The 144,179-nt window shown below is 41.5% G+C and overlaps 2 protein-coding genes across 7 annotated transcripts; both read right to left on the reverse strand.

The window, feature by feature from the left end:
* Positions 1-14,000: 14,000 nt before the first annotated feature.
* Positions 14,001-74,439, reverse strand: LOC127582678 (alpha/beta hydrolase domain-containing protein 17B-like). Its single transcript, XM_052038220.1, has 4 exons — positions 74,038-74,439; positions 48,666-48,860; positions 27,934-28,113; positions 14,001-17,435 (listed from the first exon to the last, which is right to left on the reverse strand). Exons 1-4 carry the CDS (start codon positions 74,307-74,309, stop codon positions 17,207-17,209), a joined length of 876 nt encoding a protein of 291 aa, XP_051894180.1. The 5' UTR covers positions 74,310-74,439; the 3' UTR covers positions 14,001-17,206.
* A 24,186-nt stretch (positions 74,440-98,625) lies between these two features.
* Positions 98,626-117,844, reverse strand: zgc:77486 (uncharacterized protein LOC405808 homolog). Of its 6 annotated transcripts, XR_007958151.1 has the most exons (8): positions 117,743-117,821; positions 108,052-108,192; positions 106,711-106,897; positions 104,570-104,690; positions 103,911-104,011; positions 103,091-103,204; positions 99,791-100,275; positions 98,626-99,661 (listed from the first exon to the last, which is right to left on the reverse strand). XR_007958151.1 is itself a non-coding variant. In XM_052038218.1 (7 exons), exons 3-7 carry the CDS (start codon positions 106,859-106,861, stop codon positions 100,127-100,129), a joined length of 633 nt encoding a protein of 210 aa, XP_051894178.1. In that variant the 5' UTR covers positions 106,862-106,897; positions 108,052-108,192; positions 117,743-117,821; the 3' UTR covers positions 98,626-100,126. The 6 variants fall into 6 exon arrangements, 5 of the variants coding, with proteins under 5 accessions (XP_051894178.1, XP_051894174.1, XP_051894175.1 ...); XM_052038218.1 differs by having other exon boundaries at positions 98,626-100,275; positions 104,570-104,687; XM_052038214.1 differs by having other exon boundaries at positions 98,626-100,275.
* Between the last annotated feature and the right edge of the window lie 26,335 nt (positions 117,845-144,179).

The raw sequence follows: 144,179 nt of genomic DNA on the forward strand, positions 1-144,179 counted from the left end.
TTATTAGTCACATGTACATCGAAACACACAGTGAAATGCATTTTTGCGTAGAGTGTTCTGGGGGCAGCTCGCAAGTGTCGCCACGCTTCTGGTGCCAACTTCCTAACCCGAATGTCTTTGGAATATGAGAGGAAACCAGAGCACCTGGAGGAAACCCACGCAATCCTGGGGAGAAGGTACAAACTCCTTACAGACAGCGGCCGGAATTGAACCTGGGTCGCCGGCGCCGTAAAGCGTTACGCTAACCGCTGCACTACCGTGCCTGCCCATAAAGATGTGTCAGCTGTGGTGGACCATGGCTGACATCCTCTTGCACCGAATACCATTCACCCTTCACTTCTGTACTCTCTGACTTACAACTGGCTCCCAGTTAAAGAATGCACTGATTTAAAAATTTTCATAATGTGCAAACCCTGTCTGTGGTGGACCAAAGCTATCATTCTGTTGCAGCGAATCCCATTCATCTCATCTCTGAAATCTCAATCAGAACTAAACCTCTCTGCATAAATGCACCCTTCCTGTTCCAGTCACCTTATAACCTCCACCTTTCATGCTTCACCACTGACTGCCTTGCCTTCTGCTACCATGGGCCTAGGGATTGGTTTTCTCTCTCTGAACCTCCTTGCTCCTTCCTGTTCTCTTTTAAGATCCTCCTTAAAACCACGTTTTGGTTACTAATATTTTCTTGCATCACAGCATCAAATTTCCATTCACTGCGTAAGTGTGACCCTGCATTTTGTCCAGGAGACCCAAAACATCGACAATTCCTTCCCCCCACAGAAGTTGCTCGACCTGTTGAGTTCGTCCAGCAGGTTGTTTTTTTGCTCCAGATTCCAGCACTTGAAGTCTCTTGTGTCTCCACTTAAAGACGTCAATCTGACCTCATGTGTTAGTGTTTCTGAACAGTCCAAGTCAGCTCTTGCAGTCAAAAAAAAATGTAGGCTTCATTGAAAATCATCTTGCCAGGAATTCACAATCCTCCTGTCATCAGTGAATGCCCAGAATGATGTTGAGGTCTCATTGCATTTTCAGACAGATTTTTGAAAAGATGTGAAACACCACAGAAGTTTATTTTTGAAACTAAAGTTGAATGCAGTTTTTTAAAACTTCTTTCTTAAGGACAGACAAAACCACAGTTAATATTTAATAACATATAGGGAAAGTTTTCTGTCACAGAACTATTGTGCATATTGTGAGATAAAGGACTGCAAGCTCACAATAGATCTCTACTGTGTGTAACAAGGTCCACCTCCAAAATTCATTGTATTTGAGGTGCTTTGGGATATTGCTGCAGAGAGTTGTGGACACAGCCCAGCACATCATGGAAACCAGCCTCCCCTCCTTGGACTCTGTCTTTACCGCTCACTGCCTTGGCAAAGCAACCAGCATAATCAAAACCCCACCCACCCAGGTCATTCTCTTTTCTCTCCTCTTCCATCAGGGAGAAGATACAGGAGCCTGAGGGCACGTACCACCAGGCTTAAGGACAGCTTCTATCCCACTGTGATAAGACTATTGAACAGTTCCCTTATACGATGAGATGGACTCTGACCTCACGATCTACCTTGTTGTGACCTTGCATCTTATTGTCTACCTGAATGCACTTTCTCTGTAGCTATGACACTTTACTCTGTGCTGTTATTGTTTTTACCTGTACTACCTCAATGCACTCTGTACTAACTCAATGTAACTGCACTGTGTAATGAATTGACCCGTACGATCAGTATGCAAGACAAGTTTTTCACCGGACCTCAGAACAAGTGACAATAATAAACCAATACCACTACTAATATTACAGAGGGATATAATGTGTTGCATGCATTTCTATACATTTCAGCTTCACCAAATAACATGGAGGTGGCTTTAAACAATCTTTCAGGATCTCAGTGTTTGGGTCAAATTTGTTCTTCGAAGCTATTGACTTATACTGATGCTATCATTGTCAGTACAGTATATCAGTTAGGAGGGACTCATACTGACTGTTGGCAGTGTAGGCGCTTGGAGTAGAAATATAATTTTGTTTTGACACAAATATTTTATCAAATCTGAATCTCACTCTGATTCAACTCCCTTTAAATTAGAAGCTGATTGAATGAATCTTTGTTGCGATCATACAGCGGGTATCCTTTTCATGTCAGTACATTATGGGACCTAATTGAAGCCATTAGACATTTTTGTTCTGTAATGGCACAACAGGTCTGCTGGAGGTATGCTCAGGTTTGAGGAAGAAGTTAGTGGGTTCAAATTCCACTCCAGTTGCTCATGCTTGTGGGTTCTACCTCTGATGTCTCAATTAAACCAAATCTCCATCAGGGTAACATAGGCATCTACCAGCCATAACCTGGTCACAAACCAATAATAAACCAGGCTTCTCAACCTCTGCCAAGGAATCGTACAAGAGAGCGGGTGATTTAGCATAGGTCACCTCTTGGAGCATTGGGATGGTGCTACCTTTTTAAAAAGGAACCATGTTTCATTTGGGAGCGAAGGGAAAAATACCTTGACCAATTTGAAGTCCTGAGTACAAGATGAGAACAGTTAACAGAAGTTAACAAACCTTACTACAGAATTCCACTGTCTTTGAACTTAAATCCAGAGTGAGATGGGAAAAGTGGATGCAAACTATTTGGAAAGTTTTACATTACAGAAACTTAAGCGCTCTGTCTTCTCTGTGATCATCCAAATTGCTTGGAGTGAAGAGTTGTTAAATATCAATGATAAATCCTGCAAGGTATTTGCACGTAAAGAATAAAACCTGTTAACTGGTGAAGGAAAGCCTTGTAAACCCTCCTGAGCTCGGACTATTTTTCTTGTTAAATCCTGAAGCTTGCAGTGTTTGCAGTTTTCAGGCTGAACTCTTGAGTGAGAACACATGTCTTTTAAAAGCCTCGTGTTGTCTCACCAGTCATACTTCTAGAATTCTTGGAAACATCCAGATGTTGTTTCTAGTAGTGATTCTGTCCTTATGGCATAATTGCAGATGGATTTTTTTCTTTCAGTCTCAGCTTTCACACAAGAGAAATAAAAAAATGTGTCTACATCTTGAAGTGTTAGATAGCGCACTGTACATTTGGCAGTGCACATAATGGTTCAGAGCAGCATATTTAAAAACTAGGAGGATCAATGTTGTTTGACTTTTTCCTTCAATAATGTAGAACTTCTTTCATTCACTTTACAGAACTGGGCATCACTGTTCTGTAAAGAACAGTGATGCCCAGTGATGCCAGCATTTACTGCTCATGCCCAATTGCCCTTGAGAAAGTGGGTGGCGAGCCAACTCCTCAATTGCTGCAGTCCATCTCATGAAAGTCTCCAGCGTTTGGAAGAACGAGAAGTGATCTCATTGAAATACCCAAAATTGTTTTACAGGGCTTGAGAGGGTAGACGTTGCTTTGAGGGTGGTTGTTGCTTTGGCTTGAGATTCCAGAACCAGGAGTCAGCCATGCAGGACAGAGAAGGAACTCCTTCCCCAGAAGCTAGTGAACCTTTGAAGTTCTCTTCCCAAGAGTGCTGTGGCCTTTCAGTCACTGAGTCCATCCTTTGAATATTATGAAGGGATACAGGGTTAGTACAGGAGAGTGGTGCTGAGGTAAAAGGATCGGCTGTGATCACATTGAATAGAGAAGCAGGGATGAGGGATTGAATGTCCACTGTGACTTCTACTTTGTGAGTTCTTTCGCTCCTAAGAAACTCCAGATTTTGGACTTCCTGTGCTGCCTCATCCTCCTCAGTGACGTCGCAGATTTGGAATGTGGGGTAGCCTGGCTAAGTGCAGCTCTCCCAGTTTACACCCCAGTCCCCAGCTATTTGTGGGGAGGACTGCAAGGCGGATTAGCCTGAGAGCAGCTTTGCCACGTCTGAATTTGGTGATGTTGGGTGGTCCATCCAATTTTATCCATTTTCCTCAGTGGGTGGTTAAGAATTAACCACACTGCTGAAGGCATTTAAACCATCTTGAGTAAAGATGGCTGATTTCCAGTGAACCAGATGGGTTTTTAACCACATTCCTGAGGTAGTTTGACTGGTTGTACTTTCATAAGCTCCTATATACCAGATTATTAGCTGATATATAACGTTGGATGCGAATGTAGGAGGTATGATTAGTACGTTTGCAGATGACATGGAAGTTCGTGGTTGATAGCGAGGAGGGTTGTCTAAGGTTACGGCAGGATATAGATCAGGATGGAAAGTTGGGAAGAGCATTGCAGATGGAATTTAATCTGACAAGTGTCAAGTGATCCATTTTGGGAAATCAAATAGGGGTAGGACATATACAGTAAACGATAGGGCTCTAAGGAATGTTGCTGAACAGAGACACCTTGGGGCTCAAGGCATAGCCCCCTGAAACTGGCAACAAAGGTAGATAGGGTGGTGAAGGAGGCATATGGCATGCTTGCCTTCATGGGTCAAGGCATAGAATATAAAAGCTGAGACATTATGTTGCAACTTTATATAATGCTGGCCAGACCACAGTAGGAGTATTGTGAGCATTTCTGGTTGCCACGCTACAAGAAGGATGTGGTTGCACTGGAGAGAGTGCAGAGGATAGTCACCAGGATGTAGCCTGGATTCTAGAATTTTAGTTAAGGGGAGAGATTGGACAGGCTGGGCTTGTTTTACCTGGGGTGAAGGAGGCTGAGGGGTGACCAGACAGAGGTATATAAGATTATAAGAGCATAGATAGGGTAGGTAGTCAGAATCTTTCCCATGGTAAGGGTATTGAAAACAAGAGGGCAAAGGTTTAAGGTGAGGGGAAGGAGTTTAGAGGGAATTTGAGGGGAAAGTTTTTTTTTTACACAGAGAGTTGATACCTGGAACTCACTGCTAGAGGAGATGGTGGAATCAGATACAATCACTATTTTTAAGAGACATTGAGACAAACACTCAAATAGGCAAGGCATAGAAGGATATGGACCTAATGCGACAACTGGGATTAGCGTAAATGGACAAAAAGGTCAGAAGAGACACGAGGACCAATGGGCCCATTTTTGTTCTGTACAACTCTATGACCCTACGAAATTAAATTGCAGAGCTGCCACTGTAGGATTTTACCAGGAATCTAGATTGCTGAGTATTTGAAGTTCTTATTGTGAAGGTCAGTGTTTATACCGTCACACTCCTGTGCACAAACCAGTCACTTTTTTAAAAAAACACTATCAATTCCCTCTTCATTCTTCCTTTGAAGCAACAGCTGCAAGTTCAGATTTGTAGTTAAGGTACTGGGAATAATGAAAACAAGAGATTATATGTTTAGGTTGTATCGCTGAACTTCACTTTGTGCCAATATAAACTGCAGCTGTGCAAAATGAATGGACTGAAGCAGGTGTTATTGTGGGAAGTCAGTCTGATTCAATGGAAAGTTATGTAAGACTTGCAATCATAAGAAGGCTGATAAAATTGAATGAGGCTTGTAAAGAAACTCAATTGGAGAAAACACAAATACAAGTTCACAATGTTTGTGAACATGAAATGGTTTAATTCTGAAGACTGCTGAACCTGTGACAGTCAATCTGTTCAGTAATATATTATTGTTGAAATAATTTCATATAATTTTAAGAATGACTCAGGTACAAATCATTCAATAAATAAATGTTGATTTTCTTCAGTGGAGTGCTAAGTTGATAGTGATTCTCCTGCACCAGTGTAATGTGTAAGGTACTATAACTACACTGGCAAAATATTTTTTACTTTTTCCATTTCTATTGCAATTACTATTTACTTGGAGGCTTCAACATGTGGGGGGTGGGGGTGGGGGGGGGGGAGACTCTTTAATGTAGCACCTCAGTGGGCTGGAGGAGATGATCATTCTCCTCAGGGGCAGACAGACCACTGAGCCACAGGCTATCATGAAACTTCCAAATATGCTCAAAGCAATATTTGGCAAGTTGTTCTCCTGCAGATTTTGCTCGACCCACTGAGTTCCTCCAGCAGATTGTTTGATGCTCAAAGAAATGCTTCTTTGTGGAGACACACGAGAGGCTACAGATGCCGGAATCTGGAGAAAAAAACCAAACTGCCGGAGGAACGCAGTGGGTCGAACAGCATCTGTGGAGGCAAAGTGATACTCGATGTCTTGGGATGAGACCTGAAAAGTGGACTATCCCTTTGCCTCCTTGGATGCTGCTCAACCAGATGAGTTCCTCCAGCAGTTTGGTTTTTGCTCAGTGTTTCTTTGCGATTACTACATCTCTGCTGAGTCGATCTACGGCAGAGTTCTTCATTACCACGTGTGCCGTTGCGTTCCATAAAAGGCGTATTAGCTGTATTTTAAGTGCCTCAATCTTCTGCTTTTGTCGGGTACGAGGAGTTGCCACCTTCACCAGAACACTAGGACAACGAGCAGAAGGAGAATGAAAGGTGGAGGACCAGGATGAAAGAATGGAAAGAGCGGAAGGGGGTTGGTGATGATGACGACCACCAAAGAGTATCATTGCCCCTGATGCCCCACAATGAGGGGTGAGCAAAGCAGGTTAGAGGGATATACAGTACATCATGTGGCAGTACACCAGACACTAGTGGGTTATAACCTGGCACAAAGTATAGGGAAGCTGGTCCAGGGCACACTGGAATTGGGGATGGGGTTCCTCACATCCATGCGGCCCTGAAGGACTTGGATGAGGACGATGATTAGGATGGTTCCGTAACCAGACTGATGCAGGTACACAACAAAGTGATGAATGCGTGATCAGGCAATACACCGAAGATATCAAGTAGTACAGCAGAATCCATTTTGCTGTTTTAACGGGAGGTTGCGAGGTCAGGAGACAATAATCTACACTCCACAAGTCATGCCCACTTCATTGCAAGAACTCAATTATAATCCTGTAACAGAGTACTCACTGGACCAGGGACAGCTGACGAAGGCATAGACAGACCTGACACATTTTCTCATTTCTTTGCAGTCTTGGCCTGATCCAGGTATTGGTCTGGTCTCTGCCAGAGGAGGAACTCAAAGCTCTTCGGAAACAGCAATATTCCACGCGGAGCAGTTTAATGTCCTCATCCAGCAGTATACTAGTACCACTCGTCAGGAAACACAGAGATGTTAGAGCAAGTTGTACAAGTAACTGGATCAACAAATCTTTCATTACTTCAAATCTTCTAGACTTAAGAACAGTTTTATCCCCACTGCTATCAGCCTCCTGAACCAATCCCCTCTCTCATACCCCCTTCCAAAATGGTGCAGCCATGTTCTCAAACTCTTAATTCTGCCTCTCTTGGTTATTCCATTATTGTCACTTTCGTATTTTTTTTGCATTACCTCAGACTCATTACAATCTTTGCACCGTTCTGCTGTTCTGCACTTGTCGCTGTATTTATTGTTGTATTTATTATTACCATATACACCGTTTATTCTGTGAGCTTCATGCAAACAAGGAATTTCATTGCACCCTGATGTATGACAATAGTCTAACTCAATCTTACTATGTTATATTCAGTGCAGATGGACTTGCCACCTGGCTGCAGGGGAATATTAACTCTCCCAGTTCTTCCACCTGCTTATTACTGCATTATGATGGTAACAATTGAGTAGAACAATACGGCACAATACAGGCCCTTCGGCCCGCCATGTTGTGCCGCCCTTCAAACCATGGGGAGGGTTTCTTGGTTTGCATTTAAGACTGAGTTTGCAGGCTCTTTAGAAGCATCTGGCTATCAGGCAATCCAATATAATTCACGCAAACAATGCCTCTCTCCTTAGCTGGAAGCTATAGCAGGACAGCATGAGGAAAGACTAAGGGAGCTAGGGCTTTACTCTTTGGAGAGGAGGAGGATGAGAGGAGACATGACAGAGGTGTACAAAATATTAAGAGGAAAAGATAGAGCGGACAGCCAGTGCCTCTTTCCCAGGGCACCAGTGCTCAATACAAGAGGGCATGGCTTTAAAGTAATGGGTGGGAAGTTCAAGGGAGATATCAGAGGGAGGTTCTTTACCCAGAGAGTGGCTGGGGCATGGAATGCGCTGCCTGGAACGGTGGTGGAGGCAGCTACGTTGGTCAAATTCAAGAGATTACTAGATAAACATATGGAGGAATTTAAAATAGAGGTTGGCCCAACATTGTGGGCCGAAGGGCCTGTATTGTGCTGTACCTTTCTATGTTTAAACCTGTTGCAGACCTACTTGCCTTCCTGCTCTTCAGGCTCTGCCTTCCGGTTTTCATCAGGCTTCCAGGTTTCAATCGTGACATTCTTCCTCTGGCACCAGAGCTGTCTGCGGTTTGCAAGACTGTGCAGTGTGCAGCACATTACAGTGAAGTGCCCTGCAGCTGCGTGGAGAGTTCTGTAGGGCTTCCTGGACTGATGCAGGTAATAGAATCTAGTCTTGGAGGAGACCAGTGATTCCTTCCCCTGCCATACTGGTACTTTGGTTCAGCCTCACTGTTGCACTCAGTGTACCTGGCTGCAGGGCAAACTCATGTAAGCGGGGATAGAAACAGAGGGCAGTGCTTGTCCCCCAGGGTCCATCTCCCAGAGCTGTACTGGTTCGTGAAAATGTCCAGTGGTGTGGACTCTCTCAGGGTGGAGTCATAGGATGCCAGGAACCTCTGTAAATTCTTCTCAGGATGTTCACAGTCATGCACTTACAGGACAGAAACCTTTTCTGTTCATTAAGGGTCTGGTTTAGTAATCGAACATTAACGTGGCTGCTTGCGTTTGTGGGGAGCCACCAATGCTGGCAAATCCCCAGATGTTGTTCTCTCCTCACTGAAACCAAAAGCTGGAAGCATCCCTTTGTAAGCAGAGAACATTGGTGCTCTCTCCATTGCCACATTGTGAACAAACTGAACATTTACTCAGATCTTCTGCAGGGGCCTGCAACAATCCAGTGGCTTGGAAGTTGAAAGTCATTGTCACCATGGAAACAGTAGTCCAGGCAATGGACCATGGTTGGAATGTATAGATTGAAAACCTGAGCCTGCAATACATTGCTTACTAGACAAGTTGATATAGGATACGATGCCTGTGAAAACTCTTTAGGAGTAGGATTCTTTCATGTGCCCAAGGTCTGATCTGGAGGTCCATACTCTCCCTGTGTTGCCTATCACGAAGCCTCCAATTATAAGTACTGCCAGCAGGGTGGTCATTGGGATACCCATTAAATGATTAGCTTAGCAGCTAAATGTTGGGGGAAAAAATACATGCATTGGCAGGTGCAGCAAACTCCATGACTTAGGAGGGGTTTGAATAGTCAGTCGCTTTAAAGTCACCCAATGAGACCTGATATCAGCAGACTGTTCATGCTTTTGTTACTATTCAAAGAGACATAGTACAGTGTGTTCCTAGTTCCCTTGAGACTGTTCCACAATAGCTTTGTATGGAGCTTTGTAAATTTATGTTGCTAAAGGCAGAAACTGACTTTATACAGTGAAGTCTCTGGACTATTTCATAAGTGGCTCAAATTCACCCAAAAAGGATACCTAATTTTTTTTTGGATCACTTCGGATTCAAAAAACCCACAGTATCGTGCAGTTGTCTTCATACTGTTCACAGCACTTCAGTTAGCCTTTTCATTACAGAGTCATTACACTACAGTTCAACTTTATGGAAAAGCTATCATAGCACAGAATGAAGTGGAGTTGGAACACGTTCTGGAGTTCTATCCAATAATTATCTCTCAACAAATGCTACTTGTACACATTAGCTGATCGTTTATCGTTTTGTGCTTGTGGGCCATGCAGTGTTTGCTAACAAAGGAGTCTACACTTTAAAATGCAATTCATTAACCGCAAAGCACTTGAGCATTATCAAGATGCCACATACAGATAAGTTCCTTTGTCTACCATTTAGAACTTACTGTAAAAGCTTTCAAGATTGGCTACCAAAAAAAATTAAAAAGCCACATACAAGGAAGTAACAGAAAGTATGACAAAAACTAGTAAAAATGTAAATAATAGTTTGTTTAGAAAATCCCTGTAACATGTTCACAGTATATTAAACAATCATATACTACAGAAATGATGGGTGGACTTTCCCAGCTTTATATCCTCACCATGTTATAGTAAATGTGAACAAGTAAATAAATTAGAAATAGGAACTTACAGAACGGGAGGAGCCAAAGGACCCACCATCCAGAAGATTATTCAGTGTAATCCCACTTCCCAGTTCTTGGCCCATAACATTGTAGCACGAGAGATTATTTGAAATACCTTCTAAAATATGGCAAGAGATTCTGCCTCTGCTATCCCTCATTCAGTGTATTCCAGATGCTCAACATCCTTCGGATGAGTACATTTTCCTGTGATTCCTTTCTCTTATTCTTCTTCTAAGGGAAATTGATCTTTCCTATGATCTTCTTGCGGGCCTTTCATAGACTGAATTGTCTGCCCTTTACCTTACTCTTTCAAAGAAAACAACTCAAACCTAGCCGGTCTAGGTTTAGATCTACTTGCACTTTCTCTGTAACTGTAACACTATATTCTGCATTCTGTTTTCCTTTCTACTGTCTCAATGTACTTATGTATGGAATGATCTGTCTGGATGGCACACAAACAAAGTTTTCACTGTACCTCGATACTTGTGACAATAGTAAACCAATAATAACAAACCAATAATCTTTCATCATATGTAAACTTCTTAAACCTTGCAAATCTCCTCTGTATCCTCTCTAACTTCCTTTCTGTAACGTAGTGACACAGTACTCTAGCTGAGGCCTAACTAGCCTTGTATGCAATTTGACTACGAGTTCCTGGATTAAAATTATCAAGACAATAATGGAAAGTATTGGTAATGTATCATTACCTCCTGTCTATCCGTCCTTCAATCCAACTAATCGAATAATAATAATTAATCGGGGATTAATAGGTATGCTCTTCATTGGGCTTTGTGTTTCTCTACACTCCCTGGTACCCTACCATTTATTGTGCTTGCTCCTCTTCAATACGTAACCTCGCATTTTTCGAGAATGAATTCCATTATTTTTCTACTGGCTTACTATTAATATCTTCTTGCAGTACATAGAACATTACAGCACAGTACAGGCACTTCGGCCCACAATGTTGTGCTGACATTTTATCCTGCTCTAAGATCTAATCCTTCCCTCTCACATAGCTCCTTATTTCTCTATCATTTATGTCTAAGAATCTCTTAAATGCCCCTAATATATAGCTTTCATCTTATCAAATGTCCAAATAAAATTCTGTATCTTCTGAAAACTTCTTAATCACAGCTCCTACATTTGTCTAAATACTTGGTATACACCAGAAAAAGCACCGTGGAGGCCACTACACACTGTCATCTAATCACCCATCACAAATTAGCATTTACTTCCTGCTGCCAAGCCTACTTTGATTCCTTAGCTATATTGTGCTTTTACCAGTCTGTCATGTGGGACGTTGTCAAAGGTTGAGCTGAAGTCCCTGTGGACTGCATCCAATGCACAACTCTCATCTCATCTGCCCTCCTTGTTATTGCCTCGAAAATCCAACTGAAGTCGTCAAATGTGACTTTCCCTTAACAAGTCCATGCTAACTGACCTTGATTAACACGCCTTTCTGAATGGTCATTTATATCGTCCCTCAGAATATTTTTCAAAAATTTTTCATCACATAAATTTTTGGTAACTTTTTCCCTTTCTTAATGCAGAGCTTATTTGAGTTATTACAGCACAGCTACATGCTGCAGTATTTAAGTTAACCATGACACATTAGAAAGCTTCACTCAATGGGTAAAAGATTATCATGTACTGAAATGCCAAGCGTTCAACAAATGCTTTCATTGTAATTATATTCTTCAGTTTTACTTCTAAACTCATGCCTTTTATTTCACAAGGTCTTTCCTCATGACGGTACTGTGTTCTGTTGGCATATGATGTGACTTGTACAGTAGCAATAGCACTTCATGAGGAAGAGGTGAGTATACTTCATTCACCTATAACCCTGCTGGGAGTCTTGGTTCACTTATCTCCGAATCCAAGTTATAGGATGTTGATTGACCTTCTGTTTAGTCCTGTTCCCTTCCTTGTCGTGTTCCTTTTTTGAGAAGTAGGTAAAGGAATGAAATTAGGAAGGCAGTATTATCTCAACATCCACAAAGCAAATGGAACTGCCAAAGTAATGCAGAACACAGGGTTATATGTTCCTCTTCCTGCATTTACTTTTTAAATGATTGAATCCAGAAACTCAGTGAATGGGAACATCCCCATTCACTCTAGGGACAGCATGTTACAGATGGTCCACAGGTCACAACAGGATTCCATTCCTGAGAACTGTTCCGAAGCCCAAACTGTTTGTAAGTTGGAAATGAGCGAAAATAGTGTGTGGGAGAGGATCACAGAAACAGTTGTGACGGGAGAGTGAGCAGGCACTGGAAGAGCAGCTGCCAGCCAGCCTCACTGACACACACTCCTAGCTCTGCTTCACACAGCCTCTGATTGATGCATCTTGGGGGGGGGGGGGGGGGTAAGAAGTCACTGTTACCCCCCCCAGCAGAAGATGCCCGCAGCCCTGCAGCAGCCGACAAACCCATCCCCATCCCTCCCGTGTCTCCCAAATGCTTGTTCGTACGATTGAAGGGTCCATTAGTCAGGCATTTGTAACCCAGGGAGGACCTCTATGGCATCCTTAAGAACAGCTTCAAGCCCAGCCTACGATTGCTTGTCTGATGTATTTCCGCCCCACGCATTTTCTGGATTCAAAGAATTTTGCCTCGGGGGGGGGGGGGGGGGGTGAAACATCCCCAAGTTGCCAATGCAAGGAACTGGTAAGTTTCCCATTGTTGGTTCATCTAGGGCCACCCAAGGATTCGCCAGAACCGGGTGGGAGGAGTCCCCACCTTGTAGTAATTGTTGTTGTAAATCCATGAGCAAACCAGGCTGCCTATTCAATCATAGCTCATTTATATGGAAAACTCCTGACCTGCTGGATTCATATTTTGTACACAGAGTTTGCCACAGTTGACTTGGTATCAAAATTCCCTGCCAGGTATGCTAACTTAAAAGCGACTTCCATCTCCTGGGGTGGATAATGGTTACTTTGTGCTCATAATTGGATGGTTATTTCATGGTCATAAGTTAAATGAATAAAAAGGATATGAACCTTTCACTTAAGTCGCCATCCTCTTATGACCACAAAACAACAAATTTTACATCATGCAAGTCAGTGATAATAAACCTGATTCTGAAAGCAGATAACAGGAACTCCTTGCAATGAGCATAATTAGTAACTTGGCTCACTATAAATGTGTGATTGCACTGCCAATGCCTTTTGACCCCAAAGCCTGGACACACAAGACACGCCAATGCATAGGGGTCCTGGTCAGATGTAGGTTAGAGTCAGAGTGATACAGCACAGAAACAGGACCTTTGGCCCAACTGATCCACGCCAACCAAGACTCCCATCTAAGCTAGTCCCATTTGCCCGAGTTTAACCCATGTCCCTCTAAACCTTTCCTATCTATGTATCTGTCCAAGTACTTTTTAAACTGTTGTTAATGCACCTGCCTCAACCTGGTTTTCAGTGCTGGCTGGCTGTATCTCTTTCTAACAGCTGATCAGTTTCTTCTACTCACCTATAATTAATATATGTTCATATGTATTCAGCCTAGAGATAACAGCTCCTAGGAACTGTCATTAGGTTACATCTGCTGTCTAATTATTTCTATGACCAATGGACAATTTGATTTGCAGAGGAGCTGGTATCGTATCAACCACTTTGTTGTGTTCAATACCCCTCTCCAATCATTAGTTTCAAGAATTTTTACTGAGTTGTGACAAACTTATCTCACTGATAAGCACATTATTTGATATAGTGAATGCAGCTGACAAAAGGTACACTTGCCAAAAGGAGTGCCATTGTGTTTTATAAGTGCATGGATTCTCCCAGTTCTTCTAATACATCTTTGGCTAGAGGATGGCCTTCAATATAGAATGAGATGGATTCAATAAGGTACCACCGTGTGATAAGGTGGTCTACTGACAAAGTAGCAGCAAGTAGTGAGCCATTTTCTTCCATGTGGTGGCTCTATACAATGTTTTCAGAAATCCCACTGTACAACAATAGAATAACTACATTGTCAAAATGTTTTAAAATTTTCAGTTAAATACATTTAATAAGTTGCAATTAAGAATTTTCTTTGTTGTTGTTGCAAACAATAATTGCTTCAAAATAGAGAACAATCCAGTGGCAAGGTTGCCAACAGCAGCCTCAAAGGGAAAAGGATGGTGACAAAAAGTACAGATGGTAAACATTTACATTCACTCTATGTCTGGCTTCCACATTACCACCTTTGATGATTGCACTGTTATCTTTGCATGTCTATTAAGTATTGAACATGAAAAAGGTATTATGTTAGGGGTGAGACATTCATTGTACCACTCCTGGGAGAGCATACAGCAAAACTGCACACTCTCTACTTGTGACTGCCCAATTTTGTGACATACAGCCCCAGTTGTCAACTGGGAGTAAGGCATCAGAATTCTCACCCTTTTTTCTCCACCACCTTTTAACTACTAGTTTAATATTAAGATTTAGAGATGTGCATTAAGAATTATAATTAAAAATACATTTTACCTTAGAACCAATGTTCGACTTAAATCATTTCTATCTTCTGATACTGGGCATATCAAAACTTATAACCATAATGCTCATAATATGAAGGTGCTGCAAACATAAACCTGCAGGTTGCAAAGAGCACCACCAAATCCCAGAAGGAGTGAATCTAGTACCCTACCCACACCCATTGATTGTAATGTACTCAGCCTAGGAAGTAGCTTGTAGAATGTATGAAGTGGTTAAACTATTTATCTGTTGATGCTCTGTCTTCAAATTTTAACAAAGGTTTTATCCTGCTTAAAACATACCAAATTAAAATAGCCAATTAAGCAATATTCCACTAATGCTGTAAGTGCTTATTTGATAATGTCACAGGCACCAGTTTCTAGTCTGTCACATTCTGAAATTTGATACATTTCCTCTCTCCCCACCTAATTATTCTCCTTGTTTAGCTTGCATCGAATTTTGTTTCACAAGCACAACTCTGATACCTCAGCCAAGTGACCATTAGGAGAGCCCAGCTGGTGAACTTCATCAAACTATTCAAATCTGCAGGCATCACAAGCGAGTCTGCTTCTGCCCTCAATCAAAGTCATCCACTCAGACATTCCTGAAAGTCAATGGATAGTAACCAGGAGGAAAGTTGGTTGGTTTTTTTTGCATCGGTAACCCAATGAGTTAAAAGCCACCAATGCAATCTCAGCACAGGCTAGGAATGTGGATTACATAGGGCTACCTTTAAATCTAGTTGTGCTGAGCTCCACATAATTCCGGGTAAAGATCCTGCTTATTCCATTTTCAGTTCTACTATTTGCTGATATTTATAAAATTAGTGGAATATCAGCTATGTTTAGATGCTCCCGGTTCTAGTGTTTGCAGATTTGCAAAAATTACAAAAAAAGTCCATTCAATATAATGTGAACAAGCAGTAGTGTAGATTTAAAACTGATTTACTGTACACTTATAGATAATCATTCTGTTCATTATATTACAGTCATGTCTATTATCCAGGCGATCTTGCAAGATAACTTATTGGATTCAATCTTGCCGAGTGTTAGCAAGTACGAGATGGACTGTTGTTCCTTCGTCTCTCCAGTTTTGTCCTTTCCTCTCCTGAAAGCGCCCGACTCATGCTGGGTCACAGTTCCACATGCAATGGCTGCCCTCACCTCATGGGTGCAAGTGCTGACCATGTTGGGGCAGGGGGTAAAGGGAGAAGGTGGGTTGGAAGTCAGAGCCATGCTTGATCCTATCCTCACCTAACACCCACAGGTTTGCACAATATCTAGCAGAAGTCATTGGAAAGCAATCAGGAGTGGAAGCCCTAGCTGATTTTCCCCCTTTCTTCCCCACCCAGGAATTGAGGTTTCAGATTTCTCTACCTCGTTTCAGCTGAGATCAGCTAACTCAGCACATGCTCAGATCCAGGAACCTCCTGGTCTGCAAGGCTCAGTTTGAAACTGTGCAGTACATTTACCCGCTGAACCATCAAGGGAAGTTTCATATAATTGGATCTCAGAAACCATTTAATATTGATTGCTTTAAAAAGCTTGCAATAGGAAATGGAGGCCACAAGCATCGACACTTAAACTTTAATGGAGCTACCAAGTTGCTACCAATCAGTTGACGGACTTCTCAGTGCCCCCAGCTTTCTCAAAGTACAAGATCTGTGCTGCGGAAAGCACCAATGGTTTGCAATGTGGTCAGATTCAGCTGCACCAGATATTGAAAATGCATCCCATTTGACACTGAATAATCCTAACCTTTGGCTACAGGAATGGCAGAAGTAATAATGCGTGAACACTTTGGTATACAGAGCTGTGAAGCTAACTGAACGTTCACAGCCTTAAACCGAACCAAGTTTATTACATAAATTTCAGTGAATGTTGATTTTTTCTTTCTCCGCCCCCCCCCCCACCCCCCCCCCCTTGATCTGGCAGATTCTATTCAGGCTGGTTCCTCCACACTCATGATTTCCTTAATCAGTCTTGGGTTGCCTTTTTTTTACCAGTACTAATCTTATTCTATGATGCTTAGCCCCACCATTTCTAACTCACGCTACCAAAACAACTTGATGTATCCTGTCAAGTTCCAAAATCCTCCCTACTCCTTAGTATGTTTAAATGGAGCTAAGAGATGGCAGTTTATGTCAGAGTATGGGAGGGGCTATGATACATCACAAGCTGATATCAATATGACAGATAAACATTCTCAATATTAAAGGGATGAGAAAATAGTAGAGTGGACTCGCCTCTTAAGAGCAGAATCTTGCAGTTCAGTTAACATGGTCTTTTTGGCTAATGTGTTTTTGAGAAAACAACCCCTCTGTTTCTTTATGAGATCATCCCCACCTTAAAATGACTTGCTGTAATGTGAAGAGTCAAAACTGTTCAACATACACTATAGTTCTCTTCTTTAGCCAAAATGACCAAACAGATTGCATCAAAGGGCCTAATCTTAAAAGGGACACATTCATCTTTACTCTTGCTTCATCCCTACAACTCCTTACAAATAGAAAAGTAACAATTTACTATGGTTGTAAATAATTAGTAAAATTCTCAAGACTAATTGTTGCATCACATTTGTTTTCTATGCTTTACCTGCACTAGCACCCAATGTGAATTTAAAAAAAAATCATGGTTGTGTTTGTGTTTCCGATACTATCCAAAGTTCTCCTGAAAAAATAGACTTTCCAAAATGTTTGTTCTTGGTTACATTCAATTCCGTTGCACATTGACCAGTTCATAGGAGATAAACTTTCGGAGGCGTTCCAGGTACTGGCTGTATAGTTCAATGTCATTGTGACCAGCCCCTTCCACCCACAGTGGCTCCACTGCCTTCATGCAACGCTCATACAGTGCTAGGCCATGAGAGAAGTCGATCACCTCATCCTCAGTGCCGTGGATGATCAACACAGGAGATGAGATTTTGGAGATTTTATCGATGCTGCAAAACATAAGAAAACAAAGTCACAGCATCGAAATAGGAGATATTTTACTTGATTCAGTTTGAACAATTATGGAACCAACTCAGACTGGTAAATAAGTGTTTAATTAGTGTTGTGTGGAGCAGAGTGAACTTCAATTTCCCTAGTGTTCTCTCCTCTTTTTGAAGTGTTGACTCTTGGTGGGTTCCACTAGTCCACATTCGCTTAACAGGATGAGCCTTGTTCTCTAGACAGCTTGAACATCAAAGCTTGGGTTTTTTTAACCTGACACTTTACTGGCTGATCTTTGCATGTCCAACTGATATCTTTGAGTCTAGGATCAGATGTTGGAGGTTAACAATGCCCCCAACGCCCTGCACTGGAATAGAGGAAACAGCAAGAATGACGAAAAAAATTACTTTGGAGCAACAAGCGACCTGCTGGAGAAATTAGGCAGGTCGAGCAGGATCTGTGGGAGGAAGGAATTGCCGACGTTTCGGGTCAAAACCCCCAAAAAATAGCTTTGTTAGGTGTCTGACATAGTTGTACCATGCAAATTTGAGAAGCAGGCAGAGAAGCAGTAATTTAAGTTCTAGAGAACATATCAAGCCATGTCCATGCTTGATCCTGGGGTAAATGCTGACAATGACAAGAATCACATGCTCTTCCTTCCACACATCTCCATCACTTAAAAACTTGCAGAGTAATAGACCAAATATAGCTTAAAACCTCCTTATTCCATCCCAGCTTGACTGTGCAAAATAGCAGAAGGGACAAACATGGAGCAGTGTTTTTACACATACAAATTGCATTAAATAGCCAGAGCTTCTATTTATAAAATATACACAGTAGTCCAAATAGGGCACAGCATTGCTCAGTTAAATATTCCTCAAACTGGATCACTATTTCCCATCACATGTGAATAAATAGCACAGTGGCCACCAAAACATGCGCTTTCAGCAATTTTCCACATTCCTCCCTTTGCTTTTGTTCTCACCAGTTTGGGTCTGTTGGTGAACATCCTATCAGCAGAAAACCCAATTTTAGCCAAAAATAAGGAGAGGAACTGCTAGCAAACATAAACCACAGAAAATCCTCTTTCAACAGGCCTTGTGGTATCCAGCATCCATTACTCACGTTTGAAAATTTAGCTCAGTAATAGTGACCCTCTGAACTGCAACAGGCTGAATGTTTTCAGCGGTCTGACACCCACCTGCATTCAGTAATGCAAGTGGTTGCATACAACCTGAAGAAACTGGTGGAAGGCCACTTGGATTCCATTGACAAGGTTATACATTCTCAGGAATCTAGCTATGATGAAGAAATTCTGAGTATTCTTTTTCAACAGATGTCAACTAGCAGGAATATATGCATTCACAGTGGAAAATAAGCTATTAGGGAGAATGAAGTTGCTGCAGAGACTAACTGATCTAGCAGGTCCTCAAGCAGTTTGAAAGGAACCAAAAGCATAGGAGCTTAAATTAGCAATAAACCAAACCAATGACAGCTGTGTTGTGGTTGAATTGTAGAACATGACAAAATTCTGAGCTTGTATTCCTCAAGCAGTTGAGACAGATCACCCCAGGCTGAGCTCATCTAAGACAAATCTTTGGATAATGGCCCCTGTATGATCTAATGAAACTTCTCCACATCCTACAACTCCAAGGAAGGAATAGGAATCTCTAGACTCTTGACTTCTTAAACAGAGTTAACACATCACAAATGGAAGGTGGTGAAAAAAAAAGGGAATGATAAAAAGCCTCAAATTATCCATGATGTAACATCAGAAAAAGAAAAAAAAGCAAATGTAATAAATAAAAGCACACAAAGCTATGTCTCTTTTAAAATACGTCAACGTGTTTCACAATGACCTTCCTGATATACTATTCAGAGCCTGGAAGCGAGGTTCAAAAACTATAGGCTGTGTTTACTTTATAAATACAGCAAAGGCATCGCTCATTGGAATTGGGTGGAGACTATGACAGAGGCTCGTTACACTTACTAATGATGGAAGTGATGAATCAAGTTAATGAAGTCCTATAGCTCCAGAGTGGAGAGCTGTGAGCAGCAGCAGCAGAGCCCCAAGTGATTATCTGGGCTGTGTAGTCATGACACTGAAAGATTAGAATGACTGCTCCCTGGACATTTTCATCTTGTGCCACTTGTTGTATCCTGGCTCCATGACTAACTGCTGCCACACTCCACCTTCCTGCACTGTTGCCAGCTCCTGCCATGTCATCTGAATGTCATACCAGAAGAATGCATCAGCCAAGGCAAATTGTTGATTGATTTATTCTCATACTTCTGAGACATTTTACCCCCCTCATTTCTCAGAAAATATTTTAGGGTTCAGCATATGTCCCCCAGACAAGAGATCTGGCTGTTCACAATCTGTGCCTGAGGGAATCAAGTGACACAAAGTTCGGTAGCAGTGAGAGCTGAGACGAGGATACAAGGGACTTTAGGATTAAGTGAAGACATGGCAGATGGAAAATAATGTGGAAAAATTTGAGGTTATTTACTTTGGTGGAAAAAAAATCAGAAAAGCAGAGTATGTTCTTTAGATGATAAGAGACTAAAATGTAGATGGTCACAGGGACTTGTATGTCCTTGCGCACAAATCACTAAAAGTTAATATACAGATACTACACGTGGTTAGGAAAGCAAATGGTGTGTTGATCTTTACTTCAAGAGAATTTCAGTACAAGAGTAAAAAAGTTTTACATAAATTGTATCAGGCCATGGTTAGGCTGCACTTAGAATACCATGTACAGGTCTGATTTCCCTACCCAAGGAAGGTATACCTGCAATAGAGGAAGTGCAGTGAAGATTCACCAGATTTCTGGGATGGTGGGGGAGGAAGGTGGTGGAAATTGTCCAACGAGGAAAGATCAAGTACACTGGGCTTATGGTCTCTAGAGTTCAGAAGAACAAGAGGTGATCTCATTGACAGACAGAAATGTTAATGAGGACAGAATACATGCAGGGATGATGTTTCCTCTGGTTGATACTAGGAGTCACAGACTCAAAGCAACTGGCCAATCAAGGTTGAAATGAGGGTGGTGAATCTTTGAAATTCTCCACACAAGAGGGCTAAGGAGGTTCAGTTGCTGAGGTGTTTTCAAGATAGAGATTGAAAGGTTTTTGGATATGAACAGAATCAAGTTTATGGGATTAGTGCAGAAAAGGGGTGCCGAGGTAAAAGATCAGCATTAATACCATTGAAAGGTAGAACAGATACAATGGCTGCTTCTATCTTTAATTTTTATGTGAAGGCATTTAATATTTTCAATATCACTAACAGTAATTTCCAAGATCACATCTTACTGAATTAGATGCTATGTTATCTGAATGATTTAGGTCGTTAATTTATTAAAACAATTTCCAAATCATTAGTACATATACTAGTCATAGTGCAGTAATACATTTTTGTTCAAGTTGACCGTTTATTTATTGATGCACAACAGCTGTGGCAAGGTTTGCATGCCATTACTTCCTATAAGGCGAAACCTAACAGCATAAATGGCAGTGATGCTTCACTTCTCAATGAGCTCAACACCTTTGATGCATGCTTTGAAAGAGAGAATAACACTACACCTGTGCGAATCCCCACAGCATCTAGCAACCCTGTGACCTCTGTCTCAGAGGCCGACATCAGAACATCCTTCAAGTAGGTAAACCCTCACAAGGCATCAGGCCCCAACTGTGTACCTGGCAGGGGACTGAAAATCTGTGCTGACCAACTGGCTGGAGTGTTCAAGGACACCTTCAACCTCTCACTGCTCAGTCAGAGGTTCCTAGCTGCTTCAAAAGGGCATCAATAATACCGGTGCCCAAGAAGAGCAGGGTGAACTGCCTCAACGACTATCATCCAGTAGCACTCACATCTAATGTGACGAAGTGCTTTGAGAGGTTGGTCATGGCTAGAACTAACTCCTGCCTGAGCAAGGACCTGCACCCGCTACAATTTGTCTACTGCCACAACAGGTCTACAGTGGACGCAATCTCACTGGCTCTCCCTTTGGAGCACCTAGGCAACAGCAAACATACGTCAGGCTACTGTTTATCCATTACAGCTCGGCATTCAACACCATCATCCTCTCAGTACTAATCAACAAGCTTCAAAACCTGGGCCTCTGTACCACCCTCTGCAACAGGATCCTCGACTTCCTTATTAGGAGATCACAGTCAGTGAATATTGGTAGTAACATCTCCTCCTCACTGACAATCAACACCTCAAGGATACGTGCTTAGCCTACTGCTCTACTCTCTCTACACTCATGACTGCATGGCTAGACACAGCTCAAACACCATCTATAAATTTGCCGATGACACCACTGTTGTTGGCAGAATCTCCGACGGGGATGAGGAGGCATACAGGAGTGAGACAGATCGGCTGGTTGAGTGGTGTTGCAACAACAACCTCGCACTCAACATCAGAATGACCAAGATTGTGGACTTCAGGAAGGGGAAGTCGGGAGAACACACATCAGTCCTCATTGAGGGGTCAACAGTGGAAAGGGTGAGCAGCTTCAAGTTCCTGGTGTCAACATTTCAGAGGATCTATCTTGGGCCCAACACACTGATGCAATCACGAAGAAGGCACACCAGCAGCTCTACTTCATTAAAGGTTTTAAGAGATTTAGTACGTCACCAAAGACTCTTGCAAATTTCTACAGATGTACGGTGGAGAGCATTCTGACTGGTTGCATCACAGCCTGGTATCCAATGTGCAGGATCAAAAGCTGCTGCAGAGGGTTGTAGGCTCAGCCAGCTTTATTACGGACACAACCCTCCCCACCATCAAGGACATCTTCAAGAGGCGGTGCCTCAAGAAGGCGGCGCCTCAAGAAGGCAGCATCCATAATAAGGGACCCTCACCATCCGGGACATGCCCTCTTCACATTACTACCATCGGGGAGGAGGTACAGGAGCCTGAAGACCCACACTCAACATTTCAGGAATAGCTTCTTTCCCTCTGCAATCAGATTTCTGAACGGTCCATGAGCACTACCTCATTATTCCTCTTTTGCACTATTTATTTTTTTATAACTTATAGTAATCTTTATGCCTCGTACCGTACTGCTGCCACAAAACAACATATTTCACGACATATGTCAGTGATAATAAGCCTGATTCTGATTGTGGCTTTCAATAATTTCTGTCAGGATCCTTTGTATTCACACCCAACAAATTGTGACACACTACCATAAATCTAGAGCAAACACTGACACCCTTAGGTATCCTGCATGATCCTCTAAAGAGAAAGCGCAAGATTTGTTTTTAAGTATGTAGCAGAAATAAAATGTTAACAAAAATGATATATATTACTTTACCTCGTTTCCCAGAAATATCCCAGTTGCTTCACACAATGAATTAGAGTGATTGTTTTTATGTTGACAAACAAAAAAAGCATAGACATTTGATAAGATGGATAAAAATCTGATGACTTCACAAGTCAAAGACAAAAGCCTACAGTTTTAGAAACTCCAGTTTGTGGTGATCAGTTTAATTTGACTCGGGTCGTATATTTCAATTCTCTGATGGTGCAGAAAGAAGTGGTCTTTATACAAAACAAGTAATTTATCTGCAAGTTTTGAATAGGGTGTGCAGTGATTCATGTCCTTGCTGATGTCATATGCTGGTGTTTGTTTTTGTAGGAAAAAGCAGGTCAGACAGGATTTTAGGCTAATTTAGTTGGTCCTGAGCTTCCTGCAGTATATTTAGACTACAATGCCTTTTTTATACATCACATCATACATGTGCTTGTTATTTATTTAATAAAATGTTCCAATGAACTATTATTACAGTTGGATTTGTTTCATTCTCTGAATGTGTGATCAAAGTGCAGGAATATATGGGAAGGGAACCGGAGACGTTTCATCCTTTCATTCCTCTGGCATCAATTCTAATGACGTCTGAGACCCAAATATCCATATTCAGAATGGAGGTGTGGGTTCTACTCCCTAAATTACCATAATCACAAAACTCAGCAAAATTTGTAACTACAAATTCTTAATTATTTACTCCAGACAAGAAATCCTCAAAAAGAACTATTATAATCAAATATACTACATCCTATTACCACTGTTGCTCTTATATTAACAACCTTGTTACAATAGTTTGAATGGTTTTCAACTTTTTGGGTGAATCTTGAGGTGCTCTATGTCACTGGATCCAAGAATGCTGAAATATTAGGCACAGTATCTCTGTTCCACCTAGGCTGAAGAAACAAATCTTCACTTGACTGCATAGTTTAGATTGAAAATCCAGGGAGGGGGAGCTCACACCTCATTACTCATTAACACCAGAAGTGAAAAAATGCACAACACCAAACTGCACTATCCTACATGTTCGTGAAAGGGGTAACAAGGACATGGAACCCTAGACGTCAAGGAATAAAGAGGGTGGATGAAGAAAAAAAAATGGAAGTTAAAGAGGACTAAAGATGGGGGATACCCATCATGAGTATAAAAAGTATTGGGAGGCGGTTAAAAAGGAAATTAGGAAGGTGAAGGGTCACAAAATATCACAGGCAGACAAGATTAAGGTAACTCCAAAGGAGTGTTAAGTATATTAAGGGCAAAAGAATAATCAGGGAAAGAGTAGGGCCCATTCGGGACAACAGTGGCAATGTGTGCATGGAGCAAGTATAGGTGTGATCCTAAATGAATAATTTTCATCGATATTCCAAAAGGAATTAGAGTTTGTAGTTGGAGGATTCAGTGAAGTGGAAGGTGAAATTCTCGTGCAAGTATCTATAAATAAAGAGGGGGTACTTGATGCCTTAGCAGACTTAGAGGTGGATAAATCTCCAGGGAAATTCTGAGCGACAGGATTAATGATCACACGAAAAGGCAGGGACTAATCAGAGATAGCCAGCATGGCTTTGTCAAGGGCAAATCCTGCCTGGCCAACGTGACTAAATTTTTTTTTAAAAAGGAGGTAAAAAAGTGTATTGTTGAGGGCAGTGCAGTAGATGTGGTCTACATGGACTTCAGTAAGGCCTTTGACAAGGTCCAGTATGAGAGACTGGTCCAAAATTTTTTCACACAACAAACAGCACGTGTACTAGATTCTCAGGCAGGCCTGTAAAGCTGGAGAAGGTAAACTTCCGGATACTTCTGGATGAGTAATTGAAATAGATTGACTAGTATTCCTCACCTGCACCTATCTTGTGATTTAAAGCACAATGACACAAGTTCTATTGAAAGTGGGTCAATGTTGCATTTGGAACAGATACAAATTTCACAGGAATTGCTAAGTAGAAAAAGGTCATTCGGACAAAATGGTCCACCTTGATATGTGTTCTCCACATAATGGATAGACTTTATTCTAAGTGTTCCAATTTTCCTTTGTTCCTCCAATCTTCAACTACCTATCCATTGGCAACAGGAATAAGCCTTGCAGATCCTCATACTTCGTCACTGAATCAGATCACAGGTGATCTAGAACCAGAAAAGGCAATTCCTTCCTTTTCTCAGTGCTTCAAATCCATTATCTAACAGAAATCCATTATCTAACAGAAATCCATTGATTTCCACCTAGTATATTATACCCGAGGGGCACACAGCCGTTTGGGGAAGTGCTTTCCAGATTTCTGCTACCACTGAGTGTGTAAAACATGCTTTCATCTTTCATTTCTCAGTGTCCTGTACGATTTTAAGGTTTTATTTTCTTATTCTTGAGACTACCTCCTCCACAAGATACACATCAATCCTATCAAATCCTTTTACCCTTTAAACAGCTCAATCTTCCAAACTCAAGATAAAGGCCAAAAGTTCATACTTTTTGATAGCTTTTTGTACCTGCTAGCCTTTAATGGTTTATATCTAAGATTTACAAACCTTTTGCTTCTGTACAATTCATTTCCTCACCTAAAAAAAATACTAACATTTATTTTCCTTGAACTCACTTCTAAGTTGCCATCTTTTTACCCATTCTTTTAATCTATTTTCCATGTCAATTTGCTGTTGCCATCAGCACCACTTATAACTCCCTTTAATATAGTGTAACCTGCAAACCTCGGTATCCAGCTCCCTTGCTTCATGCAAGTGATTGATATATCTGGTGAAAAACTGATGTTCTAGTACAGACTGCTGGTGAATTTGAGACTTTCCTTTATCCCTACCCAAACCAATTACCAGCCACACCATTATCTATTGTTAAATGTTCATACAATCTATTTTAATCACCAACCTTCCTCTCTTTCACGAATCCTTCCTTTAACCATGAACGTACATTTATGGCTCTTCAGCCTGGATCTTCCGTCCCATCCCATCCCCTTCCGTCACTGCAAACGGTCCATTTTTATGCATTCTGTTCCAACACTGCACAATTTTAAAACGTCTATCAAATAATCCCTTAGTTGACACACTTCTAATGAAAATAGGTCAATTTTGAGTTTTTCATTGCAGTTGTACCTCGTCATACCAAGTAGCACCTTGATGAATCTTTTCTGTATTCTCTAGTTTGCCCCTAAATATTTTCTTTAAAGTGAAAATCAAAAACTGCATCCAAGGTTCAAGGATTAATATAAATTCAACATTATACATACAACTTTTATATGATACTGTATATTTTGTCTCAAAATGTAGGATTCAATAATTTTCTATGACTTTTTTCTCCCCAGTGGCCTTATCTATTTAGGGTGTTGATTTTTTAAATGTTAGAAACCTGAATTCTCCATCATGACTATGTCTGTGCCTGACTCAAAGTGCAATATTTCTGTAAAACAAAATGTACAACCCCACTTCTAGTGATGAAGATTGTATCTGTCACTTTTTTCAATATTCCTTTGCAGCTTCTGGTTCCCAGAATGGTTAACTATGCCACCTATTTTAGAATTCTCTGCAAATCTTAAGAAAGATTTGGACATAAAATTCTTGACACAGCCTTTATGTGTGGGAGGCTCACTCTCTAATTTATCAGTGTTCCATTTGAGTGGGAAGTGCTACAAGAACTTGTAAACTGAGAAGCTATCACAGCTGATCCTCATGTGGCTTTCAGCATCTCTTCCCTTTTTTTAATATATAAAAGGGGGTGGGTGGTCACACCATAAATGTAGCACTGAAGGGGGAGAGGATTATCCGTGCGTGGGGGAAACTGGCTTGACTCCAATGCTGCAGTTACAACCTAAATACAGTCTTAATCTGGCATCGAGGCTTAACTTGGCATTATAGCAAAACACAGCTGGTCAGTTTCCGACCTTGGGATGCAATTTATACTGCACGTTTATCTTTAGTGTGAGTAGTTTTAACTCCACAACAATGATGTGGTCGCTGTATATGATGCACAAATGCACCCCAAGTCTCAGATTTCAAAGTTATCTAATATAAGGAAGAAAATCCGAAAAAAACTCCTGAGGACTATAAAGCTGAGGTATCCCAAATCCTTCAGCGCTGCATCACATTATCTTTGTCACCCTTTCATTCCTTTAACACTGCCTGTATGAGACCTTTGCATTGTAATGGTGCATTTAACAATAGCCACAGAAAATAATGGGGAAAAAATATTATCTCCCCAGCTCACTAAATATGAAAAGAGCTACAACCAGAAGCACTTTAAATCCAGATACATGGGAAAGGTCCAACACCAGAAATTAAATATACAATTTACAATATATTTGCCACTGTCAACTTTATGGAACCCATTATGAAAAACGAAAGGGGGCAGTGAATTCACAGCACCAGAATAATACTGCCTGGGAAAAAAAAATCACAAGATCACAAGACAAAGGAGCAGAAGTAGGCCATTCGGCCCATCAGGTCTGCTCCATGAGCTAAACTAAAACTATTCCTACCTAGCCCCAATTTCTGGCCTTATCCCCATATCCCTTGATAGCTTGACTAATTAGATACCTATCAATCTCCTCCTTAAATGCCCCCAATGATTAGGCCTCCACAGCTGTATGTAGCAAAGAATTCCATAATTTCACTACCCTCGGCCTAAAGAAATTTCTCCTCATTTCTGTTTTAAACCGGTACCCTCTAATTCTAAGATTGTGCCGTCTAGTCCTGGACTCACCCACCAAGGGAAACAGCTTAGCCACATCTACTCTGTCCAGTCCTTTCAACATTCTAAATGTTGCTATGAGGTCCCCTCTCATTCTTCTGTACTGCTAGAGCATTAAGCATGGGTGTGTCAATCACAGAAAGCAAACAAAAGGGTACAAGGTAGAGACAATTAGGAAATAAGGACAATGTTTGAACTTAATGGTTTAACTGAATTCACAAATATCAGTGACAACACTTGACTGAATGTCAGTAGGCATTGATAATTCACCCTTTAAAAATTCTACCTTCATAGTTGGAGGTCACACAATATACAGTAGACTACACCATCAGCCGAATTCTTATTACTTTGGTCCTGCCATGAGTGATTTATTCTCTAAGTGTTGCTTTCAAAAACTGCATTTTGTTGATATAGGTCACTGCAATGGGCCAAGGTATGTGTGGGATTTGACAAGAAATCATCTCAGCAAACAGCTCCAGTTGAACCACAGCAATGTATACTTACTTAGGGAATGCATCAAAGCAGTATGTTTTCTTTGTGTCTGGGAACGCCACCCGCATTCCTGAGGTCAGAGGAGAATGCAGAATAACGGCAGCACACTCATACCGGGAAGCCAAGTCTACGGTCGGAACAGTACCAATACTCTGCCCGTACAATATAATGTTTTCGGGACTAATGCCATATCTGCAATGAAAAGGAAATCAAGCATGAGTGAATGCCACCAGCCATCTGGCCCTAGTTTGTCATCTCGGATCAATTCCTACCTTTGTACTTTGTAATCTAGTACTGTCTTTAAATGCTGCCTGACATTTCCAACATTTTATATGCCTCTATTACCATATCTGAACGCACCAAGTAGATTTTAGGTTAATATCCATTGCCACTGAAACAGTCGGAATACAATTCAATAGAAGTCAAAATTGGGGGGAAAAAAAATCAAACAACACTATGATACAATAAAAGCTTGCAGTTACATAGCACCTTCCACAGCTTTGGGATGTCCTAATGCACTACATGGCTAAGTAACTAAAGATCAATATGTTTACAGTGTTAATCATGTAGCCAAGATGTTCCCAAAATCTGCAATGAAATAAATGGCCACTTGATTTGTTCTGTTTGCATTGAAAATGGCACGATTGTTATCCACAACATCAGAAAATTTACTGTTTTCATTAAAAGGTATTATGGAATCCTTTATATCCAACTGAGTAGACAGACAGGACTCACCTCAGGCAAGAGAGGGCACCTCTGACAATGTGCAGTCTATAATTAATACATTCAACTGTGTCACCTACAGTAGGAACCGCCCACAGTAGTGCTCAACAGTTGATCACCAGTTGGCTCTGCTGAGCAGGCCACATCCTTCGCTTGTTAAACACCAGACTTCCAAAAAATCCATTTTGAACTCCATTGTGGGTGTTGAGAACCAGGCAGACAGGGAAAAAACATTCAAAGATATGCTCAGTGAAGAGGTGCAACATCCCCAGCATCTTCTAGAAAGTGGAGGGGATTCAGGATGGCATTGAGAATCTCAAGGCCATGCATTGGGTGTGAATGCAAGTCCCACACACCACCAGTAACCCACCTGACAGTCCACTCCTGCAGTTCCCACATTGGTCTCCTTAGCTACCTCAGAACCGACAAAATCAAACTGGGAGCAAGTCATCCTCAATCCCAAAGAACTGTTTCAGAAATGTATTTAAAGAGTTTTCCTATTTTGGACATGCCAATTATTTTGTTAAATTCCTGCTGGAAGCATAATTTCTGCTTGGAGTTTGGGACAGTTTGCAGTAAGAAAGCCAAAGGTGCAATAAATTGGATCTAATGCTCAAATTTAACACTTAACCCATGGAATCAAAAATCTAACAAGTAATTCTCATGCACAGGAAAAAGACGAATATATGGGGACTTTATTAATTCATTTCTAAATTTTGACCAGAAATAGCTATGCCAAAGTATCTTCCCAAAGATTTATCAATCCAAAATATCAACAAAATCAGAAGTACATGACCCATCAATGTATCTAAATTTCAATCAAAAAAGAGTTTACTGTTTTTTTCAAACCCTGCTCTCAAATGTGTACATATATTGTAATCCAGCAGATCTTTTAATTGAGATGTACCTTCATACATGGCTCTTTAAGAATGTAACTGAATAGATTCTATATTTATTTTCAAAGGAAAATATTCAAATTGTCTCAACTGAACTACCATTTATACTGATCCAGAGAACAACAGATGTGTGGGAGTTTGTTACAAATAATGTCACAAACTAGACTGAGTTCAAAAAATTACAAGCATCATCTTGATTTTTGGTATTATACCCTAAATTTTTGAGGGGGCAAACAGGTATTTATTTTGCATGTTTGCTAGTTTTGGAGGTGGAAGGTCTTCTTTCAGCAGTACCACCATGGGACTCGGATACAACTAAGAAAAAGAACTCTTAACTGGACCAGCTACATAAACATGGTTGCTGTGGATCTTCTGCATTAGTCTCTCATCTCCAGACTCTTCAAAGCCTTATTAAAATCTAAAATACATGCTGGGAGAGAAAAGAAGTTCACTCACATATCTGATAAGTTCAGCTCCTACAACACTAAAGTTCAGCTCTATCTGGAACAAGCAGCCTGTGGCATTAACATCCAATCCTCCTCTCTAAACATTCAGTTTACCACCACTGCATCATGGCTTCAGTGGGTAATGTTGACAAGATACACTGCAGCAAATCACCAAGGCTTTTTTAAAAGCACTCCCAAATCATGATCATCTAGGAGGACAAGAATAGGGAGTCACATAGGAAAATCAACACCTTAAAAGTTCCCTTCAAAGCCATGCACCATCTTGACTAAGGAATATATTGCCATCACTTCACCATCATTGGGTCAAATCCCAGAGCTCTCCTGGTAATAGCAATGGACCCTCACTGCATGGACTGCAGTGATGCATAGCTGGCTGGAGAATGAATGCTGACTTTGCTCATGATGTCCAATCAAAAATGCATTGTTATTCAATTTCTGGTTATCTAGATTAGCTTCAGCATTCTTTGATCAGATGTGACAATCTAAGATGCAAAGTGCAGCATTCCATGTCCTTTATTAGGCTCAATCTCAAAATAGACTTGGTAATGGTGTGACTTGCACAATGGTACACCAATCACTTGTGATAAGGCTGGATATTGCCCTTGCAGGTATAGTTGAAAGCATTGTGGAACAACCACAGTGCACTTTGAGGCTGATGCAATATACAGGATTGGATATCAACCCGTGTTCAGACTGCCAACCTTTTCTTCCTTAAATGTTTACCATTCACTTAAAAAAAGATCCATTTTAGTTTTAAAAGGCAAACGTGATAGCTAATATGCACACACACACACACAAATATATATATATACATATATATACCACTCAGAAAAATAACTATGATTATGCTCATTAACATTTTGTTGGATAAGGGATAAATACTCTTCAAACTTTCACTGAAGCACACAGGAAGGCCTCAATTAACATTTCATCTGCAAGACAACACACCTCTGATGGACAAGTTCTAACCAAGAGCAGATTGATTATAAAATTACATTGTTGGAATGAAAGAAATAAACCTATAAAGACTAGCAAAAAGTGTGTTAGAATTTGAAACAAGTACCATTAATTATTAAAACACCTTGCAGAAGCTGCACTCAGCTGCACTATATTCAATAGACAAACACAGAACATAGTACAGCCGAGGAAAGCTGTTAATCTGTTCATACAGACAAGAGTCCAAATCCCCCCCATGCATATGTATCGGTCATCGTTTTCAAAATCATTCCCTCTATTATCATGTCCAGAATGCAAACCAAACCTTTACATTTTTTGCCTGAAGTTGAAATTAGTAACACAGGCCTTAAATTTGCATTTCACAAGTGATACTTTGGAAATAGTGTTCTAGTTTTGCCTTTCTGTTCCATGTTATATTTAAAGTAGTTCTAATAGACCACCACAGTCGACCCCTACAAAATTAATGAGTACTAGCTTTTCCAGTCTTTCCTCATAATTAAATTCTTTGGCACTAGACATTAGTCCCATAACTTTTCTGTATTGCTTCCAGAACTTGAATGTTTCCCTTGTGCCTTATTAAAGGTTACTGAACAAACAGCTTCCTGACTTTCTAGCCTGAAATTACAGCCTGTATTTATTCTGGGATTTCTTCCTGTTCTTATATTTTCAAAGGAAATTAATTTCGTCAGCATTGAAATATGTATTTTTTTGGATAGGTTAAACAATGATTTGGTTATTTCACTAATAAGAGTTAAGTTGAAATCCATTAACCTTTAAAGCCACCGTCCTTTTACAAGATACCTGCCATGATACTACTTAAAAAGGTAGTTGTTGTCCTATTCACCATCATTTTTTCCACAGCAAGAAACACTGGTTTAAGATCCTCTTAGGTTTGAGCAAATAATTTAGAATGGCATTCCAGGACTGTAACTATGGGGGCATGAACCAAAAGGTACCTAACTGGAGCACAGACAAAAGCTGTCAGATTTTGGGCTGAGAACCATAATGATCACCGTTATGGAGTGAATCTGACAGCTGCTATCGGCAGTCTCCACATGAACAGTTAAACACAGAAATGTGGAAATTACTGTCCAGCATGTTCTGCTCCTCCAGAAGTCACAACACACCAGGATGCTGATGTACCAAGTACTGAAGCTCATGTAAGGAAATAAATCTGCTGCACTTCTGCACTAGTCATAGTAAACACATAAGAACAAAAAAAAATTAACTTGATTGCATTCATGAGCAAGTACGTTTTTCACAATGTGATAAGTTTGATTTTCTTCCAAATGACCTCTCTGGCATTAGAAATTTAATTTTCTAAATGTAATCTTTCAGAATTTAATTACTTTATGGAGGTTAAAAAAAATTAAAACCTAAACAATTTTTAAACTCTGTTTCTTCTCTTTCAATCCCATTTCTTTCCCTTGTGATACTACAACAACTGAAATATTCTAATTCAAAGCAACAAACAATCTGCTGGAGGAACTCAGCAGGTCGAGCAGCATCTGATGGGAAAAGGAATTCAGCCCTCATTGAGCTTTACAACTGACGTGCCCAAAGGTGTAGCTGTATAGGCACCTAGCTGGAGCTGATAGCAGCTATTTCCATCTGTTTTTCACCTTCTTGTGACTCACCTGGAAATTTGAGGAAAGAGAGGCAAGGAGATGAGAGGGGTCAGGATGACATAGCAGGGAAGAAAGGCCAGGAGAAAACAAAACAATCGAGTTTGGTCTCACCTCATCCAATATGCATCAGCATCAATCTTGCTGACATCATCTGCTGTGCATAAATGCCCTACAGCACGCGACAGTACACGTTGTCTCTTATCAGTTTTTAGCCTACTAGATGCTATTCAAATGCATTTCAAGTGTACCTTCATGCTTCTTTGCATACACAGTGTACGTAAACAACCATTAAAATACAGGTTTCTAAAAACTTTGGCACAAAGTTCAACTACCTTTCCTATCCTGGCTGCTTTACCACTTTGCCTGAATTCATTTAGAAAATACAGTCCACCTTGGTTTGGTTCACTTTAGCAGCAGTAGAATATATTACCTGATATGTGGCAAAAGGATCCTGTCCTTATGAAAAGCAGGTAATCCAGGATGAGAAGATGAGCAAGTATAAAGATCCATTAACATTCATTGAAGTCCAACTACTCAGAAGCAAAATGCTATGATGCTGGAGGAACTCAGCAGGCCAGGCAACATCCATGGAGAAAGGCAGGCGGTCAACATTTCGGGTCAGGACCCTTCTTCAGGACTGGGTCCTGACCCAAAACGTTGACCGCCTGCTATTCTCCACGGATGTTGCCTGGCCTGCTGAGTTCCTCCTGCATCGTAGCATTTTTCATCTGGATTCCAGCATCTGCAGTCCTTTGTTTCTCTACTCAGAAGCAATCTACCAATCAGTTCAGTTGACATTAAAAAAAACTGACAAATTTTTAAGGATGCTGACTTGCTGATATCTGGTTCTAACAAAAATTTAAAAGCCCTTTTTCATCTGTTCCATTATACGGATTCAACTGTAAAAACAAACATCTTGAGCAGCCCAGTTGACTGTTAACTTTGTGTATTGGGTCAAATCACAATATTAATTCTCATTTTTAATTCCAATTGTACAACACTCATTCAAATCAACCAGTTATTCCCTTAAAACTTTGTCATTTGTAATCAGACTTCAGTTCCCTTGCAACAGACTATGTAAATACAACAGTAGGATTCACTTCTTCATAAAAAAATGTTGAGGTGCAAATTAGAAAATTATTTCTGTTTTTGATGAGAACAACATTTGCTACAACATGAAATAAAATCGTTAAGTACTACAGTTTTCAGTAAAACTAAGTTTATTGAGGTCACAAATTAGTCTTGGGGAAATTGGAAAGGCACACACACACACAGAGTGGTAGGTACCCGAACATGCTGCCAGGGGAGGTGGTGGAAGCAGTTATGCTTGATTGAGTTTTTTTTGAAGAAGATTGACAGAAACATTTGGCACACTTGCCTTCATCAGTCAGGGCATTGAGCACAGGAGTTGGGACATCATGTTGTAACTTGACAAGATACTGGTGAGACCACACTTGGATTATTGTGTGCAGTTCTGGTCACCCAGCTGTAGGAAGCATGGGTGGAAAGGGTGCCGAAAAGATTCACAAGAATGTTACCCAAACTGGAAGGCTTAAATTATAAGAAGCCTCTGGGAAGGCTGGGTTAGTTTTCCCTGGAGCATAGGAGGCTGAGTGGTGACCTTACAAATATATGTAAAATCATGAGGGCTGTAGATAAGGTGGATAGTCACAGGGTAGGGGAATCCAAAACTAAAGGTGAGAAGGGAGATATTTAAAAGGACCCGAGGGGCAACTTTTTCCACAGAGAGAGGGTGGTGGTATATGGAATAAGCTGTGGGAGGAAGCTGTAGAGGCAGGTACAATTACAATGTTTTAACAAGACATTTGGACAGATACATGGCTCGAAAAGGTTCAAAGTAAAATGGGTCAAACACAGGCAAATGGAATTAGCTCAGATAGGGACCTTGGTCAGCATGGATGAGTTGGGCCAAAGGGGCTGTTTCTCTGCTGTATAACTCTTTCACAGGCAGGGAATGGAGGGATATAGATCATGTGCAGGCAGATGAGGTTAGTTTAAATTGGCATCATGGTCAGCACAGACATCATGGACTGAAGAGCCTGTTCCTCTGCTATACTGTTCTATGTTCCATTACAGAAAAGGTTATAAAGGTTCACAAAATTATGAGGGGCATAGTCAGAATCTTTTTCCCAGGGTATGCGAGTCTAGAACTAGAGAGCACAGGATACTGAGGGCACTGAGAGGGGAAAAATTTAAATGAGATCTGAAGCACGACTTTTTCCACATTGAAACTGGTGAATATTTGGAATGAGTTGCCAGAGGAAGTGGTGGAAGCAGGTTTAGGAGGTTATTGGACAGGTACTTGGATAGGAAAGGAGTGGAGGGATACGGGCCTAATGCGGGCAAATGGGATTAGTGTAGATAGGTGTCAAGGGTGGCATGAATGAGAGCGGCCATTTCTGTGCTGTATGTTGGTATGATTCTATGAAAAAGGTACTGAAAGGGTAGAACAAATTGTCTTGATGGTTAACAATCTTAAAGAACTATTTGGTGTGGTACTGAGCCAAACAGACCAGGTGATAAATCCCTGCTTTATCCTGCAAGCGATGCTAGGCTGCAGAGAGAGAAAAGCAAATTCAGCTTGAGCTCCCAATTAACAGTTTTTTTTTGAAAAACAAGCATGTGGATGTGATTCGTATTAATGCTAACAGAATCAAATTCCACCAAAGAGTCTTTGCTTTCAAATGAGGGGGAATGGTCGGGGAGTGGGGTGAGGGGTGGGGGATAAATAGCCAGAAAAGATGGGGAGGAGGGAGGTGGTGGGAAAGATTAGCCATTTACATTAAGGGTTGGATGATTGCCAGTAACAATAACCATGTCCTAGCACAGAGTTTGCTCCTTAAGAGAAATTAATAGGGAAAAGAAATAACAGAGTACTATGTGGCTGAACTGAACAGTTTCAGTCCTGTGGTCTACATGACAGCTGTAAGAGCTGTTTCTGTGCCAATTCAAATAGTATTACTGAAGCCCTGCCTTTATCCTGTGTTGTCTCGTGCTCTGTGTTTAAGTAATGTCATTTATTGCAGTATCATGTTTCTCTGCACAGATTTTTACCTCCAAGATCAAACAACCTGACTCCAAATTTAAATTAGTCTAAATTTCATCAGCAAGCCATTTATAACTATTGCATTAGTTGGACTATCATGCTTTAATTCAGAGCAGTTCCTTTTCCTCCAGCTGCTGTGTATCACATGATATCAAGCTGAACCACACATCTGTTAACATCCAAATATCTTTGCAACGTCAGCTCTCCACTCCTTTCTTGAAGGCGCCGTCCTTTGCTAGCGTGTGATGCAGTAACTACCAGTTGCCTTGAGTACTTCCTTGAAATCATCATTTTCATGCTTAAGGTCAGGCAGTCGTGGGTGGTGAACAGACTGTGAAGGTTTTCACAGCCAAGCATGATCCTGTCTTCAACAAGAAAAGCAGGGAGGGCACCAACTAGACCTTTATAACCAAGGAATCAGTCTGCATGGAAAAGTAGACTGTGCTATGGCCTCCTAAAAGCACAAGAAAGCAATTTTTATATCAGGGCTTAGCTGTCTCCGGACTTCTGGGAGCTAGGGGCTGACAACTAACACTTTCTCTCCCTCCAAGTCCTCTTCAGAATTTCCGGTAAGGAAAAGAAAAGGTGGGGGGTGGGGGGGGGGGTGCTAGAATCTGGGGAAATAAGGTGAAAGTTGGATAACCTTCCAGTCAATGTTCTATCATCATTGTTCACAAAAAGCAAGCAATGTCTTTTCCAGTTGAAATGGTGCTAAGACCAACCAACTGGCTGGAGTGTTCAAGGACATCTTCAATCTCTCACTGCTGCAGATGGAGGTTCCCATCTGCCTCAAAAGGGCATCAATCATACCGGTGCCCAAGAAGAGCAGGATGAGCTGCCTCAATGCCTATTGCCCAGTAGCACTCGCATCTGCTGTGATGAAGTGCTTTGAGGTTGGTCAGGACTAAGCAAGGATCTGGACCTGCTGCAATTTGTCTACTGCCACAACAGGTCTACAGTGGATGCAATCTCACTGGCTCTTCGCTCAGTGTTGGAGCACCTCGACAACAGCAAAACATATGTCAGGCTGCTGTTTATCAATTACAGCTCGGCGTTCAACACCATCATCCCTTCAGTACTAATCAACAAACCTCAAAACCTGGGCCTCTGTACCATCCTCTGCAACTGGATCCTTGACTTCCTTATCAGGAGACCACAGTCGGTGCGGATCAGTAGTAACGTCTCCTCCTCGCCGACAGTCAACACAGGCATACCTCAAGGATGTGTGCTTGGCCCACTGCTCTACTCTCCCTACACTCATGACTGTGTGGCTACGCACAGCTCAAATGCCATTTATAAATTCACCGATGACACCACTGCTGCTGGCAGAATCTTAGATGGCAACGAAGAGGATACAGATCTGTTGGTTGAGTGGTGTCACAATAACAACCTCACACTCAATGTCAGCAAGACCAAGGAATTGATTGTGGACTTCAGGAAGGGGAAGTCAGGAGAGTCATTGAGGGGTCAGCAGTGGAAAGGGTAAGGAGCTTCAAATTCCTGGGCATCAACATCTCAAAGGATCTATCCTGGGCCCAAAACATTGATGCAATCATGAAGGCGACACGCCAGCTGCTCTACTTCATTAGGAGTTTAAGGGGATTTGGTACGTCACCAAAGACTCTTGCAGATTTCTACAGATGTACAGTGAAGAGCATTCTGACTGGTTGCATCACTGCCTGCCATGGAGGTTCCAACATGCAGGATTGAAAGAGGCTGCAGAGGGTTGTAGACTCAGCCAGTTCCATCATGGGCACAACCCTCCCCACCATTGAGCATCGAGCGGTGCCTCAAGGCAGCAGCATCCATCATTAAGGACCCTCACCATTCGGGACGTGCCCTCTTCTCATTACTACCATTGGGGAGGAGGTACAGGAGCCTGAAGACCCACACTCAATGTTTTTAGAACAGCTTCTTCCCCTCCGCCATCAGATTTCTGCATGATCCATGAACACCACCTCGTTATTCCTCACTTGCACTATTTATTTTCTAACTTGTAGTAATTTTTAATGTCTTGTACTGTACTGCTGCCGCAAAACAATAAATTTCATGACACGTGCCAGTGATAATAAACCTGATTCTGAAGATCAGTTAACATACATCAGGGAAAGAAAGGCTGCACATGACCAACGTTCTTCTACACTGTCCCCACTTGTTCGTGCAAGAACAATCAGTCCTAGAAGAGGAAATCCACTTAGAGAACACAAAACCACACAGTCCCAATGGCATCCAAATATTCCTATTTCCTCTCATGGAAGCAAAGATTTCTCTGTTTCAAGCTCTGATGAAGAGTTTTTGGCCTGAAATGTTAACTCTATTTTCTTTTCAGATTCTGCCTGATTCGCTGAGTGTTTCCAGCATTTTCTATTTTTATTTCTTCTCCTTTTCAATGTATAGGTGTCATGGCAACATCAGACTTTCTGGTTCTGTACATGATTACCAGACAAGCAACAGACATCAAAATAGAAAAACATACCCTTTCTCTACGTGGCCTCGATGTGATTTATAACAACAACCTTTTCCTGAATTTTTATACCATTTGTACAGTCCTAATCCATGCTTCTTAAACTTAACCCCCTTTTGTACATAACTGATTTTACAGTGTTAAAATACCTATTTATTTCCCATGGAATATTTAATTAAACATCCATTTAAGAAGACTGAATTGCTTCTGTTCCTTTAGTCAAGAATCTTTAGTTTCAATCGTTGAATGAACAGGTGTTTACATTTACAAATTAGGTCACCCATTTCACAAAATGACAGAAGATGTTTGAGGGGCAAAATAACCTATCCCCATGTTCCTATAGTTCCTATTAGTCATATATTTTAATACTGGAATTGGAGAAACAAAACACTGAAGAAAGAAATCTGAAATTAAAAATGAAAATGCTGGAAATATCTAGCAGGTCGGACAGTATGTGGAGAGAGCGAGAGAGTGTGGGAGAGATAAAAAAAAGCAACAGCCTCCTTTACACTGAAGAGACCAAACACAAGTTGGGTGACCACTTTGCAAAGCACCTTGGTTCAGTTTGCAAGATTGACTGTGATCCCAGTCGTCTGTCAAATTCTTCACCCCACTCTGACCCTCTCTGTTTATGGCCTTTTTATCCCGTTCCAACAAAGCACAATGAACTCCATCTCATCTTCCAACTTGGTGAATTATATGTTCAGGATCCAACATGAATTCAACATTTCAGATAAAACCAGCCTTTCCAACTTTTATCAGAACCAACTGGTGGGACATCAATTGGAATGTTAAATCTGTTTCTCTCTCCACAGATGAGACTAACAAGCCTTCAGCACCCTCTCTCACCTGACACCATCGGCGCTCACACATTTGTTCCTTTTAGTCCCTTATAACAGACATTCCTGTTCGTTCTCTCCACTCTTCCCCCATTTCAGAAATCAGAATCAGGTTCATTACCACTGTCTTATACGAAGTGAATTTTTTGAATTCTAATGAAAGGTCATCAGCCTGGAAAGTTGACTCTCTCTTTCCACAGATGCTCCTGACCTGAATATTTTCAGCATTTTCTGTTTTATTTCTGATCTCTAGCACATGCAGCCTTTTGCTTTTCAGCAAATGACAAGATACTTGTTTTTTCAACCCCATTTTCCTTCTGCCACTTATGTGCCCCTTTTGCCCCCACCATTGCAATGACGAATGACCTCACCTTTTACGTATCATGTAACACACGCAGCAGCCCAAGATAGCATTACTCCTCAAGTCTTCCCTCATACCAGGTAACTAAATTTCAATCATACAGGACAGAGCAAGAGTAGATCAGTTTTCTACCTTAAATACCAGCTTTTCCTATGGTTTTCAGGAGTTATAAACCAGTTTCACTGGCAGGATGAGCAAGTTTGTTAGCTTGTACATTCTCTCAACATCCTATTGCTGTCCCTCCTAAACAAAATAATCCATGTTCACTGAACATTTACAACAAGAAGAATCTATTGGCACAGATTTGCTTACAAGTCTCAGTTGAGGGATTCCAAAAGAGCTGCAAAAGTTATGACAAAGGGGGAACACTTGGGTATTGTAGTGTCTAGGTTACATTTAAACCTTTAAAATGCCAGGTTATAGAACATAAGGCTTCACAGTTGCTTTTCTGGGAATAGAATGGAACAATTGCTGTTCCTTCGGGCCACTTAAAGCTAATTTAATCAATTCATAATCTTTCAAAAGATAATTAGTCAGAGGTAAGGATAATGTGTACAGAGAAGGTTGACAGGTGTGCCTTTGAACATTGATTGCATCAGTCATGCTCAATACAATTTGGTAATTATTTTCCACTTGCAAAGCAGACAACCAGTATACTTCAAGCTGATTGATTTTTTTTCATAGCTAGGAGTCACTTTGAACTTTACACAGCTGCACAGGATTTATCCCACTGGAATCAACGAAAGAGGAAAGAGTGGGTAAAGAATACCTTGCTGTTGGCAACAAGAGGATTGCTTGTAAATGATGCCAGCTAATTTTTTTTTTAATGCTTTCCTTCCGTCACAATGTCAAACAATACGGCATAGGCTTAAGGTAAGACAATGGAGTTTTATAGGAGATCTAAGGGAAATGTGTTTTTTTTGAAGAGTGGTTGATACCTGGAACTTGCTGCCAGAGGACATGGTGGAATCAGATACGTTTAAGAGGCATTTAGACAGGCACTTGATATGGTCCTAATGCAGGCAAATGGTATTGTGTAGATGGGCAAAAAGGCTGGCATGGACATAATGGGCTGAATGGCCTATTTCTGTGCTGCATGACTCTGTTTAATGTCATTCATAGAACCATAAAGAGGTAAAATGGTCTCTCACTCTGATGTTAATATCAGCTCCATTCTACATCTACCAACATTTTAAATGCCTATTCCAAATTGCAAACATCAGATGATGCACAGAAAACTGCATTAGTGGTGCTTAGGACACTGTAGCTTGGATGCCATTTCCCTTCAAGTTTCTAAGTCAGGTCAGAGATGGAGACAGAAAGCATCCAGTGAATCATCCTTTCACACATTACCTGAGGCAGCACTTTGAGTGCCAAGGCTGGTAATAATGGAAATGCCTACAGGATTGACTGTCATAATTTGATTTTGTTATACAGCAAGTGGTTAGGGGTAGTAGTGCAAGCAAGTTCAAAATTATCTGAAAGAAAATAAAGTGCAGGGCTACAGGGAGAGAGGGAAATGTGGGATTGGTTAGACTGCTCTTACTCTTAGGGCTGGTACAGAATCAACAAGGTGAATGGCCTCCTTCCATGCTGTAACCATTCTATGATTCTGTACTACTTTCGCACTACCTAGACGAGGACAGTGCATGATTTTGTGCACTGTTACAAAAACCAGCTTCCTCTCCATTTACTCTGACTACACTTCCTGCTGCCTCAGGAAAGCAGCCGACATAATCAAGAACGCCTCCCACCCCGGTCATTCTTTCATCACCACCGCCCCCCCACCCGCTTCCATCAGGCAGAAGATACAAAAGCTTCAGAACACGCACCACCAGGCTCAAGGACAACCTCCATCCTGCTGTTACAAAACCTTTGAACGGACCTCTTATAAAATAAAGATAAACTTCTGATCTCTCAAACTACTTTATCGTGGCCCTTGCACCTTATTTGTCTTCCTGCACTTTCTCTGTAACTGTAACATTATATTTTGCATTGTCTTTTTTCCCCTTTATACTATCTAGATGTACTTATGTTTGGAATGATCTGTTTGGATGGCATGCAATGTTTTTCCATTGTGTCTTGGTACATATGATAATAATAATAATACAATTACCAATTTTAGAGAAGTGAAGAAACAAAAAGGCTTGGGAAGGAATTCTGGAGCCTAGAGCCATCAGGGGTGGCATGATTAAAGCCAGGGATGAACAATGGGCTCAAACTGGAAGAAATCTTAAAGGATTATCATGTGTTACAGAAGGAAGTAGACCATAGCCAGGGAGGGGCCTGAAAATGAGTTGGGAGTTTTCAGAAAAATAGTTGCTAGATTCCAAGGCATAGGTTGTGAGCATAGGGATGAAAATGACAATCAGGGACCATTTACTTATCTTTCACTTTAAAATAAGCTTTTGTTTTCTGATTGAAAACACAGATACCTCACAGTGTGAAGGCAAAGTTTAACAATCAGGCACTGAATTCTGAGCCAAGAATGAACAAATGGCTGTGAAACTGGAAAGATGAAACTTCACCTCATCCAAAACTGGAAAGAAAGAAATGAAATTGCTAAAACAAAATGACACCACTAAAATAACAACCAAGTCATCAGATTTGTAACATGAGTAGCAGTGACCCTGGTAACTGAATAGAAAATTGGTTGTGTAATCTTTTTTGATATCATATATCTAGAATAAGCAGATCAGCAAAACAGTGGAGTTTAGTAGCAGCATCTGTGACAGGCACAGTATTATAAAAAGGTCTCAAAATTGTTGGCCTTTCAGTCTGATCTTTTTGTTTAACCCACATAGACAACAGAACTTGACCAAGTTAAAAAAAGGGCAGGGGGACATGGAATTGCTATTGGCCACATCTCTCTTAGTCTTACCTACTTTGTTGCATGGGGATTGGCCACAGAAAAACAAGTTTAGAAGAAACTGAGACTGTATATACATAAACATCTCAGGAGGCATGGTAGCGTAGTGGTTAGCGCAATGCTATTACAGCGCCAGCGATCAGGGTTCAATTCCCGTCGCTGTCTGTAAGGAGTTTGTGTGTTCTCCCGTGTCTGTGTGGGTTTCCCCCGGGTGCTCCAGTTTCCTCCCACATTCTAAAGACATATGGGTAGGTTAATTTGGGGGTTTAAAATGGGCAGCATGGACTCACTGGGCTGGAAGGGCTTGTTACCACGCTGTAAATAAAATATAAAAAAGTTTAATTTAAGAAGTTTCCTCTGTGCATTAGGAGCAACAAATAAATAACTGCATTAATAAGGAACATATTTATCTTCTACCAGCAGCTAATGTACAACGAATATCCCACAGCACACTTTCTCACAAAAAAGGAGCACAATATTGGGTCAGCCAATATTTTAATAAGAAGCTGGAGCAATATTCATCAAGAAAGTAGACTTGGGATTAGTGATTTGAATCAATCTGACTATCAGGAAGACAAATCTAGAGTATGGCTGCAACAATGAAGTACATGGGGCTCAGGAAGGTATTGGCAGGAGAAGTTACCGTGGAAAGAGCTTTCCAAGCCTAACACCCTTTCCATTTATAAGTCTTGATGCCTGAGTAATTGGAATGTACAACAACGCTACTGGCTAGAAATTGGATTTCGCCTACTTACGGCATGCTAAATGGACATTATGTTTTGCCCTAAAACCAAACTGAATGTTATCAATTGTAAAATTTGGACACCTTTGCTGTTGAAAAAAATTGTTATCATGTTTTCTTCCCTTTAAGAAGAATTGAAACCCGATCTGCACAATTAAACAGGCAGCTGTCATCCGTGTCAATCATGGGGTGACTAACAGAAGAGAATCAGCATTATTATACAGCTCAGGCCACTGGCTGCCTTGGAAGTGAGGGAAAGTGGGGTAGGGTGGGAACATTTAAAAAAAAACAGAACAGGTGGACACAGGAGCGGGGGGAATGGAGGGCTGGGGAAGATGGGCAGCGGCACATAGTCTCCATACAGAGACACCCCATCTCACCAACAAACACAGTAAGCCGGTCGTGTCCCAGGAAGCCCCAATCTACAACTGGCAGCAGCAAGGTGGTCATAAATCAAGACGTCTGTGAACTGAAGGTACTGGTGCACAGCACTTGTGTCATTGGGGCATTGTTTTATTAATCTGCATTGTGCTCCCACTAATTTTTTTTAAATTGAGGGAAGTGAGGTAGTACTACTATTGTCACTTGTACTGAGGAACAGTGAAAAACTTGTCTTGCATACTGTTCGTACAGCGTACCATATGAGCTGTATGAAAGGTATCCAGGACAAGTTTTTCACTGTACCTCGGTACAAGTGACAATGATAATAATAACAGCAACAACAACATCTCACTTCCCTCAATAAAACAAATTAATGGGAGCACAATGCAGATTAATAAAACAATGCCCCAATGACACTTTAAATTAGGCGTGATTCACTACTTTCAATAATCAAAACGTTTTACTGGGAGTTTAAAATTAAGGTTGCAGATCATGACCTTTTAATTCTATTTCTGTCAATAATGGGCACCTCACATGCTGGTGTTCATCACATGCTAAAAAAAACAATAGGGAAACAACACTTGCATTAGGATGAATTTCCTCTGCAGGCAGACCTTCAATGAGAAATGGGTCCCAACTCTTTTAAAATATGGGCAAAATATTTTTAAAGCTTGTGATTTACTCATAAAAAGCTTGTGCAAATTGGTCCAATTTCTAGACGTTTTTAAATATTGTCTAATGTATAAAAGTACTATAGCATCCAGACAACATCACAGCCAAATTCATCATTTACAAATTGGTTGTCAACTAAAATACACGCACAGCATAATAATATTGCATACCTCCCCTAGGTTAATAAAGGTAACCAAAAATTAGGACTTTTTTTCCAAAAAGTATTAAAATGTTGCTTTCATTATTAGCCTTCCAATGCACCTGCCTTTGTGGTATGGCACTATTTTTGAACTCCAGATCAATGCCCTTGTACTTTTTGTATAAACACTGGATTTACACTTCAAACAACGGAATAAATTACCCAGATGTCAATTATTGTTATTGAATACTTCAATTGCAATTGAAATGTATCAGACTGGATCACAATTGAAGAGATGGTGCCTGGTACAAGACTGCTCCAGGCTATGCCATCATTGAAAATGGGCAGTTCTCAAAGCCTCCTTCTGTTAGTTATTTAACTGTCCACCACTATTCATGAAAAGGCTGCAGAAATTCTCTCTGCCCATTGATTTTGGGATTGTTTACCTTTCTATCACATGCTGTGCGTGTTGTTTATCACTTGTATTTTCTTGTGTTGCAGCTCCACCATATTTTTACTTCATTTTCAGGTACAACTAGCACTACTCCTCATTGATCTAGAGTTGGTGTGTTGAGTGAGAGAACTGTCAAACAATAGGTTTTAGACTACAGTGGGACACAATATTGCTGCCAATAATAATAGCTCACAAATGCAGAGTTTTCAAATGCTTGTTCTGTTGTGAATCTATCCCTTTTAACACAATAGCTTTAAATTTAAATTATTTTTGTTTTAAACAGGAAATGCAGATCAGTGGAAAGGTCAGCATTTATTACCCATCCCTAATTACCCTTGACCAGGTGAATAAACAGTGCATTTTCTAAGTGGGATACACTGCAGCCACGATGCACATGAGAGAGAGAATGAATGTTTTGTAGGTGGATGGGGTGACACAAGAATGATTACTTCCTGGTGCCACTCGCCAATCTGACAAGAATCCCAGATGAAAGCAGCAAAACTGGTGGAGATGACAGGATAAGTGAGAGACTTGCTCATTTTATAAACTATTACAAAAGAGGAGATAGCTAAAGCAATTAAGAATTCTTTTAAATTTTAATCAATTTCAACTCCCAATTTAAGACTGAAAACACTTTTGGGCCATCAATATACCGGTCTCCTTTTCTTCAGGCAGTCAATGTTTGAGAAGTGCCCATTCTGGATTAAATAGTTATCACATACGTATTGTTATGGACAGGCTTATAGAAGGGAACAAAAAAATGTCTCAGTCTCTACTCCTCTCTCCCCACCACCCTGACTTAGAGAGAATTAAGAGGCAAGGAAGAAGACCAGAAAGGTCTCTACTTTTAAAATGACCAAACCAGCTTAGATGAACCACATTGACAAGTTAGGTCTATTATTTCCATAACCAAGGAGAGTAAAGAAATTGAATCCTGTCACTGTAAAAACTTTCACTTACACGTTACACAAAATCCTGTTGAAAATTTAAACCTGCGCTGGACTCGTTAAGTGTTTTCCCAGTTAGGAGACAGAACCACAGAAATGATGGTATGCACATTATTTCAGTATCTGATATGTGTACCAAGATTCTGTTACAATCCCGGGTCATTGTTTATTAAGACATTTAACAATATTTAGATTCTGAGTCATAGGTTGCAAAGTCAGTCGAGAGAACATCCAATGATACTGAGTATTTGAGAAAATATTCAGTGTAAATGTTTAAAATCCCTGACAGTGACACTCTTACTTAAGTCAGCACATCATGCCTTCAAGTCCCGTTAAAGATTTGACCACAATCTTGAACAACCTTTCAATATGACATTGATACTTTATCTTTTGAGTGAGGTATCAAATCAAGGCCGTTTATGCCTAATCAAATGGATATAAAAGCTTCTGTAATAGTTCTCACCAACCTCTGTATCCTAGTTAACATCTGATGTCTTAAACACCAGAAAATATTTGATTATCTTTCCGGGACTATATTGTCTAAAAGTGCCTGCTTTGTTTACCTGTATAACACCACTGTCTACACTTAATGAAGTAATTCCCTAGTTGCGGAGATTTTTGTGACACCTTGATATCACAATGAAGTAGAAATAAGCACTTCTTTCTCTCTCCTTCCTGTTCCGGTCCTTTTCCAGCAGATTTTCATATGGACCAGTCCTCAATAAGTTCTATCCTGAAACTTCCTGTCTTAACATGCAAGGCTTATACTCAAATTCTGAAAATAGAAAGCTCACCAGCGCCTCTACTTCCTCAGGAGGCTAAAGAAATTTGGTTTGTCCCCTTTGACTCTCACCAACTTTTACCAATGCATCATAGAAAGTATCCTATCTGGATGCATCACCGCTTGGTACGGCAACTGCTCTGCCCAGGACCGCAAGAAACTGCAGAAAGTTGTGGACACAGCCCAGCGCATCACAGACACCAGCCTCCCCTCCTTGGACTCTGTCTTTACCTCTCGTTGGCTTGGTGTAGCAGCCAGCATAATCAAAGACCCCACCCACCCGGGACATTCTCTCTTCTCTCCTCTTCCATCGGGTAGAAGACACAGGTGCCTGAGTGCACGTACCACCAGACTTAAGGACAGCTTCTACCCTACTGTGATAAGACTATTGAACGGTTCCGTTATACAGTGAGATGGACTATGACCTCACAATCACCTTGTTGTGACCTTACACCTTATTGCACTGCACTTTCTCTGTACTGTGACACTTTCCTCTGTACTGTTATTGTTTTTACCTGTACTACATCAATGCACTCTGTACTAACTCAATGTAACTGCACTGTGTAATGAATTGACCTGTACGATCGGTTTGTAAGACAAGCTTTTCACTGTACCTCAGTACAAGTGACAATAATAAACCAATACCAATAATTACAAAAGAATATTCATTCAGGAAGTTCAAGACTGCACCCATTTGGAACATGTCTGTATCCCATTTAACAATCTAATGCAATAGGTTTCAGACAAAACCACTATGAAAACAAAAATCCATTCAAAAATGTAAATGATTTTAAAATCAATAAAATTCAGAGAGTTTTCACTTGTGTATAATCACATTTATACTTCACGTGCTTGAATGGAAGTCACTAAACATTTTTTTTTAAATGGATAAACCCCTTCTAGATTTACCAGCTCCCCATGTGCCTCTAACGATGCATGGTTGTAAACGACAGTGGTGGCAACAGCACTGATGACAGTCAAAATCTAGGCTCACTGTTCACAAGTGAGAGTGCCTGTCAGGAGCCTGGAGACCAGAACAAAGCATCTAGACTGTGTAGGCAGTACACCAGTTACATAGTAGCAGGAAAGATTGTGCAAATGCAACAATGGCAGCAGAAGTGACAGACAGGCTCACCCAGGCTGCCTTCAGGTTGAGAGCAAAGGAAGCTACCAGAGCTGACTCAGCCAGCCCTCCTATCCATTTGGTGGACCTACTGCCCTTCAAGCTCAGGGACCACCCTCAAGAGGATGACTGGCATGGGCAGGAGGGGACCCTCTTTCAACACTGTCACGTCCAGCCAGGACACACAAAACTTTGGAAGTTAGGGCGGCAAGCTGGTCTGTCTCTGATCACACCACCCAGGTCCCAGCCCTGACACTTGGAGCCCGGTGAACATAGAATAGTACAGCACAATACAGCCCTTCGGCCCATAATGTTGTGCCAACCTTTAAACCTCGCCTAAGACTATCTAACCCCTTTCTCCCACATATCCCTCTATTTTAAATTCCTCCATATGCCTATACAGTAATCTCTTGAATTTGACCAATGTACCTACCTCCACCACCACCCCAGGCAGCGCATTCCATGCCCCAACCACTCTCTGGGTAAAAAACCTTCCTCTGATATCTCCCTTGAACTTCCTACCCATTAATTTAAAGCCATGCCCTCTTGTAGTGAGCATTGCTGCTCTGGGAAAGAAGCACTGGCTGTCCACTCTATCTATTCCTCTTAATATTTTGTACACCTCTATCATGTCTCTTCTCATCCCCCTTCTCTCCAAAGAGTAAAGCCTTAGCTCCCTTAGTCTCTCCTCATAATGCATAGTCTCCAAACCAGGCAGCATGCTGGTAAATCTCCTCTGCACCCTTTCCAAAGCCTCCACATCCTATAATGAGGCGACCGGAACTGGACACAGTACTCTAAGTGTGGTCTAACCAGAGTTTTATAGAGCTACATTATTGTTACTTTGCGGCTCTTAAACTCGATCCCTCGACTTATGAAATCTAACACCCTATCCACCTGTGAGGCAACTTTCAGGGATCTGTGGATATGGACCCCCAGCAGCAGCTGTTATCCCAGATAGACATTGGCTTGCTGGTCAGCCTGCTTTATACCGAAATGAAGATTAAATCTACTATTACGCAATTTCTCCATAAATTCCCAATAAGACTTGCCTAATCCCAGGATGCAAATCCATTTTGGGGACTCCTTCACTTTCTCTACCAATATCCCAGCACCATAACAGACTTTATAACTCACCAAACAATTAGCAAAAATGCCAGAACTTGCAGCAAGATGAGAAATTTTTTAAGTACTGACTTCTACAAGGTTCAATAAAACACCCGGTAAAACTCACCTGGTCCTCAATGCCTGCCATGCGGCATCAATGTCCGCATACAGATTCTTCTCAGAAGGTTTTCCATTGCTGACTCCATACCCTGAGTAGTCATAGGAGAAGATGTTACAGTTGATTCTGGTGCCTAGACCGATGTAGAAACTGCTCATCTGACCCAAATCCACTGCATTGCCATGGGAGAAGAGAAGGGTGAACCTGGAAGGGGAAAAGCAAAATATTTACATGCTGATATCAATATGATTTTATTAATGCTGGCCTTCTGAGGTAGGAAATTCCATGGGCAAGTTCAGTTCTGTGTGGGAAGACAAAAGATGTTTTTGGACATTATGGAGAACCTTATTTAAATAATGAGATAGAGATTCCTGAAGCAAGTACTTGACGTGGTTGAATTATAACTGTACACAAGACTCGCAGCCAGTTTAGACTTAGTCTTCAAGTAAGCATGTAGATTACAGATATCAGTATTGTTTTGTTTGCAGATTTATTAGTGGTTACCATCACAATGAAGAGCTGTTAGTGCAGGAGCAATAACCTTGTTTATGATTCAGGCACAAGTGGCATTTATGATGATTTATTACAATGAATGTATTCTATTTATATTAAATGTCATGTAAATAATAAAACCTGACTCTCCAGCCCCAACATCCTCCCAGAGCCCATTGTCAAACCACAAGAAGTCATGGAGTACCCAGTTCTTGGTCCCAAGGTCCCTCACATGGCTTCTTTGCTTCTGGCCCTCAGGAACACATAGAAATTAGTTATTGTTATGGTTGTGCAACATTGGAATGTAGTTTGCATGTCTAGCTGAGGCCACGACTTACAATCTGTTCAGCACTGGCCTCTGTGCTGTAATCTCAGTCTAATCACTTGCTGTAGTACAAAATGTTAAACACATTCTTTCAGCCAGTTCCTCACATAAATGAAAAGACAGAATACCATTTTTCTCACATTTGTTTTACCACAAAAAAAAAGGTAAAAGGATGCTGGGATAGAATGACTCCTTAAAATCACCTTGAAACATTCTAACACACACACACACATCTGCCATTCAATGGGAATGCACACTGGGGCTAATCAGCTTCTAACTGCCACTAAGTCATTTGGTCTCGCCCCGTCCGAGATATTCCCTTTGTTCATCCTGTTCCCCCCAACCCACCTTCTCTGCTACTGAAAACTAACTTAACCTTGTGTTCATTAAGATGAATTTACTGTATTCAAATATTTGATTAATTACTTCAACTGTCAATGGAATATTTCATCAGAATTGACTGACAGCTCCAAACACAAGGTATGCAGTATGAAAACACATACCGTAACCGGGTTTGAATTCATTTCATATTCATGAAAGGCATAAGACTCGTATAGAATGCACAACTGTTCTTTGACAATGTAACATCAAGCGAAAGAGCTAGCATTTGTTGTGAATTATAAAGCACCAATGGGTGGTCTACTATTAGAAATATCTACAACCCTCTCAGATTATACCAAATTCTTCTTTGTACAAGCTATTCACGTTCCCATGCACTCCAGCTAAGACTTGCAACAAACAGCAGTAATACAACATAACCAGAATTCAATACAATTTAGCTACATGTCCCTGACAATTGGCAAAGATGACAGAATGATGGATGATAGTTATTGTAATCATCATTATTAACCTGTAATGATTTTTGGGACATTGCCTGTGATTCTCTAAATTTCTTAGTGGTTTATTTCAATACCAGGTTTAGAGAGAAAGCAAAGTAGCAATGGGATCAGATTTTTAATTAATCCAAACTCTCCTCTTTTGCACAACCTGCTTTAATAGTGTAATCAGTCACATAATAATTCATTAACCCATGCACAGATCCTACAGTAGACATGGGCAATTAACAGAATAAATCTTTTAAGAGTTTCCCCACTATAAAAGGCTTCTTTAGAACAACCAATAACTTATCTCACAAACAAGCCACGGTACTGGGTTATCTCAATTACTAAATTGCCAAATCTACCATTTAGCACAGCCTAAGTCCACATCATATTTTTGGTAAACTGTAATTGATAATTTCACCCCTCCTGAGTCTAAATTAATCAGCATCACAAATCCTACGAAAGAAGTGAAGCCTTCCTTTTTTAAAATTCGACTTGTAGGAGGCCCTGGTACTTTAGAAAAAGAGTTATAGCTCTGATATACTCAATGTTCACCAAGTCACTTTCTTAGTCAAATTCAAAATAAAAATTTTGGAAATCTCCACGCATAGATCTTCCTGTTACCAGCGATTATGTAGGCTCTATTTAAATCATTTCTGTGACACTTTAAAAACTTAATGCAAAGCAATACAACTTAATACAATACAACTTTGTTAAAATGTAGACAACCTTACCAACTTGGTAGAAACTACCAATCTACATTGACAATTTATATTCATTGCTACATGGGTTCTTCAATGCACAGTCAACTAAATAACACCATTACACTGGATTTTGATGGTATAATTGCAGTCCAAGTCATTGATGCAGTTCCCCCCACCCCGCCCACCCTCTCCCCACCAAAAAGAAAATTCTTTTTCTAACAATGTGGGCTCACCCCCAACTTTGAGTTTATGCTCACCGCAAAATGCACTTCCCAGAGGAAAACCTGCTTGTCTATTAACTTGAAACTTACAATAAAGCAGGTTATTTGTGAGAATGGTATGTTAAAAGCACTACAATTAGCCTTTCACCAAGGTATTTCGTGCTGGAGTTTACATGAACTACATGCTATGCACTCCCGGCTTTTCCCAAAGTTAACTGATTATTTATATCAATTTTTAATAAATAAAAGGTGAGAGAACAGAACAATCATCAGTACAATGCTTGACACAAATTACCAAAAATAATAGTTGTCTGATACCTTCAGAGTCTTTGTCATATTGTTTTAAAACTATTTTTGTTGTAATATATGTTTCCTCACACTAAAGACTAAACAACACAACTCAGAAAACAGCAGAACTGCACAGCAGGGAAGTTAATCAACTATATTCTTATTTTGCCTCTTTTTTTTCCAGTTCTGAAGAAGGATCATCAACAGTTAAGTGCTTGTTTCCCTCTCCACAAATGCTGCCTGACCAACTGAGCATTTCCAGCACTATTTTTATTTCAGATTTTCAGCAATCATAGTATTTTGCTTTGGCTTCAACAATAAGTTAACTTTTGGTATCTTGGATCAAAAGGATACTTTTACACTGGATATGCAAATTTGTTTCTAAGCAATTTTAGTTTTCAGGCAAACAGTACGTAAACAGAAGACTTCCAGAATCAGGTAAGTTTTATTTATTTCTGACAGTTAGCTTGCATGTCAAATAGCTTAACAGTTCTTGGACACATAACTTCCCACCTGCTGATGCAATTGATTTGCACAAATACAAAATTCAATCATAAGGACATGTTTCACCACAATAAAAATAGTAATCTTAAGAGATTTGCATCATCTTATTTTCCACCATGTAAAAAAAACAAACAGGTTGAGCAGAGTTTCAAGTTAAGCATATGAATTTAGCTAAAATTTACTTTAAATGCATTAGGAGCCAACAATTCAGTCCCAGTTTCTATAGCATCAAGAGCATTACCTACATCGCCATGGGTGGTATCATGAAAGATCAGATTCTATGATGAATATTGCAGTGATCACTAATAGCACAAGCCTGCTGTTTGTTTTAAGCTTTAGTGCTAATGAAATGGCAGTGGCAAGATCAAGATAAGGATTAATAACCTTCCATGTGCAGCTTCAGATGTATTTCTGGAGGATTTCCTGTTTAAAAAAGGATCCTTTTGGATGAGAATTTTGCTTGCTGGGAAGAGATAGCATGCAGAGCACAAGTTGCTTTATCCAGGACATACCAGGAGCAAATGAAACGATGATTGCACTTGCAAATTGCTAAATTTGATAATGCTACCTTACAACACATCTTAGAGGAGTTCATCAAATGCATGGTGAACATCAGGGAAGGATTTGGTTTACAATGACAACTAATGCTTGTTTACACTTCACAGAAACATTCATGGTTTAGCACTGTGTTAACCAATACCTCCATTTTAAATTCTCATTTGTGTTTTTGAATTCCTCCATGGCCTCAACCTTCTATATTTTTGCAATACCCTCTAGCCCTACAATCCTTTAAGAAATGTGCATTCCTCCAACTCTGGCCTTATGTTCATTCCCAAATTTAATTGCTCCACTATAGGCAGCCCTGCCTTCATCTGACAAAGGTCTTAAGCTCTGGAAACAGTCCTTAAAATTCCCCTCACTCCTGCCTCTGTGACACAAAATCTTTATTTAGCAAAGTTGCTCTAATATCTCCTATGTAACTTGGTATCAAATCTTGTTCGAAATCCACCCTCTAAACATTTCATTCAGCTCACTTTTGTCAAGTTGATGCTCTATCCATGCGCCTGTTATGACGCATACAATGCGGGAGGCAAATAACAAAGAAAGCAAATAACATACAGCCAGCACAAGGTACCAGCATTTTCAGAGACTCACCTATGGTGGTTGATGCCAGGATCCTCTTGCCACTAGCTGCAGCTGCTTCTCTTTTTCTCCACCTGTTCCTTGGCAGAGTATTGTTGGCAAGTTGCATTAAGTTGCAATCACCTTGGATACGTGGACTGGCCGTCAATTCATACCCTTGCTCCTGCATGAATCAACAGATACAGAGGGATGTCCTTTTTAGGCAGAGCCCTGGTACAGTTCCTTTGGCTACTGGCACCAAAGATAAATGAGGTGCAGATTTTAGTAGGTTCCATAGATGAAGCAGTGAAACTCTAGGACACCACATTGTCCCGTTTACACTCTGCAACCATCAAGCCTGCTCCCCATTAAAGCACTTAGACGACTATCTGTGCACATGCAACCATCCAGGATACCTTCTGCTAAGTGCTGATTTAGTACTGAAACACTGTGTGCCAAGACATTAACAGCACCTTTCTTTGGGCTCTTGAGACAAGTAAAAAACTGACATGTTAATTCCTTGGTTATAGCTGGGACTGAGTAACAAACTACTATATTATTCCTCTCCCTTCACACGGTTCCCTTATGACTTTTTCCCCTTCCCGCACCCCAATTCCTGGGGATGGGCACATAAGCAATGTCCACTTGCTCTCACCATTATCTTGACTACATATCATGCCACCTCACTTCTTGCAAGGATTCCTTTCCATTCTCCCCATTTCTCAGTCTTCATGAATTCATCTGATATCACTGGAAATGATGAAAGGTCATCAATCCAAAACACTGGCCCCGTTTCTCTCTCTACAGTTGCTGCCTGACTCACTAAATATTCCAGCACTTTATTTCAGACTTCCAGCACCTGCACTGTTTTACTTTTGATCAAAAGCATTCTTTCCAGTGAAACAGTAATTCATTTGTACTTATTTCAATGTAGTAGACTGTACCCACTGCTCCAAATGTGGTTTCCTTTGTACCGGGAAGATCCATCATAGACTGGGTAATCACTTTACTAAATACTTTCATTCAGTCCACAAGCTTGAACCTAAGCTTACAGTCAGTTTAACTCTATCTCACTCCGAGCTCTCTAACTTCAGCTCCCAACAAAGCTCAGACAAATTATTTTCTGGCTTCAGCACAACGTTCAACAACTTCACATTATCATTCTGCTACTTTTACACCTTCCATTACTGTCCCTTTACTACCTAAGTTTGCCCTTTGTCATTTAACCTTTGCTCCATTCCACCCTAAGACAGAACTTTATTTGTTCTTTCTTCCTCTCCTTTCTCTGCATCTTAAAATTTGTTTTCCCGTAATTTCTGATTAAGGTCACTGACCTAAAGATTTAACACTTCTTCTCTCCACAGATTCAGCTTCAACTAGTATTTTCTCTGTTATCATTCAACAAAGTAAGATTGGATCATAAACCTACATAAGTCTTGATAAAGCAAATTGAGAACTTGTTTTTGCTTGTTTCACAATAAAGGATCGAAGATGCACCCATACCCTTGCAAAGAGCATGACTAATTAAAATCACATGACCCAACTAAACAAGAGTCTATTAATTTATCTAGTTATTATCATTCTGAATTGGATTTATGCTGCAGGGCAGCCTTATAAACAGTAACAAAATCAAATTAACTTTACACAGTTGTCACAACTCCCTATTCTGATTCTATGCCTGTCCTAGCATTGAAGGAAGATCAATATAGTCCAATAAACTGGAAACTGCAGCTAATCAGTGAACTCATCCCATCTCAGGCCAGGATCAAATAGCAGCCTCAATTTCTGCACGGTGTTCACAGACAGACTTTATTTTTGTTACTAGGAAAGCTTTGTCTCCAATGGCAGAGAACTAACCGCCTAACAGGGCAACCACCCTCCCCTACCTCCAATGAGTATATTTTGCCTCATTATGTTCAGATATACAGATTATTATGCATTTATCACAAGTGTTTTCCTCACTATTAAACTCGATAAAATCTACCACAAGGGACAAACTTTTCTAATGGATCCATACACATATTGGGCTGGATCACACTGATGGCAGTCAGCAGTTCCATGGAGAAACATTGGCCAGCTGCAGTGTGCTTGCCAGCACATTCTGAACTTCTGCACCTGTGCACTATAGCACAGAAGTACTAAACACCCTCACTGCTCAAAAGCTGGTTTCCTTATTGAGTCCTGTGGCATCCAATGCAGAGTTCAGCAATGGCTCCTTAAACTACTGAGCTGGAGGGCTGGACACACTTCACATCAGGCCCCTCTGTTGCTGGAACATATAAACACAGCCTACTCATCTGAAAGGGACACTAACCCTCATCAAAAAAAAAGGAAGTGGTTTAGTTGTTTCACTTTGTTTTAATTCCTATTAATATTTTAATTAACTTGGATGTTGAATGCAACTTCAGATGAATTTACTTTTTAAACGTTAAACTATTTCAGTATTTTTCACACTGTCTGATAATCAGAGACATTTTGGAATATAGGAAGGGCATGAACAGTCAGAGGCCAGCAGGAACTCTTGTGTGCAGGTCTTTACCATTTCCACATCTTGTGGTCCAATTGAAGCTTGTGCCCCGAATAGCCTCGAGAACATCTGTAGAGTGCTGATCAGTGGAGTGCTGGGAGCCACACACCTGAGAAAGTAAGTGCAACCACAGGGATCCCGTGAGAGTAAATGAAAGATGTGGCCAGGTCCAACACAACTGGCTCGATGCTCAGGAGGATTCAAAGTAATAACGGGCATAAGGCTAAGTCAGAGATATTGGCACTTTCATGCTAATTTAGGGATTCAGCAGACAAAACTATTAATTAGTTTAGCAAGCATGTTAAATTATAAATCCATAGCACAAAAACTTTCACGAGCATTATCTTTCTGGAATTACTTCAATATACTCAAAGTTACTTCAGAGGCTTTTTTTTTAGAGTTTCAAGTTTTTTTAAACTAAAAACCAATGATCAAGTAACATGCTATTTTTATTGACCTTTCAGGGACATATAATGGAAGCTTCAACTCTGGAGGGAACCTGCAAGTGGCAAAGGTGCCTCGTGCCTCCCGGCCTTGTCCTTCTTGGTGGTCGAAGACTCAGGTTTGGCAGATTTTGTCAGAGTAACCTAGATAACTGTGGTCGATTTTGTAGATGATAAGTGCTGTGTGGCGGTGGAAAGAATTAAGGTTTAGGAGGTTGGATAGCTGCTTTGTTCTGGATGGTATCACATTTTGAGTGCTCTTGGATCTACACTTATCCAGTCAAGTGGAGATAATTTCTAGACACAACCAATTTGTGTCTCATGCATGGTGGAAAGACTTTGAAGTTCCAGCAGGATAACCAGTCTTTGACCTGCTCTTATAGCCACAGTATTCATGTGGATCAACTAGTTGTGTTCAAGATGTTGATGGCAATGGTAATGATGAAGGATTAGCAATGCCACTGAACATCACGGGTCAATGCTTGGCACTTTTATGGGGCAAATGTTATTTGTGACTTATCAGCCCATGCCTGCATGGTGTCTAGACTTTGCTGCACGCAAGTGTGGATTGCTTTATTTGTTGAGGAATTGCAAATAGATCTGATCGTTGACCTGTGCTGATGATTGCACACTGATGACACAGTTTGGACCTAGGATAGTGCCCTGAGAAACTCCTGCAGTGATATGTTGGGACTGGGATGATTGACCTTAAATAACTAGAGCCATTTTCTTTTGTTCCAGACACGACCGCAGCCACTGTAGTGTTTTAACCCTTGACGCCCATTGTCTTCAGTTTCACCTAATCCCTTTGATGCCACACTCAGTTAAATGCTGCCTTGAAGTCAAAGGCAGTCACATTCACCTCATCTATGGAATGAGCTACTTGATGCACGTTTGGACCACGACTGTGAACGCAGTGTGATTTGAGTGATCTTGATGAGTGACCCAAACTGAACATCAATGAGCAAGTTACTGGCGATCTACTGCCACCTTATAGCATCAGATAAGTGAGAGTGGGCCAAATAGGCAGTAATTAGCCACACTGGATTTGTCCTGCATTTTGTGAACTGCACAGTGAAGCCATACATTGAGAAATAGGATCCACTTGCAGTGTTGCCTGCAGTCTTCAAACTGTTTGGGGAAGTCAATCACCTCATATCACACAGACGTGAAATTTAGAACATGTACTAACAAAATGATGGCAAAGCCCAGCGTGATCAGAGGTCAAGGGCTTGCAATATTTTTGATACCTGAACTAATTCAAACCTAACCAACAAAGCCAAGTCCTGAAAGGTGACAAACTTTAACGCATATATAAACACACAATTGTAGTTAAAAAAAATCACCAACATACCATCCATCCAAGAATGATTCAGAGATCGAGAAGTTGGGGAGAGCAAGTGCAAGAGAGAGCACAAGCAAACAGGACAAACAGTGGGAGGGGTGAGCATAGGGAAGAGACAGCCAGAAAAAAAAGAGGCTAGGGTTTGGGAAGCCAGGGAGAGATAAGAGGTGAGCAGCAGACGGGGAGAGGAGGGATGGCACTGTGGCACTGGGGGAAGGGGGAAGAGAGAAAGAAACGAAGAGTGTGGGGGAGGGAAGGGAGGAAAGGGGAGACTGGCCAGCCAGAAATCAAACAAGCAGGGGAGACAAAATGAGCAAGGAAGGGAAAAGCAAATTATAAAGAGCAAGGATGAAATTATATACATCTATATAAAGAACATAGAAAAAAAACAAGGCCCTTCAGAGAGATGCAATTAAATAAGTAATGCCAAACCAAAGGAGGAAATGTTAGGAACAAATAACCCAAAATTTGCTCAAATTCTGGACACACATTTCCCTGTTGAAGCATTGCAAAATGTGCCATCTCCTATGCAAAAACCTGAAACCAAAAATAACTTCACTAAAAACAAAAAAACATTCACAGCTTGTCACCACTTTAGACCAGCTCCAATAAGAAGCCTGTTACGCATACCAATTTACTGCTTGAAATCCAGATATTCCCCAAGGTCTCACCCTCTCAACCTGAAAAGAACACATGGATTCTGCTCAGTAAGAATCACATGGATTCTTCATCAGTCCAGCAGCCTGACCAAGAACACTGCTTCACATTGGACAGTTTAGTTTTGCCACACATGGTACTTCTCTTTATATAATCTAAATATAAAACAGTATCCTTAACTTTCAAATTATATTTCCATTCCTATTACGCTTCCCTTAATTTTTTTTCTCCATGTTCATCTAACTTGTCGTCAAAAATTCTTCCTCTGATGTCCTAAGTCACACCACATCCTGCTCATCCATTGGCCTTTGTTTTCAAGACTCTCACGGTCCCCATGAGGTACCTGTGCCAATTATATTAACCTTTGATTAAATTGCTTTACCACCAGTGGCCATACCTTCAGGTGACAATGCTGCAAGTTCCAGCATTCACCCTTTAAAATATCCTTCCTCTTTTAATCAGGTCCTAGAAACCAGTTTTTGAATATGCTTTTGGACATCTGGTCCAATATCTCCCCAAATGTCCCAGTGCCACGTTTTGTTTGGTAATGTTCTCATGAAACACTGTGTAATATTTTACTGCATTAAAGGTGTTCCTTATATACAAATTATTGTTGTTTTGCTAAGCTTCACATGCCCGTGGGAAGGACAACTGGGGAGAGGAGACAGGGATTCCTCCTCCTCCTCTCATCAATTACCCAAAACATTTCCAAGAAGCATTACCTACCACCTGACATCAGTAGCAATCACACAAAAACACAGGGGAAAGAACTTGCTTAACAAGAGATCTCAACTCATGTCTGACAAATTTAACTTCTTTAATGATGTAGCCAAAGTCCTAAATAAGAGCAATTTGACAAAGTGTCAGATAAAAGCATATAGAATTCAACTTAATATATTACCATGGGTAAAGGACTGGCTAACTGATAGAAAATGTATAAATCAGTCATTTCAGGATGGACAGCTATACTAATTAAAAAAGAATGTCACAGGGATCAGTGTTGGAGTTTTAACTACTTAAAATTTATATTAATGGCTTTGATGAATGGTGTGAGTACACTATATTCACGTTTGCTGCTGACAATACAAAGATAGGTGGAAAGGTGAGGAAAACGAGGCAAGTAGTCTGTTAAGGGATGCAAGCAGGTTAAGAGAGTGGGGAAAAATGCTAGATGCAGTATAATGTACGAAACTATTAAATATGGTAGGAAGAATAGAAAAACATTGTTTGACTTATACTAATATTCAAAGAGATCTGGATACCATCATATTATCAGCACAAAAGTTAGTATGCAGGCACAGCGAATATTTAAAAAAGCAATGGAATGTCAGTCTGTATTGCAAAATTTATGGCAATCTGTACTTAAAATGAATAAAAGCAATCAATCCAAGTGGGATATGCCCTAGATTGCTGAGAGAAAGTTACAAATTGTGGATATATTAGCCGTAATCTTCTAAATAAGAGTAGGCATGGAGATGGTGCCCAAAGACTAGAGATTAATAATGTCACATCTTTGTTCAAAAAAAGGTAAAAGATGAACCTCGAGACTCGTCAGTTTAACCTCAGTGGTGGGGAGAATTTTTCAAATGACAACCCTGGGATGAACAAGTTTGGGGCGGCACGGTAGCTTAGCGGTTAGCACGACGCTATTACAGCGCCAGCGATCGGGGTTCAATTCCCGCCGCTGCAAGGAGTTTGTACGTTCTCCCGTGTATGCGTGGGTTTCCTCCAGGTGCTCCGGTTTCCTCCCACATTGCAAAGACGTACGGGTAGGTTAATTGGGTTTAAAATGGGTGGCGCAGACTCGTTGGGCCGAAAGGGCCTGTTACCACGCTGTAAATAAAAAAAAAGTTCATGCAAGACTTCCCTAAATGCAAATTGTGTTTAACTAACGTGATAATGTTTTTAGAAGAGGAAAATGCAGTTGATTTGATGTATGATGACATGATATATAATAAGCTTACCAACAAGAATGAAGCCCCCGGAATAATGAGTGTAGCAGCATGGATAGATAATGGACTAAAATGATAGGAAATATACAGTATAATGAATGATTACATGTCTGACAGAACTACACTCGTTTCTCCAGAGGTCAGTACTAAGACTAGTGTTTTTCTTACACATTTGCCTTGGAGGAAATGTAGAATTCACCAGATAAAGGGGTGATCCTCTGAGGAAAGATCAAATAAATTATATTCTCTGGAACTTGAGAGGTGACACTACTGAAGCATAAAGATACTGAACAAGGTCAACAGAGTAGGTGTTGTGTAGATATTTCCCCTGGTAGGAGAATCTAGAATCAGAAGACGTAATCTTGGGATAAAAGTTCACCCACTTAAGACTGAAACGAGGAAGAACTTCTCCTGTGGTGAACCTCTGGAACACAACATCCAAGAGAACTGTGGATGTTAAGTTACATTCAATGCTGAGATAGATGAATTTTTGGGCTAGAGATGAATCGAATGTTATAGTTATAGTTAGAAGGAAAGTGAAGTTAAGGCCAATGGTTAGTTAAGCCACTCCTACTGAATGACAGAATAGGCTCAAGGCACAGCAACTACTGCTCCTACTTGTTGTTCTTTATGTTTTCATCTTCTTAAAAAGATCTTCAGTGACTTAAAACAATTAATTTAGCATTTTGCATTAAGATATATGCAAATTCACTTAGATTTGAGTATTTAATGCAGTTGAAGTTTTACCAATCCTGTGGTCTTTAACACCATTAGTTGGTCATTGTTGAACAGAGCACATTAATTAATCAAGCATAAATTTTCAAAATCAAATTTGAATTCATCATTCCCTAGGCAATAAAATAATCTGTAAGAGGTTAACTGATAAAGTTGCTGACAATGCAAGTTCTGCTGAGAGAGGCAAGAAAACTGGTATTACTTGAACAGGAGTTTGGCTCCAGGAACATCAGCATAAATCTACGAGCCCAAACTAGCAAGTTTGTGAGTACTAACCTTGCATTTAAGATTTAAGCAGACGATAATGCCAAAAGGCAATGAAGCTGTGAGAGCCTTTAGAGATAGACAGCCACTATTGGTTCAACTAAAAACCTTTGAAATGCAGAGCATTCTTTACTCAAGCTCCACAGAAGCCAGACAGTCTAACACTGGGTAGGGTGGAGAAACTGATTGCTACACATGAAGGTGAGGTCAGCTGAGAGAAGGTGGTGAAGTCTTATTAATCACAACTATGTCTCCTTGAGCTGTTAATAGAAGTTGATAAATTATCAAGTTGCAGAATGCAAAAGGAAATTACCAAGAAATTTGGAGGAACTTAATGAGAGCCAGAAACACTAATATTGGTACTGTAGTAAGTATTCTTCTGATATTAGGGATTACAGGATCTCAATCAGAATTATTAACCTGGCTCCCAATCAGATCCCTTTGTTTTTGGTCTCTTGCATGGCCCAATGCAAGTTCAAGGAATGGATAATCTACAAATATTACAAAAGACAAACACCCAAAAAGTACAGGTACAAACATTATAAAAGTTCAAGCAAAGTTATGTTACAACCCCCCAGATTCAACACAAAATTCAACAATTTCACATGAAACTGCCTTTCCAGTTTATGTCAGACTTGGCCAGTTCTGACAAAAGGTCAAGTTGTAATATTAACACCGTTATTTTTCTCTCCACAGCTGCTGCCTGAACTGCTGAGGACTTCCATCTTCCCCTTTTATTTTGGATTTCGAGCAACTTCAGTGTTCCAGATCTTAAAGTTCCAGAATTGCATTTTTCCCTTCTCCTCTGTTCCCATTCACCTCCCTCAATTTACACTGATAGACAGATCACCTGCAATTAACAAGTCCTCACCACTCTCTTTCACCTGGCACCACCACCATTTTGTGTCTCTTGATCTCCACCCCATCACAAACATTCCCTTGTTCTATCCAGCTCCTTCTTTTCCACAACTTACTTTTTTTAAAAAAAAACTTTTCCTAATTCTGACCAAAGATCATCAATCTAAAACATTAACTCTGTTTCTAAATGCAATAGCGTGCACAGGGTGTGTAACATGTATCCATGTGAATCTATGTGTCATTTACAGAATCTTCTGTCTAGATGTCATCCATACATTCTCTTTATTTTTCAATAGACTCTCTTAATGTGGCTATTAACAGTGAACCCTCAACACTGCATGGGGAAATGAAATAAAATTACTTGCAATAATCAAGTTATATTGAAAGCAGTACTGCATATTATTAAGAAGGAAAATGATTACTGCAGTTAGGAACATCAATGACTAAGAGTGAAATCAAACCTATCACACACAGCACAGAGATACCAAGATTCGAACTGTAACATTACTTATTTGAAAAACAATTTTGTACACAGGTTTTCAAACCAAATTTGAAGTGAATCTGCAATGTAAAGAGTATTTAGTGAGAATATTGAGGGCAGTGGACTAATTTGCTGGTGGATTGAGTTTCAGAATGGCTGGTGGTTTACACCCATTATAAATTGGAGTAGAGGAGCTGCATAGGTTGCAGTCAGCAGCAAAGGAACAGGAGCCAACAATGACTTCCCAGAAATCTGTCCACAAAGACTGAAGGTCTCTGTGGAGATGATTGCCCCTTTCAGACATCTGATGCTGTCAACTGTCAATTCAGTATCCCTGGCATCCACCACGTTAGCTAAGCAACCAAACAGACTAAAGGATTCTCGCAGTCGTTAAACCCAGAAGGACAGGGCAGATTTTCAGATTCTGATGTTCTGGCAACTCCATTGTTCACCTCTCACCACCTTGTAATGACTCACCCCTTTAAGTGGCAAGGCAGTATAATTTAATGCTAGCACTCACTAATCACAGAGCAGAATTCCATTTGTGCATTTTCTTGTATCATTGGGAGAGCGACAACAGTAGGATATGCGTGGGTACAAGTTAAGGGGGCGGTATTGTTAATTAAAAGTCTGAGTCATCAAGTTGAGTCAGGAAATTGAGGGGGTGCTGCCTTAACATGGGTTGTCTCAGGTTGCTGCGAGCCTGTTACCACAGCAACAGCTCTCCAGATGTGACGATCCCCAGGAGCAAGCACCAGTGAAGACACTTCAGAATACCAGAGAGGGCCGAGCACAGAGAATAACAACCATATTAAATAAATCATTCTGGGGACAAAAAAAAGTCAAACAGAGCCAGTGCTATTCTGCGGCTTATTTTAAAAATAAACTATGTAAACTTTACTTAGCAGACAGTACAAGTTGCTCTTCAGATTAAATCTCAGGAAAGTGATGCACATTTAATAAAAAATGTATTTAATGGGTCATACAACTGATTATTCAAATCAACACTTGCTCCAAGCCCAACTCTTTGCTGCTGAGAATCAACAGATCCATCAGGAGAAAAGTTACGTTATACAAACTTGTTAATTAGGAAATACAGAAGGAATAGCTTAGGCATTAATCAGCAATGAGAACATAAGAAACAAAATGAAGAGGCCATTGGCACCCTCATTCGTGCACTACCATTCAGAAAGAACAAGGTTGTTCTTTTACCTCAGAGCAACTTCCCTGCACAACTGCAACCCTGGTCCCAGTCATCCTAAACAGGGGAAACATCAACTCTACATTTACTATATCAAGTTCCTTAAGAATCAGAACATGCTCACATAGCTCTTGAGAAGTAGTCAAATTATTTTGTTAATTCAAGAGGCTTTTCTCAGATTCAGAGAAAAATCCCTCACACATATCAGGGACTGGCAAGAGAAAACTAACAATAAAAGAATACTGCACTCCAAAATAGACACAAATATGAAAAATAAAGCTACACTACATTCCCCTTGTAAAATCTGTCCAGACCTGACAGCATTATATCCTTTCGACAGTGCTCCAAAGGGATAGTAATTTCAGTAATTCCAATTAATTCAAAACGCAAGTATGCATTACTAAGCTGGCATTCAGTAGGGGAACAGACTTGTGCAATATATCTGAAACGCATAGTTTGATAAGATGCACAAACAAAACAATTAGCTTTCTCTGGCAAAGTTGTAGGTGGAATATGATGCTCTCAAAAGTGTGAAGCAATTCAGAGGACGTGTCATATGGAAACAAGCCACTTAGCCCAACTAGTCCATGCTAGGGTTGGCCCACCGCTTGAGCAAAAGGTTTAAATCACATTCACTCATCCTGCCTCATTATCCCTTTAAGCTCTCTTCTTTGTCCACCTATCCAATCTAATCTCCAAACACAATACAACTTCTGCCTCAACCATAAACTGAAATAAACTTGCAATTCTGTTGGGAAATTTCTTTTGCTTGGTTCTAAATTATCCCTACCACTAACTTTGATGTTAAGCCCCTTGTTCTTGATACCACTCACCCCAATTTTTTTTTCATTTATTCCCAAGACTTGCTGGAAACAAATGCTCAGCTAAAATTATCCATGAAAATAATACCAAATGCTAAGATAAAATTTGACTTATGCCACTATGTGTTTTATCATAGAACAGTACAGAGCTGGACAAGGCCCTTTAGCCCACCATATCTGCACCAACCACGATGCCAATCAAAACCGATCCCACCTGCCTGCACATGATCCATATCCTCCTATTCCCTGCGTTAATGTGTCTTAAACATTGCTACTGTATGTGCTTCTGCCTCCTCCCCTAGCAGGACATTCCAGGCACCTACCACACTTTGTAAAAAAAAACTTGCCCCACACATCTGCTTTAAATAACTTTCTCCCTCTCACTCGAAACTTATGCCCTCTAACATTGACCTTTCCATCCTGGGAAAAAGACCGCCTACCCTACCTACGCCTCTCATAATTTTATACATTTCCATCAGGTCACCCCTCAGCCTCCAACACTCCAGAGAAAACAATCCAAGTTTGTCCAACCTCTCCTTATAGCTAGTATGCCACAATTCAGGAAACATCCTGGCAAACCTCTTCTGCACATTCTTCAAAGCCTCCACATCCTTCCTGTAATACAGCAACTGGAACTGCACACAATACTCCAAATGTAGCCTAACCAAAGTTGTACACAGCTGTAACATAACTTTTATACTCAATATGCCAACCCACGAAGGCAAGCATGCCATTCACCTTCTTTACCACCCATTTGTGCTGCAAGCTTCAAAGACTTATGGACTCGCACTAAGTTCCCTCTGTACTTCAATGCTCCTAAGGGTTCTGCCATTTACTATATAATTTCCCCTTGCATTTGACCTCCCAAAATGCAACATCTCAAACTTGTCTGGATTAAACTCCATCTGCCATTTCACTGCCCAAATTTCAAAATGATCTATATCTCACTGCATCATTTGACAACCTTTCTCACCATCCACATCTCCACCAATTTTCAAGTCATCTGCAACATTACTAATCAGCCCGTCTACATTTTCATCCAGATGATTTATAATTCTATCACAAACAGAAGTCCCAGCACTGATCCTTGAGGAACACCACTGGTCACAGACCTCCAGTCAGAGAAACACCCACCTCCACCATTAGCCGCTGTCTTCTATATCTTTAACTGACTGTCCTCTAATATTTGAATATTTGAACCCCTAATATTTCAAAGACAGATTTCTCTATATTTTCAATTCATTATATTTTTTTTTAAAAAGTCAAGGGTTTAATGAACAGCTTCAGAGAAAAGTGTGGAAATAGTCTTAGAAATCCAAGCAGATCTTGGGACCACACTGCAGACAAATGGCAGTACACTTGTGGATTCAGAATAAAATAGCCTAGCAAGTAAGAATAGGAGTATGCCATATGGCACCTTGAGTCTGATCCAGCATTCAAATAAGATCTCATCAAGGTTCTATGTAACTGTAATAAGTCAGTACACCTCTGAGCAGCCCTGCACTTCACATTCACAGAGCTACTTTAGGTATTACAGGAAATTAAAAGAAAACATCTGAACTAGCTCAATGAATCTTAAAATCTGCACCTCCAGCTAGGAGGGCAGTACATGGCTCTCTGCAACTAATAGAAAACATCCAGCAAGATGGTAAGATAGGAGTCCACAAATAAGGACAGTGCAAAAATATATAGATTCATAGCATCCTACTGATCTGATTATATTTTTTTTATCCAAAACAACAGTCAAGTGTAGATTCAGAAATAGACACTTAAGATCTAAGTTGGTTAACTAGCTCATCAACACAACTTTTTAAGTTTCATCTCCACAATAAAGTGATATCCTTCTCTTCCAACAGGAATATCATCTGTCTGGATACAAGTCCATGAGCTGCCCTCTGTGGCTTCACTCAAGTTATCAATCTTCATACATCTACGGTCATATACAGTGTCAATGCTGACGCCAGACAGCACAAGTTGATTGGGTAATTTCCTCTTCGCTCAAATTTCATGTCCATGCTGCTGTTGGTGTCTGGGATTGATTTTATGCTCAATTTATATGATTCAATTTTCTGAAGAAATGACTCTGCTTTTGCTGGTACACGTTGTTGTGGTTTGTGTTTCTTCTGTTCTTCAGAAAGATGTTTTCTGAGAAAATTTACATTGCTTTCTAAACAGTAGATTGCTGCCAGTCACACACCAGCCCCATCTCCAACTCACTGGCTAATGAGGTATTGTTAACAAATGTTCTGTAAACAAGCTTCAGCCACATCTCAGCTGACTATTGAACTTTCGGAAGCAATCCAGACTGTTCCCTTCACAGAATTTGGCTAAATCCCCATTTACCTGTTCTGCAGAAAAATTATTTAACACTTTTGGACTAGTCAATTATTATTGAACTTCAGTGACAAATGAAAATAAATGAATGCTCCACCGGGAGTGTTCTAATATTTATAGAATGAAATGCTTCATTTCATAAGATACACCAGACATATGAAACCAATGTCTTGAAACGGCCTCGTTATCAATTTTTCTACTTTTTGCTACCAGTACCAATCTATTAAATGAAACAAATATACTTCAGGACCAAATTAATCTTACTGTGCACTTTTAATCACGCTTTGATAGTGGATTACTCTTTGAATGCACTGGTAAAGTGTGTCCATCAAGTCAATGCACCCATATCATGTGAATAATAAGAGCATCACCAATGGAATGTTATCCTCCAGTTGCTACTTCTGCAAAGCAAGGCCAATTTAAAATCTTTCCATTGCCTTATTTAATACTTTATTATCCAGCTATTAAAAAAATAAACATAACTTTAATATTTTTACAGAAAATTGGTCAGACTTTGAGCAAAAGCTTGCCTCTATGAGGTAATGTCTGGCATCAAAAAATGACATATTAGAGTATTCCATATTTGAATTAAGATGTGATACGTCATCACCTGGAACTCCATTAAGAAACTTGAATTGATACTGATTATTGGATTAACCCTGGATTACAAATGAAAATTGACACAGCTATTGTGATGAGAAATCAAGATTGGATTCAACTGTGATATGCCTCATCACTGAGCATCCAACAAACAATAATTACTCGCATACAATAATTCCTTAAAGGAGGTGGCAAAGTTCAATTAGCACCAAGGCTTGGCAACATCAACATCCTCACAAAAGCTGAAGATTTAACAACTGTACTTGAAACGGGAAAATTTCCATTTTTTTGAAAATGTTGTTGAGCAGAGATGTAAAACAATAATTACCAATGTTGTAAGATAATCACATTTTAAATAACTTTGAGAAAGTTTAGACATTAATATCACATGCAGTTTTGTTCCCAAACTTGCAGTATTTCATTGGATGAAATACCACACTTGCCAAAAATTATGTCGATGCATCTCAATTGGCAGTGAAGCATTGATGAAGGCTTCTGTGCATCTATTTGTGTACTTCTCCTGCAGAGTTTTACTCTTAGCTGTCACATGAGCTCAGATGTGAACGTTACTTGGAAAAAAAAGAGCAAGACTTGAAATTTCAAACAAAGCTTCCATGAGCAGCTGGATGGCAAAAACTCAGTATATACTTTGACACTTTTTTTCTGGTCATATAATAATGATAATTCACCCAGGAGTTCTTCCTGCATCCCAGCTGACATTGCTCCCTAGAAAACAAGTTAACATGTTGTCTACTACATTGCTATTCATGAAATGTATGAGACACATTTATCCTGTTAAAATTGATAATTCATTTCATGCAGCATTTCAAAATATCTGAATTTATGTGCTCTGAAAATGCAAAATGTTGGGCAGCACATGAAGGAAACGTGGGGCATCACAAATAACCAACACTATCACTGAACTTACCTCTGCGCTGGTCTGATAAACTTACAAAAATCTTCAGCAACCACAAAATATTTCAAATGAAAGAAGCAATGTATATGGACATGAACAATATGATAACTTGCTAAGTAATCAGGAATTCCACATATATTCTAGCAGATACCACACTTAATCTTCCACAGAAGACTGCAGGGGAAGTACACAAAAAAATGTTATCCTTACGTTCCAGTGGCCTGATATATAAATAAATAATAGAAGTCAAAAAATATATCATTCTTCAGCATAACCTGTCATTTTCCCTCCTCAGGCATGAATACGCAATAAATTTTAATTATGAATATAATTTTAACATAGTGGAAACAGTTGACCAATTTGTTACCTGTTTACTTAACAAATTGAATAGTTGAAACTGCAAGCAGCTGTAATCAATTTTATAATAGTTTTGAAGTAAACTGGCTAAATAGTTTATTTTACTCAGGGGCACAATAAATAAAATTTGAAAGCTTATCTATTTACAAAAAGTTGCTTTGTTTTACAACAGAGTTTAAATTGAGTATTCATTTTGCATTCAATCAAAATGAAAATCTGCCAGTCACTAGCCCATCCCACACACTTCCTGACTCAGGAATGGAGGTCATTGCTATGAAATAGATCACAAAATCCAGCTAATTATCTTAATTCTCTCCAGAAAATAACAGGAAGTGAAACAGGACGATCCATTCATATTTTTGATAAATTCCTCAAGTTAACTAAGAAATTAATTCATATTTTGGCACTGAGGTTACATCTTGCATTTCTTCTAATATTTGGCTATGTCACTTCATGGATGCTTCTATTAATGAAACCATGCAAGTAAATTAAATTCTTTTTCATTTCTAGACATCAAAAAAGATTGTTAATTGATCAGGTTATTCTTTGTGGGTGGTTATCTCATGCATTTTTGAAAGAACTGGCCTTGTATATTTTAGGAAAGAAAATTCCCTATTTAAAAATTATTTATAAGGAATTAACTTATTTCATTTTATTTAAAATTTAAAATGGTGAGTACTGCAGAAGAGATCAGCTGAAGCCTTTCTCAAGTCTGACAGTTTGAGAGAACTGAAACAACATATACGTAGTTGAAAGAACATTACTGAAGAGCAGTGGTTTAATGCTATTTGCCAATGTTACTAGCCAATTGAAAAATCTTTGGCCCAATCAATTTATTCAAGTCCATTCACCAATCTGACATTTTACAATCAACAGAAATGGATACAACTAAACTGACCCCTTTCTGTATTTTTGAATGCCATTGTAACTGTATGAATTAAAAATAAATTATAAGGATTATATTCAATTACCATACAATAACTGCTTCATAGCAATGGCTGAATGAAAGGAGCACAGTTTGATCATGGGGTTGGGCTGGAATAGCTTCTATTAGGAATCTTCTGTCATAATACAAAAGAACTTAACACACAGGAACTACGGTTGTTTAAAGGACACTGCTGAATGAAAGAATAAAGTACTTGTAATAGTGAATGATTTGTATTAATTATTCTCTCCAGAAAGTAGCTTATTCTGGAGCATTAGATGAAATATGATTAAGTCTCAAGAGCTCTGCCCTGCTTTGAGTGCATATTTTCAAATTCATTTACAGAACACCATTGAGAAATACTGCTCAAATAAGTCAGTCAGAACAAAGAACTACAACCCAATAATGGATTCAACTTGATAGGATTGCATCATCCAACAGTCATGTTTACAAACCTTCCAACAATGCACATCCTCACATTGCCATGGTACCCATGGATTTAAAGTGTTTTATACCATCATTTTCCAAAAATAACATTCAAACAACAACAAAATTTATGCAGCAAACAATTCAGCAATACAGACCAGGGCTGTGCTAGGTTTGATTGCTGCTCTGCAAATGATTAGCTGGGCTTATCCTGAATGATGACCAAAATATTAGAAATACCCTCAAACTACTCAATGGAATAGAAAATAAACTATTTCCTTTTTCTGAAACACTAAGGTTCACTGAATCATAACACCCCAAGAAATTCAAGCTTTTAACAAAGAAATGGAGAAGCTGGTGAGACAATTACAGTTGGCAGAGTATTTGCAGCCCAAAGAAGTCATAACCTATCAAACTGACCTTGTAATATTTAAATCTGACCATTGGTATAGAAAGTTTAACGTTTAGGTATGTTCTAGAAGCAACCACACAAGAGTTCTGTTCAAGAGTCTTATAGCTGGTAAATTTGCAATTAAAACCCTGTTCAGCTATATTAGAATGGATGCTTTCAGTCACATTGTTACTTTTTTAGAATATCAGATCTGGTGGGTGACACTAGTGCCAAGATATAATAACATTATTGTTGTTTTATCATGTCAGCACTGTATTGTACAACCAAGTTTGACATATTATTTCATTCTCTATGTTGGATCTGTACACCATTTATCTGTTACATTGATGCTATTCCATTTATCAGGCCTGTGCACTTATTATCTATTACACTGATGTTAATCTCTGTGCTCAGACGTGTACATTGGTATCGTTATACTGAAGTTAATCTCTATGCTTAGACATGTAAATAACAGCTATCATTAACATTGCTGTTACTCTTCATAGTTAGACCCAGATTAATAGAAATCACAGGTACAAGCCAAAGGACTATTTGAACTTTCAAGCCAAATCATGTCAGCCAAAAAAATTGCTATCCAGCTTAATCACAATACCTAGCCCTCGGCCCAAAGTTTTGTGGGTTAATGCATACCATTAAGTATATATTAAAATAAAACATGAGATAAATCCTTGTCCCTAACCCTTTCAAGCAATATGCTAAATTCTCACCATATTCAGTGATTTTTCCTGCAAGTATCTTCTAATCATTCTATCAATTACCAGAAACCTCTCTCCCCCAGATATTAATTTCTATCCACTCTATACAGACCTTCCACAATTATGTACTCTTCCATTAAACCTCCACTCAACCTCCTCCGTTCCAGAGAAAACTGCCCCAATTTAACCTTTCCTCATTAACTACAGTTCTCCAACTGTGGCAACACCCTCATAAATCCACTGTACCTTCCTCACCATAAGACACTTTATGCAGAACTCCAGTTGAGATCTTATAAGTGTTTTACACAGTTGAAGCATGACTCCTGCTCCAACACTCTATACCTCAGTAATAAAGAAAAGAATTTGGTATTTTTTCTTTACCACTTTATCAATCTATCATGTTACATTCAGAGATATGAAAACATGCAAGATCCCTTTGATCCTCTGTACTTCTCAGTTTCCTCCCATTTACCTTTATTCCTTTGTCTTCTTCACTCCATAATCAACATATATTAGCTCACAATTCGCCACACTAAATTCCATTTGAAAATTTTCTGCCAACCTCACTAACCCATCAATATCTTTTTATCATATAGCCAATTTTTGAATCACCTGCTGATTTTTTTGAATCACAATTCCCATTTTTGACATGCACCTCAAAAAAGCAAGGAACCCAACAATGCAGAACCTTGTCAAAAATAGACTTCCAGTCACTAAAACACCTATCAAACATTATCCCTTGCTTCTTGCCACTAAAGTCAATATTGGATCCAACTTGCCTCTCCCCCTGTATTCAATGAGCTTTTACTTTTCTTAGCAACCTGCAGGGCACAAATTCAAACACAAATCCCTACGGACTACATCAAATTTACTACCCATACCACCTTCCCTTTATTAACTCCTTAGTGAATGTTGTAGTAATTAACAATTGACTAAAACACATATTACAAAATCTTTACTCAATGGATGAAAAGGTTAAAATTCCAAATGTTCACAAATTGCTCTTTCATTAATGCATGTACACTGTTTACTTGTTACCTTGATATTATTCTCCATGATTAGACCTGCATGCCAATTATCGATTGGAATGATTCTGTTCTTTATTCTCAGATCAGTTATCTGTTACACATAATGCTTGTGCCAGTAAATTGATGACTGTTAAATTGATGTTATTTTCCATCTTCAGACCAACGCAATGGTTATCTATTACACTGATCCTATCCTTCATATTCAAACTCATACAGCGGTTAATTCTGCTGCTGATCTTATTCACCACGCTCAGCAGTACGATCGTAATCCGTAACACTGAGGTTTGAGCAGGGAGCATAACTAGTACAGTGGTTACCTGCTACTCTGATACCACGCTACTTCACAACTGTGAACTTTTATGGTAATGTTTTGTTATAATGCATGCTGAATCTGAATCCCTCTTCAATGGTCATCAGTGCCCCTGAAGTTCCACACTACCAGGTTCAAGAACAACTACTTCCCTTCAACCATTCGGTTCTTGAGCCAACCTGCACAACCCTAATCACTACCTAGCAACATTATGACCACATTGCACTATAATGAACTTTATTTTTTGGTTCCAATTGTGTTCTTTTCTTGTACAATCCATGTACAATTTATGTTTTTTTTCTGAATGTTGTGCCTCTAATGCTGCTGCAGGTAAGTTTTTCAGTGCATATTTGTGCATATGATAATAAACTTGACAGCTCGACCCTGGAGAATGGTAAATCTACGCAGCAAGGAGTGGGGTGGGGGGGGGGAGAGGAGGACGAGGAGGGGGGATGGGGGGGGTAGGACAGAGGAGGGTGGTGGGGAGGGGGGAACTAGGTCTTTCCCGCGGCTGGAGTGCTGGTCATAGTACCTGGCAGTGGGGGAGCACTGGATGAACATGCGGCGGGGGGGGGGGGGGGGGGGGGGGGGGAGGAGGAGGGGGTCTGGGGCTGGAATACTGGTCACAGTACCTGGCATTGGGGGGGGGGGGAGGTGAGGAGAGATCTGTGGCTGGAGTGCTGGTCACAGTACCCGGCAGTGGAGGAGCACCAGGTGAACATGCGGGGAGGGGGGGGGGGGGTGGGGGGTGAGGAGGAGGGGATGTGAGGAAGAGGAGGAGGAGGGGGGGTGAGGAGGGGGGAGGATGTGGCTGTGGAGTGCTGGTCACAGTACCTGGCAGTGGGGGAGCACCGGGTGAACATGCGGGGGGGGAGGGGGTGAGGAGGAGAGGGGGTGAGGAAGAGGGGGGGGGGGTGAGGAAGAGGGGGGGGGTGAGGAAGGGGGGGGGTGAGGAAGAGGGGGGGGGTGAGGAAGAGGGGGGGGTGAGGAAGAGGGGGGGGTGAGGAAGAGGGGGGGTGAGGAAGAGGGGGGGGGTGAGGAAGAGGGGGGGGGTGAGGAAGAGGGGGGGGGTGAGGAAGAGGGGGGGGTGAGGAAGAGGGGGGGGTGAGGAAGAGGGGGGGGTGAGGAAGAGGGGGGGGTGAGGAAGAGGGGGGGGGTGAGGAAGAGGGGGGGGGTGAGGAAGAGGGGGGGTGAGGAAGAGGGGGGGGTGAGGAAGAGGGGGGGTGAGGAAGAGGGGGGGTGAGGAAGAGGGGGGGTGAGGAAGAGGGGGGGTGAGGAAGAGGGGGGGTGAGGAAGAGGGGGGGGTGAGGAAGAGGGGGGGGTGAGGAAGAGGGGGGGGTGAGGAAGAGGGGGGGGTGAGGAAGAGGGGGGGTGAGGAAGAGGGGGGGTGAGGAGGAGGAGGGGGGGTGAGGAGGAGGGGGGGGTGAGGAGGAGGGGGGGTGAGGAGGAGGGGGGGTGAGGAGGAGGAGGGGGGGTGAGGAGGAGGAGGGGGGTGAGGAGGAGGAGGGGGGGTGAGGAGGAGGGGGGGGTGAGGAGGAGGGGGGTGAGGAGGAGGGGGGGTGAGGAGGGGGGGGGTGAGGAGGGGGGGATGTGGCTGTGGAGTGCTGGTCACAGTACCTGGCAGTGGGGGAGCACCGGATGAACATGCAGGCGATCCTGTTGCCCCGGCTGGTGCGGGTGAGGAAGATGTCGGTGCAGTCGAGCTCCCTCTGGCCGTACTGCCACTCGGCCCGCTCGGTGAAGCGCAGCGTCCAGCAGCTGCCCGACTCGTCGGCCACCGCCACGTAGGTGGGCTCGGGCGGCAGGAAGGCGAGCTTGGCGGCGATGCGGCTCGGGCAGGGCGGGCAGCAGAAGAGGCAGCAGAGCTCGCTGAGGGACAGGCCGTTCATGGCGGGGCCGGGGCCGGGGCGGCGGGCCCGGCGGCTGCGGCGGAGCGGGGCGCCCGCGGCCCGGTGCGGGACGGGGCGGGCAGGCGGGGCGGGGCGGGACGGACGGGCGGCGGTGTCTGCGCGGCTCCTCTGTCAGGTCACATCCTTCTCCTCCATCTCCGGCGGTGAGCGAACACAGGCGGCTGTTGCCGGACGTGACGCGGGGCTCCGGCGGCGGACGTGACGCGCTTCTCCTCCAGCTTCTGCTGCCTCAGCTGGAAGGGTCTGAGTCAAAGGTCGTCGTGAGGGTGGCTCCCCTTGTGGGGCAGGGTGTCAGGGTCACCCCCCCACCCCTTGTGGGGCAGGGTGTCAGGGTCACCCCCCCCACCCCTTGTGGGGCAGGGTGTCAGGGTCACCCCACCCCTTGTGGGGCAGGGTGTCAGGGTCACCCCCCCCCACCCCTTGTGGGGCAGGGTGTCAGGGTCACCCCACCCCTTGTGGGGCAGGGTGTCAGGGTCACCCCCCCACCCCTTGTGGGGCAGGGTGTCAGGGTCACCCCCCCCCACCCCTTGTGGGGCAGGGTGTCAGGGTCACCCCCCCCCCCCCCTTGTGGGGCTGGGTGTCAGGGTCACCCCCCCCCCCCCCCCTTGTGGGGCAGGGTGTCAGGGTCACCCCCCCCCCCCACCCCTTGTGGGGCAGGGTGTCAGGGTCACCCCCCCCACCCCTTGTGGGGCAGGGTGTCAGGGTCACCCCCCCCCCCTTGTGGGGCAGGGTGTCATAGAGTCACTTCCCTTGTGGGGCAGGGTGTCAGAGCCACTCCCCTTGTGGGGCAGGGTTTCATAGAGTCACTCCCCTTGTGGGGCAGGGTGTCAGAGCCACTCCCCTTGTGGGGCAGGGTTTCATAGAGTCACTCCCCTTGTGGGGCAGGGTGTCATAGAGTCACCCACCTTGTGGGGCAGGGTTTCATAGAGTCACTCCCCTTGTGGGGCAGGGTGTCATAGAGTCACCCACCTTGTGGGGCAGGGTGTCATAGAGTCACCCACCTTGTGGGGCAGGGTGTCATAGCGTCACTCCCCTTGTGGGGCAGGGTATCAGAGTCACTCCCCTTGGGTGGGTGTGTTGTAGAGTGATGGTGACTTACCTTGAGGGACAGGTATATCATGGAGTCACTCATCTTGGATAAGTCATAGAGTTACTCACCCTTTTACTGAGTCACTCACCTTTAGTGGGTTTGTCATAGAATTATAGAGTGATGGTGGCTCACCTTGGGCAGGTATGCCATAGAATCACTCACCTTGGGTAAATCATAGAGTCACTCACCTTGGGTAGGTACGTCATAGAGTCACTCACCTTGGGTGGGTGTGTTATAGAGTCAAGTCATAGAGTAGAGTCATAAAATCATAGAGTCTTAGAGTCGAGTCGTATAGCACAGAAACAGGCCCTTCAGCCCAACTGGTCCATGCTGACCAAGATTCCCATCTAAGAGAGTCTTAGGTCTATGGGCCATCAAGCCCATATCCTTCTAAACCTTTCCTATCCATGTACTTGTCCAAGTATCTTTTAACTGTTGTTAATGAACCTGCCTCAACCACTTCCTCTGGAGACTCATTCCATATACTGACCACCCTCTGGGTGAAAAGTTGCCCCTCAGGTTCCTATTAAATCTCTCCCCTCTCACCCTAAACCTGTGCCCTCTGGTTCTTGGGAAAAAGACTGTGCGCATTGACCCTCATGATTTTATACACCTCTACAAGATCACTCCTCATTCTCATACGCTCCAATGAAATTAGTCACAACCTGCTCAACTTCTTTCCATAATTCAGTCCCTCAAGTCCCAGCAACATCCTCGTAAATCTCTGCACTTTTTCCAGCTTAATGACATCTTCCCTATAGCAGGGCGACCAAAACTGAACACAATGTTCCAAATGTGGCCTCACCAACGTCTTGTGCAACTGCAATGTAACATCCCAACTTCTATACTCAAGGCCAGCAAGCCAAAAGCCTTCTTCACCACCCTGTCTACCTGCGGCACCTGTGCAATGTGCATTGTTGTTCTCTTGTACTGTTTATTCTTCCTGATGAATAGCGACAGCAATCACTTCACATCCTCTTCCCAGTACAGCACAGGAACAGGCCTTTCAGCCCATCATGTCTGTGCTGACCATGATGCCAATTTAAATTAATCCCATCTGCCTGCTTCATGGTCAATATCCCTCCATTCAAAGAGCTGGAGGAACTCAGTGGGTCAGGCAGCATCTCATGGAGGGAAATGGACAGTCGACGTTTCAGGTCGAGACCCTTCATCTGGTCTTGCTGCCTGGCCTGCTCAGTTCCTCCAGCACTTTGTGTGTTGCTCCAGATTCCAGCATCTGCAGTCTCTTGCACCTCTATATCCATCCATTCCCTGCCTGTTCATGTGTCCGTCTAAATGCCTCTTAAGCACCACCATCAAATCTGCTTCTACCACCACCTCTGGCACTGACCACTCTCCAGGTAGGTGGTTCCAGGCACCAACCACTCTCTACGGCACACCACTGGTCATAGTGCTCCAATCTGAAAAACAACCCTCCATTTCCACCCTCTGACTCCTTGCACCAAGCCAGTTTTGTATCCAGTTGGGTAGCTCACCCTGGATCCCATGTGGTCTCACCTTCTAGACTTATCATGTGGGACCTTGTCAAAGTCCATGTGGACAATGTCTACACCCTGCCCTAGTCAATATTCTTCATCACCGCTTCAAAAAACTCAATGAAATGTGCCTGACTAAATGCCTTTTAAACATTGCTGCTGTATCTGCTCCCACCTTCTCTCCTGGCAGTGTGTTCCATGCACCTACCACTCTCTGTGTAAAAAAAAACTTGCCTCATAAATCTCCATTAAACTTTCCCCTTCTCACATTAAAATTATGCCCTCTAATATTTGACATTTCCAACCTGGGGAAAATGTCTCTATCTACTCTATCTATACTTCTCATTATTTTATAAACTTCTATCAGGTCGCCCCCCCCCCCCTCCCCTGCCAGCCTCTGACACTCCAGCGAAAACATTTGAAGTTTGTCCAACTTTTTGCTCTTTGATATCTGTTAAACATTTAATTTTATCCAACACTCACAAAATGCAGGTCAGGCAGCATCTATGGAGGGAAATAAACAGTCGACCTTTCAGGTCAAGACCCTTCCTTTATCCAGTTCTGATGACAGGCCACCTCTCTCCACAGATGCTGCCTAACCAGCTGAGTATTTCTAATATTCTCTTTTTATATTTTCCAACATACACATGTATCTGAGATTAGGATTGAACCGGGTTCCTGGTAACTGAGAACATGCTAGGGGCAGCCTACAAATGTCGCCACTCTTCCGGCACCAACATAGCATGCCCACAGCTCCTTGGAATGTGGGAGGAAACCGGAGCACCCAGAGGAAACCTATGTAGACACACAGAAAGAATGTACAAACTCCTTACAGACAGCGGCAGGAATTGAACCCGGGTCGCTGGCACTGTAACAGCATTACGCTAACCGCTACACTACCATGCTGTAAATTAACGTGAATGAATTGGATATCGAAACAGATACAGAAATAAAGGAATAAAAGACATTAGATTAAGAGACAAAAGAGAGAAAAAGTTTTAAGAATAATTGTACAATTTTAAATCCCCTCCAACAATTGAATCTGAAAGACTAAAGCTCCATATTTAAACGTCACTGGCAGTAGTTTAACACTTACTGTGTCTTTGAAAGACTTCTTAGATTGACTGGATGAACCTGAACTTTGCATGATGAGGTTAGTTTATATCTTTTGCTTATGTAACTACAATAACTTCTATTTATATACCACTCTTAGGGTAGTAAAATGTCCCTATATTATCAAACAGGTGTTTATACAAATGACCAAAAGTTTGTCCAAAGAGGAGTTTTTAAGGAGTCTCTTAAAGGAAGCAAGTGTGGGAAGGAGGCACAGGTTTAGAGAAGGAAGTTGAGAGTTTAGCGTCTTGACAACTGAAACCAGTGGTGGAGCAACTAAAGTGATCAGGAGGCCAGCATTGGTAGAGTGCAGATACCTTTGATAGTTGTTGGGCTTGCAGGAAAGAGTGAGGCAATGGAGGATTTGAAAATAAGAATGAGAATTTTCAAATCAAGGCTTGCTTAACTGGTAGGCAGTTAATAGGAGAAAATAGGAGCAGGAGTAGGCCGTCAGCCCCTTCAAGCCTGCCCCGCCATGTAATATGATCATGGCTCATGTATGCTGATCTCAGCTCCTCTTCTGTGTCATTACTCCCTACCCCTCTAATCCTCGATCTTTCAAATATTTATCACCCTCCACTTTAAATACTTGTAATGATCCAGGTTCCACCACCCACCAGAGCAGACAATTCCAGAGATTCACCACCCTCTATGAGAAGAAATTTCCATGTATTTCAGTTTTAAATGACAGATCACTGATCTTGTAACTATGTCCCCTTGTTCGAGTCTCTCCCACTAGTGAAAAAGTCCCAACATCTACCCTGCCAAGCTCCCTTAGGATCTTGTATGTACGAATAAGGTCATCCCTCATTCTTCTATTTAGCCTCCTTTGGTAGGTCAACCTTCTCATCCCAGGAATTAGCCTGGTGAATCTCCTTTGTACTGCCTCCAATGTTATAATATATTTTTTAGGTAAGGGGACCCAAACTGTGCACAGTATTCCAGCTAAGACATCACCAACGCCCTGTACAATTGCAACAAAACCTCCCAATTTTAAACTCCAACCTCTTTGCAATGAAATCCAAAATGCCATTTGCCTTCATAACTACTTGCTGGAACTGCCTGCTAACTTTTTGTAATTCATGCACTAGAACACCTAGGCCCCACTGTACTTCACTCACTTGCAGTCTGTCTCCATTTAAACAATAATCTGCCTTTTGATTTTTTTTTACCGAAGTGCATGACCTCACACCTCCCCGCATTAAACTCCACTTGCCAGTCTTTTGCTGACTCACTCAATCTATTTAGATCCCATTGCACAATTACCATGTGCCCTTCCATTTATTTTCATATCATTGGAAAATTTGCAAACCTTACACACTGTTCTTTCCCGCAGGGCATTAATATAAGTAGAGAACAATTGTGGGTCAAGAACTAATCCCCAGTGACGCTCTGCTAGTTACCTCCTTCCAGTCTGAAAAGGACCCATTTATTTCGGGCAACGTCAGGGCTCCCTTGACATGTGGAAATAGGATTGATATGTAAGCAGACGTTCATGGACTCAGGAGGATTGCTTGAAACATATATTAATATCCAATGCTGTTGTTCCCTCTTGAAATTCTTCCCCTTATTTAATTTGCACTGAATAATCGGAACATTTTCGGAAAGATATTCATTCTCAAAACTTTGTTAACTGCAACTTTTAATAGAACAGCAGTTAAGATGATTTCAGTAAGTAGATTAATTGGCTGCTGTAAAATACCACTTGGTATAGGCAAGTGTCCAAAGTGGTCAAAAGTTGACGTCCATGTGAGAGAGAAAGAGTTGCAGGGCTTCTGGAAAATTAGAAGAGGTGGAATAAGACTGATAGGGCTGCTCTGCTGGAAGCCAGCACCAACCTGATGGACCTAGTGGTGTCCTTCTCTCTAGTAATAGGTAATTAATTAACCACACCATTTAGTTCGACCATATTTATTCTGCTAGTCACAACCATTAAAAAAAAACTCAGATTTATCAAACAAGATTTCCCTTTCATAAAACTATGTTGACTCTCCCAAGTCCTATTTTTTTTAAAAAAGTATTTCCATAATACTAGTGCCAAAGGCAAGGCTGAAGCATTTGCAATCATCTTCTGCCGGATCATCAAGTGGATGATCCATCTCAGCCTCCACCATTACAGAAGCTAGTCTTTCATTAATTCATATCACTTCACCTGATATCAAGGAATGGCTGCGAGCACTTAGATACAGCAAAGACCAGACACTGTAGTACTGAAGACATTCCCCCGAGAAATAGCCATTCCAGTGGAACACAGGCATGTGCCCAACAATACCACAATATGGAAAATGTAAAAGTTATGTACTAGCCACAAAATGCAGGAGAAATCTAGTCTGTCAAATTAAAGCCAAATCCAGTCTGTCAAATTAAAGCCAAATCCAGTCTGTCAAATTAAAGCCCTATTAGTCTACATTCAATCATCAGTAAAGCTATGTAAGGTATCATCAGCAGTGCTTTCAAATCATCAGTAACCAGGTCACTATTGCTCAGTTTGGGCTTCACCAGGATCACTGGACTCCAGGCCTCGTCACAACCTGAGTCTAAACATAAAAAAACCCACCAAATCGCCCCTCACGTCAAAGCAGAAAAAAATCGAACAGGAGTTAATATGTGAGTGAATAAGTAGCAGGTGTGCAGGAAAACATGAAGAGGAAGGAATGGGACTAATGGCATTGCTCCTCTTGGACCTGATGTCCTTGTGTGTCATAATAAGCATAAGAAAATCTTGCCTGCAGATTATTATAATAATGTTGAAATGCACACTATGAAGAAAAGCTGAATGCAGATAAATCCTCAATAACAAAATTAAGTTTGCTATATTATTAAATTTGTTATATTATTACATTTGTTATATTGTTATATTAATAAGTAGTTTGTTACACTATTAAGCAGAAGAGGTCAATAGAGCGGTCATGTAAAGACCAGGAAGTAAAAATATAATTTACTTTTAAATGAAACCTTTTACACTCCAAGAACCAGTGAGTGATGCAGCATGCATTCTGGTTCAATGTAATGAAATCGATAACACAATTTATTATTTATCATGCAGTTCTGCCTGCACCTTCATACAACCTTGAAAAAACTATACACCTAATAGAGAAATAAGAAACTTCAAGTTTCATCATGTTAAAATTAAATTAAATATCTTCACATAAATTTGAATCATCAGTCTTATGGTGAGCTTCAAGTGATATTTAGAGAGCCTCAGTTTATACACTTTGACATGATTGTAATCTTGTAATTAATTAATTTACACTTCGCCATTATCCTCAGGAAATGAAAATCAGAAAAAAACTGCCAATGCTAAAAATCTGAAATAAAAATAGAAAATTCTTTACCCCAGAGAGAAACTCAGCAGGTCATCTGATGAAGGATCCTGGACCTGAAACGTTGACTATTTCTCTATCCACAGATGCTGTCTGACCTACTGAGTTTTCCCAGATTTTTTTTTTTGTTTTTATCATAGCCATTATTCTCTGTAGCCATGGGTTCAAAGTGAATGAACTGAGTAATTGGAAGGATTCAGTCATCAGTACAAGACACAGAGCTGAATTTGATTCCACTGGAGAAGTCAATGTTTAAAAAGTTGAAAAATAGTGCCAATAAAAAAAACACTTTTTGACTTGTGCTGTGAAGTCATGACTTCAAGAATGCACGCTTAAAATTAACAAGTCTGAAACAAAGATGGAGTTTAGAAGATTTACTCACAGAAGAAACGCAATACAAAATCCCTTCCAGTAAAAAAAACTACTTATCCTTTTACTTGTTATCTGCTCAAAAAGGTTGGATAAAAGAATCAGAATGGAAATTAATGTTATAGAAACTGAAACAATATTCAATAGGGCTGAATGATACATATGATGCTAGTCATCATGGCAATGAGTCCATGGAGAGTTGCTTGAACTTCAGAGATATGCAGAAGGATGAAAGAAAGAAACTCTTTTATCTAATGCTTGTTATATTTATGTAATAACCTTAGAATATCTCAAATTGCTTTAGAGCCAATAAAATAAACTTTTCTGGTGCGGTTACTGCTTAAAGTTAGGAAGGATAACAGTCTGTTTGCACACAGCAAACTCCCTCAAACAGTGATATGAGAATAGCCTAATAATCTATTTTTTGTGCTGTTGATTCAGGAATAAATGTTTTCGAAAATGAGCACATAATAAATTTTGAAGGATTTCTTTTAATTAAATAGGTACCTGTCAAGTCTACCTTTAACAAAATAACTTGAAAGAACCATTTTGGGATGCACATATCTCTTTAAAGAAAATGTTATTGCATTTCTAATTACACGTCACAAAGCAATTTTAATGTTTTAGTTAAACAAAAATAATCTCAAGTCTATAGCTTAATTTTGGGGAATGCCTTCATGTGCTTCTGATCACATAACATTAATTGTTATTTTAACATCGCCGCAAAACTTTTAAACAGCCAGAATGCCATAAAGTAGGCTATAAGTGTCGTTTTAATATTCCACCCTGCAGAATTAAATAGACTGCTGGATCAATGAATTTGATCTGTGTGCCAGCCATAACCTTTGTCGACCTAAAGTAGAACTACTGAAATTCAGCTCTGATGTTCACTAAATCAATGAAGATTTAAAGTAAGGTTTATGTACGTATAATCTCAGGCAGCAGAGAGCCACAAAATATGAGAGCTAATGCTGAGCATTGATGATTATGTCCATTGTTATTCACTCCCCACTCTGATTTGCTGTATGTTAACCCCCTCTATGGTCAATCAAACTGGTAATTGTCCTGTCAGGGCTGAGCCTCAGGCATTCCATCACATGGCTGACAAATACTCAGCATGTCAGGCAGTGTATGTGGAGAGAGAAACTGTCGAGGTTTTCAGGCCAATGACCCTTCACCAAACCTTTTGTCAATTGGAATGAATGATCATTGACTTGTTGACTTATTGAATATTTCCTGCGTTTTCAATTTTTACATCAGATTTCTCTGAGAGCGTCATGACCCTTTATAGTTCTTTATCCCAGAAAGCTTCCAGATGGAATCACTGAATGTATTGACAGACATTTGAACAACAAGCGGGTCAAGGCATATGGAGAGAGAGTGGGGAAATGGTGTCGAAGCCAAGATTGGACCAGGCATGATTTTATTGAATAGTGAAGCTGGCTCCAGGAACCATTGACCTACTCCTGCTTCTTATGATTTTAAGTTCTTAATTTCAGCATCTACAGTCATTTGTCATTCATGTTGCAGAGATGATTTGCATTAGCAGCATGGCAACAGTATTTCCTCATTTATTGGACTGGAATACATTTACCATTATCCAGGAAAGAAGCTAATTACACTTCTCACTGGGATTTATTTAACACATTTGGCTTCTTAAGCTGCTGTTGATAAACTCATGACCACATCAATTTAAAGAAGAATCTGAACTCACAAGCTACTGCATGCATAAAGACTCCAGTACTTGTGTAACAAGAAAGGAAATAGCAGTAGGTTAAAATTAAAGTCAAACTCCTACCCACGGCCAGTTTAATACCTGGGTTACAGAAAGTGCACGAGGCACTCATCACAGGCTTTGAAGGGCTCATAAAAATGCAAATCAGCCTCAGTGCAATTTAAACTTGCAGTCACCAAAGCTGTAATACAAAGCTGCAGCAAGCAGAGGGAGGACCAGAATGGGTGTTTCTAGATTTTATTTTGCTTCCAGATGCCATGTCTAGCAAGCCCCAAGCTCCAACATACTGCAGATCTTGCATTAAACTACTACACTCAGACTCCTCGCTCACATTTGTTGCAACAGGATTCTTTTGCCTGAAATCCCCCTCAGTTGCCCACCCACCATTTGTCGCTCACATTGGGTTTGGGTGGGAGACACGCTTCCAACGTCTAAGTAATGTCCAGGAGTTTAAAAGTCTCACCTGATGCTGGGGTGTCAGCTTGTCACTCAGCCCCGTCCCTCACTCAAGCCTCCGGTTTAAAAAAACGGACTATGGCCTCCAGGAAACATTAATGAAATTTACAGTTCAAATAATAAACATAGGACATTTATTAGTAAAATATGCACGTCCTTTAATATAGAGGGCTTGAAAAGTCAATTGAAGTACATTTATTTGAATATTTGTCAAATTATCAGATCTGTAATGACTTACAAATACTTTGAGGCAGTGATAACCTTCAGCTTCATGACAGTGCATTCAGCATTTATATTTGGACAATCTCAAAGGCAAGGCTGACTCACTTAATCGTATAGTCCAACGGCTGTTGAAATAGGAATTTGGATTTTAGGAGTTACATTTTTTTTGGAGAGCTGTCAGTGCTTGGAAAGAAATTTATTTCAATCATTTCTCACCTGCAATCTCCTTGGGACTAATAATGTTTGAATGATATTATCACATTAATTTTTCATTCTTATTTACAGTGATTTATTTAAATTTCCTGTGGGAATGACATAATGGAGGAAACTAACAATTTAAAAGGTACTCAGCTACTACAGCATGACAGTGTATGCACGGCATGGAAGTGATTTTCCACTGATGATTCCACTGGGGTTTAGCCGATAACTTGTATAGCCAATAACTATTGACATAGGGCATTGATATATCAGATGACCTGTCCTGGGCCATGCACATAGATGCAATCACAAGGAAAGCACGCCAGCATCTTTACTTTCTTAGGAGATTAGGGAGGTTTGGCTTGTCACTGAACACTCTAACAAACTTCTACAGACATACTGTTGAAAGTGTCCTGACTGGTTGCATCACGGTCTGGTATGGCAATTCAAATGCACAGGAATGCAAGAAGCTGCAGAGTAGTGAACTCTGCCCAGTACATCACAAGCAGAGTCCCTCCCCACCACCGGTAGTATCTACAGGTGTTGTTGCCTCAAGAAGGCAACATCCATCATCAAAGATCCCCACCATCCAGACCATGCCATCTTCTCACAGCTACCGTCGGGCAGGAGTTATGGAAGCCTGAAGTCCCTCATCACCAGGCTCAAGAACAGCTACTTCCCTTCAACCATTCAATTCTTGAACCAACCAGTACAACCCCAATCACTGGAGTTTAGCAACACTATGACCACTTTGCACTAAAATGGACTTTTGTTCTAATTGTGTTATTTCTTGTAAAAATTGTGTATAATTTAGGTTTATGTTTTTCTTGTGAATGCTGCTTATTATGATGCTTTGTTCCTGTGATGCTGCTGCAAGTAAGTTTTTCATTGCATCTGTGCACGCACGTACTTGTGCATGTGACAATAAACTTGACTTTGACTTTGGAAGGAATGAACAAACCATGGGAATCTCTGTAAAAGGGGTGACTACCAAACTGCCATGAGTTTGCTTTCCAGTAGCTAGTTTCAGTGCCACTAACAGATAAGTTCCTTTAACAAGAAGGCCCAAAGAGCAAGACGTCACCAAGGCGGAAAAGAAGCAAAGTAAAATGGGGCCAGCTGCATTGGAAGGGATAAGACAGCGTATTAGGTGATCTATGGCTTTGTTCATTGTCCTGGCAGTGATTGACATAAAGTTGGAGACCATGCAATTAATTTTTATATCAAAAGAGTAGGGTGTAAAGTGGAAAAGAGTATTTGGAATAGGAGCACATGGTGGCAATGTACAACAAAAGGATGTTCAGGGCAACGTTGAACTCCCTGATCTCAAACATGTTTATGAAGACAAGTGTTGGTGAGGTTCTCTTTCAGTAAGAATTGACTCTTTGGAATTTTCTACCCAGAGAGCTGTGGAGGCAGAGTCGCTGAATACATTCAAGAGAGAGATTTACCGACATTTAAACTACAAGGGAGCCAAGGGGAACGAGGAGAGTGGGAAGGGAGTGCTGAGGCCAAAGTTGGGTCAGCGATGATCCTATTGACTGTCAGAGCAAGATCGAGGGGTCAGTTGGCTTACTCCTATTTCTTAACTTCTTACAACAGAAGGTATTAAGGAATTATCTCCTATGTTCAATCAATTTCCTGATGTTGGAGCATGGTTCCCATTGCTGTGTGGGTGTATTTGAGTGCTTTATTCCACTGAACAGCCCACTCAAATTGCTGTTTAACTCTTACACCGCTTGGTCCGGTTGTATGTGTGGAAGATTCCAGATTTATTACCAGGACAACCATTCCCAAGATTATAATTTAAAAAATAGAAGGGCAGTCTGCTGAAATGCAATGTTGTTATTCCAAACTTAGGCAGGGTAATTTCATGGCACTAGGACAACATATCATAGATTTTTCTGTCAGATTAAGATGCACCATCTTTCACATCCCTAGGACACCCCAGAAGTGCTTCACAACTAACGATTTTTAAAGTCCAGTCACTAAAATATTTTCAGCATATATGAGAGTTTTTTCACAGAGCTAAACATTTCATGCATTTTATTTTGTTCAAACAAAATAAACTGGCAATAAACACCTATGCAGGCAGGACTGCCAAGGTTCTGAGGAAGAGGCTGTTGGGTTCCTTTTGGAGATGGATGGGTCCATTTACCCTTCACGGTGTGTGTTTACCATCAAGGGCATTGCTTGAGGTGAGGTACTGTGAGTTCCAGAGATTTGCGGCGTTGGGTGGTGACGAGAACTAGAGCAACACAAGCAGTTGGGTGAACTGGCCCCACCTCAGACAAAAATGGGTCAGTGAGGATCGCTGTGCACAAGAGGCACCAGGAAGCCCACAGCTCATGGACGGCCACTATTTGCTGCTTGGAACCACCAGCTGCAGCCCCCATCACAGCAAGAATGAAGACTTTGTAAACACTTTCTGCTTACGGAGAGAAGGAATACTTGGGGAAATGGGCATGACAAAGACTGGCAACTCTCTCCACGGAAGTCAGTTGAGGTGACTACAGTGCAGGCAGTAACACACCAGTAAGGATAGAGTCTGAAGTGAGCTCATTGGGCCAGAAGTTGAGAGAAACTAACAAGTGCAATGTTTTCTCGAGGAGGAAAGCCAGAAGTTGAGTCAAAGCATGCAAAGGTTGTGTACACGGGACACTGCTGGAAGATTCAATAACGAGGGGCCAAATGGAATTGCATGATAGCTCCTGGAAAGGTGACAGCCCCAAAATTAACGTACTGCAACTTGGAAACATTAATGAAGAACGCACCTTCTGAGACATCAAAAGAATTGTAGGAGCATTCCTCTGGAACACAGGAACCTGCAATGTTATCTGCCAGCAAGAGCTCTTTACTTTGCAAGTGGCAGGGGGAGCAGAAATAAAGGAAGTACAGCTGTAGTAATATACTTTGGGGGAAGCATATGTGAAGGTCAGGTAGAGCACAAAACAGAGCATGGTTCAAGACAGCCAGAATTGCACATCAGAGGGAGATATCCTGAAACGCTGAACAGTTTGAGTCTAGGGTGTGTGATGGAGACAGTGATGTTGTGTTTTCTGAGGAATGGGCGTATTCAGAGTCCTCAGTGGTGACCTGTTCGGTAGCAGGACAATGGCTGTACTGTTGCCAGAAAGCAGCAGGAAGGTGAGATTTACCATGGAGTGTTATGGAAAGACGTTTCCCATCAAGCGAGATGCTGGTGCTGTGGTGAAAGAAACAGCAAAGGCATTAGAAAAGGACACAGTGACTAAGACAGCAGTTGACAGAGCTGGTGAATGGCCTGAACCAGGTTCTGATTGAGCTAGATGGCTTGAGTGCATGTGGTGGTGAATTGTGTCGCCATGTGGAAGCTATATAATGAGACTGAAGGTCCTTCAATCCTCAGGCATGGATTTATTGACGTTGGATCATCATGCTGTAGTCAATGTGTGGCAAAGTGGAGAATTACAATGGCCAATCTGTGTGCACTGGAAGCCAGCCAGAGAGAAAAGGTCAGAAGTGATGACTTACTAGTTTCTAAAGTATCAGCAGATAAAATGTTCAGTGTTCATGATGAGAGTTGCAATGTGAAACAGTGTGCAAGAAGATGGGACGCATTAAGAGAAATAAGCTACAAATTGTTATCATTGGACTTGTGATACTTGGGAATATCTTGGAGGCAACATGTACTCGAATGACTGTAGTAGATAGTGGAAGTAATGTTCCAAGTTTGGGATTTTAATTGTCATTTATCAATACAAATGATACTGTACTCATGGTTATACAAGGTTAAAGCACAGTACAGGATGTGAGATTTATTATCTGAAATCTACTGGATGTCATTTATTTGGTTTATTGATATTGGGGCATATACTGTTCAATTCTTAAACTTAGGTTATTTGGAACAGTTTACTGAGAGGATTACAAAATGTGTTTTTTTAAAATCTAAATCTAGTGTTGACTATATAGATGGAAATAATTGTATAATTTTATTTGAATGCGAATAGAACAATTTCACATATGTAAATAGTTGTCTTGTATTTAAGGAAAAGCAATGTGAAATATACCTTTTAAGAACTGTATCAGTCACTACTGTCGAATGCTGCTCACCTTCATTAAAGGATGTTTGCCTAGAAGCTGTATCTGGTTTGCCAAAAGCTGCAGCATAGAGAGTCTATGGATGCTAAATAGCTCTTAACAGATCTAAGGTTTTGTAACAAAATGCTTCTTTAGAACAGTAGTCCAAAGCTTTGTTTCAAAAAAAAATGTATAAAAGTAATTAATTAATTCAAAATTCATCACAGGCACATCCCTCCCCATCATCAGTAGTACCTCCAGGAGGCGCTGCCTCAAGGCAGCAACATCTATCATTAAAGGTCCCCACCAACGCAGCCATGCCACGTTTTTGAGCTACCATCGGGCAGGAGATACAGAAGCTTGAAGTCCCACACCAGGTTCAAGAACAGCTACTTCCCTTCAACTGTTCTAGAACATAGAACATTACAGCACAGTACAGGCCCTTCGGCCCACAATGTTGTGCCGACATTTTATCCTGCTCTAAGATCGATCTAATCCTTGCCTCTCACATAGCCACACGAATGATAGAAAAATAGGGAGCTATCTAAGAGTCTCTTAAATGTCCCTAGTGTATCTGCCTCCACAACTACTGCTGGCAGTGCATTCCACACACCCACCATTCTGTAAAAAACTTACCCCCAACATCCCCCTTATACCTTCCTCCAATCACCTTAAAATTATGTCCCCTCATGTTAGCCATTATCATCCTGGGAAAAAGTCTCTGACTGTTCACTCGATCTATGCCTCTTGTCATCTTGTACACCTCTATCAAGTCACCTCTCATCCCCCTCCTCTCCAAAGAGAGGAGCCCTAGCTCGCTCAACCTATCCTAGAACATAGAACAATTACAGCACAATTCAGGCCCTTCAGCCCACAAAGCTGTGCCGAACATGTCCCTACCCTAGAAATTACTAGGCTTACCCATAGCCCTCTATTTTACTCAGCTCCATATACCGATCTAACAGTCTCTTGAAAGACCCTATCGTATCAGCCTCCACCACCGTTTCCGGCAGCCCATTCCAAGCACTCACCACTCTGAGTAAAAAAAAAACTTCCCCCTGACATCTCCTCTATATCTATTCCCCAGCACTTTAAACCTATGTCCTCTTGTGGCCACCAATTCAGCCCTGGGAAAAAGCCTCTATCTCCCCTATCAATACCTCTCATCATCTTACACACTTCTCAGGTCCCCCCTCATCCTCCGTCTCTCCAAGGAGAAAAGGCCAAGTTCCCTCAACCTGCTTTCATAAGGCATGCTCCGCATTCCAGGCAGCATCCTTGTAAATCTCCTCTGCACCCTCTCTATGGCTTCCACATCTTTCCTGTAGTGAGGCGACCAGAACTGAGCATCCTCATAAGACATGCTCTCCAATCCAGGCAACATCCTGGTAAATCTCTGCACCTTCTCTAAAGCTTCCACATTCTTTCTATAATGAGGTGACCAGAAATGAACACAATACTCCAAGTGTAGTCTAACCAGAGTTCTATAGAACTGCAACATCACCTTGCGGCTCTTGAACTCAATACCCTGACTAATGAAGGCCAACACACCATACACCTTCTTAACAACCCTATCAACCTGCTTGGCAACCTTGAGGGATCTATGGATGTGGATCCCAAGATCCCTCTGTTCCTCCACACTACTAAGAGTCCTGCCATTAACCTTGTAATCTGCCTTCGAATTCGATCTTCCGAAGCGTATCACTTCACACTTATCCAGGTTGAACTCCATCTGCCACTTCTTAGCCCAGCTCTGCATTCTATCAATGTCCTGTTGTAATCTACAGCAACCTTCTACACTATCCACAACACCACCAACCTTTGTATCACCAACAAACTTACTAACCCACCCTTCCACATCCTCATCTAAGACATTGATTAAAAAATATCACAAAGAGCAGGGGTCCCAGAACAGATCCCTGTGGAACATCACTGGTCACCACCTTCCAGGCAGAATACGCTCTTGAACCAACCAGCAAAACCCTAATCACTAGAGTTTATCAACACTATGACCACTTTGCACTAAAATGGAAGTTGTGTTTTCTTGTAAAAATTCTGTTTAATTTATGTTTTTCTTGTGAATGCTACTTACATAATGTTATGTGCCTGTGATACTGCTGCAAGTTTTCCATTGCACACCTGTACTTGTGCATAGGACAACATACTCGACTTTGATTTCAATTTAGAAACAGCTGATCTATTTTCTTACTTTCCCATTGTGCCAACAACATTCAATTAAAAACTGCAGCTGAAGCTAAATGCCATCTTGTGACAAAATCTGCAATTAACTATCCAATTACAATATGCAGATATGCTATTGATACTTTACATATGATGCATGGTTAAAATGACAAATTGAGAAATGACACATGAATGACATTGCATGGATTGAATGATACAGAACTTTACAGGGACAGGCAAATTGCTTCAATCTGCCTGTATTTATGCTACACAAAAACACCCTGTTTCAGCCTATCCTATTTGCTTGACTCCATCCCTTTCACCCTCTTATACTTATCTAGCTTTACATTAAAAGCATCACTGCCATTTGTGGTGATATGTTCAATATTCTGCCGACTCTCTGGGGAAAAGATATTCCTTAAGTCTCTTATCTGCATTAGTGGCTCCTAATTTTGAACTTCTCCAATAAAATGGTGTTGATATGGAATAATACTTCATAATATGGAAGAATATTGAAATTGCATCAACTCAGGAGTGTGGCTGGAGAGTGAATGGGGGAAAATGAATAGACAGAGGATTGAGTCATGGGGGGAAGACTAGGAATTGGAAGTCAGGGAAAGAAGAATGGAATGGGGCAAGTATACCTTGGAGAGAGACAAGAACAAAGGAATAAGTTGAGCATAAGAATTCTCCTGGCAGAGCTGGTTACAGCAGTGGTCGTATTAATGTGTTCAGATCCGGCATCATGGGAGAACCAAATAAATTCTGTGTACTCGAGTGCTGTGGCAAGGATTCCACCCCCCCCCCCCCCCCCCCCCCCCCCCCCACTACTGGCCAACTGAGGAACAATTTGTACAGAACTGTGATTGTTAGGGCCTATGGTGATTTGAGCTCTTGCTGCAGCAATATCTTCTTCAGTGTTTTAAAATTATCTGAGAGGATTTAATACATGGATGTTTTGCAATACCAAAACTTCAAGAATGGAGAAAGACAATGATTTCAAACGCCAGTATTGACCCAACTGCCACACTGTCAAAATACAAGATTCCTTACTGGTGCTGCTAAATACAATGATCACGGACACTACAATTGCCTCTAACTCATGAGCATCAGCTGATGAGATGACATATTAAAAATGGTTCTTCAACATGTGATGTTACAGGATGATATGGCACTTCAGACCAAAGCTATTTTAAAACATTGTATGCATCTTATTCAGAGGCTAAAATGTAAAAGGATTTCTTCAAATTTTATTCTACATAAAAAATTAACAATTAGTTTCAGTGAAATGGAGATCTACATTAATAGGATGACACTCCATTAGAAGGGAAAATTATTCCAGCAAGCAGTGTTGTTTAACAATAAGTACCTTAATGGGAGGTAGGGACAATATTAAGTGGCTTATCAATATTCCTCTATCATCACTAGTCCTGGGCAAATATTTCCAACAGTCTTTTTTTTAAATGAGTGGATTTGGTTTGTTGCTATCTCAACTTTCTCCTGACAGATAAAATGTACCATAAATCAGCAAGACATTGCAGCTTGGAGTATTCAACATTCAAACTTATTCGTGTCACAAGGCTGGGCTCTCATTGATTGACTGTTGGAGCTCTTTTGTGCATTACAGGACTGCATGGCTGTGTGAACTGGCTTCATCCAGTGAGGTCATGTTGACATCCATGTTAGGCAAGTGCAGACTTAGTTCAGAGGACAGCAGTGAGGGAGATTTGCTATCATCTGCAAAACCTGGACCAAAGACCTACATCTACCACAAATTTCAAAGCCCAATTCTATTCCCAGCCCTAATCATCTGAAGCTGCAGCAGACCTCAAACTTGACAATTTACAGGCAGGTTTCAAATATCACAATTTCTTCACTGAGACAATCATCTTTGACCTGCTGTCGCCAGGCTGATCTGGACTTAGCCAGCCATGTCCTGTGTCACTGTCCACAAATTTTGATACCTTCGACTGGTCAGTTTCAGTGCTTTCCTACTTCTCGTATCTCACATCCAAAAGCCTTGTTGCCCAAATACTGATTTGCATCAAATCCTGTTTGCTCCTCAGCCTTTTTGATAACGAGTTCAATCCGGCAAAATCTGAACTTGAACTTGATTTTCATACTTTTGTGGTCTTGTTCCTCCATACCACCGCCTACATTTCCCTAGTTCTGGTTAGTCGTGGATTTCCTTCACTTTACTGCCGGCTCTGAATTCAACCATTCTCGGCCAAAGTCTGAAATTCCCACTCCGCAACCTTACCTTTAAGCCTGAAGATTTTCTGTCACTTTTCCCAGCTCGAACAGCTTGGGTGTCTAATTTTGATAAGGCTCAGGAAGCTTTGTAAATGTCTTACAATGGCCAATTTCCAACCACCCACCCTCTTCCCCCATCCCACACACATACTGCACGACATATATTTTGTAGATCACTAAATTACAAGGAACCTCAAACTAAAAGTTTTTAAAATGTAGATTTTAGCCCAGGGTATCTCAAATCTCTACTCCCAGCAAACCTACTAAAAGGATAAAGCTAGGCCCATATTATCTAATTCAGGGAACATTTAATTGTATCAAAGCTAAGCTGCAAGTTTTAATTAAGTAGTAGACTTACACTGCTTTAAGCTTTATTTAGCTTAGAGTTTTCTTGGATAATTGGATCAGATGTTTATCAGAGATCAGTGTCCATGTTGCAGATAGTACTCAGGCTGGATAACTCAGGTTTTATACATATGAAGTTACAAATTTTGAATTAGATCCGGGTGAAATATCATGCAGTATTATGCTACTTGAATTACAACATGTTATTACTCCACGTTATGCTGTATTTATACAGACATTTGCCAACAGCCCTCTATTTTAGGACTCTTAATGCTTACTGGTAGAAATGTTGGTAGGCAAATAAAAGTATGCTTTTAAGTCCTGGAGTTAGATTCACACAAATCCCATAATAATTACAATTCTAATCTCAGTAGATGGGGGGCACTATAATGCAATACACAGATAACTCCATTTATACTCAGAACGAATGAATCTTTCAAGAACACCCATGAAAATTTAAATAGCTCTCTCATAAAAGTGTGCGGATAATACAAGGTTTGTTGTACGTTTCCATTTATAGTCGGTGCACTCGTTTCCATTTATAGTCAGTCAACAGTACATGCGTCACTAGTATCAAAGGCTCCTGTCCAACAGTAGGTCTTTGGTTGCAGCCATATCCAAAAGTTCATTTGTTTTATATATCTAATTAAAACAAAACTGGGACAATCAGATATTCTCTTGCCCCTAGAGCAGAATTCTCATTATTTTGGGAAGATTTTGATAATTACATAGGGCAGACTATCTTTAAATCTGCATGATGCCACAATCCATTTTAGTGCTTCAATAGAATGACCCTCAAGCGAAAACCAGGCAGTGTTGACAAGCTTTAGACAAGAAATCACCTTACATAGTACTTGTATCTGTACAACAGTTTATTTACACGTTACAACATTTTCCAAACACAAGCTAAATCAAGTGTTACTTGAATATAATAAAGTGTGCTCTGTACAAATTCAAAATCCTAGGGTTTTAGTGAATTAATGTACAATAAACGCAGTCAATATACTGTAAAATATAACTAAAGTAAATGAAGTGCATGCACCAATTAAAACCAGAAGCCTGTATCTTGCTGGGCAAGAAACCACACATTGAAAATAGTATATGTATTAAAGAAGGTCACTTATGAGACAACTCATTAAATGACCATTAAACTATCCATGTTGTTTAGTTTTGAATTACAACAGAAAACAGGTAATGCATGGTGGCATTGCTAGCCAGAGGCAATACCATACTTCCATCAAAAAAAAATGACCCATTTTTATGGTACAGATGGTTATGGAAGCCTTGTTCACAGTTTCAAGCACTTGCAGCACATCATATGCCACTCTTCCAGAATATGGTTCATCACAAAATACTTCTACCCCCTCCCAAAAATTGCCTGGATTTCATTAAGGGCCAAATTAGCCCAGCTCTTATTTTGCAGCAATCTCGGCCTCCCTTTCCATCCTTTATCGAGGAGAGGAAGGTGCATTAAACAGCCTGCTTAACAACCTTTAAAAAAAAATGTGGTTGGATTATGGATCAGGCAACTTCTTAAACTCTACCAATTTCAGTGGCTAATCCTGCCATGATTTATTATTAGGGAAGAGGGTAAAGTGAGGATTAAAATAGAGCAGCTACAGTTAACTTCAGTGCTGTCCCCAAGTCTCACACAAAATCAAAATGCTACATGTAATCTAACTTCGCTACATAGAGCAGTGTACTGAAAAACCCATGTAATTTAAGAAAAAACACTATTTCAAAAGGCACCATGAAGTCCCGTCTTTGAGGCTTCATGGGGACACAAGCAATCTTCTTGCATATAAATTTGTCCCCAGCGATGGTTTCTTGTCTCCTGTTCAGCAGTTGCAAATATATTCCATGCAGAAACCAGGTTCATCAGTTTACAGTGAAGATGCTTTTAGACTCAAATCTTATAAAACAAAACTGCTAAGCAGTGTAAAAATCCATTGGGAAGGTTAAAAATCGTTAATTTTGTCACACCTCGGATTATATACCAAGGATTATGGACAGCACTCTCAGGCAAAATTAGCCACACCAAAATCAGCAATTTCAAAGAAAATGCAAGAATTAACAAAGAAAGTGTTAAGAAAAATCTGTTTTGGTAGCTACACAGAACATGTTTTAAGTTATACATGGCAAAATTCATATTCTCAACGTCTAACCGACTTATCTTCTACACACAAAAAAATACCAAGAATAAAGGTTCCTTTTAAAGTAAAAGAGGAATTCAACCATGGTAGATCAACCCACAAAATTAAACTAAGCCTCAAGGGTACCAAGTGCGCATGCTTGGCAAAACAGCACCTTTCAAACTGCGAACATCAAACACAACAATCAGATAATCAAATATTTTATAATTGTGATGTGTGTGTTATATTGCAGCAGTCAGTACAGAAGAGTTTGGCAAGCCAGGGTAAGGTTTCACTATGCCACCAGTATCTGTCAGTTGCAAATTTATTCAACAAGAATGTTTCATTCAGGTCTCAAAGTTAGGAACTTTACATCGGACAAAAATATTTGTGCCAAGTTGGACATTAAAATGGTCAATTGTACTTTCCTTTTAAATACTGTTGTATATTTTGCCCATTTTAAAGGGCTCTGAAATTTCAGCAATGCAACTAATGATGCATTGTCTAGTGGTCTTAATTAAATACAGAGCCAATGCTTCACCTTACAGATGCTAATCCAAATCAATATTAAGCAAACTGAGTATAGAAGTTCAGAAACTGCTACACTTAAAGTTTCAATAAAGATCAAAACTTTCCTGGACACAATTGCTTCTCTGGGCACAAAAAGAGCTCCTTTTGACTTGGTGTGTATTATTATCCACGAGACTACAGAAGGAGAAATTTTCAGAGTAAGAGCCCCTGAACACCAGACTATTCCCATTATATTCTCAATTGCCAGCTGTAAGTGTGACAAGTCACCTATGACAATTTCCTGCCTGCAGGTTGTGTCTGTCAAACAAAAGGGGAGGGGCAAAGGAAAGCTTTCCAATGGATGTGATATTAATTATGAACAGAAGCACTCAGTATGAAGAGACATATTTATCCAAGTAAAAATAAGTTAGATAGCTTTTTGAAAGTGCTTATAAAATATTATGCAAACGGGCAATAGATCAACCACACAAAATATGCTGCATCAAAAACAGGGCAAAGCTTTCTGAAAACTTCATTCTCTACAGTATGCAAATAAATGCTCCAACATGTTAAATGAACACAGTAGACAAAAGGTTATGTCGCATTTTGAACTGCATAAAATTGAACTTAAAACAATACACACCAATATTGCTAATGTTCACCCTTTTAATAGCCAAAGCCTACTTTCATTTTAAATTTTAGCCAATTCATGATATTACCTAGCTTGCTGAACTCAGATTGTATCTGTCTTAGAATTAATGTACAACAAACTTAGGAAGGTGATTCTAATCAAGCCAGGGCATTTCTAAAGACGGCCAGCATGTGTGAAGCAAGAACAGTTCCTAGTGTTGCTCGCAAACTCACGCCAGATCTTGAATACATTCTAGGGAACACTGCAGTACTGGAATTACTATTCTTTTGAGTGACAACGTAGAGATCTCATCAGGTCGTCTCTGTTGCTGGTGGATGTTAGAATTCACCACAGCATTTCTTAAAGACAACCAGGAAGCTCTTCCCCTGTGCCAGCAACATCCTACACTCAACCAATCTTTGCAAAGTGAAAATGATTGTAGATCCCACCAGTGGTCGGTGGGCACCCTGCTGTGTGAATACGGGCTGCCAGGTAGGACAATTGCCTCAAAATATTTAGAACAAAGCACTTTGGGTTGTTTATGAAATGTGGTAAAGTGCTAAATAAAGGGTAAGATAATTCAAAATTTGTTGATTCAAACTGAAATCCTGTTACACAAAATCTTGTACTGTTTGTTATTGAAATGTTTAATTACTGGGTAATTCAAGCAAAAAAAAAATACACTAATGATAGACTGTAAGTGAAAGTTTTTATCCTGAATGGTGTTCCAGAGCAATAAGTATTGTTAAGTTAACTACACTAATACTTTGAGCCAAAATTGATTTTGATGTTTATCTGGGTTTGCATGGGGCACAAGCCATTTTGAGGACTAGCATCACATTGACACAGTCTAAGTAAGACTCCTTAAAATGGCAGATCTAATTAAGAATATTCTAAATGAAAAGGTAATTCTGAAATAAAGATATCAAAACCATAATTAACAGTGGCTTTCTATTCTGTCCACAATTAGTGCATATTGGAAGGACTAATTTAAAGAGCATTTATGACATTACACAGTACCAAGAAACTTGCTTATACAAGTTTAAAAGCAGCAAAATTAAAAGGTTGCTTCAACAGAAAACCAGTCTCTTCATTCATCAAAACAAATTCATTGACTTTAAGCAACTAGGTTTGGATAATAGTAAAACATGGTGGTTGGTTTGTAAACTTCAATTCTCTGTAGAGCTGGACTGGCTTGAGATTCTGCTGCCATTCCAAAAACGAACATTGAAATATTCCATCTTCATAATTTTACAAATTTGCTGGATATGTAAATTCTCCACAAGTTGAGGTACAACAATAACTTGCACTTAATTTTCAACACAAGTAAAACTGCAATTCCAATACAAGACTTAGTCGATGTCAACAGTGGTGTTTTTGTCTCCCCAAAATAGCAACAGCAATTCCATGATACTAGAAAGCAGTTGAAAAAAGGTTGGGGTGTTGGGTGAAGGAGCAATACTGATCTGATGTAACGCACATTTAACATTAACCAACTTTGTAAGAAGTTGCTTTTTTATTGGTTGCATTTTGGCAGTTAAAAGTTTGTCATTTTGATTGGAGCACATATTTCAATTGCATAGGAGATGTATGTTTTCAAAACTAGGTGTTTCACCTATTCATATTGCTGGTGTCTATTAGAATATAACATTTGGATTTGCATTCCTCCGATATGCAATGAAGATCCAGCACAAAGGCCAAAAAAAATTGAATGTTTGATTCCATAAAATTCACATTAATCTCAAGATTTGTAAAGGTGGGAATTGACCAAAGCACAAAAACGTGAGGGAAAATTACTTTTGCAAATTGTTAGAAAAAGAACTGTGTGAAGCTTAAAATGGAAGTACGCGCTACCTAATCACCTTGATCCCAATTTAGAAAACAATTGTGTACTTAACAATGCTTCTTTGACCAGGGGTTTTTGTCCACTGCTCCTCCCCATTTACCATGTATTGTTCATTATGAAATATTGGACTGTATTGAATATGGCCACTTCCTGAGAAGGTACTTTCCTTTTTAAGCGCACACTGTGAACTTGACCAGCCATATTCTCAATGGGGTCTTTGGATATGTTCATGAAACCTGGTGATTGGGTCAGCATTTTCAATTTGTTTCCCCCCATAGTTTGTGTGTGGGCCAAGAAAGAAAAATAATGTTTAACAACAGATACAATGCCAACAGATCAATTGCTTAGTTTAGGTGTAATATACAGTGAAAGGCTACAGTTGGAGCATGTGCACAACATCTGGTTGAAACTTCAGAAATCCAAAACTAAACTAACATAACCAGAAACACACAATTCAAGCAAACTACAATATATTATCATTTTATATCATACTTTCATTAAAGGAAGAAAATTATGGGAGAAAGAAAAGCACACAACTAGCACCCAAAGCATTCAGTCATCAATGTCTTCCACCCACATCCCTTTCCAATTTACAAGTTTAAACTGTACATTGTTACAAAGTGAGTAACTATCAAAGCTGAAATTAGCTATTAAAAAGGAAGAAAAAAATGGTAAAAGACTGCAACACTGCAATTTATTTGCATGTAGCTCAGCTTGAAGTGTGCAGTGAACCGGACCACACCCAAACCAGTGTCACATCCATTTGAGACAGAATCACTTTTTCTTGCGCTAGGTTGGCTCAAAATAAATTGGGATGCCACAAACCCAATATTTTTCATTCAAAATTCAATAAAGACAATAATACTGCAAAGAAAACCCAAGTCATTTGCCGGACATGGATTTTTTTTGTTTTCTTTTAAAGCCATGCTGTGAAGATTTCCATTAATATGGCTGACATTAAAAATAGATTGTGATCTTTTGGTATAATCCATCACTGTAAATCCGACACAGCAAATTTACTAAAAAGAGATACTGTCCCTCTAATTTGTCTGGGTAAAGACCCTTTTGGCTAACCTCCTGCTTGCCCTAAAGACCCATAAAAAAATACTTTAGAAATTGTGTCATGAATATATCTATACTTACCTGCATGAATAAACCTTTTAAGCTCAGAAAGCAGCCATGATACACAGGATAGTGTATGACAGTTGCCATTTTTAGCTTTTTCATTTAACTCTGAAAATTAATTTTAATCAGTTTATTAGATTGATTTCACATCTTCTCTTTTCTTGTGTACCATGGCAACTTCTAAGTCCATCTTTCAGTCTGAAGAGTACTGGACAACTCCAGATGCCTGCTATACATCGGTAATTACCTGAGGGGAAAAAAGGTATATAATCACCTAGATCAGATACACAAAGAACAAGTTCATAGCTCATTAAAAATAGAAGTAAGCCAAATGAGGTCACTACTCAGGTTTCTGTGAAGGGGCACAAGTACCTACAGGCACGTAAATGGGTACACTGGCCTGGTTCCCTGCAGACTTGATCTCAGTAGATTATTAAGACAGAAGGCACAGTCAAAAGCCCACTGCTGAAAAAGGGACTGCATGTGTGGTACAGTTCACCTTGTTCCTTTGCTGGTTAACTTTCCATACTTGATAATATCGTTTCTTCGTTGTACCACAGGCAAATTTCCATCAGCAGGAAGCCATTGACTAAACCATCTGCCAATCTCATGCCTATCCGTTTGCACAAAAACAGGTTGTGTATTAAGCTGGGCTCTTCAAGATACCATGTTGGATTTTTCCCACATGAAAGTCTTGCTACAATATAGCAGTTCATAATTTCTGAATCTTTTCAGCCACCACAATGGGATTCTCTTTCCTGATCTTCTCTGCTGCTTCAGCCTTGTAATCATAAGGACAGCTGTGTTTGTCTGAGTAGCGGTGAAGCCCACAGAATAGGTTTCCACATCGGCAATCAAATCCTGTTGGGCACAAACAAAATGGGAGAATCTTAGAGAAAAAGCAATTTTAAAAAAAAAAATCAGTTCAATGCAAAAAGTACGACTCGAAAACCAGTAGCCACAGTTGTTGGTGAACAGTCTGGAGAAATGGTGGGGAAGGCAGGAAAACAGTTTTCTAAACTCCAAGTAGATGTAGATCACTGGCACAAGCAGACGTGCCTTTTATTTAAATTTGCACGAGTTTGAATATTCATCCAACTTGTGTCTAGGAACATCAAAGTGTACAATACAAAAGTTGTTTTGTTTAAAAAAAACATTAATGACAAATTTGAGCTCCAACTAATGCAAATCAAGGCTTGCTTCTTACCCATAAGATATTTTTAGTCCTGCATTAGAGCAATAACAATGACGTTATGCTTCGGGGTACCACAGTACTAAACAGCACTCTGCTTCATTTAAAATGAACTAAATTGCACCATCAGCAAATGTCATTCTCAAACTGCTTTAAATTCACTTTATCAGATAAGTTTGAACCTAAAAGTTATCTCCAGTCTCAGGGGTCCTTCAAAAGAATCAGGTGTTGATTTTATGAATTTCAATACAATCTCCACTTGTGGGTTAATATGTAGATTAACACACCACACTGCAGACATGGCTGCCAGGAGAGATTAGGTAGGCTGGGACACTGTTCCCTGAAGGAAAGGAGGCCAAGTGGTGACCTTATAGAGGCTTATGAAAATATGAGAGGCATAGACAGGGTAGGTAGTTTTTTTCTCAGTGTAGGGGAGTCTAAAACTAGAGAGTATAGGTTTAAGGCGAGGTGCAACGTTTAAAAGGGGATCTGAGTGGCAAAGGCAGGTACAATTAAAACATCTAAAAGACATTTGGACAGGTACATAGATAAGAAAGGAATAGAAGGAAATGGGCCAAATGTAGGCAAATGAGATTAGTGCAGAGAGTCATTTTAGTCAGCATGGAAGAGTTGGGCCAAAGGGCCTTTTTCCATGCTGTATAACCACAAATCTATATTTATACCTCTTATTCTGCATTCCAACACCTTTGAGGAGGCATGGAAGCAGGTACTGATTTATTTCAAGACTGAATGCTAAAAACGTTTCTATAAATGGCAGAAAATGGAAGCAAAGATCAATCACATTAGTTTGTGTTTTTTTCTCCCCAGTTGTTCCAAGCTGGAATTTTAAGAAAGTGGGAGGTTTCTGTATGGCACTTAACATACAAATGCATCCGATTTGGTTGCATGGAAATTGCTTTTGGTTAATAGGTCCAATAGATAAAGCTACTTCATTGCGTTAGGAGTTGTCAGCTAGGGTTGGATAAAGGTACATAGGGTTTCCGGCACACTGCATCGTGAGGAGCTGCAGTACCCATGGCCAGTTCCTTACAGCAATCCTTTGGCCTTTACTCCACTTCCACAAAGTCACTGTGCTTCAATCCATGAACCCACCCACCCACACCCCAAAAACTCCTTCTACACCAGCTTCCCCTGCCCCCATGAATCCAGATCCTCCGATCCCATCCCATTCTCTGATATGGCCTCCACAGAATAAAACCTCGGAGTTTAATTTGGGTAAGTGTGAGGTGTTGCATTTTGGGAGATCAAATGCAAGGGGAAAGTTTAGAGTTAATGGCAGGACCCTTAACAGTGCTGATGTACAGAGGGATCTTGCCATCCAAGTCCATAACTCTCTGGAAGTGGCCACACAAGTAGATAAGATGGTAAAGGCGGCATATGGCATGCTTTCCTTTAGTCGAGGCATTGAGCAAGAATCAAGAAGTTGTGTTGCAGCTTTATAAAACTCTGGTTAGGCTGCATTTAGAGTATTATATACAATTGTGGTTGCTGCATTACAGGAAGGATGTGGAGGCTTTGGAGAGGATGCAAGAGGTTCAGCAGGACACTGCCTGGATTAGGAGGGTATGAGCTATAAGGAGAGGTTGGACAAACTTGGGTTATTTTTCTCTGGAGCATCAGAGACTGAGGGAAGACCTGATAGAAGTTTTGAATATTATGAGAGGTATAGATGGAGTAGATAGTTAGAATCTTTCTCCCCCAAGGTAGAAATGTCAAATACTAGAAGACATGCATTTGAGGTGAGATGGGAAAAATGTAAAAAGGAGGTATGGAGCATTTTTTAAAAAATATACAAATAAAGTGATGGGTGCCTGGAATGGGTGGTGGTGGAGGTACATATGACAGTGGTGTTTAAGAGGCTCTTAGACAGACACACAAACATACAGGGGATGGAGGGATATGGACCTTGGACAAGGGATTTAGTTTAATTCAGCATCTTGGTTGGCACAGACATGGTGGGCCGAAGGGCCTGTTCCTGTGCTCTACGTTGTATGTCCTCAGACTAGAGAGGGTTCGGCAAAGGAGGGATTCTGCTGCGACTACCAACCCAATCAATGTGGTGATGTGATATCCAAATCTAATTGCCCCACAGTACTGAGCAACTAAAAATGAGAATGGACTAAATTGGTCATTGCCAATAAAATGACTTAGTACAAGAAAAACATGCCATAGGAACTCATCTCTGCTTATAACACGGGATCCAATGGGAAAAGGGGTTCGCACTACAGAAAACTGATTCAGACAGGTTTCTAGGAATGCAACCCCTCCATATACATGTTGTAATCCATGAATCAGTCATTTAATGTTCAATCTAGAGGTCAAATATATTAAAAAATAGAGATATAAAGCTTGGAAAAAGATCACCAATGTGTTTACCTCGAGTACAAGAGACATTGCTGCACCTATATTCAGTGTAAAAAGTCTACTTAAAGATATTGTATCAATATTTTACATCATCCTTACCAGTCAATCCAACCTTCTTCCTGCAGGTAAAGCATCTGTTCTTCTTGGGTTTTGTTTTTTCCGGAACCTTCTCGCCTTCCGTAGAACTTTCTACCGTTTCTAAATTCACAGCAGCTAGAAACATGTCAAAGAAATTCAAATTTGTAGTAATGACTAATGCAAACAGAAGGTTGAATACTGTTTCTGCCAGCTAACAGGTTAGAAGTTTGTAAAAAGTTAAAGCCAAGTAATTTTCTAAAAACAGGCAGCAGACAGAAACCAAATCACAGCAAGCATGGGTTAGATCTATAAAGTGACAATGCATTAATGGATGAACGCAATATAAACTTCCTTCTGCAGCTATTTTTATTGAAAAAACTGCTGCCACTAGAATGATCGTGGGACAAGTGGTATTAAATTACAGATAGGCCACATTAACTAAGTTACCATATTAAATAAAAAAGTCATTTAATTGAGGTGTTGATGATTAACAGATGATCAGAGTTAATGGGTAGAGATAAAAGTAGAACTCAACCAAGTTAGATCAAATGAAAATTACAAAACTGAGGTCAATAAAAATTTTGTTAGGCAAGACCAGTGCAGGCACATGATTGTGAAATTGATAAAACCCACAATCTAATAGCAGGGCAAGGCAAGTTTGAGGAGCTGAATACCCTACATTTATTTACAATGCGCCAATTTCAGCACGTAACTGAATTCTGCCAGTACATTACCAAATTTAAAAAACATCTTTTTCTCTACTTAACGGATCTGTTGCATAAATGCCGTGATTTTTAAACTAACAAACCCACTATTCCTTATTAACAGGAAGAAAACCAACCTGATGCTGTGATGACTTCCACTTTTAGAGCTCCTTCGCTCTCAGTGCTCGATTCATCTTGAGAGATGCTCATTGCTGTCATCTGCTGTGTTACAGGAGTGCTAGAAAGGGCGAGAGAGTTCTAAATGATATCACATGCCGGCTGGCTTACTGACATTGTATTCTCTACAGATCAAAAACAACAATTAAAGCTTTCTGAAACAAGTACAAACTCCCATCTAGTGGGTGCACTATTAATATTAGCAAAACATAAATTTATGTTACTGCTAGGAACTCATTTGCCACACTAAGGTACATAGTATTGGAAAACAATTTCTTTCAACTTTGTAGGCAAAAAAACAACTGGATACCCTCAAGTCAGGTATAGCATGTGGCCGATGCATTGTTTCAACTGATAGGTTCCAACAATACACTGCTTCGACGACACCAGTCCAAATGGGTACACAATTATTTTCTAATATAGAGAAAGGTGGTATTGCGGTGGATGCTTTTATTCCATGCCGAGGTGCAAGATATTTCTAATTACATACAGGAAATCATAACCCAGCATTACAAGGGAATGAGAAACAGAGGGCCAAAACACTTAACAGCGATCCTTAGAAACGTCACATTTCTCTCCCTCTAGCTGCTGCTAGGTTAGCCGTTAATCTCATACATACCTAGTTTTGGCAGATGTGGCATTCACAGAAGTATCGGCAGACATTTCAGGGCTACCTTCTGTACACTGAACCGGGATTGACTCTGTGCTTGAACTGCTGTTACTACTGGCCCCACTAGCTGCTGGTAAGCAAAGAAAACATTAATGAAAATTTACTGAACTCGGTTACACAAGAGTACCAAACAACTTCACTGCAGCCTTTTTCATTATGGTTAAGCATTATCAATTTGTGATTTGAGTCAATTTAGATTTCACTTTATCCTTTCCTTGTGGATCTTAATAAAATGTACACCTGAACTTAAACGGAGAATTGAGATAAGAACCATTACATATACATCCTTCCTCAGGGTATGAAACTCCATTGACTGAAGTAATATAACAATAGTTACAGTACTTACATTAGCTGACATACCCTACAATTTAAATCTCAATCTCATTTCTTCCAAGCAAAGCTTACTGCATCTTTTTAAACTGTTCATTTTTAAATTTCAGATGATATAAATCAATGCAAACCATACTGAACATTGATCTGGATACCTACTTGAATAAAAGGTTTTTGAAATGAAGTGAACCTATCCAGCAAGGAGCTAGCCACACAGATTCGGAAGCACCTAGCTTTGTTGAGATAGAAATAAAAGCAATAAAAAGGAAAATACTGTTCTGATGAAAATATTTGCATTTATATAGGTCAAAGGGGCCACATCAGGAGCTTCTAAGTGAAAGAGAAAGTGCAACTGAAATATTTCTGCAAATTTTCTTCCCTTCCCAGGTGGTCAAATACCTTATTAAAACACACTCCAAGCTCATCCAGTTGTTGGTTTCAGAGAAGCAGAAAAAATTGTTGAAAAAATAAACTTTGAAAAGGGAAATAGGTTGTCTTGCTACAGTCAATTATATTGCACATTTCCACATAAAAACTTTGCTCAAACCAACCAAAAACAAGAAATCCCCAATCTACTTCACAAAACAGCAACTTCATGCTACAAAGTTGATTCCAATAAGTGATAAGATTTATTAGTCACATGTACATCGAAACGCAGTGAAATGCATTTTTGCGAACAATGTGCTGGGGGCAGCCCACAAGTGTCGCCACGCTTCCGGTCCCAACATAGCATGCCCACAACTTCCTAACCCATTTGTCTTTGGAATGTGGGAGGAACCCAGAGCACCCAGAGGAAACCCACACAGTCACGGACAGAACGTACAAACTCTTTACAGACAGCAGCTGGAATTGAACCCAGGTCACTAGCGCTGTAATAGCATTACACTAATTGCTACATGACAGGAAAGATGCCACTTCAATAGGGCTGACAGCAAAGTGGTGCATCCTGTAGAGTAACGCACCCATTTACTCATGCATAATTTGCCTCATTGTTATTTTGAGGGGTGACCGTTTCGCAGAATACCTTCGCTCTGTCCAATTGTGACCTGCATCTCCCCGTTGCCAGTCACTTCAACTCCCCCTCCCACACTATCACTGATATGTCAGTCCTCGGCCTTCTCCACTGCCAGGAGAAGTTCAAGCGCAAACTGGAGGAACAGCACCTCATTTTGCGTCTTGGAACCTTGCAGCCTAATGGCATGAACATTGAATTCTCCCACTTTAAGTAATCCCCAACCCCCCCTTCCCTACACCCCCCCACCCCCAAACCATGCTGCTTCTTTTCTTCCCTTTCCTAGCTTTTTTTTCCTACCCCTTTTTCCCCCCTCTCTCTCTCTCACCTTTGACCCATCCCACGGCGAATCTGGTCTCCCCACCTCCCCCGCACCTGCCTATCACTATCTCTCACCACTCTGTGCCCACCCCACCTCCCCTCTTTTGTCCATCTATCACTGCTCTGCTTTCCCCTCCTATATATTGGGCTTCCCCTTTTCCTATCTTCAGTCCTGAAGAAGGGTCCTGACCCGAAACGTTGACCGCCTGCTTTTCTCCACGGATGCTGCCTGGCCTGCTGAGTTCCTCCAGCATCCTAGTGTTTTTCATCTAGATTCCAGCATCTGCAGTCCTTTGTTTCTGTTATTTTGACAACAAGTTGTGGATCAATTTTTATTTTGGCTTACCAGAATTGCACAACAGGAAATCAGATAAGTATATGGTTTCCCCAATCCATTTGGGGAAGTTCTTCGAGCTGCCCGACTTACCTGGTGGGCTTATCCTGCCACTGTTCTGCTGTCTCTGCAGATATTCTTTGTAGCAAACAGAACACATTCCATTAGTTCTTGGGTTGCCATAGAAACCACAGCCAGTGGTACACAGCATGGGGACCTGTGTCTGATTCGTTTCCTGGGCCATCCTGTCTCACACACACACACACACACACTGTGTGATCTGAAATGAGAGAGAATACAAATAGAGTTACAAATCACACAAGAAATATTACAAATTAATAATTCAGTTAATATTGTAAACTGAGCACATTTCACCAATATGGAAAAGGGCAATAAAAACTTCTCTCACCTTGCTCAAATGAAATTAGGGGACAGTTTTTAGGATTACAAGAATAAATCCACATAATGTTGAAATGCACAGAGATATTATTTGAAAATACATTTTCCCTTGCTTAAAATGAGGATATGGTTAAATTCTTAATAGAAACAAAAAATTTAATTTTAATGAAAATGATTCTCTTCCTCATGCTAACAGTTTCCTCTTGGTACCAAAACACTTTTTAATTACATTTTAGTCTCATACTTCAGCTTGTGACAACTACTCCAATTCTGTCACTGATGAGTTTCACACAACACCACGAAAGGTATCACTCAGCATCTAATTAAAAGAGTCAAATTCAATGCAGACTTGAGAATAAAAAGAATGGATGGAAAAAGAGAAAAAGTTTCACTTAGAAATAATATCCCAGAAAGAATTATTACCTTTAAGAACCTTGAAGAGACTGCAAGAGGAATTAAAAAAAGATACAAGAAATTCTGGTACAAGATAGGGGCTGCAAAGTTATTTCCCCTTTTAAAAATGTTTCTAGAACTTAGAGACTTCAAGAATGCCAAAAAAAATTGAAAGCCCAAACTAAACTGCATTTTCAGAAACAATGGCAATATCTGTATGCACTGAGGCAAAATACTCATGGATTAGCAGTGTAGAAGATTTGATGTTATACAGTACCAGCTGATGTGTTTTCTTGCAGCTAAGTGTGAATGGATAACAATCTTAACCAGATATCAACCATTACTAGGTAAAAGAGTTCTCAAATACATTCACAAAGTCTTTCCCCTATATTTATAGATCCATTCAAAACTACTAAATGTTGGATTTGGCATTCTGACAAAGGGACTTTGACCTGAAACATTAACTGTTTCTCTTTCTACAGATGCTTCCTGACCTGTTGAGTGTTTCCAGAATAGTTTTTTTGTTTTGGGTATGGACTGGGCAAAAGTACATCATTTGAAAATGGGAAAACAGTGATTCCCAAAAAAACTCCTCTCCTCAAAAGAAGCCAATTGGCTCCAATTTCAAGGATACATACTCACATTGCCCGTGGAGCTCAGCCAGTATATTCATCCGCCAGCTGAAAGAATCTTATCTGTAACCTTCAACACCCAAGACTGAAAATTTAAAACAAAATGCAGATGCTGGAAATTTGTATCACGGCAGGTGATGTCAGGCAGCATCTGTGAAGAGAGAAACAGTTAATGCTTCAGGAAAATGACCCTCAGAACTGGGAAAAGTGAGAAAAGGTGCAGAAAGCAGATGTTGCATGTCCTTTAAGTAGTCCCTGAGATCTTGAGACACTCCATGCCAGGAATTCCTAGCTGAAAATTTCCCTTGCAATGCATATCATGGTAGTTTATTCAACCATTGCCATTTGTTGGATTCTCCACCCACCCCAAACAGGTTGTTGTATCTGACCCATTACAACAGTAACTTCACTTTAAAAGTATTTAATTGACTGAAGCTCATTAGGTTGTCCCAATAACATGTAAACTGTGAGAAGACCGAGTAATTCACTCATCATTTTAATACAAAATCGTGCAAAAACATCCTCGCACGCTGCTTATTCAAACTGAAGTAATGAATAATGATTTTGCGGGGGGGGGGGGGATATTTTGAATTAACAGTAAACCATATGAATACGTGTTGTAGATCATTGTTCACTGATGTATTTTAATCAAATCTGGAATATCTAAAACAAAGGGAACATAGGAAAGATGCTGCATTTGAGAGACGGAATTTGAAAAAAAAACGTAGAGGGAGTGAGCCAATAGTTCATGCTGACTGTAACATGTATAGGGCAAGTCTGACCAATTTCCAGCCCCACCCACCCTCCCCATACCACATCACACCTCAGGACAACAAAGCATTATACCCAAACCAAATAGAATTGCAGAAATTCATCCGGATCCAACCAATGCACAACTCAAGTATGGTCCCTGCTATAACAAAATGGTTATTTATGAAAGCCTTACGCATTAGAAAGTTATTTGATGGAGATGGCCCTGCCCTAACTGACCCAACACTCAGGACTTAATTTTTTTCCCTCAAACTTTCCACATAATTAGATCACTCTGGGTTTGGATCAATCATCAAGTATCCAAAAGCAACTTGGACTGTAGCAGTTCAGTCTTAGATCTTGTATTAGATCAAAAGGGTAACCACAGTGGGACCTTGGCATCAATAGCTCCATTCCAAGAAAATTTAAAAGATGCTGACTTCATTTAGCAGTCTTCAGCAGGTAAAAAAATCACTCTGGCAGCTATTCAGTAGAATGGCATATCTGATATCAATGTACTGCCCAGAAACCATTAACCTTAAGAATCAGCCCATCTTAAGTTTGATTTAAACTCGATTCAATGCACTGGCAAGATTTCATTTAACTTTCTAAAGCTGCAATTCAGCAGCTTTGAAGGACTGCTTTACCAAAACAAACAAAGCAACTCCAACTATAAAGATCCCATTGGTCATTCAATCAAGTAATTCAAAGATTCAATATAAAGCAGCCTCTGAAATGCTGGAAAGTAAAACTTTGTAATTTCTCACACAACTGGCAGTTGTTCACTTGCCTCTCCCACACACAACTTATTGCGAAGTATTTTTTCCCTTTCAAGAATAGGTTGGAAAAAAAAAGCTTTGAATGATAGAAGATCAAATGCATTTAAGATTTAGAAATATACTAGTTTGTGCCAATGTTCAATAAAATCTGAAGGCTGGCAAGAGTTTTAAGATTCAAAATGAAAGCTCTCGAACACAACTGATGCCCCCAACATATTTGTACTTACCAAAAGACTAAAGTGACAAGTCAATGCTGGTTAAGTGGTAAACTAGTCACAACACACCTGTTCTGTTTTTTTTCCATTTCATAGAACCTTAATTTATTTCTTCATCAAAATGCAGAAATCCCAGACAATGCAGCACACCCTCTTAACACTGCAATTAGATGATGAGCTTAAGTCCCAAATAGGTAATCAAAGCAAAGCCCCCTCTCCTGCTACATAGCCATCAATCTCAACCCAAGAGTCAAAAGGGCAGCTACTGACACTGAAAACAATGGGAAATGTACAAAGTTTCAAATGTGGTGGTAATGGACAATTTCCATCAAAAGTCTGAGGTAAAAATTAACCTCAACCACCTAGATCTGGATTTTCTTTAAAATAGGGAAAGATAGAATTTGTGCAGAAAGTTTATAAGCCAATATATTTACTCATGCACAAAGCAAGTTATGATGCAAGAAGTACTAGTACGGTAAAACTGAACTGATAAAATTGTTCCTCCTACATATCAGATTCTGTAAACTTATTCAAGTGAGGAGATAACTTAAAATCAATCACAGGAAGTTAACTCCAGAAAAATAAGCCACTGATTAAAGCTGAATAAAAGCATTTTTGCTTAATTACAGTATCTGTACCAGTATTTGAATTACCTTCTTGGCAATAAACAGGTCACCAATCCATTATTAACTCTAGCTTTCTCTTTCCACATTTGCTGCTTGGCTGACCATACCCACCATTTTCTGTTTACCTACATATTGGGATGAACTAAGCTGACTGTGCCTGGCACTTCCGAACAGAACCACTGGCATTTAGCTGCTCTCAACTGAGTACATCCCAGATTTACATGGTCCACATTGGCAGCAGTAGAGCCCCATCATACTGGGATTCAACAGAATTATGCTGGGGAGTTTATTTTACCATCTTCTGTCAACCAGACCTTGATGGAGTGGGAATTCCCAACTTGGGAGTTTAGAAAGGAAAAGTTCAGTTTTTCTACTTGATCTCAATGCTGATATTTTTTAATTATGACAGTTTTACCAGCCTCTCACACTTCTGTATGCTCCACCCTTTCGTATGTTATCAGGGATCCAAGGTCTGTATCACAGCTGTGCAGCTAAGGCCTAGACACAAATGATACTTTGCAACACCTTGCTGCCAACTCCAGGATCAGGAGACAAGCATACAAGGTTAGTTTAGCAATGTGACCGGCCAAATCAGGCACGATTCAGCCCGCTGTTTTGGGTTATTAGAGTTATTATAAAACTAAATCCTGCTAGTCGTCACAGAATGGTTTGCATTAAACTGTACATGTTAGAAAGTCTAAAGTGGATGAGCTACAAGCGAGGCACAGGAGACCGCATCCTGGAATCTGCAGGAAAAAACAAACTGCAGGAGGAACTCAGCAGGTCGAGGTGTGCGTGTCACCCAAAGTGTCGACAATGTCTCTCCCCCCACAGATGTTGCTTGGCCAGAGTTCCTCCAGCAGTTAGTAGCCACAAGCAAGGTGTACCAATAATCTCACTATGTCTTTTTCCAAGTAAGAAATTCCATCCAATCTCACTTAATAATTTTTTATATATAATGATTATGACTCAACGGGAGTAAAAATAAACAATTGAAACTAAAGTAGGTACACAAAATTTAAAAAAAAAGTATAACTCCAAAAATTCACTATTTAAGTGTTCAGAAATCTTGATGGTTTGGCATCTGGCTCACTAAGTGATATTTCCCTATGCTCTCTTAAAACCCACTAAAGCACACTTTCCCATGCTCCCTTTAAACTCACTGGGTCACTGGAAAATTACAATATTGTGTCACATCTAAAAATGAATTTAAAAGTGTGTTAGCATATTAATAGGAATAACATTCAATAGTCTGGAAAATTTCTCAGTCAAGCACCAAAGCCCAAGCAGGCTAGATTATCAGTTTTGTCAACAGATTTAGTTTAAATTTGCACAATATTTTGGAGGACACTGATTTTTGGATTTGCAATGGCATATTGTTGCTCAGAGGTGCTGCAGCCTTCATGTAGAAGGGAACAAGTAGAATGCCCAAGGATCATGCCCAGTCTAATACACCATGACTAAGCATGACATACTGCAAGTGCAAGCAACATGCAGAAATTAAACATGTTTGTTTTAGTGCACACTTTTCAGTCTTTCATTCTAGACTCAGCTGGATGCACCATTTACATTTGAGAATTCATCAATGCCTGGTCAGTATTGAGTCTCCTGGACTAAAGTGTCATGTATCTGGCAAAGGAAAGCCGCCGTCGTCGTGGCTATCCCTCGAGGTCGAGGATGATGGTCTTCGTTCCGTTGATGTATTTATGGGCTCTCAAGTGGCTTATGAGTCCGATCTTGGCTCTGAAAGTTCTTCCGCATTCAGGACAGGTAGTTCCAGATGGCAGACCAGGCTTTGGTTGTTGCTGCCTCTCTTTCCATTTTCTTCTCTTTTCCTCTAATTCTACACGTCTGTTGGCTTCGAAGGTTGCTGTTCCTTCTCCGATGATGGTTTGCCAGAGTTTCCTGTCTTTGGCATTGGTTTCCTAATTGTTGATGTCGATGTTACATTTCTTCATGTTGGTTTTTAAGACGTCTTTGAATCTCTTCTGTTGTCCACCTCTTTTACGTTTGCCTACTTTAAGCTGGGAGTAGAAGATTTGTTTCGGCAGACATTCGTCTTTCATCCGAACAACATGACCGCTCCATCTTAGTTAGTTCTTGATAACGCAGGCTTCAATGCTTGTTGTTTTTGCTTCATTTAGCAGCATGACGTTGGTTCTTCTATCTTCCCAACTGATATTTAAGGTATTTCGAAGACAGTGTTGATGGAACTTTTCAAGTACCTTCAGATGTCATCGGTATGTTGTCCAAATTTCTGATGCATACAGGAGCGTTGGGATCACCACTGCTTTGTACACTAACATTTTAGTGTCTCTTCGGATGTCATGATCATGAAAGACTCTTGTTTGGAGACGTCCAAAAGCTGTTCCAGTGCATTTAAGATGATGTTGGATCTCATCATTAAGGTCAATATTGGGGGAAAGCATCTTATACAGAACTAACTGTTCCCTCACGTGTTTGTGGGAGCATTGGCTGATGCCGAAACAAGACTGTAGTCCATGAACAAATCACATTTCTACTAATGCATCAATAGCTAGAAAACAACAAAATTATTGGTACAAGTTACGAGTCAGTGTTGAATGAAATTTAAAAAATGACTATTTACAATAGGTGAGACTAGAGTTAACTTTCCATAATATTTGCCCAAATTTTAATAATTTACAAAAACATTAAAGGATTTAAAACTAGAAATGAATCCACATTCATTAGTTAGAAGTCCCTTTCCTAATGTTCTACAAATGAAGTTTTGACAGCTTTAAATTCTAAGGAGGGGTGTATTACTCCACTGAACAACTCTCACATACCAACCCAGAACATAGAAGTCAGCTGATTTTTCACAGGATACAAATTACATCAAACCTTTATTAAATGCTCTATACACTAGAATCCAAGTGTTCCTCCGGGACGTTAAAGAAAATTAAAACTATTATCCATTTGCTTATGGCACCAACAGGGATAAAGGCAGGTTATGAACACCCAACTTAGAGACACCCACACCTATAAATAAGCTTCCATAACATTATTCAAAAGTCCATCATATGTACATACATTCATTCCTATCAACAGCAGAACTAGTTTCCTCTTTCTTCACTTTTAGTAATTTTTCTTTCTTATCAGGTCGTGTGTTTTTGATGCTATTCAATACAATACTGTGGAGGTATGGTTACAAGTAATTTTTGTGTATTTTCTGACTTATGGACAAAATCGACTTAAGGATGCTGTAAGAACAGAATCCATTCGTTACACAGGGACAGTCTTTAGTTTATTAAACGTGTTGTTATTTTTTACTAAACATTCTGTTCAGTTGAACTAACTAGTTAGACTTATACCATCCTTCTCCCCATTGTTGCAATTTCTTTCAAATCAGATGACACACATTTTTGCCAGTTGAAGATTACTCTCAGAAAATAGTTATACTGTGAACCCCAATATTTCATAGAATAAAACCTGCTACAAAAGGTTGAAAGAAGCATTTGTTTTCTTCAAATAGTTGCTAGCACTCAAACAGAAATCAGGCAGGATTTAGAAATAGCAGCATTTGTTGGGTTAAGAATGGAGTGTTGTCATCTGAAGGCTCAATATTATTTACCATTGTCTCTGTTGGTTAGGCATGGTGACAGTTAAAAATTTATTAGGAACCCAGTACTCCACTTATTTTACAGAATTGCTGAGTGCCATGATACAATTATGTGACCCGGAATGCCGTCACACATGGAAGTTAACAGCAACTGTATATAGGTTTTATTTATCAATTTGTATTTACCTGCAGAAAGCAGATCTCAGCTTACCCACACAACCTCTAAATTGCTTAAAAAATTATATTACGCAGATGCTCTAAATGCACAGTTAGTTACTGATGCCAATTTGAAACACAATAAGGCAGACTAAACTGCAAAAGAGTTTCCATTAGAAAAGTTCTCTGAAACTATGGAGGTGTTTGTGTGCATATACACGTGGTTTACAAAAACTCCAGCCAATTTGCGGTTAAGGGATCCCACTGAGATTTGCTTACTCAACACAAGCTCCTTTTGGTCATTGTAACTGTCAGCAAGAGCATTGTGTAATTAATCTGCTACACTTGTCTCAGGGAAGCTGCAATGCCAGCAGTATTTCTGTAAGGTATACAAGGTGGTGAGGCCAAGATACAGACAGATTCCACCCCCCCCCCCCAGTACAAATGGCATTTATTTTACTTTTCGTCTTGTACATTTACTAGATTCAACTGCATTTCTTCCAATTTGGTCCTCATGCATACAATAGAGAAACCAAACAGATTGGGTGACTACATTGCAGAGCACCCATATTCAGTCCACAGTGGCAACCTTGAGCTTGCAGTTGCCTGTCACTTTAATTCTCCATCCCACTCTTGTCTATCTGTGGCCTTGTGTGCTGATAATAATGACGCTCAAAGCAAGCTTGAGCAACAGCATCTCATCTCCCGTCTTTGCACGCTGCAATATACCAGAGTCGCTATCGAATTCAACAACTTTAGGTAACCTGCCTTCTATCAGAATTGGCTAGTTCTGCCATGTGTCATCCATCTGAAACCATGGCTCTCTGTCCACCAGCAAAGTCTTTACAGCTGGGCATTTCCTACAGCTCTGCATTTCAGTTTTTAAAATAAAAAAAACACACATTTGTTTTCTCCCTCTCACACATCTCCATTAACCTATCAACCAGATGGTTTCACAATAGGCCATCATTGTGGCAACACTGGCCTCAGAGATATTCCCTGTCCAATCCATCCTTTTACCCATATGCCTGCAACTTAAAAACTGTTTTCTCACTGTTTCAAGTTCTAACAAAGGGTATTCAACTCGAAATGTTAACCCAGTTTCTCATTCCCTAGACATTGCCAACATTTTGTTTTTAATTAAACAAATTTCAGTGCCACCCTACTAAACCTGTGGTAACGCACAAATAGCAGGAGGAACTCAGCAGGTCAGGCAGCATCTAGAGGAAAAAAGGTCAGTGCTGAGTTTGTGCTGACCAACCATCTACATTAACTCTACATGTCTTATTTTTTTAAAAAAATCTTCCCCACATTCCCACTAATTTGAACAAGCATAAAATACTATTTAAACAATCACCAAAACCTAATGTAAAAAAAACTGAACCAAGTAAACATTCAATGTCAAAACATTTGTAGATGCAGAATATTCAACTGAAAATGGCTTGGGCCAGAATGAAACAGTCTGAATGGAAAATCCCTCCACCTTAAAATCAACCACAAAAGACCCGAAACCTTGTCATCAAATAGATACTGTTGAATATATTAAGCATGGAAAATTTAGTGACATCCAAGTTTTCAAAAGCCAATAATCAGAAAGTGCAACAATAATGACCAACCTTGTCATTTGGAGTTTCCCCAGCATAAAACTCAGATACATCCCCCCCAGACAGCACCACATTCATGCAGCAACAGAAATCATTGGTCTTTGCAGCAATTGATCAACGATGTTTTTAAGTACCTTAAAAGAGGAAAATATCTAGGATTGTTGTTTATGACTACTTTCCAGTTAATCCAGTTGGAAAACCTGCACGCTGGGAGTATTTGACTCAGCCTCAAGTTTGATGCCTACAATGGTACAAGTGCACTTTTGTGGTATCTCTGGAATTGCACACAAAGATAATTTACTAAAACAAGACTTTTCCATCCCCATATTCAGCACAGAAAGTGAGAAACAATGGGGAAATATACATTAAAGATGCATCTGCCACTAGACAAGCAATAATGTCAGCAGTGGCAAATATATATTTAAAGTTTGAAGTTAAAACAAAATAAAACAATAATTTGAAGACAATGCTGCAGGTTCTTTAGCAACACAAGACTAGGTAGAGCATGTTCAACAACAATTGTTTGCAATCTAATGCCCACATCATGATGCACTACAGTGAAGATTAGGAAACCACCTATTTCTCTTTTGTCCTTGGGAAGATGGGGCCTGATGCTCATTTGGGACATAAATGCAAGAATGGATAAACTGGGCTGAATGGCCTGGTTCTGCAGCCTATATCCAACATAATCCCACAAACCATCAAACTATTGGGAAACAAAAGGCCATAATTAATATTTTGAAGTGAATTACCGGACATGTATTTGAAAAGAAATTCACAAAAATATTCAATCCAATGGAAAAAAAAATCAAGATCGAAGAGGGTAATTTACTTTTGTATACAGAGACAAGAAGGAGGAAGAAGGAAGAGGTATGAAAAAGAGTGCAAAGTAGCAGGAAATAAAGGAAAGACAGGTTGGCATCTGAAACTTCAAGGACTACAATTGTCAGTAACAATTCTACAGGAAATCTCTTCATACTGTACTACAACTCCTAAGATGTAGTTCTTAGTGCCAGTAACTAAATTCATGGAATCTATACTCAACAGTTTGCTGCCAAGAAAGACAGTACAATGGAACAAGCAGTCATTGTAACATATACAATCACTTTAGCAATGCCCAGAACATATCTGCAAAGTACTGGACTAAGTAGCAAAGATTAAAGCTACAAGGATTTAAACCCCCAAATCCCAGCAAAGAAATGTTACAAGTTATTTTGCAAAACATCATAGCTTTTTCTTTTAAATCTCTACTCTTAAACTAATTAATTGTTGGGTTCACAATTAAACAATTGCCACAATGGTTCAAAAACAGTAATCATGTTTTAACTAACGCATTAGTACACTAACAATTTCTATTTTTGATGCTTTGAACTGACATTATTGGGAAAAAAAATTGAATTAACCTCAGTAATAAATAGTTACAGGCCAAACAATGGAAACAATACAACTTTAAACCCTAGTAGGGAACAAAGAACAAGGAAAGACCATTAACCGGGAATGTCCAGAAAATGTCGTTCAGCCCCAGGCACCAACAGGGCCTTACCTGACAGCGCGGCAGCCCAATCAGCAGCGGGGCAGCCGACGGATGGAAAGCGCGGCAGCCCAATCAGCGCGGCGCGGGTGGGCGGGACTTCCCCGCAGAGCCAGTACGAACTGGTCTGGGCTAATCCCATTGAAGCGGCTGAGCCTCAACTTCCAGTCCGGGGGGGGGTGAGGGGAACCAGCCGCCAACTTCACCCCCGGGGCTTGGAGGCCTCAAGTGGAGGGGGTGGGAGACCCCCCCCCCACCCCCCCGGGAGCCGGCGGCCGAGTCACCTGCCCCTGACGTGACGTGTGCAGCAGCCATGGCGACGGGCCGCTGCGCCGGAATGAACCAGCAATATTTTCCTCTCTCCCCCCCCCCCCCTCCACCCAATAACGTCCCGCTGCTCCCCCCCCCTCCACCCCCCGGGTCCCCCCCCCACCCCCCGGGCGAACGGAGCCGCCTTTACCTGAGCTGGGGGCCCGGTGACGCCGCCGAACCGCTCCGCTCCCCTCCCGGCCGCTGACACTGATTGTTCTCCGCGTCCGGCCTCCCTCCCCCCCCCCCCCCCAACCCCCACCTCCCACGGAGGATGTCTCCGTCACCCCTGACGTCACGGCCTCGTGACGTCACGCGCCCGGGCTTTGCGGCGACAGCTGTGCCGGTGACGTCATTCTGTGTGTCTCACACGCACAAACTGGGCATCTTCGACTTTCACTGATGTGACTGTGGGCTGTGGGAGAACGGGGCGTAACGCATGCAAAAAACAAAACTGCAGATGCTTAAAAACCTGAAATAAAAGTCGAGTTTATTGCATTAAAATCGGATTTATTATCACTGACTTAGATGGCATGAAATTTGCTGCTTTGCAGCCGCAGCACTGTGCAGAGACGTAAAATTACCATCAATTACAAAAATAAATAGTGCAAATAAAAGGAATAACAAGATACCTTTATTTGTCATGTGTACATTGAAACACAGTGAAATACATCTTTTGTGTAGAGTGTCCTGGGGGCAGCCTGCAAGTGTTGCCATGCTGTTTTAAGAAGAGCACTATCATCCCAGTACCAAAGAAAAGCAAGGTAACATGCTCCAATGACCACCGACCAGTTGCTCTGACATCCACCATCATGAAGTGCTTTGAGAGGTTGGTCATGGCACGCATCAACTCCAGCCTACCAGACAATCTGGACCCATTGCAATTCGCCTATTGCCGAAACAGGTCTACAGCAGATGCCATCTCCCTGGCCCTACACTCAGCTCTAGAGCATCTGGACAGTAAAGACACATATGTTAGACTATTGTTTATTGACTACAGCTCTGCCTCCAATACAATAATCCCAAGCAAGCTTGTCACCAAACTACGAGACCTAGGACTCAACACCTCCCTCGAACTGGATCCTGGACTTGCTAACCAACAGACCACAATCAGTGAGGATAGGCAGCAATTCCTCCGGCATGATTATTCTTAACACTGGTGCACCACAAGGCTGCATCCTCAGCCTTCTACTCTACTCCCTATACACTCATGACTGTGTTGCCAGATTCTGCTCTAACTCCATCTACAAGTTTGCAGATGATACCACCGTTGTGGGCCATATCTCAAACAGCGATGAGTCAGAGTACAGGAAGGAGACAGAGAGCTTAGTGGAATGGTGTCATGACAACAACCTTTCCCTCAATGTCAACAAAACAAAAGAGCTGGTCATTGACTTCAGGAAAGGGGGCGGTGTACATGCACCTGTCTACATCAATGGTGCTGAGGTTGAGAGCTTCAAGTTCCTGGGAGTGAACATCACCAACAGCCTGTCCTGGTCAAATCACGTAGATGCCACGGCTGAGAAAGCTCACCAGCGCCTCTGCTTCCTCAGGAGGCTAAAGAAATTTGGTTTGTTCCCTTTGACTCTCACCAACTTTTATAGATGCATCATAGAAAGCATCCTATCTGGATGCATCACGGCTTGGTATGGCAACTGGTCTGCCTAGGACCACAAGAAACTGCAGAGAGTTGTGGACACAGCCCAGCACATCAGGGACACCAGCCTCCCCTCTTCGGACTCTGTCTTTACCTCTTGTTGTCTTGGTGAAGCAGCCAGCATAATCAAAGACCCCACCCACCCTGGACAGTCTCTCTTCTCTCCTCTTCCATCAGGTAGGAGGTACAGGAGCCTGAGGGCACGTACCATTGGGGTCAAGGACAGCTTCTATCCCACTGTGATAAGACTATTGAACTGTTCCCTTACACGATGAGATGGACTCTGACCTCACGATCTACCTTGTGACCTTGCACCTTATTGCACTGCACTCTCTGTAGCTGTGACACTTTACTCTGTACCGTTATTGTTTTTACCTGTACTACATCAATGCACTCTGTACTAACTCAAAGTAACTGCACTGTGTAATGAATTGACTTGTACGATCGGTTTGTAAGACAAGTTTTTCACTGCACCTCGGTACAAGTGACAATAATAAAAACCAATACCACACTTCCGGCGCCAACATAGCATCCCCACAGCTCCCAACCCATACGTCTTTGGAAAGTGGGAGGAATCCAGACCACCTAGAGGAAACCCATGCAGACACGGGGAGAACGTACAAGCTCCTTACAGATCGTGGCTGGAATTGAACCCGGGTTGCTGGCACTGATAGTGTTACGTTAAACGCTATGGATTGTTCAGAAATCTGATGGAGGGGAAGAAGCTGTTCCTGAAACATTGAGTGTGGGTCTTCAGGCTCCTGTACCTCCTCCCCAATGGTAGTAATGAGAGGGGGGCACGTCCTGACCGGTGAGGGTCATTAGTGATGGACGCCACATACTCATGTATGCACAAGGTGCAATGAAAAAGTTGCTTGCAGCAGCATCACAGGCACATAGCATCAGCATCACAGGCACATAGCATCAGGTACACCACATTCTTTAGAAAAAGATAATTTAACAACATAAATTATGCAAGAAAGAACACAATTAGAGCAAAAAAAACCAAAGTCCAATGGAGTGCAAAGTGGTCATAGTGTTGCTACACTGAATAGGGTTCTGCAGTTTGGTTCAAGAACCAAATGGTTGAAGGGAAGTAGCTGCTCGATGCGCTGAGTTCTTCCAGCATATTGTTTGTTGCTATAGATTCTAGCATCTGCGGTCTTGTCTCTAGATGTTCTTGAACCTGCTGGTGTGGACTTCAGGCTTCTGAACCTCCTACCTGATGGTAGCTGTGAGAAGATGGCATGATCCGGATGGTGGGGAATTTGAGGAAGTGCCTCGTAGAAACTACCAGTGGTGGGGAGGGATGTGTCCATGATGTATTGGACTGACTCCATTATTTTCTGCAGCTTCTTATGTTCCTGCACGTTCGAATTGCCGTTGTCACAATGTCACGAGGAGCGAGATCGCAGAGAACCCAAATGCTGAACATCAGTATGAGACTGGAGACAGGATGCTTCCTCGGAACCGAACGCAGACAGCAACCAGGAGGAATCTTGCCTCGGGGCTCTGAGACAAGATTCCTGACACAAAAACAGGGTTTTCAAGGAGAAACAGCAAAACCAGGACTGCTCTAGAGTTGACAGCTCTAAGCAGCCAGGAGATGAAGCATACCCAGAGGTAGACCAATACTCTGGCAACCAGTGCTAGTGAAACCAGGGTTCTTATACTAGCTTCCTGATGGGACTCAGGTGTGTGTCATTATGTGATTAGTAGTGCATGGAAACCATGTGCTGCACAACAAGGCACAATCAATGGGGCCGAATCGAGGGCCAGCGCACGGAACCATGACAGTAACCACCAACCCCCACCCCCCACCCCCCCAAACAGGAGCCTCCAGGCGACCCACTGGGCTTGTCCGGATGGTTCTGATGGGATTCATGAATGAGAGAAGGGTCCAAAATGAATGAGCGAGGAACCCAAGAACATTCCTCCAGACTGTATCCCTCCCAGTCGACCAGCAGACTCCTACCCCAGCAGGGCACATCCAGTAAACACCGGATGGTGTACGCTGGGTGGCTGTTAACAGTCCGGGGTGGGGGGGGGGTTTGGAGAGGCCTTGGCCAGAGGGCACAACTGACTACTAGCCACCAGCTTCACTTGGGACACGTGGAAAGCGGGATGCATCCTCAGAGCCGTAGGCAATCTGAGCAGGACCGCCATGGGATTGACAATCCGCTCAATCTCAAAAGGTCTCAAGAAGCGAGGGGAGAATTTCTTGGGCTCGTCTTTGAGGGGGATGTCCTTAGCTGAGAGCCAAACCTTCTGCCCAGGCTGGTACACTGGTGCAGGAACCCAACGACGATCAGCAACTCTCTGGTTGCGGTCGGCAGTTCGGAGCAGGGCCGTGCGTGTGTCCTCCCAGACCTGTGGCAACGGCGGAGATGGTCCTGAACTGAGGGCACGGCGATGTCCTCTTCATGGATGGAGAACAGAGGGGGTTGGTAACCGAGGGAGCGTTCGAAGGGGGATCTGCCAATGGCAGTGCAGACCAGAGAGTTGTGGGTGTACTCAACCCAAGCGAGATGGGTTCTCCATGAAGACAGGTTGTTCGCCGTTATGCAGCGTAGTGCTGTTTCCAAATCCTGATTCACCCGTTCCGTTTGGCCGTTCATCTGTGGATGGAAACCAGACGATAGGCTTACTGACGTTCCGAGGGCCTGACAAAAGGACCTTCGTACTGCAGAGACGAACCTGGGACCCCGGTCGGAGACAATGTCTGCAGGGATTCCGTGGAGGTGGAAGACGTGTTGGACGACCAGGTCGGCTGTCTCCTGAGCTGTAGGGAGTTTGGGGAAGGGCCACAAGATGCACTGCTTTGGAAAATCGGTCCACTATGGTGAGGACAGCAGTGTTCCCGTGAGAAGGAGGCAGTCCCATGACAAAATCCAGGGCGATATGGGACCACGGATGGCTAGGTACTGGTAATGGATGAAGCAGTCCAGCAGGTGGTCAGTGGGAGGCTTTTCCACGGGCGCAGACAGAACAGGCAGAAACAAAGGCATGGGTATCAGCATCCATGGAGGGCATCAGATTCAGCTCCAAGAATGCCGAGTCAGCTTCGGGGTTCCAAAGAAAAGGGGTCATAGGTGAAGTGAGTTGAGTAAGGGGCGCCACCACCTGACTATAATCCCTAATGAAACAGCAATAAAAATTCACAAACCCCAGAAACCTTTGGAGTTGTTTGCGTGTCATGGGCCGAGGCTACTCCACCACCGCCTGGATCTTCTCGGGATCCGCCCTTACTCTTCCGCTCTCAATGATGTATCCTAAGAAGCTGACGGAGAGGATGTGGAATTCACATTCCTCAGCCTTAACGAAGAGCTTGTTTTCCCAAAGCCTCTGGAGGACATGACAGACCTGCTGGGTGTGTTCCTGGAGACTGCTGGAGAAGATCAGGATGTCATCCAGATAGACAAACACAAATTGATTTGTGAAGTCTCGTAGGACATTATTGATCAGAGCTTGGAAGATGGCGGGAGCATTGGTGAGGCCGAATGGCATTACTAGGGATTCGAAGTGGCCGAGAGGGGCTTTAAATGTGTTTTCCACTCACCTCCCTCCCTTATCCTGACCAGGTGGTAAGCGTTTTGTAGATCCAGTTTAGAGAATACGGTTGCCCCGTGAAGTAGTTCAGAAGTGGAATTGATGAGAGGCAGTAGGTATTCGTTTTTGACAGTTATGTTATTTAGGCCCCAGTAGTCGATGCACGGATGCAGTGAGCCGTCCTTCTTCCCCACAAAGAAGAACCCTGCGCCTACTGGCGAGGATGAGGGACGAATAATGCCTACCGAGAGAGATTCATTGATATACTCCTCCATTGCTTCCCTCTCTGGTCGGGACAAGTTATACAGCGGACTGGTAGGTAGCGGAGCTCCGTGGAGAATGTCGATCGCGCAATCATATGGCCGGTGTGGGGGCAGGGAAAGAGCCCGTTGTTTGCTAAATACTTGCCCCAGGTCGTGACATTCTGCTGGGACCCTGGACAAGTCTGGGGCTTCGGCAGCCGACGAACTAGCGGTAGCCTTTACTGGGGAAAGGGCCGACTGGAGACAAGTGGAGCGCAGAATGGACTCCAACTGACTATCCTGCCCTTGAACCAATCGAGGTGGGGATTGTCGCAGCTCAACCAGGGGTACCCAAGAACCATTGGAGTCGGCGGGGGGGCTATCAGGTGAAATTGGATCTGTTCCCGATGGTTTCCAGAGATCAGCAACGACAGCGGAGGTGTACGGTGTGTGACTTGGGTCAACAGTCTGCCATCTAGTGCCCAAACTTCTAGAGGGGTACTCAGTGGCTCCCAATAAATCCTGGCCCAGGAGGCTACATCTTTATCCAACAGATTACCCTCAGCGCTGGAGTCCACCAAGGCGGAAAGGGACAGGGACTGTTGGAGGTGCCTAATGGTGGCTGGGATCAGCATCCGATTCTGGAGGATGAAAGGGAAAGTTGTCTGGCTCACCAGGACCCCCTTCTGTACTGGCAAGAGTTCCCTTTTGGCTGAAGGGAACGTGGCAAGAAAATGGCCAGACTGGCCGCAATAGAGGCAATTCCCAGCTCTTAACCTCCGATGTCATTTGGAGGGAGAAAGGCAGTTCCATCCTAGCTGCATTGGTTGCTCCCCCAGAGTGGTGCAATCAGCCAGGTCGGGAGTGCCTCTAGGAGCAGAGAGGCTCAAGCTAAGAGGCACTGGGAAGGTGACCGTGGGGTGAATGGAGGTGTAGGACGAACCGTCCTCTCTCTCTGCCGTTCGCAGAGTCAGTTGTCCAGCCTTGTGGCAAAGGAGATCAACGCATCCAGGCTGGTTGTCTCATCCTGTGCCACCAACTCATCCTTTATCCTGCCACCGAGGCCTTGCCAAAAAGCCCCCTGGAGAGCCTCATCATTCCACCCCAAGTCAGCCACTAATGTCCGGAACACCACGGAGTATTCTGCGACACTGCAGGAGCCCTGATGGAGGGCAAGTAGTTGCTTGGCTGCCCTCTTTACCCCTGATGGGATGGTTGAAGACCTTTTTTATTTCTTCAATGAAGGTGTGAAATGAAGAGCAGGTCTCTGGCTGATTGTTCCAGATGGCAGTGGCCCATTCTAGCACACTTCCCCACAACAGCCACACAATAAATGCTATCTTGGATTTATCGGTGGTGTACGTGGAGGGCCACTGCTCAAACACTAATGAGCATTGTAGCAGGAAGGACCAGCACTTTCCCAGATCCCCAGTGTAGGGTTCTGGGTCAGGTATGTGCGTTTCCTTGGGTGGTCAGGTCATCAAATCAGAGGGTGATGCTATTAAAGATTGTCCAGGCTGGTCAGACAGTTCTCAGAGCAGAAGAGGTAAGAAAAGCAGAGACTCAACTGACCTGCCCAACATTCACTGCTAGGGTATAGAAGTTTTCCATAACGTCCCAGAGCTGCTGGTCATGCCAGCCCAGACTGGTGAGGGCTTCTTGCAGGGGATTCATGTCCACTGGGTTCACAGTGGACTGAGTATTCTGTGACAATGTAACACAAAGAGCAACATCACAGAGAACCCAAATGCAGAACACCAGTACAAGACTGGAGACAGATGCTTCCTCAGAACCAAATACAGACAGCAACCTGAAGGAATCTTGCCTTGGGGTTTTCAAGGAGAAACAGTGAAACCAGGACTGCTCTAGAGTTGCCAGCTCTAAGCAGCCAGGAGATAAAGTATACCTAGAGCTAAACCAATACTCTGGCAACCAGTGCTAGTGGAACCAGGGTTCTTATACTAGTCTCCTGATGGAACTCAGGTGTGAGTCATTATGCAATTAGTAGTGCATGGAAACCATGTGCTGCACAACAAGGCACCATCAATGGGGCTGAATCGAAGACCAGCACTCGGAACCATGAGTGGCAGGAGGACATCAACCCTATTCTCTGGCTTGTCAACCTAGGCTTCAAACCCTGTGTCAGAAAATTAGAATGGCTGTGATGACCTCTGGAATGACTTTGATGACTTGGTGCAGCCACTATGAAGACCGATCTCTCTTCCTTTAACAAATGGATCTAGCTTTAATCGACATCTGCTATCCCCCAGAATTGGGCCGCATGGTAATGTGCCAAGACTACCACAGGATTAGCACCGGATTGTTTAAAAAAAGCCATTTGGTGCACTGCCTGCTTCTGTCAAGTGTTAATCATCCATCATGCTCCCCAGTGCCCCTCCAGCATGATTCAATTTGGCCCCGACTTGATTAAGTTAAAACAATTCAAATTTAGTAATGACTCACTGGAAACATGTAGCTTCATATCCAATGAAAAAGGCTTTGATCTGGTGTAGTGGTAAAGGGTAAAATTTGGAAGCAAAAGTTAAAATATTTTTCCCTTTGAATAGTTTCCCAAAAGCAAATATACTTTCTTTGTTATGGAATCTGTGCTTTAACCCATTAGCTTGCAGGAAGGAACAGACATAGTTAACACTGTTCATCGGTGACGATTGCAAAGCTGTACAAACAGTACAGAATTCTGTGCAAGTATTACTATCTCTAGAGCAAAGGTATTCAGGACACACTTTATCTATCTGAAAGGCAATTACCATCTTGAAGGATAGTGAAAAGGTAAAAAAAGGCAGTAAACGACCAAACAATTTACTTTGCAAACACAAGAGGAGGGAACACACCTATTTCAGTGAAACTTCCATAAATAAAGTCCACAGAATAGAAGCAAGAACTATTTGGCCCAATTAGTTTATGTTTTACCCTGGACACAAGCCATTTGCTACTCTAATCTGTGCTGCCCATAATCCTGAACTCCCATCTTTCTCTTGTATGCATGAAGCATCCCGTTAAACACTATCTGTTTTGACACAACATAGTCTATTAATAGATAGATGCCCAGTGATTACTGTCACATGGTGTAATACCTCCCTATTTCACACATCCAACATATGCAGCATTTCACTGCTGTAATATTTTACAAGTGTCTGCCAGCATTTGGCAGTCAGTCCACGGAACTGATGAAAGCAGCAAGGCCTCTGCAGACTTTCTCTCAAGGGTTCTTCATGGTTTTTTTTCAGCAGAGGTTGCCCCATATAAATTCTCATCCTATATCTGTCATTGGAAACATTAACATTCAGTAATTTGTGTGCCCAGAAATAGAAAAACAGATCACAATAGAGCATTATATATTGCTGCTGCAATGTTGTTACATTTTAAATATTGCAATATGCTGCGCTTACCATGAACGTAAGAACACTTCAGTACATTTTATTCCAATATTGACTAGAGCCACAGTGCCATTTCAAACATTCCCCTGAGAAAAATGTGTTTTTTCACTTACTTACAAATGTTGCCTCAAGCTGTATTAATGGTAACTGCACAAATATGACTTTTTTAATTCATCCATGGGATTTGGACATTGCTGGCAATGTCAGCATTTATTGTGCACCCCTAACTGAGCCTCAATAAACAAATTAAGTGTCAACAGCCATTGGTAGGCCTGGAGTCATATACAGGCCAAACTAGTTAAGGGTGGCAGATTTTCTCAAGGACATTAGTGAACCAGATATACTTCTATGCTAATCTAGTGGATTCACGGTGCCTATTAGTCTAGATGCTGGAAATCTGAAGTAAAAGCTAAAAATGCTCGAGATACTCAGCAGATCCAGTTAACAGTTCAGGTTGATGAACTTTCATCAGAATTCTTTACTGGTCATTAAACCATCCGCTGAAATGGAGGTTGAGGATTCAAGGGAGCAAAGGAAAGAGCCAGGAGTGTACTCAGGTTTCATCACATTTTCTGCCGATTTCCAGCTTGCTCTTACTATCAGCAAAAGTGATCGAACTTTTGAGTTTTGTACAAGCACAAGAGGCGGCACTAATGCAGTCACCAAGGTACTGGAGAAAGAGGGAAGAAGAACTAAAACAAGGAATGTTCCATGCATTCCGCAATGATTCAACAACTTGTAACCACAATGATGTAACAACAACCTTGCACTCAATGTCAGCAAAACTAAGGAACTGATTGCGGACTTTAGGAAGAGGAAGTCAGGTGAACTAGCACCAGTCCTCATTGAAGGCTCTGTGGTGGAAAAGGTGAGCAGCTTCAAGGTCCTGGGTGTCAACATCTCGGAGGATCTATCCTGGGTTCAACACATAGATACAACCATGAAGAAGGCACACCAGCATCTCTACTTTCTTGGAAGTTTAAGGAGATTCAGCATGTCATCGAAGACTCTGGCGAACCTCTACAGTGGAAAACATTCTGACTGGTTGCATCATGTCCTGCTATGGGAACTCCAGTGCACAGGAACGCAAGAGGCTACAGAGAGTGGTGGAGTCAGCCAGTCCTATCACAGATACAGCTCTCCCCACCATCGAGTATATCTACAAGAGGTGACATCTCAGGAAGGCGACATCCATCAATAAGGACCCCCACCACCCGGGCCATGGCCTCTTCTCATTGCTGCCATCAGGCAGGAGGTACAGGAGCCTGAAGACCCACACCTCAAGGTTCAACAACAGCTTCTTCCCCACTGCCGTCAGGTTCTTGAATTGACCTGAAAAACCCTAATTCTATCTCGAACTATATTTACCTCAACTTGCACTAATGTCATTATTTTTGTTTGTTGTGTCATGTAAGTTATGTATAAATTATGTTAATTTAAGTATGTAACTTATGTGTGTCATGTTTGTAATGTACTGTGCTGTTGCTGCAAAAAACTAATTTTCATGGTGTTTATACCCCAGGTATGTATGCTCATGACAATGAACTTGAACTTGATTCAAGCATAGTATGGACACACAGAGGATCCTATCCCAACATTTTTTACTTGAAGAAAGTGAGTGGAATTGATGGAGCAATTGTTCCTTCTGAGCCAGGTGAAGGAGGGTGTTGATGAAAGGGGTTGGATGGTTCTTTGTTTGAGGAAGAAGATGCAAAAAGAAAGTGCTCGCCACAAATGCTGCCTGATCACCTGAGTAATTCCTGCATTTACTGCTTTTATCGCTGACATAGGTATATTTTAAAACAGATTTGCACTGCTATCTTGCTTCGGGCTACCCCGCAGAGCACTGATTTGTTTAAAGCCATCTTGTTCCTGGAGTCTGAACGATTGCTCCACCAAAGACATCTGCTCGGGGCGAGTACTGCTGTGCCAGAAACCTGGCATGAGTCTCTTCAACAATGAATAGCCCCCTGGTTTGGTGTGGGGAGGCCGCCTGCAAAGGTGGGTGGAGGGAGGGCTGGAGCAAGCAATGCAGACTCTCAACACTGAGATGTGGTGCTCAAGGCAGCACTGGGTGGCTCGGTGAGTGTGGACCATTGCTGGGACTGGCTACATGTGTAGACAGGCCGCATGGATCTTCTGGTCTCTCTCATGCAGTCATGGAGCAATACGGCACGGATACAGGCCCTTCGGCCCAATGAGTCCATGCTGACCATGGTGTGCACGCAGCAAGTCCCAATTTCCTGCGTTCTGTCCATATCCCTCCAGGATTCTCCTCCCCACGTACCTGTCCAAGTGCTTCTTAAATGATACTATTGTACCTGCCTCACCCACTTCCTCTGGCAGCTCATTCCAGATACTCACCACCCTCTGTGTTGAGTTGCCTGTCAGGTCCCTTTTAAATCTTTCCCCTCTCACCCTAAATCTATACCACCTTTTGGACTCCCCTACCCCACCCTGACTCCCCTCTCCTACACTCTCATCATGTCCGGTTGGATGTAATGGAAGGTACTGTCTCTCCCTCTCTTTATTTGCCTGCACAGCTCTTCCCACCCTAGACATTTCTCTATGGTCACAAGCTCAATAACCAGTGAACGCTTTTTGAGGTTGTTACCATAGAGAAGTTCCTGGGCTCGGGAGAGGCAGGAGACAGCAACTTCCAGTACATCCAACAGGACTCGATGAGAGGCCATGGAATCTGGGTGGTTGCCAACACAAGGAGCAGGTGCTGCCAGTGTTGCCAGGGTACAGCCAGCCAGGCTAGCCAGGGTGCAGTTCTGAGCCTGACATCTCGGTGCTGAGCTGTGCATGGCTCATCCCAGCCCATCCCACACCAGGCAGCCTCTCCATCCTGAGTGGAGGTGATTCATTCCCATGAGAGCACTAGTAGAGAGCAGTGGTTTGTGCCGGGTTTCTGGAACAATGGTGCTGCCAGTAACAAATCTCTCTTCATATAAATATTACCCTCTTTCCTGGGAACTTATATTGAGGGCTAAGTGAGGTTCCACTGTACTTAATTTAAATTCCCAACTGCTGTGGTGAGATGTGTACTTCTGTGCCTAAATCAATGGTTCAAGTCTCTGATATTGGTCCAATAACTTAACCAATATGAGCCTTTCTCTTGTCCATTCTTAATCCTCAAAGCAGTATGAGTGTATTCATTTTTGTCTCCAGTATATAGTTTAACCCCATTTATAATTTTTAAAAACAAGTTTCATGCCTCTGGGAAACCTTAATCTTGTTGCTGGTAAACAATCCTTGAGGCATATGTAATTTTATAATAAAAACAGAAGATTTAATATAAAAACAGAAACACTCAGCAGGTCAAGCAGCATCTGTGGAGAGAGAAACAGAGTTAATATTTCATGTTGAAGACTTTTCACAAGGAATATGATTTGAAGCATCAGCAGTTTTTTGTTTCTCATCCTTTATTGCACGCACTTATCCTGTTGTGTCTGTAGCCATCATACATTGTAGCAAGGACCGTTCATTAGGCTGGTTACAGTTTAACCCTCTGACTCAATGTTATACCACCGTTGGACAAGCTAGAACCTAGAAGTTCATCAGTGTCCCTGATGGCATGTTCGATGCATGGCGGACCAATGATGGTTTGGTCATGGGATGGTGGTGTGGAAACTCGATAGCACTACTGATTGGCCTTACATTGTGTCAGGACTTTCTTTCACATGCTGGGCTGGTGCAGATCGTGTGAAGGAAAACCAGTAGATCCAGGTTGGGTCATGCGGGATAGAGGCAGGGCGATTGTTGGTGGGGCTGGTGTTCAACAACTCAAGGGTCTGTGTTTGCCAAATGAGTGGCATGTCAATGGTTGTGTGTGTGAGTGGGGACAGCCCATGTGGAGTGGTTGGAACCAGGGATGCCTTGGGCATGTTGGATGGTAGGTAGATGGTTGAATTGGGTGAATGGTATCAAGTGGTAGATTGAGCCTGGTAATTGGTGATTGATTTTTGGGTGGACCATTGGGTCAGGGGAAGGAAGAGGTTGGGAACTTGATGAGGGAGATATGGTGGTTTGTACTCAGGTGGGGCAAAGGAAAGACAGAGTTAAAGGGAACTGCTATGAGCCAAGTTTCAAGGGTCATTCTGATCCTGACTGAGGACATCTCCCCTAAATTGCCCAGCTACAGATCAATCACTCCCATGAGAACACAGACCCACTTAGGGTTGGCACAACCTAATTTTTCCAAGGAATGGTGTGAGCAAGTATTGCTGGGGAAGTGATGTCCACACATTGCTCCTCGAATGGAAAATGAAGGTCCCTCAAGTGAGATTCACAACAGGAAGTATCAACTCAAGATACGCAAAGTGAGAAACCAGTATATTCATGTCCCACTCTGGGAAATATCAATTTAAATATGCGGAACACAGCCATCATTTAGAATAACAACAGTAACTTGCAAGGGCAGAAAATATTACCCATCACTAATTGCCCTTGAGAAGACAGTTGTGGGCCACCTCTTGAACCACTGCTGACCTTCTGGTGAAACTACTCTTAGATGGGTAGGGAGTTCCAGGATTTAGACCAGTGCCAATAATTAAACAGTGATATATTTGCAAGTCAGGATGATGGAGGGGAACATGTAGATGGCGGTGTTCCGTGTGCCTGAAGCCCTTTTACTTTTTGGTGATAATGGTCTTAGATTTAAGAGAAGCTGTCAGAGCAGCCCGGGTGAGTAACTGTGGTGCATTTTGTAGGTAGTACACACTGCAGCCACTATGCACCATATGAATATTCAGTGTGGTGGATGGAGTACCAATCAAGCAGACTCCTTTATTCTGAACAGTGTCAATCTTTCAGTGGTGCTGAGGTGGAGATGGTTGAGAGCTTCAAGTTCCTAGGTGGAGATATCACCAACAACTTGTCCTGGTCCAGCCACGTAGACGCCATGGCCAAGAAAGCTCACCAGCAGCTCCACTTCCTCAGAAGGCGAAGGAAATTTGGCATGTTCCCGATGACCTTCACCAACTTTTACAGATGCACCATTCTAACTGGATGCATCACAGCTTGGTACGGCAACTGCTTTGCCCAAGACCGCAAGAAATTGCAGCGAGTTGTGAACGCAGCCCAGTCCATCACGAAGTCCAGCCTGCCCTTCACAGACTCTGCCTACATTTCCCACTGCCTCAAGAAAGCAGCCAACATAATCAACGCCCCCACCCACCCGGCATATTCTCTCTTCCCCCTCCTCCCATTGGGCAGAAGATACTAAAGCTTGAGAACACGTACCACCAGGCTCAAGGACAGCTTCTATCCCACTGTTATAAGACTCTTGAACAGACCTCTTGGACGATAAAGATGACCTCTTGAACTCTCAAAATACCTCATCATGGCCCTTGCACCTTATTTGTCTACCTGCACTGCACTTTCTTTGTAAATGTAACACTATAATCTACATTCTGTTATTGTTTTCCTTTTGTACTGCTTTTGTGGGCATGCTATGTTGGCGCCGGAAGCGTGGCGACACTTGCGGGCTGGCCCCCAGAACACTCTACGCAAAGGATGCATTTCACTCTGTGTTTTGATGTACATCGAATGAAGATATCTTATCTTATGTATGGAATGATCTGTCTAGATGGCACACAAACAAAGATTTTCACTGTATCACAGTACATGGACAATAATAAACCAATTACCAATTACCATTGGACTTGCAATCATCCAGGCAAGTGGAGAATATTCCATCACATTCCAAACTTGTGACATGCAGTGAAAAGACTTTGGGGTGTCAGGTGATGAGTCATGCCACAGGATACCTAACCTCTGACCTGCTCTTAGAGGTACCCCATCCCCATTTCTGATTTTATCATGGGAGAAAGGTCACTGATAAATCAGTTAAAGATGGTCAGGCCTATGGCAGTGCCCTGAGAAACTCAGAGATGTCATGGGGCTAGGATGATAGACTTCCAAGAAGCACAACTTTCTTCCTTTTTGCAAGGTTTATCTTCAGCCACTGGTGTTGTCCCTATGATGTCCATTGGCTTCAATTTTACCAGAACTCCTGATGCTACATTTGGTCAAATGCTGCCTTAATTCAAGGGCAGCCGCTCTCACCTCAATTCTGGAATTCAGCTCTTTAACTCATATGTAGACCAAGGTTGTCATAGTAAAATACAGAGTGGAAACAGGCCCTTCAGCCCTTCAAGTCTGTGCCAACCATCAACCACCCATTTACACTAATCTTACATTAATCACAGGTTTTATTCTCCCCACATTATCATCGATTGCCCCCACCCCCTGGCTTCAACCACTCAGCTACACACAAGGGACATTTCACACTGGCCAATTAACCCACCAACCTGCATGCCTTTGGGATGTGGGAGGAAACCGCAGCAACCAAAGGAAACTCAAGAGGAGAATGTGTGAACTCCACCCAGACGGCACCTGAGGTCAGCACTGAACCCGGGTCTCTGGCGCTGTGAGGTAGTGGCTCGACTAACCGAGCCACCATGTCACCCCCAACAAGCCCAGTCTTTCCCTTGAACTGACACGCTCCATCTTGGATGGAGTTGTGATGAGGCCTGGAGATTAGTGAAGCCCAAACTAGAAACAGCACCGTCAATAATAGCCTCCATCGTTTTACTGATAATTGAGAGGAGACTGATTGGGCAATAGCTGGATTTGATCTCTTCCGCTTCTTATGAACAGACACTCTTGGGCATACTGTTGGGTAAATGCCGGTGTTGTAACTGTACTAGAATAGATTGGCCACAAGGAAAGGGAATCAAAAACTAGAGTTCATTTCCCCTCTCATCTTAAACCTATGCCTTTAGTTCATGATTCCCTTTTCCTGGGAAAAGACTGTATGATTTCACCTTGTCTCTGCCCTTAAATGAGGAGAGACTGAATCAATCAGGCCTGAGTCCACTGCAGCTTAGAAGAATGAAAAAGAGATCCCATTGAAGCATACGGAACTCTGACAGGGACTGACGTGGATGCACGAAGGATGTTTCCCCCTGGCTGGGGGTCTGGAACCAGAGGTCGCAGTCGCAAGGTATGGGGTGTGACACTTAGGACTGCGATGAGGAGAACTTTCTTCACTCAGAGTGTGGGGATCCTGTGGAGTTCACATTGCTGAGTATATTTATGATTTCTATGCACAAAAATCTTCAAGGAATATGGGGAAAGGAATAGGAACGTGATAGAGGATCAGCCATGATCTTATTGAACAGTGGAATAGGCTCGACCTGCTCCTATTTCTATGTTTATGTGCAATCTTAAAACAACGATTGCAGATATACCACCAATGGTTAAAACCCTTTGTGGGGATTAGCCGTTATTTATTTCAAATATTTTAACAATATTAATATTAACTTCACTGAAAGCTGGCTTCCCTTACAGTTAGTTGTACCTACAGTTAGTTTGACTTCACTGAGTAATTCCTTATTCACTTTCTTGGAATCTGATCTCTCCACTTTACTCAATACCTCAGCCAGATTGAGCACACAAAGTCAATGTGACAAACTATTCTTTAGGTATGCCCCAGCATGTCACATGATTTGCACAACACACATTCAGGGAAGATCTGACATAGTTTAATGAATTAACTACTGCACGAGTACCAGGCGTGGTACACGGGACTGTAAACTAACCAGCAGAGGGCTCTCTCCCTCATTATTTAAGAAAGGAATGTGACGAAGTGAACACGCTTGAACACCTTAGAGGCTGTTGATTTGTCTGTGTGATTGCCTGTATCTAATAACTGTAGTTTTGTCTGGCATTCTAACTTCTTCATTTGTTTCATAATACTTCTAATTAGAAAGATATCAGCTTTCGATGTTATGGAAGAACAAGACTATTACAGGCCAGGTGATGTAAGTCATGTAATCCTGGCTTTAAAGCACGTTGAAAATATTTAAGGAAGCTCCAGAATTCAAAACACTTGTGATTATGAGCTCCTGTGTTGGAAGTCTGTGCTGCTGCCTGATGTAAAGTGACAGACATGATATCTTTAAATGCAGCAAGTGGCTCTGATGAAAACAGGTCTCTTTAAAAAGTGTTCACAGTCCAGAGAACGTCTTGCTTCCCTGTGGGGGTCATTGAAACTGTCTTTGAGCAAGTCAGGCAGAAGAGGAAAGTCCCTTTTCAACAACAAAAGGCCCAGTGGCTTCCAGTGGACATGGACTGGAGATCGTAACGTCACCGATGCACCCACCTACAAACTACTTACCACTACTACAAGTAGGCATGGAGCAACGACACCAACAACTTATTCTTAGAACGAATTTAAGGTGGGGAAGCATCGAGAAGTTGATTCCAAGCATCACATTAGGGCCAATGACAATTTTTTTAGTCTAAGAATGATGTTCTAAGTAGCATCTCAAAAAACAAAAGAGAGTTTGCAGATGACACAAAGATTGGTGGCGTTGTTGATAGTGTAGAATGTTGCCAACGGAATCAGCAGGATGTAGATCAGCTACAGATATGGGCCAGGAAATGGCAGATGGAGTTTAATCTGGACAAGTGTGTGATGTTGCGCTTCGGGAGATCAAATGCAAAGGGAAAGTACATAGTTAACGGCAGGACCATTAACACCATCGATGCACAGAGAGATCTTGGGGTTCAGGTCCATAGCTCCTTGAAAATGGCCGCACAAGTTGGTAGGGTGGTAAAGAAGGCATGAGGCATGCTTGCCTTCACTAGTCGAGGCATTGAGTTTAAGAGTCAGGAAGTTATGTTACAGCTTTATAGAACTCTAGTTCAGACAAAGCTGGAGTGTTGCATTCAGTTCTGATTGCCCCATTATAGGTAGGATGTGGAGGTTTGAAGAGGGTGCAGAAGAAGTTTACCAAGAGGCTGCCTGGATTAGAGGGCAGGTGTTACCAGGAGAGGTTGGACATAGTAGGGTTGTTTCCTCTGGAGCAGCAGAGGCTGAGGGGAGACCTGATAGAAGTTTATAAAGTCATGAGAGGCATAGATAGAGTAGACAGCAGGTATCTTTTTCCAAGAGTCAAAATGTCTAATACTAGAGGGTATGCATTTAAGGTGAGAGGGGGTAAGTTCAGAGGAGAAGTGTGGGGCAAGTTTTTTATACAGAGAGCAGTGGGTGCCTGGAATGTGCTGCCAGGTGTGGTGGTGGAGGCAGACACAACAGAGGTATTTAAGAGGCTTTTAGATAAGCACATAAACATGCAGAGAATGGAGGGATATGGACCATGTGCAGGCAGAAGGGATTAGTGTAAGCAGGCACCATTAGTTTAATTAATTCAGCACAACATTGTGGGCTGAAGGGCCTGTTCCTGTGCTGCACTGTTCTATGTTTGAGAGGTGAAGATGCTTAGTGAGGGAATTCCAGTGTTTAGAGCCTCTGTGATCAAAGACTAGGTTACTAATGGTGCAGTGATTAAATTCACATTGATTAAATACTAAATGTACACTATAGATCTGGAAGAGATGACAGGGACAGGGAGGGGTCTAAGAGCATTGAGAGCTTGAAAAACATAGGTGAGAATTTTATAATTGAGAAGCTAGTTAAGTGGGAGCCAGAGTAGTTCAGCAAGCACATGGATGACTGGTGAATATGACTTGGTATGCATTTGGACATGGGCAGGTTTTTGGATATCTTCACATTAACAGAGAGTAGAAAGAGTGTGTAGGAATATTTAAGTACACTGCAGTCGAAGGTTTCAGTGGCAGATGTGTTGAGCCAAATGGAAAGTCTGGTACTGGTACAGAGATGGATGGAAATTGACAGTCTTAATGTGTCATGTACATCTGGTTCAAAGCATATCTCAGGGTCAAATTTGACACCAATATTGCAAAACATCTGGTTCTTTTTGTCTCAAACAGTTGCGAGGAAGTGGGTTAGAGTTGATGGCAAGGGAACGCGTATAATGGTCCTTTGCTCTTTCTTATAGTTTGCATTCTATCTGCGTTTGTTGCTTAAGTGCATGCATTTGAAAATAATTCTTTTTTTTCTTTATGAGTCACATATACATCAAAACACGCAATGAAATGCATCTTTGCGTAGAGTGTTCTGGAGGCAACCCGCAAGTGTCGCCACGCTTCCAGCGCCAACATAGCATGCTATCCAATGCAGCCTCTTCACATTATCATAGACTGTGGGCTGTTTGCTGTGAATTGGGCTTCAATGTAAATCATTTGCAGAAGCTGGAAGGGAGTACTAGTTCAAAGTAACCATGAGAAAAGACAAGTTGATCACAACTGATATTTACACAATTTTCACAATAGTACCTGAACATGGCAAAGTAGGAGCAGGGTTTGGCCACCAGGTACCTCAAGCCTCTCCCACCATTCAATATGAACATGGCTGATCTGGGCTGGCTTCAACTCCTCTTCTGTGTCAATTCCCCATAGAGTCAATTAATAGTCATAGAATAAAACAGCATGGAAACCCTTCGGCTCAACTCATCCACGCAGACCATGGTACCCACCAAGCTAGTCCCATCTACATGTATTTGGCCAATATCTCTCTAAACCCCTCCTATCCATGTACTTATCCAAATGTCCTTTATAGAGTCACAGAGTACTACAGCACAGAAACAGGCCCTTCAGCCCATCTAGTCCATGCTGACATCTTCTGCCTAGTCCCATCTACTTGCACCCAGACCGTATCCCTCTAATCCCCTCCCACCCATGTATCTATCCAAACTTCTCTTAAATGTTACAGTTGAACCCACATCTACAACTTCTACTGGCAGCTCGTTCCACACTCGCACCACCCTCTGAGTGAAGAAGTTTCCCCTAGGATTTCCCTCAAATATTTCACCTTTCACCCTAAACCTACGTCTTCTAGTTCTAGTCTCACCCAACCTGAGGGGAAAAAGCTTGCATGCATTGGCTGTTGTTATTGTACCTGCTTCAACCACTTCCTCTGACAGCTAATTTTATATATACACAGCCCTCTGCATGAAGAAGTTACCTCTCAGGTCCCTTTTAAATCCTTCCCCTCTCACCTTAAACCTATGCTCTCTAGTTTTAGTTCCTCTTCCCTGGGAAAAAGACTGTGCATTCACCCTATCGATACCCCTGAAGATTTTATACACCTCTATAAGGTCACCCCTCAGTCTCCAAGGAACAAAGCCCCAGCCTGCCCAACCTCTCCCAATAACTCAAGCCCTCGAGTCCTGGCAGCATCCTTATAGATCTTCGGTGCACTCTTCCCAGTTTAATGATGCCTTTCGTATAATAAGATAAATAAAACTTTACATAATACTCCAAGTGCGGCTTCACCAATGTCTTGTACAACTGCAACATAGAACATAGAACAGTACAGCACAGGAACAGGCCCTTCGGCCCACAATGTTGTACCAAACCAATTATATTAGTAATAAAATGCCCAACTAAACTAATCCCTTCTGCCTACACAATTTCCATATTCTACCATTTCCCTCACATTCATGTACCTATATAAGAGCTCCTTGAATGCCCCTATCATATCTGCCTCCACCACCACCCCAGGCAGCGCATTCCAGGCCCCCACCACTCTCTGTGTAAAAAACCTGCTCCACACATCTCCTCTGAACTTACCCCCTATCACCTTAAATGCATGCCCTCTGGTATTAGACATTTCAACCCTGGGGAAAAGATACTGGCTGTCTACTCTGTCTATGCCTCTCATAATCTTATAAACCTCTATCACATCTCCCCTTAGACTCAGCCGCTGCGGAGAGAACAACCCAAGTTTGTCAAACCTATCCTCATAGCACATGCCGTCTAATCCAGGCATCATCTTGGTAAACCTCTTCTGCACCCTCTCCTAAATGTCCCAACTCCTAAACTCAGCAACCTGATTCATGAAGGCCAGCATGCCAAATGCCTTCTTCACCACCCTGTCTTCCTGAGATGCTGCTTTCAATGAAGTATGTACTTCCTCCCTCCTCAATCTGTCAATCTATCTCCATCTTAAGTATCTCTAATGATTGGGCCTCCAACACTCCCTAGGGCAGAGAATTCCAGAGATTGACTATCCTCTGAGACAACACATTTCTACGCACCTCAGTTTTAAATGACTGGGGCCACTTTATCTTGCAGCTAGGTCCCCGGTGACTCTCCCACTAGCCAAAACATCTCGACATCAACCCCGCCAGATCCCCTTTAGGATGTTTGAATAAGATCACCCCTCATTCCTTTAAGATATAAGGAATATATAAGACCTACACTGTCTAGCTTCTCTTGGTACCCCTTTCATCCCAGGAATTAGCCTGGAGAATGTCCTTTGGACTGCTTCCAATGCTACCACATCCTTTCTTTAGATTTGGGGACCTAAAATGTGCACGGTATTCCAGGCGTGGGCTCACCAACACAACTGTAACAAAGCCCCCCTTTTCTTAAACTCCAACCCTTTTTCAATAAAGACCAAAGCTTGCTGGACCTGCCTGCTGACCTTTTTGTGATTCATGCACTAGAAGCCCAAGATCCCTCCGAACGTCACTCACCTGCAGTCTCTCTCCATTTAGATAACAATATACGTTTTGATTCTTCTTACCAAAGTGCATGACCTCACACTTTTCCACGTTAAATCTTTCAACTTTGTTGTGACAGAACCATTGCATACAGGCTTTGTACTTCACCGAGCGTTCTCTGCTTTAATGACACTAGTTGGACATGTTCGTTGGAAAGTTTGTTTACAGTGAGTTCACAGCAAAGGGTTATTTTTAGGATAGGAATATAAGTTTTCTATTTTCAGTAACTTCTCTTACACAATAAAGTCCCCCTTAACTACAAAATAAGTTTGGTTTTTGAAACCTATATTTTTATACTTGTATTACCTCGAAGGAGACACTCAAAACACAAAGAAAACATGAGGAAAAGAAGCAGGATTAGGCCATATGACTCCTCAAGCTTGTTCCACCATTTACTAAGGTCTGCAACCATTCCAAGATTTACTGGATTGCTTCTGGGATGAAAGAGTTTTCCAAGGAAAAGAGAACGAGGATGTGTTCTCACTGGTACTTAGTGAAAATGATCACATTGAAACATTTGAGTTTATCAGTGGAGACACAAGAGGTGACATTTTCGTATCCTCCAACCTGATGGCATCAACATAGATTTCTCTACCCTCCAGTAACCAACTTCCCCCCCATTCCACCCCCCCTTTGTTTTTCCTTATCCCTCTTGCCCCTTTACCCCTTCCCCGCCCTCATGACCTGCCCATCACCACACCTTCCTCCCTCTGGTTCCCACTTCCTTTTCTTTATTTCATGGTCTACTGTCCTCTCCTATCAGATTCCATCTTGTTTAGCATTTTGTCTCTTCCACCGATCACCTCCAAGCTTCTCACATCATTCCCCCCCCATCTACCTTCCCCCCTCACCCGGATTCACCTATCAGCTGCTAGTTCGTTCTCCAACCCCTCCCCCCACCCTTTTATTCTGGCTTCTGCCCTCTTTCTTTCCAGTCCTGATAAAGGGTCGCAGCCCCAAATGTCGACTGTTTATTTCCCTCCATAGATGCTGCCTGACCTGCTGAGTTCCTCCAACATTTTGTGTGTTGCTCGAGTTTAACAGTGGGAGTGACAGGGCAGGTGCTTCCTCTGGCTGGAGGGTCCAGAACTAGAATAGTCTCAGATAAAGAGCTGGTCATTTATTACTGGAATGGAGAGAAATTTCTTCACTCACAGAGTCAAGAATAGTTGGAATTCTCTACTTTCAGAGATCTATATTGTTGAGCTGAGAGCAAAAGCCTTCTAGACACGACAGGAATCTGAGGAATGACATGAACATAACATTGTGGTGCAGGATTATTGGTATTGGTTTATTATTGTCACTTGTACTGGGGTACAGTGATAAACTTGTCTTGCATACCGTTCATTCAGATCAATTCATTACACAGTGCATTGAGGTAGTACAGGTAAAAACAATAACAGAATACAGAGTAAAGTGTCACAGCTACAGGGAAGTGCGTTGCAGGTAGACAAGGTCATAACAAGGTAGATTGTGAGGTCAAGAGCCCATCTCATCGTATAAGGGAATAGTTCAATAGTCTTATCACAGTGGGATATTGGTATTGGTTTATTATTGGGCAGGCATGGTAGTGTAGCGGTTAGTGTAACGCTTTACAGTGCCAGCAACCTGTGTTCAATTCCGATGACTGTCTGTAAGGAGTTTCTCCCCGTGTCTGCGTGGGTTTCCTCCGGGTGCTCCGGTTTCCTCCCACGTTCCAAAGACGTACGGGTTAGGAAGTTGTGGGCATGCTATGTTGGCGCCGGAAAGGTGGCAACACTTGTGGGCTGCCCCCAGAACACTCTACGCAAAAGATGTATTTCACTGTGTGTCTTGATGTACATGTGACAAATAAAGAAATCTTATCTTATCATCACTTGTACCGAGGTAGAGTGGAAAAACTTGTCTTGCATACCGATTGTACAGATCACCAGTGCAGATACATTGAGTTAGTACAGAGTCCATTGAGGTAATACAGGTAAAAACAATAACAGAGTACAGAGTTGCCCCTTGTTTCAACTTTGCAGTTAACCGTTTACTGTCAGTCCCACACCTTTTCCTACATCACAATCTCCTGGGGCAGCATGGAATAATCACTCTTCTCTTGACTCATGATATTAACACCCTAAGTGTCATCCCAGAGACCCGTTTATACGCCCTGTTGATGATTCTGGTTTTCCAGCCTCGGGTCTGGGAGGAACAAAGTCACCCATCCAAAGATGCATGTCACTTATCTGGTTCCAATGGGTGGCTACATTAATCAGATACCTAATTTAAGACTCCCAAAACAGGCACCAACTCCAAGCTCCATCACTTGGATATAAGAAATGATTCAAGGATGTTCTCAAAGCTTCTTTGAAAAATGGGATCATCCTCACTGACTCAGGGTGGTGGACAGGGTGGTGAAGAAGGCTCTTGGCACACTGGCCTTCATCAGTCAGGGAAATGAGTATAGAAGTTGGGATGTTATTTTGCAGTGTCCAAGACGTTGGTGAGGCTGCACTTGAAGTGTTGTGTAGAGTTTTAGTCACCCTGCTATAGGAAAGACAACATTAAGCTGGTAAGGGTGCAGAAGAGATATATGAGGATGTTGCTGAGACTCAAGGGACTGAGTTATGGAGAGAGGTTGGGCAGGTTGGGGCTTTATTCATTGGCGCCTAGGAGAATGAGGGGTGATCTTATAGAGGTGTATAAAATCATGAGGTGCATCAATAGGGTGAATGCACACAGTCTTTTTTCCAGGGTTGGGGAATCAAGAACTAGAGATATAGGTTTAGGATGAGAGGGGAGAGATTTAATAGGAAACTGAGGGACAACTTTGTCACCCAGAGGGTGGTCAGTATATGGAATGAGCTGCCAGAGGAAGTGGTTGAGGCAGGTACATTAACAACATTTAAAAGGTACTTGGACAGGCACATGGATGGGAAAGGTTTAGAGGGATATGGGCCAAATGCGGGCAAATGGGACTGGCTTAGATGGGAATCTTAGTTGGCATGGACCAGTTGGGCTGAAGGGCCTGTTTCTGCGCTGTATAACTCTATGACTCATAGGAGTTCCTTGCCTGTGACCAATTAAAATGGAGCAAAAACATCTAGGATGGCAATGAGAACTTCAAGTCTCTTTATCAGAACACATGTAAGCCAAGTAAAAACAACGGAAGGAGTACACCACCTCACAAACTACCCACCCACCCACCTACCCCATCCATACAGTGTAGAGATCCTACTTTGGCCTCATCAGTCACCTCAGAACTCAGCCTGAAAAGAACATATCCTCACCCTTGAGGAACTGCTTCAGAATATTGTTCACTCACATGTTCCTAAACGTAATATTTATTCATTGAGAACTAAGAACAAAAAGATTGGTCGAATTTTGCCTAGAGCTAAAATAGCATACATAACATTTTAATTTACAAGCTATACTATTATTTAGATTCATTTTGCATCCTTCCCTAATAGTGATGGAAGTTATGAATGACCAGAATCACTGCTACTTCCCATTACTGTGCCCTGCTGTTCTCAGTCTAACCACCTGGAGATGCTGTTGACTTGAACACTGTGTACCTTCCTTCTTCAGCAGCTTGGACCTTGCAGTTTGTAAACTTAGCAGATCCTCTGCCCAAGGAAATGGCTAAAACTAATCAGTTTGCTGCAATGGGAATTTAGAGCAGGACTTCAAAACTGGCTCTGTAGTGAAAGTATTAATGATATGGTAGCAGTAATGAATAGTATTGAAAGAATGCAGGAATTGCATGTGTTAAACATACAGGTGATCAGAGGGGAAAGTAAAGCAGTCAGGTCCAGAGGTTCTCTGGAATATATCTAAGCTGGTACATGTACTGAGTAAATTGTGTATTTTATGAAATAATATATTTTGACAGTTATCAGCCAACATCTTAAGCTCTTGTTTTGTGGGGCAGCAGTTTGACCCTACAACTCAATAAAACATCTCTGGGCGACGTCTGCCTCATTTTCTGCCCTCACGCTTTCCTCCGTCACCCACAACTATAACAAGGCTCCCCTACTTGTCATTCCCCACCTGAGTCTTTCAACAAGCTATCGTCTGTCATTTTTGACATCTCCCGCATTACCATCACCAAACATGTCCTTCCCTCCCCCTTCTGCATTCTGAAGGGACCACATGCTCTGCAGCACCAGGGTTTCCTCCTCAGCATCAATGGCAACTTCCATACAGCAACAAGAGATGCAACATACACCGTCTAAACTCCTTTCCTTCCCACCATCCAGAGTCCCAAACGTACTTCCCGGGTGAAACAATAATTTATTTTATACTTCTTTCAACTTGGTGCAGTTTACTACACTTACCAATCACAATGCAACCTCCTCAACAATGTGCCCATCCAGGGATCGGGTGACCAGTCTGCGGAACACCTGCCCTCATTCCGCAACTGTACCCTGGGCTACCTCTTCCTTTATTTCTCTGCCCCATTTGCACTCTGTTCTTGAAAGTCAAAACAAAGACTGCACTTGCTGGGAATCTGAAATAAAAACAGGAAATGCTGGAAACACTCAGCAGGCCAGGTAGCATCTGTGGAGAGAGATACAGTTAACGTTTCACGTCTGGAACCCTTCATACAAGGATCAGTGCAGCTCCATCAACATTCAAGATGAGTGCTTCCAGCATTTTCAGCCTTTTTCCCCACTTTGTTCTTTCTTTCCTCCATGTCCTACAATTTCTGAATGGAAGATTAATATAAACTTGAGGAATCGTACTTTACCTTTGGACCAAGCACATTACAAGCTACCACACTCAATGCTCAGTTCAACAATTAAAGAAATTGCTTCTGCTCATCCCATTTACACCTGCCTTAACCCCATCTTTTATTTCTTTTGTTATGTACCAGCAACAATAGAAACACAACAAGCCATGTATAAGTGTTAGAAACTATTTTTTTAATAACTACTTGTGATAATAAGAAAAGTAAAAACATTAGATACTAAACATAATCCCCAAAACTAATAAACTCAAAGTGGCAAATTCCCAAATCCCAAGTCTAGGAATAGTTCTCAAAGTTCAGTTCAGCAAGTTATAAGGTGAAACGTGAGCAAAGGCTTTTGCAAAACCACCGTTGACTGAAGAGAAAATATAGAGAGAATGTAGAGAGAGAAATTACAAAATCCACATGTTCCACGATGGAACCCATACGACACCTCAGTATCCGATGATCGCCACTGCTTTGTTCCGAAGTATTTGCCACCCCAAAGGCATTCGATACGTGGCCGCCCACAGAAATACCTGCTTTCCAGCACAGGTTAACGACAAAGTAGACTCCACTTGATTGCTCCAAAAATCCATACAT

This window comes from Pristis pectinata, chromosome 24 (assembly GCF_009764475.1).
Source record: "Pristis pectinata isolate sPriPec2 chromosome 24, sPriPec2.1.pri, whole genome shotgun sequence".
Lineage (NCBI taxonomy): Eukaryota > Metazoa > Chordata > Chondrichthyes > Rhinopristiformes > Pristidae > Pristis > Pristis pectinata.

Bases quoted from the DNA above. Each gene is read 5' to 3' on its own strand.
- zgc:77486 (XM_052038215.1), bottom strand. From the start codon at position 106,861: ATGGCCCAGGAAACGAATCAGACACAGGTCCCCATGCTGTGTACCACT. The intron at 104,691-106,710 runs GTAAGTCGGGCA...TTTGCTTACCAG, and splicing joins TGGCAGGATAAGCCCACCAG to CAGCTAGTGGGGCCAGTAGT. The intron at 100,276-103,090 runs GTAAGGATGATG...TGTGCCCAACAG, and splicing joins GAAGAAGGTTGGATTGACTG to GATTTGATTGCCGATGTGGA.
- LOC127582678 (XM_052038220.1), bottom strand. From the start codon at position 74,309: ATGAACGGCCTGTCCCTCAGCGAGCTCTGCTGCCTCTTCTGCTGCCCG. The intron at 48,861-74,037 runs GTACTGTGACCA...TTCCCCTTCCAG, and splicing joins CGGTGCTCCCCCACTGCCAG to GTTCACCCTTCTCTTCTCCC. The intron at 28,114-48,665 runs GTGAGTTTTACC...TTTTCATTGCAG, and splicing joins TGGCAGGCATTGAGGACCAG to ATATGGCATTAGTCCCGAAA.